The following is a 144,179-nucleotide window of genomic DNA, read 5'->3' on the forward strand; positions in this document are numbered from 1 at the left end:
CATGAACTGACTCAGTTTTCAATTAATCTCTAATGTGTGTGAAATGACCGCCTTTAAACGAAACAGAGCAAACACTCTGCCAACACTCTACCTCATTTTTATGTAATATCAACGATTTGAGTGCATTTCGAATTTGAAATATATACACGGTTTAATACGTAAATGGTTGATAATAAACTTGTGAGACCAGAGACAGGCTGCTATGAACAGAATGACTGTTTTAGATCCATCCGTGGCCTTATATATTTTTAAGGTACTCCTAACACAGCAATCTCTGACATTAAACGTTGTTTTCTCTGTTGAACTTAAAATAGAAATAAAGTTCAACACGATTGGAACTCATTTGGGATTGGATGGTGAAGAAGTGCCGATTTAATCTACAAAATTAATGTAATCTCATCTGCTTTTCTTTTTACATTACACACTTGTTTTTTATGAGTTATTTGCAATATTGCAACATTCAGCTATACAGCACCTAACACTTTTGAGAAATTTGAAAAATATAGAAATCCAATTATCCCAAATTAGTTCCAATCGTGTTAAACGTATGTACATTCCACGCTGTAGAGAGGATGAGGAAAGTTTCAATAGATAGGATGCCCATGTCTGTCTCCTTGTCATAGCAGTTGGAAGAGAATTCCTTCTCCCTGAGCAGACTAGCAATATCAAAAGCTGTTTTTTCTTTCATAATTATGTTTCGTTTCAGATTTACATTCCTATATTCATCACGCGATAAAGTATTATCTTCATGGAAAAGTTGAAAGGGAAATAGTTCAACGATGGGCAGATTACGCTTAGACAGTGCAAGCGCAAATGGTTCTAGTTTTGTTCAAACTGTCTCTCAAACTGTCTCTGGTCTCATTTACTTGTTTCGAGCCTGATAAAATTTTCGAGTGGTGTTTATTTTTTTCCACATCTGCATGACACAGAATAGATTGAGATCCTCTTTCCCAGTGACCGATGAATAAAGATGACTGCATCCACAGATTTTGTCAAACTTTCCTCATAGTTGAATGAATGTATGCTTTTGTTACACCAGCTTCCTATTAATTGGGGTTTGGAATCTTTACAATTCAGGAATAAGACAAGATAAATTGATTACTATAGTGTGTAAACCACAGCAATATTGAACCGGGCCTTGTACCTTTCAATAGTCCGGCTTTTCACACCAAATGCAATTGTTTTCGGATGAATTTTAGATTTCGTTCTTGATAGCATTTTGAGCAGGTATATCTGAGATATACCCCTAAAACATAGTGCTTGAAAACTGTCACCAAATGCCACTAACTGCATTCCGGTCTGCGTGCTAAACCCGGCATATGCAGTGGTCCAACATCAAGCTTTATAAAGCGAAGATCCTGTACAGTTGTCCAATCGATCACACAGTATAGCGATAGCGTGTGCTCGCTCAGTCCGAAACCGCGGACGGATTTCCATACATTTTCAAGACGCCGTAACCTGGCCATGTTATGATCATGTAATACTTTTACGGAATATTGCCACAGTTGTCACGAAATGAAAATAAAACCACTGTCTCGCCGCTTTGGATATTTTTGACTGAATGACGAAGAGAGCCATTTATAGTTTTCACTCATAAATATAATCACGTAGGATAATTTTATAGCGACGTTTAAACAATCACAAATTGGATTTTTTCACTCACCTAAACTAATGACAGGAGCACTGACTCTTCGCTCTTCAGATTTGGATAACAAACAGTTTGGAGTCGTGATTACACACGAATGCGATGTATTCCTCAGTTCAAATAGACAAGATATGAGTGCGGCTGTATGTATTTTGTGTGTGCGTTATAGTTCCTGGTTCTGTATCCCCGCTTACATCTCATTACATTAGACTCGCCCGTGCAATCCTCTTTTTTTCATTTTGCTGTTGGGCAAAAAAAAATACTCATCAAAAGCACACCATATATGGAAACTGTGAAATAATTCAGAACCCTATTCACATTTGTCTCGATTCTATGTATATGTTGTAAACTATGCGCCCATCGGCGAAATCGTCGGCATGTTTTTTATATACATCAAGTGTAAAATGATGCACACGAAACAGAAATGCACGACTTACACTCACTTTCGGATACAGGGAATTGCCATCAAGTCCCGATGATAGGACTGCCCAGGCCAAACGAGTGTAAGTCTAAGCCCACTGTGGTGTGGGGTTATTTTTCTCATGCCCCTTCAATATACCAGCAAAAAATTCGCAATTATTGTATTTAAATGTAGAAAACACTATTGCCATTGCTATAAGCTTAGTCCGTGTAATCCACAAAAATGTAGTGTGAAGAAATTTTTCTCCTCACTACTGCGCCTCTAGGAGCATACTATGTAACAATATTTTGCTATAACAACATCAGGATTTGCTTTAGTCTCTTTTGATATATTTCTCACATTCCTGGCCGCTGGGAGTGCGGGATCGACAGTGTGGGAAAAATCGATCCCACACTCTCAGAAACCGTCCCACACTCTGCAGTAAATATTACACGAGCTCTGATTGGATGATAAACAGTCTGTTTTGTTCCACGCGCAAAATGTTATCCAATGGCACGACGAGTAACACACAGACCGGAACTACAAAGTAAGCAGGTCAAAGTGCAGTGGCAGACGACAGACTTGTCACGATTTTGGATAATGTTGTACATGTCCAATGTGAATTTAACGCATTTTGTGGTCATGTGAGAAAAAGAATCTCACACACCAAGGACCTGGGATCAGATTTCTCACACGAGTGTGAAGAAATTTTTCTCCTCACTACTGCGCCTCTAGGAGCATACTATGTAACAATATGTTGCTATAACAACATCAGGATTTGCTTTAGTCTCTTTTGATATATTTCTCACATTCCTGGCCACTGGGAGTATGGGATCGACGGTGTTGGAAAAATCGAGCCCACACTCTCAGAAATCGCCTGCGGCTCGTGTGAGACAAAATATCCCCAACTCGTGTGAGAAATCTGATCCCAGGTCCTTGGGGTGTGAGATTCTATTATTCCCACACAGTCGATCCCGCACTCCCAGCGGCCAGGAATGTGAGAACAATCGATCCTACACTGGTGTTCTCACACTTGCAGCGTACCAGGGACGTGAGTCCTGTTTCTCTGATATTTGTATGAACACATTGAACTGACCATTATTATTTTTTTCTGCAGCATTTCCACTTCTCAAAAGTAGTATATTATTGTGATTGACAATGATATGACAGGGACGCAGCGATCAAAACCATTGATCAGTAGGCATTGCTCGATTTGTGAATGTATGATTAATGCTTGACATTCACAATCGCACACTTCGGGGAACTACCAACGTTCCTTGAGTCGCTTTTCCTTGAAATCTCGTGAATACACACTACACGTACACACGATACTTCTGAGAAGAGCATGGCTCGTGTAGGTGCCTACAGCTATTGATCACATGCTTTTCTGTTTGATTGTATCAATGACTAAGTAATTGATATAATTTTTTCATTCAATTTGTTTTATGTTACCTAGGGCACTCCTGTTAAGTGTTTGTCGGCGACGTGTGAGAACGTTTACTCCGATTATACAGCATTGAAAGGCTCAAAAACAACTTCACGGATTCCCTTTCAGTCAACACTGCCGAGGGGGGTCGATATGCGTCACAGACCGGTTTATCTTGAGTTTTTTTGCCCTTTCCTTTTTGCTTATTATGAATGCTTTCTGCATCAACTGGTTATTAATGTTTAACTTTGCCGAAATGATATGTAAAATAGTACAACTAAGTGTAACTTGGAATACTTCAGAAGGACGGCGAAAACCTGAAATGCCCTAGAGTTTGAATCTGAGTAACATCGCCGCTCGTTTGAAAATACAGTGTATATTTATCTATTATTTACTTACTACATTTCAACCTTAAAGCAAAATAAAGCCTCGCGCTAGTTTTGAGCACATTTGTATCTATGAGTGGAAAAGAGAAACTGGGAAATATTGACCTTCGGAAATCCATGAATTCATGAAGAAAATGTGTGTGTGTGTGTGTGTGTGTGAGAGAGAGAGAGAGAGAGAGAGAGCCCTCTATGGGGTCTTTTGATATCGTATCACGCAACGCCTTCACTTTATCACTGCACCGTCTTCCTTTCTGACAGACCACCGTCGGTCACTCCACTCCACGTTTGCCCACTACATACCCACACCTTCGCCACCTGGGTGCCAACGAAAATTTTATGTATGCTGGGAGCAAGTATTCCTCAGTTGTCTGATGACCGCATAGAGCGCGAAACTCAGAGTCACAACTCAGTTACTATGTCACTCCAGTCAATCCTGAAGTGTGTGTGTGTGTGTGTGTGTGTGTGTGTGTGTGTGTGTATATATATATATATATATATATATATATATATATATATATATATATATATATATATATATATATAACACACTTTCACACTCAGATACGCAAAGACAAAGCCCTTGTCCGTCAATGCTCAGTGTCTTTATAGCCCTTATGCGTAGATTACTTCATATTTTGTACTCGCATATCACAACCGCTTATTGGTTCATGTAATTTTTTTCAGAGATTTCACAACAATAAAAAGTGTGCATACACATAAAGTTACAACATTTCTCTTCGGTAACAGGTATTATATCCACGAATCGAAATTACTAAATTATGAGTTCTTATTGATATGACGATGTCCTAACACATCATGTACGTTTAATTTAGTTTATTCATTTATTTTGATTTCATATGTTATGTTTGTGATTTAATTAAATTAGTAATAAGTTGTATAGCCTGTTTACTCAGCTTTTTATTGATACCAAATACTCACGTTATCATTGGTTTATGAGCGTCGATAGTTGTAGACTCGCCTACAAAGTCACTGTACACTCAGATACAAAGAAGTTAGGTTTGTCTACACTGTTACTCGGGTATTAAGAGCATAACAGCGACTATGGGTATTGTCACAAATTACATCATATACCAGTATATTGATGGCGCAAGTACTGCGATCTGATTGGTCGAGACGTGTAATTAACCAGGCTATGGTTGGAACAGGCACGGGCTCTCAGCTAGAGAAAAAAATCGATCCCTTTTTTGACGTTTCACGCCAGAATTTAGATTTAATATTATGATATAATCTCGTTATCGCTCGTGCACATATGTCATGAACTGCTCAAAGTCTCGTGATTTACCGTCGCTGGGAGTGATTTATTTAGAGGTTATAAACGGCAAGCGAGGGTATTTGGTTGCGGATATAAGACCTCTGGGGTGAAAATTAGCATATTTGGCGGGAAATAATCACCGAGCGAAGCGAGGTGATTATTTCACCCAAATATGCTAATTTTCACCCCAGAGGTCTTATATCCGCAACCAAATACCCGAGCGCACCGTTTATAACCTCATTATAATATGCTAAAGTTAAAACAAGTGGACAATTTCGTTATTTAGGGCCGAAGTTGGAACGAGAGTTCAGGATGCGGAGCGCCCAGCTTCATACAAACTCGAAAAAAGAACGTTTCAGAACGCGCGCGCGTGCACAGTTGAATTCATAAAATACGGTTACGCAACGCATCGATATCGCGATTAGACATCGAACTTGAAGAATTTTACTCCAAAAAAACGCTCATAAAACTTTAAAAAATTATGTTGTTGTTACATAGCCTCCGCTGCTTACAGAAACTCTTCATATGTTGGTTCGTCAAGCTGCACTAGACTAAAATTTAACAATCAAAATCAATCTGAAGCCATAGATTTGTTCGATATTATGGCGCGTTGAGCTCTCAAGTTGGCGTTCGAAATTTGCGCGAGCTCAAAAATGTTACGCGGCGCGCAGGTCTTCTTGTTTAGAATATAAACCCCGGCTTCAGCCAATCAGATTGCCGGATTCCAGTCAAGCATATTATAATGCTTAAATATACAACACTTTGATAGTCGAGACTCTGAACTTATCGCGGAGACACCGAGGATATGGTTGCGTGAGAATCTAACAAACGAATCACGGCAAGAAGTCATTGTCATCTCTTGACTACTATCAGTAGGTATGGCTACCTCACAACCCTTTCTGCGAAGTGAATTCATCAAGAAAATGAAACCTGTATCGCAGATACTTCCACCATCAACAAGAAAAGTCATGCCAGAAAGTAACTGAACAAATATCACATCATCTGACTGGTTGACACCACGTGAAAATAACCGTGCCATATCCGCGATATAGCACGGTTGAACACGCGCGAGCTATCAGCTACAGAAAAATTCCTTGCTTGACGTTCAATGCCGGAATTTCAACATGCTGTTATGTTGTAATAGCAATAATCCACCCCAGCGACGAATACAACACGAGATTTTTTGACAGCTCACTCCATATATACACTCCACCCAATATCCCTTACTACCACTCGTGCATAGTATGTAGTCGAAGTTGAGGTGGTTTATTAATTGCTATAAATATACGATAGAAATGAAGTATTCATTAGTAAAGACAAAAAACATGATTGCATAACATAGAATGTGAGGATAACCTTAATACCTTCAAGAACAACCGAATTTCTTACGTTCCAAATTATGTATTACACTTGGAAATCACGTGACGGAGGGACTGTAGATATGGTCAGTAATATTTGTTACAATGTTGTCATCGTAAAGTTATTGCTATTTTTTATCTGTGTTATCGTTGAGATTTTATAACAAAACAAGGGATACATTTTCCATTATGTTTCCTTCACACATACACACTTAGAAAAGAGTGTCCATTTTGGCCCTTATAGCCCGCCTTTCAAATTAAGGTAGAACGCGCCTCGGGGACAGATATTCGGACTCTCAAACTTCTTTCAATTCTTTTCTGATCTACCTTTTGTGAGGGTTAATTTTAAAGCCCTTGGCGTAAGAGAACTTTTCACCAGCTTAGTTTTTCGAAAATCGAAAATCTTAATTTTTCTCCATAGAGTTAACACAGGGATGGCGGCCATTTTGAATTTCAAATGTTGGTTAATCTTGAGTAATTTGTTTCTCTAGTTCCAAAATTTGCACGGTGACCCCAGATTTTTATTCTTGATTTTGAAAGAGAATGACCGAAATATTCTTTGAGGAAAATTTGAGCAAAATTTTAAGTCTTTCACTTTCGAGGCGCATACCACCTTAAAATGTTGTTTTGTTTGCTTCTGTGATTGTCGTCGAGGTTAAGCCATAGAGCTCGCTTTGTACTATTCTTGATGATTTTTAACGAATGAATAAAGAAGTTTTGTAGTTACCACCAGTGAGGGTAAGATTTAAAGTCACCGTTTTGCTAGTTTGACCTTGACTTAAATCAATTTCTTGTCAGACACAGTGATTTCGGTTTTGCCACAAGTCTTTCTTATAATGATCTTTATTCGCCAGAAACAACTAAACATTCATACTGTATGCTATTCGAACTCAAAAAAGATCATAATTCTGGCTGAGCCACTAAAGTAGTTTCTTAGAGACTGGTTGAGCTTGTGGCCCCAAAACGAAGCTCTATGTGAAATGCAATGCATTTATTTTGCATCAGACTGATAGTTAAAGAACAGAACAGATCTATAGAAAAGAACAGAATAAATAAACAGATCAACTAGAAAAAGATATTGCTTCAATTGCAGCTTAAAGGTGGTTCTGTTATCAGATAGCGAATTCCAATGCTTGGTTGCAACGTATTTTGTGTTGACTTATAGAGTGATTTACTTTGGAGATATAGAAATTTTTGCAAGCCGTGTCGGGTAATTGTGGGGCAATTCTTAGTTTTGAGTTTCAAATATAAAAAATTTCTCTTCAGTTTCTTACACCGTCTGGTCTGATGATGCTCTTCAATGAATCTGGGAAAGAATTTAGAAGTGTTGCATATTGTTACCTAAGGTAATTTCTGCCTAGAAAGTGAAAGACTTAAACTTTTACTCAAACCACAGTCCCTCTGTGCTCAAACTTTCCTTAATGAAACTTTCAACCATACTCTTGCCAAATCAAGAACAAAAATCAGGGATCAAATTCTGGTACTAGAGAAACTGGTTACCTCACATTTACCGATATTTGAAATTAAAAATGGCCGTTATCCCTGTGTTAACTCAATGGGGAAAAAATATTCGATTTTCCAAAAAAAATCTACGACGGTGAAATTCAAAATGAGCCGCACAAGTAGTATACCAGAAAAGTATGGGAACAATTTGAAAAGCATTCTACCTTTAAGTTAATATTCTCCTGTATCTGTCGAAGTCTTTTGTATCTCCTCTCATAGTTTTCGCAATTATTTCCGACGGTTTAAGCCAATTATGATCATTTCATCATACAAAATGCTTTCCCTTTCTTGCATTGCGCCATCAATACTCAATCTCGTGATTTCTTTCTTTTTTATATTTCGCGGATCAAAGGTCTACCCACTTCTGTTTCTCACTCGCAGCTGACGGCGGCGCAGTGTGAACTGTGTTTACGCCTGCCCCATTGTCCTTGAGTCACTTTCAGCACTGCACTATTTATCATCCAGCTTCGTCTTAAGGTGAGTCCGTTTGGTTCGTTTGCTTTTTCTAAAGCTCATGTTTGCTCGTTTACACCCTGTGTTGTTCCGTTTCGTTCGCCGCTTTGCCAGCGTTTTATACGCTTACCCTTTGGCCATGACCCCTTTCCAGCTTTCTCTTTCGAAGGCATTAAAAACGTCATGACAAGAAGCAAACAATGTGGATCGATGGACTACGGAATAAAAACAGTGCTTTCTTAAGAAGGCAGTGCACCAGTCTACTTTCACGTACACGGTGCAACGAAAGCATTAAGGGGAGAGAGAGTAAAAAATTACCGAAACTTTCGCTGTGTATCTTTAGCTTTGGTATCGTGGTTTATTCGAAACATCCAGATACGAAGACGACGCCAGTGTTCGAAATATACGGTGTCCGATACGTCCTCAACCGCTGTTCTGCATACTCTACAAGCGTGACTACGCCCTTGGCAAATACCATCGTAATTGCTCTATGGGATATATATCCTTTGCTTGGAAGAAGTACGCGTATGTATGTCAGATGACCTGGACAGGGTACACCCGTAAATAGGAGCCAGCAGCTGACAATATACATATATACCCGCTCACAGTTACGAGTGTTTAGATACATAGCGGCGCCGGGTAATATGCATAGAATAATAATGCTATTATTCTATGCATATTATGCGGCGGCCGGCCACTATCTAAACACTCGTAACTATGTACCCGCTCACTGGCGCTAGGCGCATCATATTGTTGATGCGCGTCAGGCAGCTATTTTTGAAATACTTTGGGGAGGAATATCTGAGCATGACGTGTTTCTAATTTTGTTGAATTTTTGCTGTTTTCTGTACTGTGAACTACAGGCTTTGGAATACTCCCTTCGTGATCGTCGAGGTATCACTAGTAATACATTGGTGCAATTTACATCTTGTATTTCCGGTCGTTGACGGGCTGTAATCATTAGCGCTCTGCGGTTAACACATAGACACAGGCTCAGAGACACACATACGCCTATATATATATATATATATATATATATATATATATATATATATATATATATATATATATATATATATATATATATATATATATATATATATATATATATATACGAAAATGGTTTGCTTGTCAATGCAGGCAAAGTATAGTGCTCAATGCATTTCTGCAGGGCGGTAATACTGAGAATCTAGGAACTTGTAGTTGTCACTCTACAGGCTGTTTCATGCGCTAAGCAATCATCCTGATGATTGCTTAGCGCATGAAACAGCCTGTAGAGTGACAACTACAAGTTCCTAGATTCTCAGTATATATATATATATATATATATATATATATATATATATATATATATATATATATATATATATATATATTATATGCTCCTCTCACCAATCTTCTATGTATCAAATTATTATTATTATTATTATTATTATTATTATTATACTTTATTTCAAGAGGGTGTTATGTAGGTCATTTCCCCCCACACTCATCATGACCTGAGTTCAATTAGTCTAGAACATTCTCAAGGTCACTGCCCTTAATGACCTCACAACCTTGAATTCAATTAGTCATGTTTGGAATGTTCTGGAAAGTTGATTAGTTGTGTAAGAGAGATAATTTTAGAACAGTAATTAGCATGTCAATAAAAGTTCTAGATTGTTCTTATATGCCTTTATAAAAGGGACGTGCTCAGCTTCCAGTCAGACTTTTGGGATTGTGTCTCTTGTGTGTTACTAACTCCAGCAGTAGTCATTCTCAAGACTTTTCAAGACCTTCACTGCCAACGCTGGATTTATACTGTGGACTTTGTGCAGCTTCAAGCCTGCAAGGACTGTTCATTCATCCAACTGACTGTTACAACTCTGAGACTGGAGCTTTGCCGTCCCAGCTGAGATAAGTAGTCTGTACACTTTAAAGCTTGTACTCTATCCCTGACTTAGCAATTAGTTTTATTTTCGTAATAAATTTTGTTTAAACGTTAACTGCTGAGTTCACCCTTTTGTTCGTTTTCTCTGCACGTAACAAATTGGGGGCTCGTCCGGGAGACGAACATTTTGAGCCGTTTGACAACATTTTGCCTACCTTTTCAAAACTACTTTACACTGTGAACTCAGCGAAATTCATCATGGCGGAATTCAAGCCAGACGAATTTATGGATGACCTCGATCAGGACACATTTAATTCCCTCAGAAAAGACAACCTCATAGCACTGGCAAATTTCCTTAAAGTAGATGTCAAAAGATCTATGCGCAAGCGGGAAATACAGTTCAAGATTGCAAAAATTTAGTTAATTCTGGTCATTTTGAGGAGTCTGCCTTAAAAGATTATGAGCCTGAGTCTTCCTTCGAACTCAAAAAATTAGAATTAGAAATACAGGCAGATTTGGAGCTTAAGAAATTGGAATTAGAAAAGGAAATGAAAGAAAAGAATTGCAAATGGAAGAAAGACAGAAAGAAAAAGAAAGGCAGGAAAGATTAGAAATGGAAGAAAGACAGAGAGAAAAAGAATTGCGATTAGAAGAACAGCGATTACAGGTAGAAATAAAACGTTTAGAGCTTGGACAGTCAGGAAAATTCTTCCCTTCAGACAAGTTTGACATCACTAAGCATTTCAGGTTAGTTCCCCCTTTCCAAGAAAAGGATGTTGACAAATATTTTCTCCATTTTGAGAAAATTGCTCAGAGTCTGAATTGGCCTAAGGAGTCCTGGTCTATGCTTTTGCAGAGTGCTTTGGTGGGTAAAGCCAGAGAAATTTACATTCAGTTGTCAGTAGAGCAGGCTTCAAATTATGATTCTGTGAAGGAATTAATTCTCAAGGGTTATGAGTTGGTGCCTGAAGCGTACCGTCAGAAATTTAGGGATTGTGAGAAGGCGAAAGATCAAACTTATGTTGAATTTGCTCGAACAAAAGAACAACTGTTTGATCGCTGGTGTTCTTCTGAAAAGGTCAGTCAGAATTATGACAAATTACGACAACTTTTTTGATTGAGGAATTTAAAAGGTGCATCCGGAGTGACATCAAGACGTTTATCAATGAACAAAAGGCAGATACATTGGAGGTTGCTGCACGTTTGGCCGATGATTATTCGTTGACCCACAAATCTTCATTTCTCAGCAAACCATCCCAGTCCTTTTCATACAGAACAATGCAGGTAAATTTAACTCGTCCTTTTCATCCAAGAATTTTTCAAAGCAGAGTAGAAAATCAAATGACAACAGTTCACAGAGTTCAAGTAACACTCCCACATCATCAGATCCCAAGTCTCAAACTCCTTCTGACAAACAGTTCGGTACACTTTCTTGTAATTATTGTAAGAAAGACGGCCATTTAATGTCAGAGTGTTTCAAATTGAAAAGAAAACGTGAAGGTCAAAGTGGTCAAAGTGGATCTAAGCCAACCGGCTTTATTTCTTCATCAACTCAATTAGAGTCTAATAATGTGTGCAACACATTTTCTGAGGTTAAACCCCTCTTATCCCCAATTAATGAGGTCAAGGTCAATTCTTCTCAAGATAGCATTATGGGTATTTTCGAACCATTTATTCATGATGGTTTTATATCACTTTCTAGTGATTTTTCTTCCGCTACCCCTGTCAAAATTTTAAGAGATACCGGGGCTTCCCAGTCTCTTTTGTTGGCAGATACCCTGCCGTTTTCTGAAAAGTCATTTTCAGGTTCTAAAGTTCTTATTAAGGGGGTAGATTGTAATGACTACATTCCTGTTCCTCTCCATAATGTCTATTTGTCTTCGGACTTTGTTTCTGGACCTGTGACTTTAGGTATTAGGCCTTTTTTGCCTTTTGAAGGGATTCACCTTCTTCTTGGAAACGACCTTGCTGGGGACAAGGTCATTACTAATCCACTTGTGACTGATAATCCTAGTTTAGATCAGGATCCAGAGCCAATTGAACAAGAGATACCCGATTTATTCCTTCATGTGCCATTACTCGAGCCATGTCAAAGAAAACTTCCGAGAATCAAAATACTCTCAAAAATAATGTCACAGATGTTGACTTAAATGACACCTTTCTCAGTCAGGTGTTTGACACGGATCATTCCGTTATCCCTCGTGGATTTGAAACTTCCAGTAAAACTTCTGCTGACCAAAGTCAGACATTTTCTAGATCAAATCTCATTGCAGAACAACACAAAGACCCAGATATTTTGTCTTTGTTTGACAGGTTAGATGATGAAGGTAAAACTTCAGATAGCTCTGTTTCCTATTATACAAAGTCTGGTATTCTCATGCGTAAATGGAGACCTCCAGATGTTTTGGTTGATGACGATTGGGCTATAAACATCAAATTGTGGTTCCAAAGCCCTACCGTGCTGAAATATTGCGCCTGGCCCATGAAACTCCCTGGGCTGGTCACTTAGGAGTCAGGAAAACTTATCATAAAATTCTCAGTCACTTTTATTGGCCTAATCTCAGGCAGGATGTAGCACATTTCTGTAAAACTTGTCACACATGTCAAATGGTAGGAAAGCCGAATCAAACCATTCCAAAGGCCCCTTTACAGCCAATTCCTGCATTTCAAGAACCATTAGTAGGATACTAATAGACTGTGTTGGGCCCCTACCAAAACAAGATCAGGAAATGAGTACATGCTGACAATAATGTGTACATCAACTCGGTTCCCAGAAGCCATACCACTGAGAAATATAAAGACAAAGACTATAGTGAAAGCTTTAGTCAAATTTTTCACTTTATTTGGCCTCCCTAAATGTGTCCAGTCCGATCAAGGCTCCAACTTTATGTCTGGTATTTTTCAACAAGTAATGGATCAGCTAGGCATTAAACAGTACAGGTCATCCGCCTATCATCCAGAAAGTCAGGGTGCTCTTGAGCGATTTCATCAAACTTTGAAAAACATGATTAGGACCTACTGTTTTGACACAGAGAAACAGTGGGATGAAGGAATTCATTTTTTGCTCTTTGCTGTTAGAGAGTCAATTCAGGAGTCTCTTGGTTTTAGCCCATTTGAGCTTGTATTTGGACATACAGTCCGTGGCCCACTTAAGCTCGTTAAAGAGAAATTCCTATCAGACGATGATGATTGTCTGAATATTTTGCAATATGTGTCAGATTTTCGTACAAAACTCTCTAAAGCATGTGAATTAGCCAGAGAAAATCTTGAGTCATCTCAGCAGTCAATGAAAACCAAATATGATAAAAACACCTCAAAACGGAAGTTTGAACCAGGTCAAAAAGTTCTTGTTCTACTTCCGGTTCCTGGCAAACCACTCCATGCTCGTTACTTTGGGCCATACCTAATTGATAAGAAATTGAGTGATTTAAATTACATCATAATAACACCTGACAGGCGAAAACAAAACAGCTATGTCACATAAATATGCTTAAGCCATATTTGGATAGGGATAATCCTACTATAACTCAGCCTGTCAGTGCAGTCAGTTCAAACCATTATGAAGATAGTGATACTGAAACTGACTTGAGTGAAAATACTCTAAACTCAAAGCTGGGCTCGGTCAAGCTTCAGAACTCAGAAATCCTGGAGAAGCTGGAGTCTACAAAGTTGGCACACCTCCAGCCAGAACAACAACAACAGGTGAAAGAACTGCTCCATGAATATAAACACCTGTTTCAAGATGTTCCAACGAGGACAAACGTCATCTATCACGACGTTGATGTTGGGGACAGTAAGCCTGTAAAACAACATCCATACAGACTGAATCCAACAAAAGCAAAATATCTCCAGGAAGAAGTCAAATACCTGCTGGACAATGACTTTATTGAACCCAGTAAAAGTAACTGGAGTTCGCCGTGCATACTTGTTCCCAAATCAGATCACAGTTATCGTATGTGCACGGACTTTAGGAAGGTCAACACTTTAACAAAGACAGACACTTTCCCAATCCCGAGGATTGATGACTGCGTCGACCGAGTGGGAAAAGCCAAGTACGTGACGAAATTTGACCTACTGAAGGGATTTTGGCAAGTCCCTCTGACGGATCGTGCTCGTGAAATATCCGCCTTTGTTACACCAGACGGATTGTTCCAGTACAAGGTGATGCCATTCGGAATGAAGAACTCTCCGGCAACGTTCCAACGGATGATCAACGACGTCATATCCGGGCTAGACGAATGTGCAGCTTACGTTGACGACGTCGTCCTGTATACTGACACCTGGGAGGAACACATCAAGCTCATGCGGAAGTTCTTTGAGAGACTGAGTAAAGCAATGTTGACTGTCAACCTTGCCAAATCTGAGTTTGGTTGGGCGAGGGTGACTTACCTCGGACATACTGTAGGACAGGGTGAGGTAAAACCTGTTGATGCCAAAATCAGTGCCATTTTTAAGTTTTCCCATACCAAACTGCAAACGACAACTGATGCGCTTCCTCGGTATGGCTGGTTACTACAGAAAATTCTGTCCAAATTTCTCCACAATTACTGAGCCTTTGACTAACTTACTTAAAAAGAAAGTAAAGTTTGTTTGGTCAGAGCAATGCCAACAGGCATTTGATACACTTAAAGCCATACTGCAAAGTGCCCCAGTGTTGTCTGCACCAGATTTCACTTTGCCATTTAAATTAGCTGTAGATGCTAGTGATACGGCTGCTGGTGCTGTTTTATTGCAAGAGGATAGTCATGGTGTAGATCATCCTGTTTGCTATTTTTCACGCAAATTTAACAAATCCCAGAGAAACTACTCTACAATTGAAAAAGAGTGTTTATCTTTGATATTAGCTTTACAGCATTTTGAAGTTTATGTTACTTCTTCAAATCAGCCAATAGTGGTTTATATTGATCACAACCCTCTTGTTTTTCTGCAGAAATTTAAAGGCAAAAATCAGAGATTGCTAAGATGGAGTTTAATGTTACAGGAGTTTAATCTTGACATTAGACATATCAAAGGCAGAGACAATTTAATTGCAGACTGTCTCTCTCGTATTTAGAGTTTATTGTTGTTCACTTTCAAGAAGTTTTACTTTAGAGTAAGAAAAAAAAAATTGAGTACTTAAATCTTTTTCAAGATTACATTTGCAAAAGAAAGATTTTTCTTTGAAAATTTTCTTTTTTTTTTGAAGAGGGGGTGTGTTATGTAGGTCATTTCCCCCCACACTCATCATGACCTGAGTTCAATTAGTCTAGAACATTCTCAAGGTCACTGCCCTTAATGACCTCACAACCTTGAATTCAATTAGTCATGTTTGGAATGTTCTGGAAAGTTGATTAGTTGTGTAAGAGAGATAATTTAGAACAGTAATTAGCATGTCAATAAAAGTTCTAGATTGTTCTTATATGCCTTTATAAAGGGACGTGCTCAGCTTCCAGTCAGACTTTTGGGATTGTGTCTCTTGTGTGTTACTAAACTCCAGCAGTAGTCATTCTCAAGACTTTTCAAGACCTTCACTGCCAACGCTGGATTTATACTGTGGACTTTGTGCAGCTTCAAGCCTGCAAGGACTGTTCATTCATCCAACTGACTGTTACAACTCTGAGACTGGAGCTTTGCCGTCCCAGCTGAGATAAGTAGTCTGTACACTTTTAAAGCTTGTACTCTATCCCTGACTTAGCAATTAGTTTTATTTTCGTAATAAATTTTGTTTAAACGTTAACTGCTGAGTTCACCCTTTTGTTCGTTTTCTCTGCACGTAACAAGGGTAATCTGATTACAATAGATAAATATTGTAATTTACACCAGAGCCCTCAAGAGCTGTACAAAAGCTCAAGAAGATGCGAGAAAAATACAGTTCGTATAAATAATAAATACAAATTTAAATGATCTAATCCAGATCAGAACCTTCGTTACAAAATTTCATGAAGAGATAACTGTGCAAAGCAGATTTAAATGACAACAAACTTTCACAATTACGAATAGACACAGGAATAGAATTCCAAATTTTCGTAGCTCGAAAAGCAAACGACCTTTGACCCATGGTAGTCCTGAACCTTGGTGGGTGAAGGTCACCAGCGCTAACACTTCTAGTATTTAAACGATTCATTTCAGAAAGAGGTCGGAAAAGATCTCTGATATAGCCGGGTGCAAGGTCATTAAGAGCTTTGAAAGACATAATAGCCGTGAAGTACACAATGCGAAGATCAACTGGTAACCAATGCAAACTGATAAGCAGAGTTCGAGAGGAAAATGTCATGTCCACACCAAGAATGACTCTGCCAGCTCTTTTCTGAAGTTTATACAAACGTTGCAGATTTGTCTTAGACGTATTACCCCATACAATACAGCAGTAATCAATCAAAGAAAGAAACAGAGCATTATAAACCAATAAAAGTACATTTCTTTGGCAAGTAGCGCGAAGTCGTCTAAGAACACCTATTCTGGTCGAAAGCTTTTTACAAAGATCATTTATGTGGTCGTCCCAACTTAAAGTGTTGTCTATTTGTACACCAAGTAGTTTGTGGCTAGTAACATCGTCTATTCTAGTGTCATTAATATGGATATAAAACACAATGTCAGAGTCAAAAAAAACTTTGATTTTGGGGGAAGATGCAACAACCATACACTTTGTTTTTGTAGTATTGATAGCCATGTTATTGTTATGGACCCAATTTGAAACTGGAAGAAGATCTCCGTTCATACGATTTTCAATGTGATTAATATCAATACCTGAAACACACATGGTCTGGTCATCAGCAAACATATTCAAACTTCCCGAATTGAGACAAAGCGGAAGATCATTAATAAACATTAGGAATAAGAGGGGGCCTAAAATAGAACCTTGAGGAACTCCACTTGCCATCGGCATAACATCAGAGTGTGCTCCCATGTACGTGACAAATTGTCTACGCCCTGAAAGGTAGGAACGGAACCACTTTAGTGACATTTCGGAAAGCCTGTACAATGTTTCACCCCTTCCCAATTAGATCCACATATTAAAAGAATATTGGCATTGTTTCGTCATCAGAGCTTGGGGACATCATGACTTAAAGGAAAACAATTCAAGGGACCAGTTGCGCCATGGCTGACACATATGAGGACGCACCACCGGACGGCGGATGGGGTTATGTGGTCGTTGTAGCTGGACACTTCTCCTTGTTCCTATCACTGGGCAGCCTCACCTCATTCGGTCCCTTCATTGTACGGCTGAAGGAATACTTCGGCAGTGGTGCTGGTCCCATCGGAGGTATCAGCGGCGCAGCCTTGTTCGTTACACTGGCTACAGGTAAACAAAAAACGTGTGCATTAACTATGCTTATACTGAGTATTAAAAGTAACTTAGAATGGAGTACTTTGACATGGCAAGGAGAGCTTCAATATATTGTGAGAACGGTGTGATTTCTCCCTTTCAACAAGTTCACCCGTTGATATGAGCAAATAATATTTTGATCGCTTGAATAATATATACATCTTTGTAATATATAATACATGCCTTAAGGTCGTGCGAGCTTCGAGACTGGAAGCATTTGCCCGTACCTTGCTTTAGGAAACGCCACACTATTTCATGATCACAAATAAAAACACAGTCTTCACGTGGCACTATTTGGCACATATTTTAAGTTCAAAATGCCCGCAGCATTGGGTGTTAAGTCTCTGGGAAGCGTTTGATGTTTGATTTTCACGAAAACAAGACGGTAAAAAATTTATTGACTTTATAGGTTTTAACTCATTGAGCGCGAAAGTCAATTTTTGTCACCTTTAGAAAACATACTCCAGTCAATTTTTTTCAGATTTTTGTCAAAATTTTGATAACAAACTTTGGCAAATGAAATGTGATGTCCATTTGGTCCAAAATTATTAACAAATTACGGAAAACTTCATAAAAATTCATTAAAATGTTGCACTAAAATTTTGGTGGGAACAATTACAGCACTCAAAGGGTTAAAATGAGGCCACACAAGAAAGAGTTTTAGAAATCCACGATGGGCCATACAAATTTTCCCCGAGGCACATTCTAGCTTTAACTGTTATGTACTGTTCAATTGGTGCAATGCCCAGGCCAATGAAGTACAATCTCAACACAAAAGAGACTGCTTTTTATCTCCCTTTCACAGGTCCCGCCTCAAGTGCCTTGACCGCGCGCTTTGGTACTCGACCCGTCGTTATGGCTGGTGGTTTCATAGTCAGCGTCGGTCTCGTTCTCAGTTCCTTCGCCACAAAGGTCTATCAACTCTATCTGACATACGGAATCGTTTCAGGTCAGTTTGCTGAAGAACTTTTGTCTGTTAGTTTGTCCTTTATGGGATCTGGGTCGTCGTCGCCTCAAAAAATTCTTGTTTATTTTTGGTTGTTTTTGTTTTGTTTCGATAAATTTTTCTTTTTGACTCAAAAGAAAAAAGTCTCAATATGTGTGATTTGTTGTCTTATTTGTATAACAGGTATCGGATACGGCATCGTCCTAACGCCCAGCATGGCTTTCTTCGCTCGCTACTTCAAGACGCATTATGCAACCGCCAATGGAATTGGGTTTGCTGGCATAGCTGTAGCATGGATCGTCCTACCAATGTTGTTTCTGGAATTAATCGATGCTTACGGCTGGAAAGGGGCCACGTTGATCGTCGCCGGGATCTCCGCCAACATTTGTGTATGTGCGGCTTTGTTCCGACCTCCGCCACAGAGACGTGTCGTGCATACGACCGTTGTCGAGAACAGCAGCGGTAACGAGAGAGGTTTCGCTGAAAACGAGACCCACACCTCAACCAGCAAGCTCGAAGAAAAGCCTAAAGACCAGGGCAAATGCTTGAAACTTTTTCTGAAAGTGATTGATGTGAAACTATTCAACAACTACTTATTTCTTATCATGTTGCTTGACTACTTCGTGATAGGACTCGGTTTATTTTCGTCCCTATTATTTCTGATAGCACGCGCAGGATCTTACGGCATTCCCTATCAGCTTGCAACAACTCTGCTCTTGATTCTTGGCGTTGCCAGCGTGGTAGGACGGGCGACGCACGGCTTCATCATCGACCGTGGAATTATATCCCCAGCCCAGGGCCTAGGTGGAGGGCTTCTTGTGTGTGGTCTGGTTAACATTTTTAGCTTTCCCGTGCAGAACTTTGTCGGACTTGCGATTTTTTATGGGATTTTTGGCTTAGCGAATGGTATCTTCCATCCACTCACTGCCGTTACGTTGAAGGATTTTCTTGGAGCTGGCAAGCTGCCCTCGGCTCTTGGTACATGTAATATTTGTTTTGGACTCGGTGGACTGATTGGGCCTCCAATCACAGGTAAGCTCTACCTCTATGCCATGTGTATGCTAAGTGATGTCACTGCATCGGTTTTGTCAATGACTTTGAAGTTGGAAAGTCATAATGTTGGTAGTGTATATAGGCGTATTTTTTCGCTGCACTATTTCCCGCCAATAATTACAGTAAACGACACGAATATTTCACCATTGTCTCACAAAGCTCTTTGCCAATGACCACAAACTGTGCAATTACGAATAGCTTACTGTTGCCCCATCTGTCATTCGTCGCCATATGTTCACCCATAGCTTTTTGAAACTAGTGTTTCATTCGTTTGTTTCCATGCGTGATTTTATTCCTCTAATTCATTGTGAAACTCTTAGAATAATTAGCCAGACTGACATTTTTATATGTTTTCATGTATTGCAATCCCGGTCAAGGAAACGCACTGGATTATAATATATTAAAGTGAAGGCCAATAATATGCCGTGAAACAAACGTCCGTGGATTCTTCTTTTAAAGAAATCCAATTTTCACTTTCTCTACAATGTTTTGTGAAATATTTTTTTTCAGGTTGGATTTTCGACGTCACCGGAGACTACAACAATTGTTACTTCTACGCGGGAGCTATGCTGTGCACCGCTGGCCTATTGCTGACACTGGTGCCGTGCATCAGGAAAAAACAGGCAGCACGTCAAGCGAAGACCGCCGATGGAAGTCATGATGATCAACCTTCCAGGTGCTATCGTGTTGAGGAAAAGGAATTCACGACGCATTCGCAGGTTGTGAGCGACTGAAAGATATTGGCGAAACATTTGGACATTCCTGAAAACGTGGTTATAAATAAGGGAAAGATTTAAACTAAAATTTATATTCGTATAGAAAATCGGGGCTTTATAAAGTTCGCAAAACAGACAGGAAACCCCCAACATGTCCAAGAGAACAATATCGCACTACTGGTTCGGTGAATCGTTGATTTGGGCCTAATCTGTCCCTCAGTTGTAGCCAGAATACATAATTACCAGAAAGTGTGCTTTAACAATTTCAAAACTTTTACAGGCATCAACCAGGAGAAAACGGACACGACATAGTCCGACCACGGTCCCGGGAATGTGGTCTGGCATACAAAATATGATGTGAATCGTAAAGGAGTAATTTGATTAGCTACAAAAATAACAACTCGGCAAATAACAGCCATGTCGTGGGGATTACTCAAGTTGCCAGAACAATAAAGGTGCTTTTCGCAAGCCACTCTCACCTACATGTAACTCGTGACCGTTTCGCAACAAATACTTTCATGACGTGGACTGGTGTTTCTATATTGCTTTGTCTCGCGTGGTGTACTTTGGAAGCTGCTGACAAGTTGGATCTGCTCATTTAGCAAGTACATGTATGTATAACCCCAATGTGCAATTACAAAGCCATTGTATGTCTCGGTGGGCTTGAAAATTTAGCAGTAAATAGTCAGCTTTGTGTTTCGTCTTACAGATACAGTAGAAAATATTCATCAGTGAAGACACAAATAAGAATTCAGCTGCATTACATGAAAGGTGGCCATACAACCATATCAGTTTCTTTCACATATGAACTGGTACAGTAAATAACATCTGATGTCGCCCTCAGTGTCGCCATCGTCAGTTCCTGCTGTCGCTACCGTTTTGATGTCCGTTCGTGTGATTATGCTTACTACCAAAATAGGCAATAGATGTGACATCTGCCATACACACAAATTAAAGAGACTGCCCAATATTTCCAAATTGAAATCACTGATCATGTGTGTGACGAATGTAAAACGACTGAATGGCGAAGGTTAGAGTATTGTAAAATAATCCTCTGTATAACAATAACAGTTAGTACAATATTCGCAGGACTTGTCAGGGTAATAACTTTTTATTCATCTTTTATCAAAACAATTGTCAAACAAATATATTTATCGAATACAACTTTTAAGAGAAAATTATAAACTTTCTTATATACAAATAAAATAACCTTTTTCGTGTTACCTCATATTGCACTGAAAACATTTTTGTGTCATGAAATATTGCAAATTGAAGAGACTGCCCAATATTTCCAAATTGAAATCACTGATCATGTGTGTGACGAATGTAAAACGACTGAATGGCGAAGGTTAGAGTATTGTAAAATAATCCTCTGTATAACAATAACAGTTAGTACAATATTCGCAGGACTTGTCAGGGTAATAACATTTTATTCATCTTTTATCAAAACAATTGTCAAACAAATATATTTATCGAATACAACTTTTAAGAGAAAATTATAAACTTTCTTATATACAAATAAAATAACCTTTTTCGTGTTACCTCATATTGCACTGAAAACATTTTTGTGTCATGAAATATTGCATGCATGAGTTCGATTGCCAACATATCATATGTTTAGTCAGCAACATTATAGTTGATCCTCAATCTGCTGGTGTAAATTGCTTTGTCGAGAATATGACTGACTGACAACATGTACATGAACAGACTGTCATGACAAATATGTTCGATTTTGCACCTCTTTTGGAAATGTAGAAAGACGACCAGGCTCAGTATATGGCTAATCGTATCGTCAGTGTGGCTTGGTTTCGTCGGCATAGCACAGTCTCGCTAGCCAACGTCGTTTCTTGGGACGGTCTCTGCCAGAGTAAACGCCCTTGGCTAGTGAAGCTGTATATATGGCTGTTCATGGTTGCAACGCTGTTTATTTCTAAATATAGCGGCACTCGTGTGACATTTAACACTGCTTAAATTACCTTTTTTTGAAAGTCAGACAAATTATGTCAGTGTTGCATGCGTCGCTACTATTGCAGTTTATAGTCTGAGCCGATAACGTTTTGTTAGAGATCTTCGTGACAATCGCAGTCGCCTATTGTGTTATGTGTTTGTCGTTCTTGCATGCATAATTTCCAAAATGTAATCAACATGTTCAGACAAATATTTTGTTTGACTTCATGTGCAAACCTATTGATGTGCAAATTATTCAGCATGGAGTAGTGTCACTTGTTTCTGTCACGGTGAAGGAAGGGTCAGTAATTTTTGCGCGAACTATATGGGAAAGGTCAGTATTTTTCATGGACTTTTTTGAAAAGCATCAGCCCTCTCCCCGATTAATTCTGTTCGAGCCCTTACCTATAAGGTAGCAGTCCACTCATGGACAGTTTGACCTTTGACTTCACTCCCTTTCCTATAAACTGAATTACACTGTGATGTGGTTTTGAAATTGTTCTTTGTGAATCCATATTGTTTATGCGCACGGTATCTTTCCTTCCTTTAGTTTGTGCATTTTATCTAATGATGTGCTTCCGTGTCTCTTGCGTAGAATTTAGTAGTTTTGCATATTCTAAATTTCCTCTTGTAGCTATATATTTCTGTCTCTTCTCATTTTCGCTTTTATTTCCCGATGTTTAAGCCAGTGGTTCTGTTCACGTGTGACATTCACGCTTGTCGTTTGACTTATCTAACCAAATTCGATCTTTTTGTGCACTGCGCCCTCAAACTGTCGTCTTTTCAACTTTCTATTCTTTCACGGTATAGCTGACCCTCAATTCAACCTGAGGATTCAGTTTCATCTGTGGTCTGAGTGCGTCTTTCCGTATTAGAGTCAGTCCCCCGCCTTCTTTCGAAAAGAAGTCGTCTCGGTCTGGGTTTTTTTTTATTTAGACTAACTTAGAGTTCGTTGGGAGGCGTTCAGTTATTATTGCGTTGGTTGGCAATTCTTCTTGAGTGCTTCCGTCAAAACGAGTGAAAACCCCTACCCACTCAAAAAAATGATAGTCCGTATTGAAGTTGATCAAAATTTTATGACCTTCCCCCACCGCACGTCATTGTATATTGCTAGTCTTAGAGCAAATTTAAGTAGCTTTATATTTCAGTATTTTTGTCCTTTGTATTGAAAAGCTTTCGTAACTAACTTTTGACAATTTTTCAGTACCTTTATATTCTATCTAGGCATGCAGTCAACTATAGTTTAACGGTCATCGTCTTCCACCAGCGATTTAAATTACCCAGTATTTTTCATCAACGCAGCGTGCCAGTTTGTGACATGCATCGTTGTTGCTGACAACTGTATGCAAGTCCAGACCTGATTTTCATCGCCAACGCTAACAATAGAGGGCGCACACAGCCAGTCGACGTTTCAAGCTGAGCGCCTAGTATTCCAACTCGCTTTGGAGAGTGTATTGGGAACTGTTGCTGTTGCATACTACAAAAACCTGCATCTATAATCAAAGTTACTTAAAAATTACAGTTACTGGGCCTTCAATTATGCTGCAATGAGCAGAATTTGGTTTCCCATCACAGTTTGTACGTATGATATTTATTTTAATCTCTTTACATATGGAATTCTCAAAGTACCTTAAATCATGACTCTGAAGAATACATGGTTTATGCTTAAATACGATTTTCCCACCAAAGTGAGTCACAAAAGTCTCAAGTGGTCCATCGTATTGTCAATATGGCGGATTTCTACATGTAAAACACTTATGATGACAGAAGCGAAGGTAAAATTTTTAGGTTATACAGGAATTTAATACTAGAAATGTCTAAAAGTTTAACAGAGGCATGTGTCTTTCTAGTCCCATGAACAAACAGAACTTTCTGTCACGAAAACCATTACAGTAGCGTTAAAAGTATCTATTAAATGAAATCACTAACTCTTTCCTCACACATGTGCATTTCAGTATCCTGTAGATCGCGCCCTCACGCAAGACAAAAAGCTAGCAACAACAACAATGTCTACTAACCGTACACATTAACACTTTAAAATGTCAAAATCATCACATGGGGTCTTTCCAAATTCCTGCTCTTCTTCAAAATTGAAAACAAGTATATATAATGTATTGTGTCTTATATATAACCAACGAGGTAAGAACAAGACCAGCAAACTGGTCTTTCCACTTGACCACTGCACCTTCAACCTCGCTATTTCTGTCTTTCTTTGATCAAATGTCTGATCGCCGCCAACTGTCACTAACACAATTGGCAGTCCCTGCTGTGTTATAATTTTATCTTCCTAATTTTAGAGTCCAACCATTTGAGAGCCCATGGCCCGTGTTTTCAATGCAGGATAAATTTAGCTATAATGAAATACGCAGGCAGGAAGTATAAGGCTGGTATGTGCCATGTTATATAAACAGGCAATCAAAGCATTTTAAGTACGTCATCTGCAATTCGCTGTTGGAATATATTTTCATCGATAAAAGATATGCTGATAGAAACAATATGAGAGCCATTTACGGTTTCTAATTAGGTACATGTATCATCTGATTAAAGCATATGCAACGTTAAAATTACAGCGAGTGAAAATCCCATTTTGTTCTTTGTTCTCAAGAATACTCCTCACATACTTCGATACATTCGAAAAAATGGCAAAAATTTTGAGAACTTTCATTTTAGTTAAAAGGCCAGTAATGCCAACTTTTGATAATTTTTGGCCACTTTTGTTTTACACAGTGTTCAGCTTGCCAACTCAGCCCGTACGTGTGTAAACTGCATTGTTATTGTTGACAAGTGACTTCTGACCAGAATTCAAATGTAAACAATAACAATGCATTTTACACATGTTGACGAACTAAATAGTGGGTGATTCAACATTCTTTTGGGATTACAATAAGAAGTTGCAAATTATATACAAACTAAAATAGTGAAAAAAATCATCAAAGGTTAGCATTACTGGCACTTAAAAATGATATACTCTTCTAAGTGTGTAGGAAGTGCAAAAAGCAATCCGTTGGTGATAATCTAGAAAGTACAGAACAATCATCGGAGTATTAAAAAATTTGGATTTTTGTTGTCGTGCCATGGACTGTGGAAACCAAATACCAGAGCAATGAAATCACGTACAACTACTAGGACAAATCCCCGTAGTAAGAAGACCGTAATAAAACTATGTGAAGTTGCCAACAATATTTTGCGTTTGCCTTTCATTCTGACAATGACTTCGATAAAATCAAATTTCTCGGCCAATTACTGCAGTAGTAAAGGAAGAGAAATTACAAAAACATTTGGCCATCGACCCTAAAAAAAGAGCCAGTACTGGCTCAAATTATTAGAAATGCCTCCTGATAGACTACCACGACTAGCCTACAACATGTTATGTAATTTAGACAATATGGCACGACACACTTGGGCAACTTCCATCAAAAACATTTTATTTTCTTACGGATTTGGCTACGCCTGGGTCGCCCAGGAAGTCGGCGATAAGAAAATGTTTCTCGCTTCCTTTACCGGTCCCACAAGGTTTACAGATATCTGAAACAAGACTGGTTGGTCCATGTTATGAATAAGCCAAAAACTGCGTACCTATGTAACTTTTAAGAGTTTACTAGTTCCTGAAAAATATTTATCGCTGAATTGTAACTACAAATATATTCAAGTTTTTGCTCCCTTTCGATGTTCGTCACTTCCTCTAGCAATAGAGGAACGGCGACATTATGGTATCGATCCTAGACATAGATTCTGTACTTTATGCAATTCACAGGATGTTGAAGATGAATACCATTTTCTGTTAATCTGTCCATTGTACTCCGATTTAAGAATTGAATATCTGCCACAGGAGAGTTTTACTGCGCCAAACTTTGATAAATTTCAGAGACTTGTAAGTTCTCTAGACTCAGAAATATTAATTAATCTTTGTAAATTTGTATATGAAACAATAGACCTACGAACCCCAAAAATATGTAATGTATAGACGTACGTATATATTTACCTATATTGTATGTATTATTTACACATTAGCTTGCCATCATGTATGTGTTCAATGTTTCTTTTCTTTTCACTCATTTACACAGTCTTCACTATTATAGTTGTGTGATTCTGAGCGTTTAAGTGAATTTAGATTGGTTCACTCTTTTCTCCCCTTGTATATGGGCCGGTGGCTTTAAAAAGCAATAAAGTTATTATTATAATATAAAAAAGAGGGTCTATAATAAAAGGGGGATCCTTTTCCGCCAACCCAAACACCCCGCCCTTGAAATATTTAAATTCATGAACGCTGCCATTCCTATCTTTGAAGGCAAAGTGCATTACGTAATGCTTTTGGTCTTCAAAGGTAACAATGACCGCCGAATCACAGGGTTACGCGAGCAATATTCGTCTAGAAGTTATGAATATGATCAATAAATATCTTGTATTAAACTTTCTTTCATTTTACAAGCCTTACCTGTGTCTAGTGTGTGCCTATTACTTTACCTTAGCTATCTGTGTATAGTATTTCAAAGAAAACAGTCTATATCTGTTAATTGCCCTCCCTAATCCCCTTCATTAATTTGTTCTGCCGATCACCGATGCTGGGGCTTATCGCCCTGACCAAATACCTCGTTAGCAGCTCATAAGGTAGTAGACGGATGAGCTGCTAACGAGGAATGTGGTCAGAGCGATAAGCCCCCCTCCCCACCCCACCCCCCGCATCGATGATCGGCAGAACAAATTAATGAAGGGGATTAGGGAGGGCAATTAACAGATAGAGACTGTTTTCTTTGAAATATTATACACAGATAGCTAGGGTAAAGTAATAGGCACACACTAGACACAGGTAAGGCTTGTATAATGAAAGAAAGTTTAATACAAGATATTTATTGATCATATTCATAACTTCTAAACCAATATTGCTCGCGAGACCCTGTGGCCGAATCGGGCATTGTCAACTGTAGTCTCGGTGACCCTGACTCTCTGTTGGGGCGACAGTGCCCCCAGCAGAGAGTCTGGGTCACCGAACTATCAGCAATAGCGCAGCCGGACTCTTTTTCATGGTTATAGCGAGCATTCGATCGATTTTGTAAGTAACCTCTTTTATCATTGCGATGTTTGGATGTCAGGAGCACAGTCACTTGTGGTCTATTCCGCTCTACGTCTTCATACGCCTGAGAAGAAGATCTTCTTCTCAGGCATATGTCTGATATGTACACACGTCTACGGGGCGCATAGACGCAGAGCGGAATCGACCACAGGTGACAGTGGTCCAAATCGTCGATAACTTTATTTTGAGCTGAGCTGAGCTGCGCTGAAGCTGCAAACTGCCCGATGGTCTCGTTCAAAGTCCCCTATCCACGTGGATAGAGGGACTGTGTCTCGCTCATAGGGATAGATGTCACCACTGCAGTATGCCCATGCAGTACAGTAGCTCGAGGTTTTGCCTGGGTATTTGGGTCGGACGGCAAAACCAGAGCTACAGATCCAACCATCCAGAGAGAGTGCAGGTGCCGAACGTCTGGACGTTCGGCGCGCCTTGCAAAGTTATTCGGCGAATCCGCCGTTCTTCTCCTTACCGGTTTACCTTCTAATACTATTTTGCACCTACCCGCTCAAGGATGTCTCGCTATTTATCCAAAGTACTGCCGTTCGGCAGGTTTTTGTGTGCCGATCGCGGGTTACTCACTGAATGGGACGCCATGTTTGAAAGGGATGACGTCACAGTCTCGCACATCCACGTTCCTATCCTATTAGCATAACGATGCACACATTTACGTTGTACGTGTACGCTGCGCTGCAGCGCTGCGCTGGTTCTTTCAGTTTTCATAACTACTGACCGGCCGAACTCCGAAATGAAGATCCACGTTCCTATCCTATTAGCATTATTGTAGCGATATCAACAAAACGCCATCGGATATTTGCTGCGCTATGTAAAAAAGTTACGCCAGATTGACTTCATGTTCGGGAATTAAAAATCTTTGTACGTGTATAATTAAAACGAAGCTAAACAAATAAATAAAAATTAAACAAAACTCAAGTAGGCCTAAAAATTAAACGAAATAAATACGGACGGCTCGGTAGTGCATCTCTTACATAGTTGCTTTTATGTACATAATAGAAAGGAAATAAATGTAACTTCATTGTTACTAAATATAGCTGCACACGCGATATCGCACACTGCTGCCTGAAATTATAACAATTTTTATTGATGCATGCTCGCCTGGTCGCTGTTGCAGTTTTTGCGGAAAATGCGGACAAGCATTTAATTTTGTGCAATGGAAAGTTACGCGAGGACTTAATTTTCGGGAAATAAAACTCCGCGTATCAATAAAACGAAGTTAAACAAATGAAATACACTGAAGCAAAATTCATTAAAAAATACACCGAAAATTAATGTCGGGCCTTCTTTCTCGGTCATATCTCCGACCACTGAGTCAAGGTACGAGATTTTGTCGATAGAATGTTCAAATGTGAATTTGAAGTAAGATACATGGCCCTTTCAAGCGTAAACCATAGAAATGTCGTGTCTGAAACGTTTCCATCGGAATATTTGACCGGAGTGGAGATTTAACATAATTTTCTCCGTTTCACGGAATCTTATGCCAGCTATTTCTGTTGAGGCTGCTGGTGAGCCCACGTTCCATTCACAGATTTGTTTATACTGTATTGTCCGTTGAATTAAAAAAAAAATATAGAAAAAAATACCAGGATTTGATATGCTTGACTGGAACAACAAGTAACTTGGGAACGTTTTGATAATAGAGTGTCCGATCATTCCGTTATTTGTATACAAGAGTATGAACGTATTATTTTCGTTACGGGATCGGGGAAACTGTAAGTTACCTCCTCATAATTTTGTCCCCATATCCATCGTGTACTTAAGTCGCGCTGCGTTGGTTTACACACCGTCCCTCAATGGAGGGACGGTGGTTTACATTAATACATGTGTAGTTTGAATTTTCAGCGGTCTATTATTTTCTTAGAATGTAATCTTTCGTATTCATAATTGCTATGCCTCTTCCTATATTGAAGGTTTTTTTTGTTTTTCTTGTTTTTGTTTAATCTTCCATTAGCTTTTACGTGTTCCGTGTCGTTTAATACGTTGTTTAGGTTTTCTTTCATTCTTCGTTTGAGAAACTTCAGTTTTTTTCCTCTGTTGAAATTTTCTGTTTGTGTTGGTCTTTACGTCGTCTTGTGTGCGGTGATGGACAATGGGTTTATTCAACGGTAGTTCGCTTTTAATATGACGTGGTGGCCTTGGAAAAAGGCCGTCGGGTTTTGGTTTTATTCAGTTCAATTCAACTCAGTACAGCTTTATTCATCCTAAACATGGGCAATTAGTAAAAAGTGCGAATAAAACACAATACATCAAAATATTAAATATACAAAAAGTACATAGATACAGAGCGGTGACCAAAAACATACACATGAAACAGTTTACAAATCATTTAAAAGCCGCAAAGTAATGGAGGAAATGAATAAAACTTGCGCCGGTTTAACCTGCAAGCAGGTTCCCGAGTGAAAACGCCGACCGGAGGGTCGCTCCGAACAGAATATGATGAATATGACAGAATATTATTACTACAGTTAACAATTGATCGGGCTTTTCCTAAGTACTAGCTGATCACAAAGTGACAGACTTCTCTTGATATTCTAATTTTAAGGTAAGTGATAAAATTCTGTGAAGTTAATATGTCTTTGATTGTCAGATGAAGCCACCAGATGAGCGAGAATGAAACAACGCTTTCACTGTAATGGATAAGATTTATCTATCAAACATGAAGGAAAGCAGTTTCCTTAAAAATAAATCGCTGTCGCCCTTCCTTCAAGATAGCATCAGTGTTTAAATCCCATTTAATTTTTTAGAAAGTATTCAACCAAAGGTGGGTACACTTAGAGACAATTTCGATTTCTTTATCGCACACAAAGGTTGTCGGAGGGTTTCGTTCTTGCCTCCTCGGACATCGATAAGAAATATCACACACAACACCACTTAGGAAACAACAGATGACTTTATTTTTTTGCCTTTGAAAAGTAGCTTACCTTGTTCTTGGCAGCTTCCCTCACTTTTGTGAAAACCTTGTTTGCTTTTCGTTTTCCGTCTGCTTTTGCTGTTTCGTCGATGCTGTCGTTTGTATTGTGGCTTTAATAGCGTGATCAAATAATCATTTACAATCACTTTCATGAATAACATGCACGTACGTATTTACACATTATAACATTTCTCTGTAATTTTGTTCATAAAAAATTATCATATAATATCAATCGTCTTCATTTCGGAGTTCGGCCGGTCAGTAGTTATGAAAACTGAAAGAACCAGCGCAGCGCTGCAGCGTACACGTACAACGTAAATGTGTGCATTGTTATGCTAATAGATAGGAACGTGGATGTGCGAGACTGTGACGTCATCCCTTTCAAACATGGCGTCCCATTCAGTGAGTAACCCGCGATCGGCACACAAAAACCTGCCGAACGGCAGTACTTTGGATAAATAGCGAGACATCCTTGAGCGGGTAGGTGCAAAATAGTATTAGAAGGTAAACCGGTAAGGAGAAGAACGGCGGATTCGCCGAATAACTTTGCAAGGCGCGCCGAACGTCCAGACGTTCGGCACCTGCACTCTCTCTGGATGGTTGGATCTGTAGCTCTGGTTTTGCCGTCCGACCCAAATACCCAGGCAAAACCTCGAGCTACTGTACTGCAGCAACAATGCAGTATGCCCATGCTCTAACTTTCTGATGACAAATTTAGAAATGTTTCGAACGTCTTCGCTTCCATCGGATCGGTGGGGCATAGCTCTATATAGCTGCAGTACAGTAGCTCGAGGTTTTACCTGGGTATTTGGGTCGGTTGGTTTGCCGTCCGACCCAAATACCAAGGCAAAACCTCGAGCTACTGTACTCCAGCTAAGCTCTATAATGTGCATCTTGGCTTGTCAGGCTTTTGTGTGTCTGTGTGTCCTCCCTCGGCCATTGACAACTAACTCATACTGTGTCATTTGAGCTCTGCACGTTACGTCACCGTCTAGGAGCGAGAAGGGTCCGCTGAACTCCCTCCGAGCTCAGACATTATCTCCGTCCTGTGGCGGAGCAGGTCGAAAAATTTGCATAGTTCATTGCGCATGCAAGGTAGACATATGTACGATCAATGTAAGGCGCAGCCTTGGCAATCTGACCACAGTCCCTCGTGGGCTATTCAGCTCTGGGACTATTCGCCCCATAGACGAGTGTACATAAGCGAGAAACAACCCAAGTCAGGAAATGAAATGGCTATTTCGTATAGGGACTGTGCCACCATGTCATCTTCGACGTTCGATTTTACCGTAAAAAGTAGCCAGTTCATCTATCATGTCACCGTCGACCGTTCCCTATCATTCTCAAAATTCATACTTGATACTTAATTTGCTTCACAAACGCTCGTTTCGTGTGATTTTCGGCCGAATTCGACGGACACGTCGCTAAAACATATGCGTGAGCAACATTCCGGTCATCCCTCATGGGTAGGCGGCGCCAACGTCAGTAAAGTGGAGGTACCCAAGAGGTGCCCGGAATGTTGCTCACGCTTATGTTTTGACGATGTGTCCGTCGAATTCGGCCGAAAATCACACGAAACGAGCGTTTTTGAAGCAAATTAAGTACCAGGTATGAATTTTGAGAATGATAGGGAACGATCGACGGTTACATGATAGATGAACTTGCTAATTTTCACAGTGAAATCGGACACGGAATGTGACATGGCGTGGTTTTTATAGCCATTTTGTTTCCTGACTTGGGTTGTTTCTCGCTTATGTACACTCGTCTATGGGGCGAATAGTCCCAGAGCTGAATAGCCCACGAGGGACTGTGATCTGACAAGCCAATTAAAACTGTGTGGGGACTCTGGTACCCTGGTACTGGCCTTTCAACTTGTTCAAACTCAAAACACCTGACCAGCAATCTGCCCGGCCTACGATTTCCGGCCAAACAGGCTACAAAAAGTCAGAAGCCATCTCGTCGCCAGTCATTGGCAAAACCCGATAGAGGACGCTACGGACTGAGATAGATTTGAAATTCTTATCATGGACATAGTTTTAACGTTAGTGCACTTTGCTCTCAGCTGAGACATTTTAAAAGTTTCGTCATATGCACAGCATATTGGATATTGCAGTTTCTTGGAAACTCGGCGTTTTTTCTGAAATGTTGACTATAGATGGAGACTCGAGCATATTGGAGGATGCTACGGACTGAGCTTGATTGGTAATTTCTTGACGTGGACGGAATTTTAACCTTAGTGCAGTTTGCTCCGAGCTGAGACATTTTGATAATTTTGACAGATAGCGTGTCGGATATTCCGGCAAAGTGATGACATTTTTCGTAAGCATGGACTTTAGATATTATTATTATTATTATTATTATTATTATTATTATTATTATTATTATTAATCTTTATTTAAACTCGATAACTCTATAGATGAAACACCTCTTTTCATGGAGGTCGAATAGACAAAAGAAAATCATATTACAGCACCAACTTGAAAGCACGAAAAACACAGAAGTACAAATATCAAAAAAAACTACGAAGAGGCATCAGACAAGTAAATAGAATACAGAAAGTTGTTACAAGATTTCCTAAAACTATGACTGATTTGGGGAGATTGTTATATTCATCCACACCCGCAACAGACAAGGTGTTTTGATAAAGAAGTGGGGGAGATTGTTATATTCATCCACACCCGCAACAGACAAGGTGTTTTGATAAAGAAGTGTACGTGCTTTGGGAAAATTAAGGAGGTTCTGATTGGAAGAACGAAGTGATCTGGAAGGGATATAATTATTGAGCATACTGGTTACATAGACAGGGGTTAGATTGTGAGTTGCTCTGTAAATTTGGGCCAAGATAAAGTCCTGAGATTATTGTGGATGCAACCGAACGTGAGTGATTGGTCATTTTTTGGCCTGGACAAAGTTTTAACGTTATTTAGTGCAGTATGCTCCGAGCTGAGACATTATAACCGTTTCGTCATATACACAGCGTATTGGATCTTGCACATTGCTGCCAATAATTGACTTTTCGTATCCATGGCCTTAAGATAGAGTAATGAGCTTATAGAAGGATACAACGAACTGAGATATATTTTAAATTTCGAAGTCTGGATGTAGTTTTCATCTGCAGTTTGCTCCGAGTTAAGACATTTTAAAAGTCTCGTCGTATTGGATATTGCAGTTTGTTGGAAACTTAGCGTTTTTTCTTTAAAATATTGACTGTAGATAGAGTGCCGAGCATAATGCAGGATGCTACAAACTGAGATAGATTTGAAATTTCTTATCATGGAAATAGTTTTAACATTAGTGCAGTTTGCTCCGAGCTGAGACATTTTAAAAGTTTCGTCATATACACAGCGTATTGGATATTGGGGTTTGTTGGAAACTCGGCGTTTTCTTAAATGTTGACTATAGACGGAGACTCGAGCATATTGGAGGATGCTACGGACTGAGATTGATTGGTAATTTCTTGACATGGACGGAGTTTTACATTTTTGCTCCGAGCTGAGACATTTTGATAATTTATGTACTACACATAGCGTGTCGGATATTGTGGCAAAGTAATTAAATTTTTCGTAAGCATGGACTTTAGATATAGTCCTGAGATTATTGTGGATGCAACCGAACGTGAGTGATTGGTCAATTTTTGGCCTGGACGGAGTTTTTTAACAGTTTTAACGTTAGTGCAGTATGCTCCGAGCTGAGACATTGCATTATAACCGTTACGTCATATGCACTGCGTATTGGATCTTGCACATTGCTGCAATAATGGTTGACTTCGTATCACTGGCCTTTAGATAGAGTTGTGAGCTTATTGGAGGATATAACGGACTGAGATAGATTTTAAATTTCGAAGCCTGGACGTAGTTTTTATCTGCAGTTTGCTCCGACTCGGAGCTGAGACATTTAAAAGTCTCGTCATATAGGCCTCTACAGCGTATTGGATATTGCAGTTTGTTGGAAACTTAACATTTTTCTTAAATGTTGACTATAGATAGGTTGCCGAGCATATTTGATGATGCTACTTACTGACTCGGAGAGACAGATTAGTAATTTCGTAACATGGGCGGAGTTTAACGTTAGTGCAGTTTGCTCAGAGATGAGACATTTTGACCGTTTCGTCATATGCATAGCGTATTGCATGTTGCAGATTACTGCAAACAATCGACTTTTCGTATCTGTGGACTTTAGATAGAGTCCTGAATTTATTGTTTTTGTACTATTCATAGCGTCGGATATTGCAGATTGCCGCAAAGTTAATGACTTTTCGTATCCGTGGAATTTCACAGAGTCCGGAGTTTATTAAATGATGCTGCAGACCGAGATAGAATGGTAATTTCGTAGCCTGTACGGAGTTTTAACGTTACTGCAATTTGCTCCGAGCTGTGACATTTTGTTTTGCTGCAAACTATTGACTTTTCGTATCCCTGGACTTTCGATAGAGTCCTGAATTTATTGTAGATGCAACGGACTGAGATAGACTGGTCATTTCTTAGCCTGGACAGAGTTTTAACGTAAGTGCATTTTGCTCCGAGCTGAGACTTTAATAATTTTTGTACCTATACATAGTGTGTCGGATATTGCAGATTGTTACAAAGTGAAAGATTTTTCGCAACGGTGCAAATAAAATAGAGTCCTGAGTTTATTAGAGAATGCTACGGACTGGGATAAATTTGTAATTTCCTAACCCGGACAGAGTTTTAACGTTAGTGCAGTTTGCTCCGAGCTGAGACTTTAATAATTTTGTACCTACACATAGTGTGTCGGATATTGCAGATGGCTGCAAAGTTAATGACTTTTCGTATCCGTGGATTTTGATAGAGTCCTGAGTGTATTGGAGGATGCTGCAGACTGAGATAGATAATAATGTCTCAGCCTTGACGGAATTTTAGCGTCAGTGCAATTTGCTCCGAGCTGAGACATTTTGACCGTTTCTCCATACACACTGCGTATTGCATATTGCAGATTGCTGCAAACTATTGACTTTTCGTATCCATGGACTGTAGAAAGAGTTCTAAGTTTATTGTGGATGCAACGGACTGAGATAGATTTGAAATTTGTTAACATTGTCGGAGTTTTTACCTTGGTGCAGTTTGCTCCGAGCTGAGACATTTGATAAATTTTGTACTATACATAGCGTGTCAGATATTACAGATGGCTGCAAAGTGAATGACTTTTTGTACCCGTGGACTTTGATCGAGTCCTGAGTTTATTGATATGCTACGGACTGAGATAGATTGGTAATTTCTCAGCCTTGACGAAATTTTAACGTCAGTGCAGTTTGCTCAGATCGAGTTTTGGCTTTAATAATTTTGTACCTATACATAGTGTGTCGGATATTGCAGACGGCTGCAAAGTGATTGACTTTTCATATCTGTTGACTATGATAGAGTCCTAAGTGTATTGGAGGATGCTACAGACTGAGATAGCATTGTAATTTCGTAGCCTTGACGGAGTTTTAAGGTTACTGCAATTTGCTCCGAGCTGAGACATTCTGACCGTTTCTCCATACACTCTGCGTTTTGGATATTGCAGATTGCTGCAAACTATTGACTTTTCGTATCCATGGACTGTAGATAGAGTTCTGAGTTTATTGTGGATGCAACGGATTGAGATAGATTTGAAATTTGTTAACATTGTCGGAGTTTTTTAGCTCAGTACAGATTGCTCCGAGCTGAGACATTTGATAATTTTTGTACTACACAGATATTTCAGATTGCTGCAAAGTGATTGACTTTTCATATCTGTGGACTTTGATAGAGTCCTGAGTGTATTGGAGAATGCTACGGACTGAGATAGATCAGTAATTTCTCAGCCTTGACGGAGTTTAACGTCAGTGCAGTTTGCTCCGAGCTGAGACTTTAATAATTTTTGTACCTACACTTAACATGTTGGATATTGCAGATTGCTGCAAAGTGATTGACTTTTCGTATCTGTGGACTTTTATAGAGTCCTGAGTGTATTGGAGGATGCTGCAGACTGAGATAGATTGGTAATTTTTAGCCTAGACGGAGTTTTAACGTTAGTGAAGGTTACTCGGAGCCGAGTCACAGATTGTCGGATATTGCAGATTGCAGCAAAGTGAAACTGAAGACAATAGATAGCCCTGAGCATATTGAAGAATGTTTGGAATTGAGATGAATTCGTCGTTTCTTAACAAAAGAAGAGTTTAACGCTATAGAGTGCAGGTTACTCAGTTCTGAGAAAATTAAATAATTTTGTTACACCCATAGCTGGTACGGTCAGATAGTACAGATTGCTGCAAACTATTTTCGTGTCACAACTACACGCTACTGTAATCTTCTCAATTCATGGAGGGTATTCTCGTGTCAACTTTTCTTATCTCATAATTCGACGATCAGCATCGGAAAGTTGGTATCTATTTGCGTCACAATGTGTGTTGTACAATGGAGAGAATGAAATGAAAGCCATGGAGGAGTTTTCTTTAATCCTCGAACACTTCCTTGACAAGTGTTCACAAAATAACTTCGCAAATTGCGAAAATGACCTCTATTCGCAAAGACTGTAAACTCTTAGAAATCTCGTGATGTTTTCGTTGTAAATATTTGCTAAATTGCCATGGAGATAATTTTGACCCTCTCATCAAAATTGAAAATTAACCTTGTGAACTTCATAATGTGTCTGTAGGCCGAGCTTTAATAAAATATTAAAACTTTTTGCAGCAGAAAATATGTGTTTAGCAACACTTAATCCTCTAATATGGCTTTCAGCTGGCGTTTCCTGTCCTGTCAAAATGTTAGTCTTTTTCGTTTTATGTAAGCTTTGGAAACCATCAAATAATAATAATAATAATAATAATAATAATAATAATAATAATACAGGAATCAGTACGGAAGAATTTTCTCTCTGCCTTTTGACCGTGACGTACAACTTTTAAAATATCACTTGTGAGCAAGCGCAAATGCATTTTCAAATTGTTACAATGAGTTCACTGATTAGGCATTTGGTTGTAGGAAAATAAATAAATTCCTTTCAGGGGAAAATTTTCTATTTGGCGACAGGGTTTTTCCTCAGCTTCCTAAAAGGTTGGTAAAGTAAAACAAGGTTCTTTTTCAAGGTAAAGCGAAAAAAATCTTGTAGATTAGATTGGCAATGTCTAAATCGCATGCGCAATGAACTATGCAAATTTTTCGACCTACTCCGCCAAAGGACGGAGATAATGTCTGAGCTCGGAGGGAGGTCAGCGGATACTGATGCTAGGGGCCGTCGCTTGGTAAACACCTAATCAATTGTCTAATGTATGCTGATGATCTTTTATTGATTTCAGAATCTGAAACAGGCTTACAAAACTGCTTAGATAAACTTCATGTGGTGATTTTGTAGAGAGACATGGCCATCTCTCTTACAAACTGTTAAATCAAGGTTACACCAGAGCAAGACTTGTCTCTACATTCAAACGCTTTTTTGGCAGGTATCGCAAGCTGGTAGATGAATACAATATCTCTCTTCGACAAATGATCGCTGATGGCATCGGTGACATTGGGCCTTAGTTAGTGACCACTACCTATCTGACTTACAGATTGATATATGGCGGGTGCCACATGTGGGGCTGGATGCGCTTACTATTTTCGAAACACCTGACATCACTTCTTGGTCTTTTGGCCAGAGGTCCATATATCTTTCTTTCATGAATTTGACTTTGTTTGTGTACCGTCTATTTACTGTCTGTTCTGTGCTGTTTTGTGTCTATGTTTACAACTATTGTATTACGAATTCTGACCTAGTGTTATCGGATTATGGATTGGTATGATTGCGATTATTTTCATAGTTTTTTTCGTGAATTGAAATTATCTATTAACATTAAGAAATCAAAAATTATTGTGTTCAACAAAAGTAATCATCTTGTAAAAGGAGTTACATTCACTTACAATGGAGTGACTCGTGACTTAGTGGAATAAGACCAGGTCTGAGTAAGCAGTCGGGAGACGAAGTCGTCTAATACTATAAATGACTACTTTATTCTATACTAATAATAGACAGTGGCTAATACAGTGAAGCATAACACTTGGGTGAGAGACCGTACATAGAGTCCAGTGACGTGAAGTGTCTCTGTTGAGGGTGGAAAAGTCTCTGATTAGGGAAGGCGAGGTTCCCGTAGATAAAGCACTTTTGGCGGGAAAAGTGTCTATGAGTCACGAGAAAGGCACATGATGGATTAGACATATTGTCTTAGCAGATGGAATCTCTGGTTGGTAAAATAAACAGTGATAGGAAGCGGTGCCTCAAAGCTTAGTCTTAGAAGGAATGCTATCAGAGTATCTACAGTAAGGCACTGTACTAATAGTGACGTTGTACAAGAATATATTTCCTAACATTCTCCCCGGCGGGAAATTTAGTAGTGTTCCAAATGATTGCAAAATCTCGATGACACGTAAAATACTAAGTAGTAAATTTGGCAGTGAAATGTGTAGTAAATGAAAAAGAATTTCTATTCTATGGAATAATATTGAGTAAATAAGTCCAATATAAGAGTATATAGTCCGATATATACGAGTTCAGCAACAAGAGTTCACACATCGTTTAAATCTTGAATTCTGCAACGGGCGATAGCGGCTGCAGTTCTGGTCGGTGGCCTCTCGCTGCTGGTTGCCTGGTTACCTGTTGTGTTTACGTGATCGTTGTTCTCTGTAGCTTGTTGTGTTGTGTTGGCGTTGATTTCCAGTGGGTACAGCTTGATGATGGGACGATTTGTATGTCCATTAGCAGTTCTGATTCCTGCAGAACGAATGATGCCGTCGTTTCCGTAGTTTAGCTTTTCTACGGTGGCTAATTCCCAGTTGATTCGGCGTGAGGTGTCGCTGTGTACAAGCACAACATCACCGATTCGAATGTCATTGTCCGTTTTACCGTGAATTTTGTGGTGTTCACGTAAGGCAGTCAAGTATTCCGTTGTCCATCTGCGCCAGAAATGTTCCTGTAGTTGAGTAATGCGCAGATAGCGTTTCCTCATGTCATCTTCATTTCCGAATGAGGGTCCGAAATTTCAGTGTCGTCAACAAATGGGCGTGGCACGTTTGTGAGGACGCGACCATGGAGCATATGCGAAGGGGTGAGCGATATTGCGTCATCCGAATTTGAAGACAGATAGGTGATAGGGCGGTCGTTCAGCGTAGTTTCTATCTCTGTGATTATAGTGTTCATCTCGTCGAACGTTATGAATGCACGACCTAATACTTTCTTGATAATATTCTTTGTCAGTCCGATCATGCGTTCCCAAAATCCACCAAACCATGGAGCGCGTTTGGGAATAAAGGACCATTCTACGCGTTTGTTAGCCATGTATTGTTTCACATGGGATGAGTCGAAGAGTTCGCGGAGTTCTTTAGCCGCAGAGAGATACGTAGTAGCGTTGTCGGAGATCATCTTCGAAGGGAGCGAGCGTCGAGCAGCGAAACGGCGGAAGGCACGTAAGAATGAAGCAGTTGATAAGTCCGATACAAGTTCGAGGTGAATTGCTCGCGTTACAGCACAAGTGAAAAGACAAATATAAGCCTTTGTTTCCTTACCGTTATGAGTCGATTTGACGTAGAGCGTGCCAGTAAAGTCCACACCGGTAATGGTGAACGTCGGAGCTTCGTTCACGCGGTATTTCTGAAGAGGGGCTTGCACTGGATGTTGATACGGCTTACCAGTTACCTTCAAACACCTTACACATTTGCGTATTAATTTCTTCACAGCTTGTCGTATCTTGGGGATCCAGTGCCGTTGACGGAGTTGAGTAACCGTTGTCTGTAGTCCGGTGTGTAGTACACATTTGTGCGCGGCTAAGATGACGAGTTCCGTAAACCGATGATGGGTTGGAAGCAGACTAGGGAATTTCGCGGCGTATTCGAGCGGCGCGTTATGTAGCCTGCCACCACAACGAAGAATGTTGTCTTCATCTAAGAAGAGCGCGAGTTGTCTAGCGAGCGTAGTTTTCGTAGTCTTTCCGAGGAGTGAGTATACGTCGGCGCGATATACTTCGAGTTGAACGTCTTTTATCCATTTGTTTTCGGCGCGTTGAAGTTCTCTTGCTGTAAGATATCCGGTTTTGCGATCTTTGGGCTTCTTCAAGTTCGATACGAAGCGTAGTACGATAGCGGATACGCGGAGTAGTTTAGTGAGCGAGCTGTATCTATTTGCGTCAACCACGTGTTGGATTCCGATTTGAGTAGAGTGGGCGTTGTCTTCAGGAGGAGCCGCTGTGTTTGCATGTCCGTTATTTGCGTTATCACTATTGTCCGAGTCTGCGAGAAACACAGCGGTGTCATCGTTGTCAGATAATTGGCAAACTGGCCAATCACCACGTTTGAGCCAATCTGGCCCTTCCCACCAGAGAGTAGACTTCTCCAAGTCGCGTGTAGAAATTCCACGTGTTACCAGGTCGGCTGGATTATCTTGCCCAGGGCAGTATTTAACTGTGCATGGAAATTCGTTGATTCTCTTTACTCTATTTGCGATAAACAGCGGTAGTTTCTTATCGCTTCTTATCCAGCGAATAACGCTTTGATTGTCCGACCATAGGAAGCGACGTGTGATATTTACTTTATCTTTCAGCGCATCGTAGGTGAAACGGAGAAGTTTTGAACCAATAAGTGCGGCCATCAATTCTAATTGCGGTAGCGTAAGTTCCTTCGTAGGAGCGACGCGAGTCTTTGCCATAATTAATGCAGTCTGGCCCTTGTAGCGTAGGTACACCGAGGCACCGAAAGCCTTGGTGCTTGCGTCAGCGAACACGTGTAGTTCATGTTCATCGCGTAGATTTGTGCCTTCAGTGAAGTATCGACGACTGAAGGTAACGTGAGAACGGCGCGTAAGTCGGTTGCTATGGGTGACCATTGTTTGATTAGGTCGTCTCCCAGAGGTTCATCCCAGTCAAGTTTTCTTTTCCAAAGTTCCTGTATGAACAGTTTCGCCTTTACGAGAACCGGCGATAGATATCCGTAGGGGTCGAATAAGCCTGCGGTTATTTGAGCAACTTCGCGTTCAGTCACGAGGTCGTTCGAAGGAGGTTGCGTTTTCTTCATATAAGTCAATGTATCCGAGTCAGAGTCCCAGCGCATTCCGAGAACACCCACGTTGGTGTTCATTTCGAGTGTTTTGTCGCGTTTGGCGAGCGAGCATACTTCATTGCAGTTGGATGACCAAGAACGTAGTTTAAATCCACCAGCAGTCATGATTTCATTCGCGTCGTTGTAGTATTTCACGGCGTCGGTCGCGTTTTGTACTCCAGTAACAACGTTATCAACGTAAATATTATCTTTCAAATCAGCGGAAGTCGGAGTTGCGTTGTGTTTTTCCAAGTGAGTTTTCACGACGGCGTTCAGAATAAACGGAGAGCAGACCGCGCCAAAGAGGACCGTTTTGAATTGATAGACCTTGAAATTGCTTTCAAGGGTCTGATAGCCACAGGAATTTGGTGAATTTCCGATCACTTTCGTCGAGGCGGACATTGAGAAATGCTTTTTCAATATCGCTGATAACGGCAGTCTCATTTAATCGAAATCTGAGTAGTATAGCTGCCATATCGTTTAACAGAGCGGGCCCAGTCTGTAAACAATCGTTCAAACTAGGGGCGTCAATTGATTGGCGACAGCTGCAATCGTAGACTACACGGATAGGAGTTGTAGTCGAATCTTTCTTAACAGAGCGGTGAGGAAGATAATGTTCACGAGTTATATCATCATCAGAAACTTCTTCAATAAAGTCACGAGAGATTTGCTCTTGAATTATCCTGGTCTCGGCACCAGAAATTATGTGTGGAATAAGACCAGGTCTGAGTAAGCAGTCGGCAGACGAAGTCGTCTAATACTATAAATGACTACTTTATTCTATACTAATATAATAGACAGTGGCTAATACAGTGAAGCATAACACTTGGGTGAGAGACCGTACATAGAGTCCAGTGACGTGAAGTGTCTCTGTTGAGGGTGGAAGAGTCTCTGATTAGGGAAGGCGAGGTTCCCGTAGATAAAGCACTTTTGGCGGGAAAAGTGTCTATGAGTCACGAGAAAGGCACATGATGGATTAGACATATTGTCTTAGCAGATGGAATCTCTGGTTGGTAAAATAAACAGTGATAGGAAGCGGTGCCTCAAAGCTTAGTCTTAGAAGGAATGCTATCAGAGTATCTACAGTAAGGCACTGTACTAATAGTGACGTTGTACAAGAATATATTTCCTAACATGACTCGTGACTTAGTGAAAGAGTACTGTTACCTTAGTTACCTTAAATTCAAAGGTAATTTTCGCAAATAATCTTAAATTGAAGGCAATGAAAGCTCTTTTCAGCCTTCGTAAGGACCTTCAAAAATGGTTCACTTTCTGTAAAAGTTGCACTATCACTCTTTGATGGATTAATTGTACCTATTATGACATATGGCTGCGAAATATGGGGACATAAAATTAATGACAAGTGTAACTTTCTCAACGATGTTAGTATATCTTATTATAGATTTATCCTGGGAGTCTCTAAACATGCACCGTCTGATGGTGTTGTTGGAGAGCTAGGTAGATATCCAATTCACTTTATGGTGATAAAGCACATGCTCAAATACTGGCATAGATTGGTTTCATCAGATGACATCTTACTGAGGTCTGCTTATACATCCAAGTTGAATTCAGATTGGTACAATTATATACAAAGCATATTGAACTCTTACAGTGAGAGTGGTATATGGTCTTCTATTTGCAATATCAATTTCACAGTTAATAATGTATGTGATAGTTTATGTGAAAGTTATGAACAAATATGGCTGAGAAATATTCATAATGATACAAGGAAGTGTGGAATGCAGAGGAATAAGCTCCGAACTTACAGACTATTTAAGACAAAATTTGAATTTGAATTTGAAAATTACTTGTTAGATATAAGATCTTTTAGGAAGAGGCTGACAACACTAAGAATTTCGGATCACAACCTTCAAATAGATCTGGGTAGAAGGTCAATTTTAAAAGTTCCTGCAAATGAAAGATTCTGCAAATTTTGTAAGTCTTCATCCACAAGTTTGTATAATCGTGGCTGTCTTGATTTGAATGACAGAGAAAAGTTCATGTATATCTTTACTCACAAAGATAAAATACTTCTTGCCAAATTTATTTCTTGTACTTTAGTTCCTCCCCCAGCAGCAGCTTCATCCAGTGTTTGCTGAGTTTTGTAATTTTTGCCTTACCACACTCCTTGAGTGTGTTGTTGAGCAATAAAGTAAAGTAAGTAAAGATAATCACTACAACATGCCCATAACCACATTCGGTATGTGGTAGGACTGTGCCGTAGCAAACGTCACCATAGCACCGTAACCCTACAACTCTCTTCAGGTTCAGTGGTAGAGTTACTACTCGAAGTACGGAAATCAAGCGACGAAGTTGTGACTTATAACTTCCCCTGAACATGATAAAATGCCGGAAATATTAAGCTGTTGCCAGCAAATGCAAGCACTGCCTCTGAATTTCAATTGGATATTTACCATTGACGCAACAGAATCACACGTCCTACGGTCCTACCGCCATACTACAGTTTAAGGTACTGTGGATAGTAAGAACAAGCGTATGGCCAATGAACGACAGCATTTGGAATGAGTAGCTCTGCGTGGCAGGGCCGTGTGTTACCGGCGTTATACGGCCTCCCACCTCTTAACGCCGGTAACACACAGTCCTGCCACGCAGAGCTATTGGAAGGAGGGTCCGTACGGGTCTATAGCCTTTAGTGCAATGCTCGTTTGCAAATTCACATTGACCATTTGTCAAGGTCAAATTTCTGCTTTGTTAGTTGAGAATAGAGGTTACTAGAAAGCGAGTGCCACTGACAGTTTTCCCCCATGAGCGATTATTGGCTGCTTGGTCGCTTTTAGGTTTTTTTTTTCAGTTTTGCGATTTCGTAAGCTATGAAACATTATATCTTTGGAAAATTGACCACTAAAATGTTCGGAGCAAAATTTCTGAAAAATGTTTGTAGCCATTCCGTTTAAAAGATGCGATTGTATTGCAAAATCCTCAAAGTGTCAACTTTTGAAATGCCAAAACAAAATTTGCATATCGGCATCCCAGCCATCCCTCCCCAATATAAGACCAAGATATCAAGATAAAACCATCTGAAGCATTATCTTGGGGGCGCGTTAGAAAGGCCTGCAGGGGTCGATTGATCGTAACAGTATTTTTATTTCGGAATAAGTGTACCCTGTATAAAGGTTAGTAGAAAAGAAACTTACTGGTACAGAGAACAGAGGGTATCGTGACTACCGGGCTGGTAAAATGCTATATTAAGAGTCAGGTTACGGGCGAAAATGAGTTCATTTTAGATAGTTGATTAGAGGATTTAGGTGTAGGTTTCGGAGCTCGCTATGTATTTTCAAGGAAATTTGCCAAAAAGTCAACACACCTGCCGCACGCTATCGATCTCCGGTGCTGATCGTTGTACTTTTTAGGTGCACACGGTATGGTATAAAGCTGGAGCTGAGAATTTGACCTTTGCCCGATAATTATTCTGGTTGTTGACGCCACTTTCCCAACTCTGATTGGCTACTGAGAAGCTATAATGCTTTATCGTGTCCAATTTTAGATGACCTGGACTGGTTTTCCTGCAATCCTACCACACCCCCTAAGCAGGGTCTAAAAACGCATAGAAATGTTTCATCAGAGTGGGAAATAGATCAAATAATAGTTTTTGTAAACTATACAGATGTGTACACGTTATTATTATCTTTTCTGGCTATATTCAAAACTGATCGTATCCGATTGATTAATAAAATTAAATGGCTATTCACAATCAAAACTACAGACGTTCCAAAATATCAAATTTCTTGTACACATTATACTTGTAACCACCCTATTCTAATCAAGTACATTTATATCAATTATCAAACATCTGTAAATGCACAGATATTTCTAGTTTTACATTGGGAATATTGTTCATACTTTTCTCATAGACTACCATGTATATAGATTCAACAGTTTTGATGGAATCCAAAAATCAAATTTATTTATACACATGCACTTTTTACCTCCCACTTTGTATTCCCTTCTTTTGATATAATGATAGTCATCTTCCCTCGAAGAGAAACAGAATCGTTCGTAAGTCACCTGTAGTATGCGTTGTCACAACTTACACATCCATGATCGGAGTTCTGGACACTTGGCTTTTCCGTGATGGGACATATTTCAAGCCTATGCTAGTGCCAGTTTCAATGTCACGTTTATTGTAGAAGGCTTTGTGTGTTTCTTTTTAACATTTCGCTGGTTTCATGATTTTAGCACTAAGATCAGCTGCCCTAACTTTTGGTTTTATGATGATAGCCATCTTCATTGCCTTTACTTCATTAAAAGACCAAAAAAGACAGTTTGATGTTATGATGTTGAAGTGGTGTCTTTTTTTCATTCAATGTTCTGGGCCCCTGTACTGAGCGTGTGTAAAAATCGATCTGCATTATATTTGGCACATCACAGGATTTAATTTCTTCATATGGGGTTTTGGCCGAGTGGTTCTGCCTGTCGCTTCTCCGCTAGGCTGGATACCGTAGGTAGTGAGTTTAAGAAACAAACATAATTGCATTAGAGTATGAAAAAATATTTACATAGTTACAAAAGAATACAAATTGAGAGAGATTCAGTGGAAACTATTACATAGATTCACACCATGTAACAAATATTTATTTTAATGGAAAAGAATTGATTTTATGTACTGTAAGTTTTGTTTAAGTATTGATACTTTAGAACATCGCTATTGGAAATGCGATGTAGCACAAAATTTATGGAAACATATTCGTATATTGCAAGTAATTATACAGGAAACAATATTATATTATCAAAGACAGACATTATTTTTAATTGTGACTTAGGTGAGACTAGACCTGGTGATAAAGGTGACATGGTTGACCTCTTAATTATACTTGCTAAATGGTCAATCCATAAATACTGGGTAATTGGAAGCACGGTAACGCCTGTAAAGATTATTTTGAAAAATGAATTTATTCAATGGTACAAAATAGAAAAATTGAAGAATCCACATGCTAGTCAGCTAGAGAAATACGTTAGCATAATCAATTTAATGTAATTTTTTTTTCTCTGTTTAAGGATCACTTTTCTCTGTAAAATATGAATATAATGGCAATAAAATGAGAAAAGTTAAAAAAACAACTTAGCTCGGTTATTGAACCATTCTTTTTGAGAGTGGGGATTTGGCCGAGTGGTTCTGTCTGTCACATCTCCGCTAGGTGACTGGATACCGGGATACCGTAGGTTGTGAGTTCGAACTTGATTATTAGTCCCCACGGAACCGTCCGGGGGGACTTATAGGTTTGGTCATGTCCGTGCGTGCGTCCGTGCGTGCGTGCGTGCGTCCGTCCGTCCGTCCGTCCGTCCGTTCACGCAGATATCTCAGAGATGCAAGAAGCGATTTCATTCAAACTTGGTACAAGGATTACTACATATGTCATACAGATGCACGTCGATTTGTTTTGTGATACAATCCAATATGGCCGCCAGGCGGCCATTTTATTACGATTTTTTCATGTACAGAGCCATAACTCAGACATGTTTCAACCGATTTTATTCAACGTTGGTACAAGGACATTGACCAATGTCATAGATATGCACGTCAATTTGTTTTGTGATACGATCCAATATGGCTGCCAGGCGGCCATTTTATTACGATTTTTTCATGTATAGAGCCATAACTCAGACATGTTTCAACCGATTTCATTCAAAGTTGGTACAAGGACATTGACTAATGTCATAGATATGCACGTCAATTTGTTTTGTGATACAATCCAATATGGCCGCCAGGCGCCATTTTATTATGATTTTTTCATGTACAGAGCTATAACTCAGACATGTTTCAACCGATTTATTCAAACTTGCTACAAGGACATTGACCAATGTCATAGATATGCACGTCAATTTGTTTTGTGATACGATCCAATATGGCCTCCAGGCGGCCATTTTATTACGATTTTTTCATGTACAGGGCCATAACTCAGACATGTTTCAGCCGATTTTATTCAAAGTTGGTACAAGGACAATGACCAATGTCATAGATATGCACGTCAATTTGTTTTGTGATACGATCCAATATGGCCGCCAGACGGCCATTTTATTACAATTTTTTCATATACAGAGCCATAATTCAGACATGTTTTAACCGATTTTATTCAAAGTTGGTACAAGGACATTGACTAATGTCATAGATATGCACGACAATTTGTTTTGTGATACGATCCAATATGGCTGCTGTGTGGCCATTTTATTACAATTTGTTCATATACAGAGCCATAGCTCAAACATGTTTCAACCGATTTTATTCAAAGTTGGTACAAGGACATTGACCTATGTCATAGATATATACGTCAATTTGTATGTGATACGATCCAATATGGCCGCTAGGCAGCCATTTTATTACGATGTTTTCATGTACAGAGCCATAACTCAGATATGTTTCAACCGATTTTATTCAAAGTTGGTACAAGGAGATTGACTAATGTCATACATATGCATGTCAATTTGTTATGTGATACGATCCAATATGGCTGCCTTGCGGCCATTTTGTTACGATTTTTCATGAACAGAGCCATAATACTCTCAGGCATATCTCAACCGATTTTATTCAAAGTTGGTACAAGGACATTAACCTATGTCATACATATGTATGTCAATTTGTTTCATGATATGATCCAATATGGCTGCATGGCAGCCATTTTGTTACAATTTTTTCCTGTCCTTAGCCAAAACTTGGGCATGTCTCAAATATGGTACTAGTGATAATCTGTCAAGTGTTAGAATTGTATGCAAAAATGTTTTGCAACATCCTGTTGATTAATTCCTAGTTGACTCATTTTCTGAACTTTAGGATGGTGGCCTACATTGGTTTCATGTTTTCATCACCATGGAACTCATTCTTGGCCATTGAGCGCCATCTGTATCAAAGTATTTTTATTACAGACCTAATTAATGAAGAGGACTCTATCCTCTCTGAGGACATGTAATCAAAGTACCATTAACAAGTGGGGACTGTGTCATCAACGATGACTTGTATATATATATATATATATATTATATATATATATATATATATATAAATATTATACATACACATCTATATCTATATCTATATATACATATATGTATATATAGATATGTGTGTGTGTATATATATAGCGAGAGACAGAGAGACAGAGACAGAGGGAGAGAGAGGGGGCACTAGTTGATTTTCTTCTGGACCAGTGATTCTTTAATTTATAGACCCTTTGATGATACTTGCTTTGTCGTGTAGTGACTTTTAACGCCGTTGGGCCGGATAGCTTTTCACATTTGTGTATGTCTTATGACTAGTTTACTTTGTATTTTCTGGTGATGTCATATGCCATTATAATAAAAATAAAACTACTACTATTGGCCCGCTTGGTTGGTCGAGATTTTGCATAAGTTTCGCACACTGTGTACCTGCCGCCATATTTACGTCTATGCATATGTCTATCTGCCCGTCTGAACGCAATTACAGGAACTAAATATAACACTACACTACGTCACAATGCCTGGATCAATATAATCGGCAATGTCTCATCAACAGATCTGGACGGTGGGAGAAATCTAAGAGGCCAGTAATACTATGGCATACTCTTACGAAGACGCGCCACCGGATGGCGGATGGGGTTGGGTCGTCGTTGTGGCGGGACACTTCTCACTGCTCCTGTCGTTAGGAAGTTTGACGGCATTTGGTCCCTTTGTAGTAAGACTGAAGGAATATTTCGGCAGTGGTGCTGGTCCCATCGGAGGTATCAGCGGCGCAGCCTTGTTCGTTACACTGGCTACAGGTAAACCAAAATGCACTTACCGATCACATATTAACATCAAGTAAAGTAACTCTGCATTTAGGGAGCAATTTGTTGTAGCAAAAACAGCTTCAATATTATGTGAGAAAAAGTGAAAATTCCCCTTTTCATCAATTAGTTCCTCTATAGATGGTTTGTAGGATATTTTGAGAAGAGTTGACGTAAATGAACACGTGATTAATTCGCTGACAGACAAATGAAGTCCAATCGCAACTCATCCTCTGTTTATTTGTTTCACTTCCAGGTCCGGCTTCCAGTGCGCTGACCGCTCGGTTTGGTTGTCGGCCAGTCGTCATGGTGGGCGGTGTCATAGTCACCATAGGTCTCGTTCTCAGTTCCTTCGCAACAGAGGTCTACCAACTCTACCTGACATACGGAATCGTTTCAGGTAAATTTGCACAGGGTTTGTTTTTCTTTGGTTGGTCGAATAGACTATGTGGTGTGTACAGTCGTCGCCAAGGCGATTCGTTTGTTATTTTGGTTTTTTTTCTAATAGCGAAAAATCGTGATGCCAATGATTTGTTGCTATATTATGAATTAAACAAAATGTAAATGATGTGAAAACAATTTTTTCTGTCCTATAACAGGTATCGGATACGGCATCGTCCTGACGCCCAGCATGGCTTTCTTCGCTCGCTACTTCAAGAAGCATTATGCAACCGCCAATGGAATTGGGTTTGCTGGCATAGCTGTAGCATGGATCATTCTACCAATGCTGTTTCTGGAACTAATCAATGCCTACGGCTGGAAGGGAGCCATGTTGATCGTCGCCGGCATCTCCGCCAATATTTGTGTATGTGCGGCTTTGTTCCGACCTCCGCCACAGAGACGTGTCGTCGACTCTGAGAACAGCAGCGATGAGGAGGTTTTGCTGAATATGTTACCCAGCAGACACGTTGATAATCCGAAAGACCAGGGAAAGTGCCTGAAACTTTTCCATGAATTAATTGACGTGAAACTGTTCCACAACTACTTATTTCTTATCATGTTGGTTGACTACTTTCTGCTAGGACTCGGCTTTTATCCCTCTATATTATTCCTTGCAGCACGCGCAGTGGATCGTGGCATTCGATATCAGCTTGCAACAGCTCTGCTTTTGATCTGGGGTGTGACCAGCGTCATAGGACGTGCGACGCACGGCGTCTTCATTGACCGAGGGATCATATCCTCGGCCCAGGGACTAGGGGGAGGGCTCATGATATGTGGTCTGATCAACATTTTTAGCTTTCCCGTGCAGAACTTCACCGGCTTTGCGATTTTGTATGGCATTTTTGGCTTGTCCAACGGCGTCTTTCACCCACTTACTGCGGTTGTGCTGAAGGACTTTCTGGGAGCTAGGAAATTGGCCTCGGCCCTTGGTATGTGCAATATTGGTTTAGCATTTGGTGGATTGCTTGGGCCTCCAATCGCAGGTTAGTTCTACGTCTTTTTCATGTTTATTTCAAGTGATGTTTTTATCGTTTATACACAAATTTCCCACCAACTTTCAAGTAAGGCTGCGTTCAAAAAAACGGTTAGGGGGGTTGGAGGAATTCAGGGGGGATTCGAAAATTTTGGGGGTAGTAGAGGGGGGACTTGAAAATTTTGCTCTACCTGTTGGGGGGTACTTGAAAATTTTTTGGTTCCCTTTCATGTTTTACATTTTCCAATTCAAATTTTTGTAGGTAATTCAATGAAAAATGAATACCATTTTTATGTCATCCAGTTGTTGGAATGTTTGTAAAAGTTTAACAAAATCTAGAACCATTTTGTTACATTTCATGACTTTTATCTCGAAAAAATCTAAATATGTGTGATTTGTCGTATAAAACCAAACAAGCCTTTAAATAACGGGGCAGAAGCTGCAAATGTTGATGATTTTTGCAATATTTCTATGCAGTATATCAACTACAGTTTCTTGCTGTCTCCCTACAGCATGCTCAAACACACAATATTCAGTTTACCGACAAAGCCTGTATATATAAATATGTATTGGGTAATGATTTAATTAGAGTCCAGACTGACAGTCAGTTGTCAGTGATACAAATGCATGGTACACATACACAGGCTGTGATAGCAAGCTGAATACTGGACAATTCAACATGCTGTAGGGAGTAGAAGAAGAATGCAGTTGCATAAACTGAACTGAAGTTAATACAGCTACTGCCAACGGGCAGTGTCACTACTAGATACTTGCCTGCCACTGCAGTGTCACTGTTACTGCATACCTGAGCAGTGACAGAGATAGCTCTGACTCTGATGTACATGGTAGTTGAATAAGAGTTTGTGTCAAATGACGCTCATGACAGTGAAACATACAGGCCAGAGAGCAACATATGGAAGACCAGGAAGACTTGAAAAGTTATCGCGAATTTTTGAATTCTGGCATATGAAAATAATCAAATATTAAAAAAAAGATGGGGTTACCATGCTTAATTTTCTAAATTTTCACATTCTTGTCATAAAATAATACAAAAGTAAAACTTTGAACAGTAAAGACTAAGCGAAAAAATATGTGAATAAATAAAATTATTTATTTTTTAACCAAATTTGCCATTATTACACCCAAAAATTCAGAGGTTAAAACATTTATTTGATGGAATATTCTAGCCTTCCAGTATTGTCAATTTTTAGTAGCATCTAATTCATATATGTCTTGTACTTTTGAAACAAATTTTTGGTAGGTCACTGTACTCAGGTTTTTACAATATGGCAATTAGCCAGAATTCACAATTTGCCTACTCTCTCATGATCGTAATTTTGTGTGCTTTTCGGCAGGAGCAATTGAACTGGCCAGAGTTTGATTAACTCAAGTTGGCTTAGACTGATAAATCCAAAAAATTCACTGATGCCTTTAAAATGAATCAATTTAAGAACTTGTCTTAGGAATATGACTTTACAAAGTGCTAATAACAGGAGTGTTGAACACCTGCGAGCGGAACGCCGCAATACGTGATTTTTTTCTGCATGCACATCCTTTACAAATATGCGGGCTTGTGATAGTTGGGGGGGACTTGAAAAATTTTGATCATATAGAGGGGGCATTTGAAAATTTTTAGGGTATTGAGGGGGGGGGGATCTGAAAAAAAAAAGATTTCAATTGCGATTCCTCCAGCCTCCCCCTATCGTTATTTGTGAACGCAGCCTAACCCCGTTCATCTTGCGAGTTGAATGTGAACGGGTCTTTTTTGGGTTACCGCGTCTCGTGTCTGTATTGCTTAATTGGCTTTTCCTCTTCCTAGATCTCAGGTTCAGATCTCGGATTCAGATCTCAGAAACTTAAGATACCTTACATTAAAAAATGAAATATCGGAACTGTCATGAGCAAGAACAAGCTACATGAAATAAGTTACATGAAATAAAAAAATGAAACATAGATCAACTTTGATACAGAAAGGCGTTGTGTACTTCGAAATTAAACAAATGATCTTTTCCGTCCGTGAATCCGCAACTTACAAACTTCGACCACGGTTCACTTGGAAGTCGTGCCGAAAGAAAAGTAGTAGCTTCTTACTGGCTGCACCACCTCACTAGGCTCAGTAAGCTACACGAACTGCAGTATGAGCCTGGTCGTTTTTTTTTGAAAAAGATAAATTTATTTATTTCAACAAGGTTGCAAATAAAGCAAATCTAAATGCGTTAAAATTACAATGCAACTTGTTTGAAAAACAAAAAAATCAGTCATTTAACTACAAAGATCATCATATAAATGCATTCAGGATGCATTCTTCTCCTTCAAGTCTTACAAGGCTTGAAAACTTTGTGATAAACTCCTCAGCTTTGTTCATCATCCTATAAATGAAATATAATGTATTCATCCATGAGGAAAGATAACATTTTAATTGCATAACATAGGATTGAAGGGAAACTTTAATCCCATCAAAAGTAACCGAATTTCGAATATTCCAAACTGTGTATTTTACAAAGGAAGTAATACAGTAAATAATGTCAGATGTTGCATTATTATCATTTTCGATTCCTGCAATTGCTAATCGTTTGATATTGATATTGTTATCAAAGTTAAGTTTTCTGACAAAGAAAGAAATACATTTCTGCCAGTCTGAGATGTCTTATACATATTTACACTCAAATAAGATGTCTTCCGGTGTATCTTCTTGGCCACAAATATGGCATTTCCCATCACTTAAATTGAAAGTTTTGGCCAAGCTTCCTGTGACTAGGCCTCTACGGAAAATCTTCCTATTTAAATCATTTACTTAATTGCTAACAATTCGTGTTGAATTAAGACGAATGAATAAAGTAGCTTTATAATTGTCAGTGTAGAGTAAAATTCTCAGCCTATTTTTTTGACCAATTTGACCTTTGACTGCATGCAATTTATTATCAAATAATTTCCAATAAAGTGACTTGGTTTTGACATCACTTTTTGTCAGACCATAATTCTCTAAGTCTAAAATATCATAGTTTTCTTCATTTTGGATGTAAGAAGTGATGATTTGTTTCCCGGAATCTGGAACAGCATTGAGGAGTGTTTCATACTCTGTCTTAATTTCGTCTTGCACATAATAATAATAATCTTTATTACCCTTAATCATAATAATATTACAATTCAATAATGAATGTACATCTGAGTTGTGCTGTGATAAAGGGTAAATGGAAACGGAAAATAGCAAATGCTAGTCTAGTCCGTTCCCAAAGCCATTTGATGTTAAAGCAAGAAAACGAAGAAGAAAAAAGAAAACTGAAGTATATCGAGGGTAGTGTACATGAAAGTAGTGGGATTGCAAAGTAACCTAATTGTAACAAAGTAGCTAAGTGAATAAAAGAACAACTACATAAATAAATATATAACTAAATAGATACATTATGAGTAAGTAGAAATGCGTAAAAAAGAAAACGATAAGACAAAAAAAAAAAAAAACGTATATAAAATATATATATATTTAAATATGATATACATATATGTAAAGTTGAATATAACTCTTCATCACTTAAAAAAAAAAAAAAAAATGTCTATTTGTACCTCCTCTAATTTTTGCAATTATTTCCCATGGTTGAAGCCAGTCATTTCTGTCACCATTTGGGTTCGGTTGTTGTTGACTTTGAAATTGAGATGGAGATAGTGATAATCCGGCACTATTCAGTTTATTGAGCCTGGTTTTTGCCAGAGGACTGTAGCAGTACACGCCCTCTATAGACCGTGCATGATCAGGCTATTCCGACCTCCGGTGATCGATCGATCGCATCGAGACCGCGACCATTCTAGCCCATTCTAACCACGGTCGTTTGGAGAGCTATTCAGCGCTGGGACTATTCGCCCCATAGACGAGTGTGCAGAGCGAGAAATACCCCTTCTGCACACTCGTCTATGGGGCGAATAGTCCCAGCGCTGAATAGCTCTCCAAACGACTGTGTTCTAACCACGGTCACCATGTTTTAATGAGTAAATCTGTCGAATTTTAAACGGTCTTCATATTTCATATTTCACATTTCAAGGCAGTTCACAACTGGTACGTTGTTAAAGTTCAGATGAGGCCCAGCTGCCGAAATGGCAGTCTTGCCTGGAGGACCGTCTCAGGGCAAAAGAGGATAGGACAAGCCTGCACGATGACCTCTTGACCCCCACCACAGGTGGCGCTGTATGAACGTTTGCAGGAGATAAAATTCCTTACTTTTGTAACTTCTTATAATTAATCGATTTTAGATCTGAGGTCTAAATTTGGGTCTGATATCTGAGTTTGAGAACCCTTATAAAAGTCAACTCTATCATTGCGTTCTCCCGCCAATCAAGCACCTGAATTGCCCGAATACAGTAAGGCCAAAATAAATAAATAAATAAATTGTGCTGATCCGAAACATGGTTTTCAAAAATAGGGTAGGTAGGTCGGCAGGATTTTTTTCCCAAAATATTTTTGTTTTTAAATATGCATTTTTCAGGGGTTCAGGGCGATCAAACACTGGCCACCTCATTTCCAGAAAATGTATCATACATATAAAAGGGGAAAAAACATAAAAGCATCCTCGTTCAAGCAAAAATCAAATGCCAAGTAACGAATGCGTGATTTTACGGGTTTTTATCTTTCCTTTTCTTTACTTCCGTAGCTCTATAAAGTTTATGGTCGTCAGGTAAAAAGTAGGGTAGGTCGAGTTACCGGAACAGCACATTTTTTTGTTTGGCCTAATATGTCATTATGCATTGACCTCTTTTGCCGATCGCGAATGGCTACGGTTGCCAGAGTCCATCCGTTAACATTGCAGAATTAGTTTCGTTCGCTTGTTTCCTGGCTTGGTCTGACATGTATTATTCTGTTCGAATATTCTCAGTAGGAAAGTTGTTTTGATAATTAACTGATTTAAAAGGGGAATTTTTTGAGCAATGTCCTAATGGCAAGGCCAGTTATAATGCAGAAACTACTATCTGGTCAATACATTCTTCTATGAAAGCAGCTGTTCACTTAACACGTTATTCTGTATTGTACCTAGGTTGGATCTTCGACTTCACAGGAGACTACAACAATTGTTACTTCTATTCGGGAGCTATGCTGTGCGCCGCTGGCCTATTGCTGACACTGGTGCCGTGCATCAGGAAAAAACAGGCAGCACGTCAGGCGAAGACCGCTTATGGAGGCGATGGTCAACAAGAATTGCGTTCCCATCGTGTATATAGGTTGTGAACTACTGAAAGATATACCAGGGGCAATATTTTGAAGCTCGACACTCCTGAAAACGTGCTAGTCACTTTAAACGTAACTGATATCGTGATGTTTGAGCCACTAAGACTAGTCTTTCATAAAATGGATCGACGTGTAACTGACGCGTGGTCTGTACTACCTTGTAAGCTGTTGACCAGACTCGAGCCACAGTAATGAGGATTTTGTATTAGCCCAATAAGTAGTAATTAACCATGGTCCTATCAGGCTTTGACTTTGAAGGTGACCTTGATCCCATCAATCCAAATGAATTTCATATTTTCCAAATTAAACAAATTGCGCATCTCACGTGAGAAGTTATGCAGTACATGAACATTTGATACTTCACAATTTTACAACTCTCCACGCTTGCGTGAGGTGAACGTGAGTTGGTCACCGTTATCACGATCTGAGGGTTTTTAGCTCATATTTGGTATATGTATAAATACCAAAAAGAGCTTATATATGGTGAGTCGGTGGCGTCTGTATGTATGATTTCACGGATTGCTTCCTCTCAGGGCGAAAGTGAGTTCGTTTCTGGTCGCTAACTTTGGGGATTCGGCTCGGCTAAGTTAGACTGAGCTAGACCGTACTTGGATTTGGAGGTCAATCATGGCACCTGTCGAGTTCAATCTTTTTTTCATTAACTCGTATTAGTCGTAATGACCTTTGGTTTACCGTGCTTTTGTAAATGAAATGGAATCAATGACAGGATTTTAAGATCTCCCGTCAATGCTGAAAGCACCAATGGGACAACTACTTGATCTATGCAAGTCATTGCCTGAATATGTAAACTGAAAGGTAAATTGACCCCGCAACTCAGGATTCTGGATACTATCAACTTGTATATGAAAACGTATTAAAGCAAAAAAGTAAAGATTACATGAAATTAAATAAACTGAATGAATGAATGAATGAATGAATGAAAAGTGAGACACATAGCGACGATAGCTGTAACATTCAGAACATTTTTATCAAAATCTCATCAATTCAGTGATGCGCAGATCGCGCCTCGAAATTGTAAGACAAAGTTTTGCTCAAATTTTCCTCAAAGGAAATTGCAACCATACTTTTACGCAATCAAGAATAAAAATAAGGGTCACCGTGCAAAGTTTGGTACTAGTGAAATTACCTGATACTTTACTCCGTGCATAAAAAAAATTCTGTTTTCAAAAAACTAAAGACGATGAAAATCTACTGACTCTAAGAGCTTTAAAATGATCCCTCACGATTGTTAGACCAGAAAATAATTTTAAACAATTGAGTCTGAATATCTGTCCCCCACGTGTATTAATATGTAAAAGAGCTAAGAATACCAAAGTACATATGAAACGATCCTGTAATGCAGTTTTTTCTTCTCAAAATAAGCGTTGACATCTTTGTATGTGTCTTGAGAAAGAGGGGCCCTCCGCAGCTGTCTCACTGTAGGGTTGTCCGTGATTTGCGAATTCAAATTTCCTCGTATCCACCAGTAGATTGACCCTCACATACCCATCTCCCAATCAATGGTCACAACTATACCATGGACAGCAATGGGTTTTTGTACAATATCATGCCAAAGAGGGAGGGGGGCAGAAATGCTGGTATGTACATAAAATCACCAATACCGACTTTATTTCATATCCTACCATAGATTTTTCTTACTGTGCCTTGAACCTTGGTATACATACACAGAGGTTACTCTTCATACAGAAATAGCAAAAGTTCTGTGGAGCAAATTACTCACACATTATTTACATTGTTGTGAAATGACGGCTTATGGACGGACCGTACAAATTAATGATGCAAAGTTGCTTAAATACACCTCAAGCTTGTTAATTCTCTTTGTTTATTACTGTGACATACAAGAACTGAACTTGTGTCATACAAATATATAAAAGAAGAACTTAAGATGACGTCAAACTTCTCTGGAATGTCTATTTTTTCTTTACTTTACCAATTACCCTTTCAAATCCATTTCCATAAATATGGATCAAACTGCAAGCACAGGAGGGATGTAGTGTGTATACAATTCCGAAGTGAAAGGGTGAAAGGTCATTGATCCATGCAAAATCTTTTTTTTGGGTGTTGCGGTTTTATGTTTGATCGACATCCAAGGTCAAGTCCATCTTTGTCATGATGGTTGGTCTCGTCGGGAAGCCACCTCCACGGAGTCCGGCCAAGAACGTCTGTGGTTTTGGTACGTTTCTGCCACTTTCTCGTTTGGTCTGACTGTATTGATCCCTGTGGACAGAAGAAGAGACATTCAGGTGAGAATAAAATACTTTTCATGAAACTTACAAAAATTTTTATTCTTTCAAAGCTGAATAATTTTTGTGTTATTCTTTCTTATGAGTGGCCCTAATCCCTACATTTAGAATTTTACATTTTCTCCATGGCAATTTATTTATCTTTATCACAGAAAGAAGAAATAAGACAGCTTCAAACCTCAATATATGAAATTAGACGTCTTTTTATTCATCAATTTCTGTAGTTACGTATTTGCTGTTTGTCTGATATACAAACCTATTCTATTCAACTCTAAATCCATGAAGTTGAAATTCCTTTCTTTAATTTATTTGTTTATTTATTTATTTATTTATTTATTTATTATCTATCTATCTATCTGAACAATTACGTGTTTGTTCTTTGATTATCGGATCATGCACAGCTCAACCCTGAAGGGGCTGTCATACCACATGATACATTGCCATCAATATATTTTATCAAGGAGTGGGAATTTGCTATATGCGACACAGTATTTCACTTACTTTGGCAGATAAACTTGGGATACATTATCTCTTCTCATGTTGCTGAGGTTGGTCTGCATGGAATGTGTCACTTTGGTCCTCAAGTTTGTCTTTGTAACAAAAAAAAATAATGTCACAGTAAGTTTCATTTCAGTCTCAGAGTTCTCCTATTCATAACACACAAGCCCTTACAGATTCATATTTTTTCCATGACAAACTTTTATAGCAAAGCATAGGTACACGATTGATTTGGACAACAGACTTCTTTTCCAACTTACCAGTTTAATAGCTTTACATCTGAGTTCCCATTCATTCCATTCGTATGACTTGACAATGTTGGGTTCCAGTATGTGTGTGTCAGTCTGGACACCCATGTCACATTTGGTGATAGGTTTCTCAATTGGTCACGCCCCTGATGATCATATGAAAAGAAAAACATTCAGTTATACACTTGTTATCTATCAGAAATATCTGAAATATTAGGAAATAGGGAGGCTTATTCATACAAACAAACAGAAGATGCTAGCAGAGACTTTTTCACGGGTGGTAATACACATAACTTGCATCACCCAATCAGCTCAGATAACTTCTCATTTACATTAAGCTTGTGAGGGGCTAAAAGGCCATATTATGGGGTTTCCACAAGATTTTTACTCTATATACACAGCCCAGCATGAGCAAAAACAAATTAATGCAAGAGTTCTCACTGTCACAAGACAATCTTTCTTACTACTTGTATTGCTAGTGTCTGCACGTGGTAACTGGAAAAGATTGATTAGGTTCGGAGAGTTGTACTGAAACACCACGCTACAGCCTGAATGATGTATTTTACCTGTGAATATGGTGTGATAGTTGCAAACTGTGTGTGTAGTTCCAAAAGTTGAATAAGTTCCGGTGATTTCTTAGCTCCATCTGCCACCATCATGATAAAACTGTAATACCAGAAAGGAGACGAGGAATCATTAAATATGTTGCTGTCATACTTTTCCTTCCTTCACTCATAAGTACGGTAAGTGAACTCTTTTGATCTTAAAGAGCGCCCTCTATCATAGCTTCTGTCATGGTAACACTCGTGGTTCAGCTGTTGAATTTTCTCTGATAAATGATATTTAAGATGTCTCTTACCTGTCAGGCTCACTAGCAAACTCATACGCTGCTTTTTTGCTGGAAAATGTGTAATAGCGGTCTTTGTAGCGCAACACACCGATGTCTGGATTGCCGGGTAATAGCAACCGATCATACTTCACCAGTGTCCAACCACAGTAGCCCTTCAATAACCAGATATGAACTGTAAATGCTCACGTGTTTCATTGTATATTGCAGTTATGTGTAAATTTGAACCTTTGACACATGTTTGCAACTTCATTGAAAGTATTATGATCAACATAATGAACAATATTCACCACAGATTAAACTCTATAGGTCATTAAGTATTCAAATACGCAATTAGCTGAAATAGAAATAATTAATTTCTTTGACTGCTGTCATTGTATCACCACTTTATATAGCAAGTGTAATTGCCTTTGGTCAAGTCCTTCAAGCTATACATGCCAAGCTGTAAAAGCTCATTAGATATGCAAATTATAAATAAGCTAACATGAAAATGTGAAATGACTTTCAATATTGTTTTAACCAGGTATAATCATCAATGTACATAGCATGTTTTGCCAACTTTGATCAAGTATAAATCCCAGTATATATCCCTAATAAGCAAAGTTCATTAAATATGTAAATTGGGAATTGACTTAAGTAAAAACGATTAATGATTGTCAATAATGTTGTATCATGGTATCTGCAATATATGTAGCAAGTTTTCTTAACTTTGGTCAAGTCAATTCAGATATATATCTCTAATTAGGAAAGTTCATTAAATATGCAAATTAGGAATTGGCTGAGGAGAAAATGCTTAATGACTTTCAATAATATTGTATTATAGTGTCTTTAATGTACATAGCAAGTTTCATCAATTTTGATCAAGTCAATTCAGATAAATATCCCTAATTATGAAAATTCATTTAATATGCAAATTAGGAATTGGCTGAAGTAAAAATGTCTTTTGACTTTCAATAATGTTATATCACAGTATCTTTGATGTATATAGCAAGTTTCAACAACTACAATCAAGTTAATTTAGATATATATCCCTAATTGGGAAAGTTCATTAAATATGCAAATTCGGAATTGGCTGAAGTAAAAATGCTTAAAGACTTTCAAAAATGTTGTATCATAGTAGCTCCAAATACATGTAGCAAGTTTCATCAACGTCGGTCCAGTCAATTCAAATATATATCCCTAATTAGCAAAGTTCATTAAATGTGCAAATTAGGAATTGGCTAAAGTTAAAACGCTTAATGACTTTCAATAATGTTAAATAATAGTATCTTTAATATACATACCAAGTTTGGTTAATTTTGATCGTGTAAAATCAGATATATATCCCTAATTAGGAAAGTTCATTAACTATGCAAATTAGCAACTATCTTTCATGTAACCCCTTAATGGTTCCCACTGCTGATATATCTTGGTGTGATCAACATTTATAGCAAATCTCATCAAATTGTGTGTAGTCGTTTTTAATGTATATCCGTTTTTTCTAAAATCATTAATTATGCAAATGAGCAAAAAGTAAGCAGGCCACACCCACCAAAAACTAATCAGTTCTTGCCATTTGCTAACTGAATATATGTACCAGATTTGATTCTGATCTGACTAGCCGTTTTTGAGATATCGGACCAACAGACAGACAGACAGACAGACAGACACACACACACACAGACAGACAGACAGACAGACATCGCTGCGACATATGCTCACGTGTGTCAACACGTGAGCAAAAAATGGACAAAATCGAAATCAGAATTGAGGCCAGTGAGGCTAAAGAATATTTAAAATGTCAGGGTTGATTTCGCTACATTTCGGTTACTTTTATTTAAGAGACAGCATAGTTACTCAAATATTTTGGGGAAATACATGAATGAGTAATTGTGTTATGCAAAGAAATGTACCATTATACATGACCTGCAAAAAATTTGCATGCTATGTGACAATTTTAAGCAGGAAAAATGTTTCAAAATTTATGTCTATGTTCGAAGTTACTTGGTCAGCGATAACAACGCATGAACATCTACAGGCAATTATTTTGTTGAGAAAATGATTACCAGTACTTGGTGTTTCAAAATACTGAAGCACAGGGATTCGTAAGTGTCCAGAAGAACATCAATAATCTGTTATTTTGGTGTCAAATGATTAATAAATCATGATTTCAAAGAGCAGTAGTGTGCACGTTTTCATTGCTTCCTTCTATGTTGTGACCGGGCCCAGTACAAGGCAACCCAGTGGAACATGCCAAAACCATTACGTCATAGTATACAGTCAAAATGAGTCTGTCGCAAGGTCCAGATCGGTGGGTTGAGGGACGGTGGTCTACAGTAATGACAGAAGCGAGCTTACCCTGTACTGCAGTGGAAGCCTCTCAAAGTTCTTAGTATTTTCTGGGAAGAGCCAGTCAAGGTGTTTTAAGGCTGATGGATCACTTTTGTGCTCTGGTCCTGTGGTCTGTTGATGTGGAAAACATTGTATTATAATAAGCTACTAGATCCGGAAAAAAACATGATAGAGTTAAACTCAAGTGTTCCCTACTGAACAACTATTTTCAAAATAATAAACTTTGTTTGATTGAATGGAATTCACAGTGTGTGTATCTACATATCTGTATTTTGCGTCCAATCAAACTTTTGAAAGGTAAACTTCGAATTCACAAACACAGAAAATTTCAAACAACCAAGTTTCAATTGTTTCCACGTGACGAAATATGAGTGCCCATTTGAGAATCAAAGCAGAAACTCATTTTCTATCCCACGATGCACTAAAATGTGACATTCTACAGGTCAAGCATGTAGATGTTTTAAATACATTTTACAAAATTGTAAGGAGGTATTAGAGATGCGCGGTAAAGTTCTACTGAAATATGCTGTCTTTTTGAAAAACTTCAAAAATCTGTGCGCGGGACAGAAACAAAGACTTTAATTACGCACTTCGGATAAACCTTTCGTTCATATCTTCTGTATATTTCACCACAGCACCATATACGTCCACGAGACGAGAATGACCACGATCATAGCTCATGGAATCGGGTTTGCCGGTATAGCTGTAGCATCGATCGTCCTACCAATGTTGTTTCTGGAACTAATCAATGCCTACGGATGGAAAGGAGCCATGCTGATCGTCGCCGGCATCTCCGCCAACATTTGTGTGTATGCGGCTTTGCTCCGACCTCCACCACAGAGACGTGTCGTGCATACGAAGGTTGTCGAGAACAACAGCGGTAACGAGAGAGGTTTTGCTGAAAACTAGACCTACACCTGACACCTCAACCAGCAAGCTCGAATAAAAACCTAAAGACAAGGGGAAATGTTTGAAACTTTTTTCTGAAAGTGATTGATGTGAAACTATTCCACAAGTTCTTATTTCTCATAATGTTGCTTGATTATATGGAAAGCCTCAGCTGTTTTAAGTTTACAGATAGTAGTATATTAGGAGGGTACATAATTATTTTATAAGGAAAGACAATTATTTTATGTATCGATACTATATTTTTATGTGCATCAGGCATAACTTTTTACTTCATGAGCAAACATTAAAATATTATGTGCATAAAGTAATATTTTAGGTAAATTTACTATTATTTTATGTTCAAACACTAATATTATGTGTGTACAGTATTAATTTATTTGCAAACATTACGATATTATGTGCTTTAAGTATTATTTTTGGTTAATTTACTATTTATTTCATGTTCAAACTCTATAATATGTGTCTACGGTAGTATTCCATTTGCAAACATTAAGATATTTTGTGCTTCAAGTATTATTTTATGCTCAAACACTATGATATTATGTGTCTAAAGTATTATTTTATTTGCAAACATTAAGATATTATGTGCTTCAAGTATTATTTTAGGTCAATTTACTATTATTTTATGCTCAAACATTATAATATTATGTATCTATAATATTATTTTATTTGCAAACATTAAGATATTATGTGCTTCAAGTATTATTTTATATCAATGTACTATTATGTTATGTTCAAACTTCGGGCTGGAGGAATCGCGACTGAAATTTTTTTCAGAACCCCCCCCCCCCTCAATACCCTAAAAACAGTTCAAATGCCCACCTCTACATGATCAGATAAGTCATGAAATGTGACAAAATGGTTCTAGATTTACAACATTACAACCATTGGATGACACATAATGGTATTCTTTTTTCATTGATTACGTACAAAAACTGGAATATGTAAAACGTAAAAGGGAACCAAAAATTTTCAGGTCCCCCCTACAGGCAGAGCAAAATTTTCTAGTCCCCCCTCTACTACCCCAAAAGTTTGAATTCCCCCTGAATTCCTCCAGCCCCCCCCCCCCAACCATTTTTTGTGCACGCAGCCTTCGATAACCCCGAGCAAGGATAACTGGAGTGACACCTGGACAACATCGATCAGGGGCTGAATGAAATAAATGCACTTGGACCAGTCGTTTTGTATGTCTCACCGATCACTGTGCCACTAAAGTGGAAACACTGATTTAATGCACATTTAGCCTTATTCAGTGAGGTCAAAATGCTTGCCGAAAAATAGCTACCATCCCCCACCCCCAAATAGCTACCATCCCCCAATAGCTACGCCGCCTCCCAACTGGGCGGCAGCGTAGCCAAAGCCGGACACTCTCGCCATACTCGTAGGGCTAGATCTGCACCTGCAGTGGCTTCAAGCGGGCTCGCGCCCAGCGCTTCTGCGCTCACAGCAGTGGCACTCCTACTCGACGTGGCCTGGCCGGCGGGGGGACCCTCACTGCAACCTTATACAGAATATGTTTCTGTACACTGGATCGTACCTAAATAGTGGCACTGAGTTAGACTACATGCATGTGCATTTTAAAAATCAGTGTTTCCACTTAGTGGCACAGCGATCGGCAAGACATACGAAATGACCTGTTCAAGTGCATTTATTTCTTTCGCGTTTCAGTCCCTGATGTCGTCCAGGTGTCACTCTAGTTGGACTTGATCGGGGTTAACTAACAGGTCGCATTCAACTTGAACATCCCATGCAAAGTTGTGAAGTGACAATATTGACCCCCATATAGTGTGCCCTCTAGTGGTTGAAAAGTGCGAGCTCATAAAATAATAAAGAAAGGTCATAACATACTAACGTAACGCCATAACACCATGACCAAACCAAATAAAATAATGATTACACACATAATACATAGCATTTCCTGTTAAAATAATATTGTAAATACATAATATTATTATTTTTCATGCAAGATAATGCTATATGCACATAAAGTCATAGTAATTGCACAATAAATATTTCTTTGTGCACATAAACTATCATCGTAAAGTTTGAACATAACATAATAGTACATTGATATAAAATAATACTTGAAGCACACAACACCTTAATGTTTGCAAATAACATAATACCATAGACACATAATATCATCGTGTTTGAACATAAAATAATGCTTGAAGCACAAAATATCTTAATGTTTGCAAATAAATTAATACTGTAAACACATAATATTATAGTGTTTGAACATAAAAAAATAGTAATTTGACCTAAAATAATAACTATATGTACATAATATGTTAATGTTTGCTCATGAAGTAATGCCTAATGCACATAAAAATATAGTAACGGTACATAAAATAATTGTGTTTCCTTATAAATAATTATGTACCCTCCTAATATACTACTATCTGTAAACATAAGACAGCTGAGGCTTTCCATATGATTACTTCGTGATAGGACTCTGTTTATTTTCGTCCTTATTATTTCTGCAGGCACGCGCAGTGGATCGAGGCATTCCTATCAGCATGTTTAAGAGTGGGCATTTGGCCGAGTGCTTATGTCGTCGCTTCTCCGCTAGGTGACTGGATAGGTTGTGAGTTTGAACTCGACTGAAAATACCATTATATATATATATATATATATATATATATATATATATATATATATATATATATATATATATATATATTATATATATTATATATATATGTATATGTATGTATGTATGTATGTATGTGACTTGTTGACTTTCTTCCGGGCCAGTGATTTTTAGACCCTTTGAAGATGCTTGTATTGCCTTGTAGTGATTTGTAAGGAAGTGGGGCCGGATGGCCTTTCACATTTGTGTATGTCCTTTGACTAGTTTCTTTGTATTTTCTGCTAATGTCCTCTGCTACTATAATAAGAATAAAAATAAAACTACTACAATTGGTCGGTCGAGATTTTGCATAAGTTTTGCACAGTGTGTACCTGCCGCCATATTTATGTCTATGCATATGTCTATCTGCCGGTCTAAACGCGATTACAGAGACTAAATATTAACACTACACTACGTCACAGTGCCTGGATCAGAAGTTAAATATAATCGGCAATGTCTCATCAACAGATGCAAGAGGCTAGTAGTACTTTGGCATTCACTTACGAAGACGCGCCACAAGATGGCGGATGGGGTTGGGTCGTCGTTGTGGCGGGACACTTCTCACTGCTCCTGTCGTTAGGAAGTTTGACGGCATTTGGTCCCTTTGTAGTAAGACTGAAGGAATATTTCGGCAGTGGTGCTGGTCCCATCGGAGGTATCAGCGGGGCAGCCTTGTTCGTTACACTGGCTACAGGTAAATCAAAACTGCACACACCGATCATGTTAACATCGAGTAACGTAACTTTGCACATAGACAGTAGTGTCTATACTTTGCATAAGGGAGTAATTTGTGGTAGTAAAAACAGCTTCAATATTGCGTGAGAAAAGTGAAAATTCCCCTTTTCAATCAATTTCTTCCTCTATGGTTTTGAGAAGAGTTAACGTAAATGAGCAAGTGATTACTTCGCTGGCAGACAAATGAAGTTCAATCGCAATTCAACTGAGCCTCTGTTTATTTGTTTCACTTCCAGGTCCGGCTTCCAGTGCGCTGACCGCTCGGTTTGGTTGTCGGCCAGTCGTCATGGTGGGCGGTGTCATAGTCACCATAGGTCTCGTTCTCAGTTCCTTCGCAACAGAGGTCTACCAACTCTACCTGACATACGGAATCATTTCAGGTAAATTTGCACTGGTTTTTTCCGTTTGTTGGTCGAATCGACTGTGGGATATGTATAGTCGTCGCACAGGAGATTCGTTCGTTTGTTATTTTTTGTTTTTTTCCCAATAGCGAAAACTCATGATGTCTATGATTTGTTATATTATGAATTAAACAAAATGTAAATGATGTGAAAACAATTTTTTCTGTCCTATAACAGGTATCGGATACGGCATCGTCCTAACGCCCAGCATGGCTTTCTTCGCTCGCTACTTCAAGAAGCATTATGCAACTGCCAATGGAATTGGGTTTGCTGGCATAGCTGTAGCATGGATCATTCTACCAATGTTGTTTCTGGAACTAATCAATGCCTACGGCTGGAAGGGAGCCATGTTGATCGTCGCCGGCATCTCCACCAACATTTGTGTGTGTGCAGCTTTGTTCCGACCTCCGCCACAGAGACGTGTCGTGCATACGACCGCTGTCGAGAACAGCAGCGGTGATGAGGAAGATTTTGATGAAAACAGTGTCTCACCAAGCAGACACGTTGATAATCCGAAAGACCAGGGAAAGTGCCTGAAACTTTTCCATGAATTAATTGACGTGAAACTTTTCCACAACTACTTATTTCTTATCATGTTGGTTGACTACTTTGTGATAGGACTCGGCTTTTATCCGTCTATATTATTCCTTACCGCGCTCGCAGTGGATCGTGGCATTCAACATCAGCTTGCAACAGCTCTGCTTTTGATCTGTGGTGTGACCAGCGTCATAGGACGTGCGACGCACGGCGTCTTCATTGACCGAGGAATCATATCCTCGGCCCAGGGACTAGGGGGAGGGCTCGTGGTGTGTGGTCTGATCAACATTTTTAGCTTTCCCGTGCAGAACTTCACCGGCTTTGCGATTTTGTATGGCATTTTTGGCTTGTCCAACGGCGTCCTTCATCCACTTACTGCGGTTGTGCTGAAGGACTTTCTGGGAGCTAGGAAATTGGCCTCGGCCCTCGGTATTTGCAATATTGGTTTGGCATTTGGCGGACTGCTTGGGCCTCCAGTCGCAGGTTAGTTCTACGTCTTTTTCATGTTTGTTTTAATTATACACTAATTTGCCAACAACTTTCAAGTAACCCCGTTCATCTTGCGAGTTGAATGTGAACGGGTCTATTTTGGGTCACCGTGTCTCGTGTCTGTATTGCATTACGGTAGAGTTGACTTTTCAGATTCCCAGATCTCAGGTTCAGGTCTCAGATTCAGGTCTCAGAAACTTAACGAACCTTACATTAAAAAATGAAATATCGGAACTGTCATGAACAAGAACAAGTTACATGAAATAAGTTACATTAAAGTAAAAAAATGAAACATAGACCTACTTTGATGCAGAAAGGCGTTCTGTACTTCGAAATCAAACAAATGGTCATTTCCATTTATCCGCAACTTACAAACTTCGACCACGGACCGTGCTTCGTACCCTAGGACTTCACAGTTCACATGAAAGTCGTGCCGAAAGAAAAACTTAACAATTCACTAGAAAATCGTGCCGAAAGAAAAGTACATGTAGTACTTTCTTACTGGCTGCACCTGCTCACTAGGCTCAGTATGCTACACGAACGTATGTGAGCCTGGTCTTTACTAGAGGACTATTATTGCAGTACACGCCCTCTGTAGACCATGCATGATCAGGCTATTCCGACCTCCGGTGATCGATCGATCGCGTCGAGACCGCGACCATTCTAGCCAATTTTAGCCACGGTCACCATGTTCTAACGAGTAAATCTGTCGAATTTTAAACGGTCTATCTATCACATATTTCACATTTCATGGCAGTTTACAACTGGTATAGATTTAATACAATTAATCGATTTTAGATCTGAGGTCTAAATTTGGGTCTGATATCTGAGTTTGAGCATCTTTATAAAAGTCAACTTTATCATTGCGTTCACCCGCCAACCAATCACCTGAACTGCTCGCGAATACAGTATCATTGTGCACTGAGCTCTTTGCCGATCGCTAATGGCTACGGTTGCCCACCCGTTAACATTGCAGAATTAGAGTTTCGTTCTCTTGTTTTCTGGCTTGGTCTGACATGTGTAATTCTGTTAAGTTTTCGGGATAATTAACTGATTTAAAAACTTTTTTTTTGAGAAATGTCCTAATGGAAAGGCCAGCCAGAAACTACTATCAGGTCAACACATTCTTCTATGAAAACAGCTGTTCACTTAACACGTTATTCTGTATTGTACATTTTCAGGTTGGATCTTCGACATCACAGGCGACTACAACAATTGTTACTTCTATTCGGGAGCTATGCTGTGCGCCGCTGGCCTATTGCTGACACTGGTGCCGTGCATCAGGAAAAAACAGGCAGCACGTCAGGCGAAGACCGCTTTTGGAGACGATGGTCAACAAGAATTGCGTTCCCATCGTATATACAGGTTGTGAACGACTGAAGGATATACTAGGGGCCGTAGTTAGAAGCTCGACACTCCTGAAAACGTGTTTGTCACTTTAAACGTGACTGATATCGTGATGTTTGAGTCACTAAGACTTTCCTAAAATGGATCGACGTGTAACTGTCGCGTGGTTTAAACTACCTTGTAAGCCAAAGTAATGAGAATTTTGTATTGGCCCAATAAGTAGTAATTAACCATGGTCCCATCGGGCTTTGACTTTGAAGGTGACCTTGATCACATCAATCAAAATTAATTTCATATCTTCCAAATTAAACAAATTGTGCATTTCATGTGAGAAGTTATGCAGTACATAGAATAACATCTGATACTTCACATTTTTACAACTTTCGACGCTTGCGTTAGGTGAACGTGAGTTGGTCACCGTTATCACAATCTGAGGGTTTTTAGCTCATATTTGGTATTATGTATAATTACCAAAAAGAGCTTATATGGTGATTCGGTGGCGTCTGTATGTCTGTAAGTATGATTTCACGGATTGCTTCGTCTCAGGGCTAAAATGAGTTCGTCTGGTCGCTAACTTTGGGGATTCGGCTAGGCTAAGTTAGACTACGCTAGACTGTACTAGGCCTTGGATTTGGAGGTTGCCCAATCATGGCACTTGTCGAGTTCAAACTTTTTTCATTAACTCGTAATGACCTTTGGTTTACCTTGCTTTTGTAAATGAAATGGAATCAAAGTACGGGGTTTTGAGATATCCCGTCAATGCTGAAACCACCAATGGGACAACTACTTGACCTATGCAAGTCATTGCCTGAATATATAAAGGAAAATATTGTTCCAGCAGCTTAGGATTACTGGATACTATCAACTGGTATATGAAAACATATTAAAGCCAAAAAGTAAAAAATTACATGAAATTAAATAAACTGAATGAATGAATGAATGAAAATTGAGACATATAGCGACGATAACTGTAACATTCAGAACATTTTTATCAAACTTTCATCAATTCAGTAATGCGCAGATCGCGCCTCGAAATTGTAAGACAAAGTTTTGCTTAAATTTTCCTCAAAGGAAATTGCAACCATACTTTTACGCAATCAAGAATAAAAATAAGGGTCAACATGTAAAGTTTGGTACTAGTGAAACTACCTGATATTTTAGTCTGTGGGTAAAAATAAAATTTTCTGTTTTCAAAAAACTAAAGACGATGAAAATCTACTGACTCTAACAGCTTTAAAATGAGCCCTCACAAATGGTAGATCAGAAAATAATTTTAAACAATTGAGAGTCTGACTATCTGTCCCCCACGCGCAAAAGAGCTTAGAATACCATAGTACAAAAAAGATCCTTTAATGCAGTTTCTTCTTGTCTCAAAATAAGCGTTGAAATCTTTGTATGTGTCTTAAGAAAGAGAGGCCTCCACAGTTGTCTCATTGTAAGGTTGACTGTGATTTGCAAATTTCATTACAAATTTCATCGTTAGACAAATCAGCTACTTGAGTGCCAAAGTCGATTTTTGTTGCCTTTATACATTATAACACCAACAATTTCTTTCAGATATAGACAATTATTTTTTGATTTTTCTCAAAATTTTGGTTTTAAAAAGTGTAGCCAATGAACATTTTTGTCTAGTTGGTCCAAGATCATGGAAAAATTGCGGAAAAATTCATAGAAAATTGGTAAAATGTTGCCATGACCGGGGGGGGGGGGATTACAGTGCTCAAAGGGTTAACAGGTGCGTAAATCTTACAACAAACGATACTAAATCTTCCGACGAGCGGCAGGTTGATGCTAGTAAGAAGGGAATCAGAGAAATCATACCGCGACATTCTGGTCATACTTTTCTCGATATAGCTATGTTATAGATTCATGAAGATATATTATGGCTCTGCATATCCGTGCTCGATTTTGTTACTTCTTTTTTTCCTCGATTTTCCGAGGAAAATGTATAAACCTCGACGCAGAAACAGGCTAGGTGCGGAGGGGAATTTTAATTTTGGCCACTCTTTTGAGAGTTCAGATAGATATCCCGGTGATGCGTCTCAATCTCCGCTTTTTACCAGCATGTATTATTCGAGCGAAGCGAATCCACACATGCGCCCTTATTGTTAGTTGCCCATATCTGTTTTTAACTTCTAGATTTTCACCCCGATTCCCCTTTTTTGTGGTCCAACGCTGCCATAGAATGCAATTTGGGTTGTACCAGGTTTTGGTGGTAAATTAAGGTTGAAGTATATCACAAATTAAACAAAAGTTGTATAATATCAACGAGAAATACATGGCTTTATGGGTACCTTGCAACTCTCTTGATAATTGGAACCCAGAACGTCGAAACATCTGGCACCTTGAAGAAAAGATTGGCCCTATAGTAAATACGACATTTGCATTTATTAATGATGTATTTGGCTTATTCCTCAGTCGCAAAATCGTGTTTACTATAACATTGCTCCTTAAAAGAGGGAAGGCAGGACAGCAAACTCTAATTATGGTTTCTCCGGCTATAGGAAAATTACAAAATATAAATTTCTCATTTCACAAGACTTTTGTTCACGTAAGAAAATTTTTTAATAGGGTCAGCGTGGCGTAGGTTTATACAACATGACGTATGTCCGTTGGATGTGATGTCATCCACTGGGGCTGCGTTCAAAAACCAGATATGTACTGAAAATGCTCACGTTTCATTATATATTGCATTCTATGTAAATTTGAACATTTGCAACATGTTTGCAACTTCATTGAAAGTAATATAATCAGTATAATGAACATTATTCACCGCCGATTAATTCTAAAAGTTCATGAAGTATACAAATATGTAATTAGCTGAAGATTTCTGTCATTGTATCACCACTTTATATAGCAAGTGTAATTACCTTTGGCCACGTCCTTCAAGCCATATATGCTGAACTGTGAAAGCTCATTAGATATGCAAATTATAAATTAGCTGACATGAAAATGTGAAATGACTTTCGATATTGTTTTAACCTGGTATAATCATCAATGTACATAGCATGTTTTGCCAACTCTGATCAAGTAAATCCCAGTATATATCCGTAATTAGAAAAGATAATTGAATATGCAAATTAGGAATTGGCTGAAGAAAAATGATTAATGACTTTCAATAATGTTGTCTCATAGTATCTTTAATGTATATAGCAAGTTTCATCAACTATGGTCCGGTCAATTCAGATATATATCCCTAATTAGGAAAGTTCATTAAATATGTCAATTAGGAATTGGCTGAAGTAAAAATGCTTATGACAACTCTGGCTAGGTCAATGTCACTAACTGAAAAGCACACAAAATGACAATCATGAAAGAGTATGAAAGTTGTGTATTCCTAGCTACATTTAACCAAATTGTGAAAACATGAGCACAGCGACCTACCGACATTTTTTTTTCTCAAAAGTACAAGACATATACAACTGAGATGCCACTTATAAATGTTTTACAAAATTGACAATACTGGATGGTTAAAATATTCCATGAAATTAATGTTTTAATCTCAGAAATTTTGGGTGTAATAATGGCTAATTTGATAAAAAAAATAAATGATTCCATTAGTCACAGATTTTTCCATTTAAATTAGAGTCTTTATTGTTCAAAGTTTTACTTTTGTTTTATTGTACAATTAGATGTGAAAATTTCATTCACTACATGAACTTGAAATGAATGGTTTTATATATTGATTTTTTTAAATAAGTGATTTTAGAAAAACTGACTTTTCATCCTACATTTGTATAATATCAAGTATATGGTGACCCCATCTTTTTTCTCTAATATTTGATAGTTCTCATATGCCAGAATTCTAAAATCCATGGTAACTGTTAGTCCCCTGGTCTTCTATCTGTTGCTGTCTGGCTGGATCTTGTGTACAAGTAGATGTATGTTTCACTGTCAATTGAGTGTCCTATGACCGAAACACTTCTTAAACTACATTAGAGTCAGAGCTACATGTATCACTATCACTGCCAGTATACGTATGTAGTAGCAGGGCAGTAGTTGTATTAACTTTTTATTTTGACAATATTTTTGTTCAGTTTATACAATTGCGTTCTTGTTCTACTCCCTACGTTGAGCTGTCCAGTATTCAGTTTGCCAACACAGCCTACGTGTACCATGCATTTGTATCATTCAATTATCACCAATATTTAGGCAAAAGGGCTTTGTTGACAAACGTGAATATTGTGTTTTTCAGCAGCATGCTGTAGAAAGACACCAAGAAACTGTGTTTGATACATTGCATAGAAATATTGAAAAATTATCAACAGTTGCAGCTCCTGGCCCATTACAGGGCCAACTTGTTTTATGAAAATTTAATGGCATTCATACATTTTTAGATTTTTTTGAGATTAAAGACATAAAATGCAACAAAACGGTTTAAGATTTTGTTTAATTATTACTAACATTAGAACCACTGGATGACATCAAAATGTTGGGAATCAAAATATTTTCAGGCCCCCCCCCCCTTATAGGCAGAGCAAAACTTTCAAGTCCCCGCCCCCCTCGACTACCCCAAAAATTTCGAATCCCCCTGAATTCCTCCAGCCCCCCCCCCCCCCCCCACCGCGGCCTAGTATGAGTAAGATGCTTCAAACATTCATATACATAACTTTGTAGTCTTATTCTTTTTACAACTTCATAATCTTTCGAAGTCAGGAACACTGTACGTTCAGCAAATTGCAATAGCTCCAAATAGGGTAAAACACACGGTCAGACAGAAGACAAATTTGTTCTATTGAGGTCCAATCTGGCCCGCTTCGACGGTTTTTACTGTTGCAAATTTGGGAAAAGATCGTGGACCACATAGATTGTGTGCTCCAAAATTAATAATAGATGATAATACTATTCTAACCATTCCACTCCCGTAAAAAGTTCCACTAGGCATGCATTCGAAATGCCGACAAATCTTATACACCAATTACGTTTAACGTCTACTTTAATCGGGAACAGTACAGTGTTCATGGAGGATCCTCTTTTCACGTGTACATACTGCCATTTCAAAGCTGTATGAATGACGTCATATTTTACTTCAAGTCACTAAAATCTTTTGATATATCATCTGTAATTATTTACAAATAGAATTCTCCTTTGACAACTTCAATTACTATGTTTTCTTCTTTTTAGCTCACATTTGGTATATACCAAAGAGAGCTTATATAGCCAGTCTGTGACGTATGTATGTATGTATGGTTATATAGGCACATATTATGTACATTCATCAAACGTAACCACATTCACTGCAAAAAACTTGAGAACATTTAATCTTTGTATTTGGTGTGAAATGTGTTTTGGGCAGTAAGATTTATTGCTTTGAAATTTTTATTGGAGATAGACAGACTTGTTCTCATGGCTATAAACAATTGTGAACATTTCAATATAGTATTGTTGTGGGTACTTTTTGTCCTATGTTTTTTTTTTATTGCAGTGATTATTCCATAATATGTTTTATATAGAAACAAGGCAACAAATTAGATTAGAATCAGTCAAGAAGCACCCAAATCTACAACAATTAACGGCAATTACCGCACCAATCGCTGTTGTTTTGTGTAATGGACTGCACTTCATGTTAGTGTTCTTACTTTGAATAACTTTGTCATTTTCTCAATTAATTTTTTCTCTCAATGGAGCACTTACTTTTTAGCATGTAATGTGGCCAGTCCATTATGTGAGAAACACACGTTATGATATTAATCTGACATTAGCAAGGTTTTGTTACTTCAGATCAAAATCTAAAATTTACAAAATCTCAAATTTCCTACAATAAAAAATATATTGGCATGTATTCGTGTCTTGACATAGAGGCACTAAAATATTTACCTTTATGTCTTCCAACAGAGCAGTCTAATGTGCTGCTGACAGTCCCAAGACACCTGTACTTTGCTTTGAAAGCATAGCGCTCATCAGTATATAGACCCCTAGATGCCCCATCTCCCCATCAATGGACACAACCATACCAGTGACAGCCATGGGGTTCTGTACAAAAGCATGCCAGACAGAGAGAGAGAGAGGGCTGAGGGAGTCCAGAAATGCTAGTATGCGCATAAAATCACCAATACCAGACTTTATTAAATATCCTACCATAGATTTTTATTACAGTGCCTCCAAACCTTGGTATACATACAAGGAAGTTACTCTTCGTACAGAAACAGCAAAAGTTCTGTGGAGCAAGTAACTCACACATTATTTACATTGTTGTGAAATGACGGCTTATGGACGGACCGTACAAATTAATGATGCAAAGTTGCTGAAATACACCTCAAGCTTGTTAATTCTCTTTGTTTATTACTGTGACATACAAGAACTGAACTTGTGTCATACAAATATATAAAAGAAGAACTTAAGATGACGTCAAACTTCTCTGGAATGTCTATTTTCTCTTCACATAACCAATAACCCTTTTACACCCATTTCCATATATATGGATCAAACTGCAAGCACAGGAGGGATGTAGTGTGTATACAGTTCTGAAGTGAAAGGGTCAAAGGTCATTGATCTAAACAAAAATCTTCTTTTTGAGTGCTGCGGTTTTATGTTTGATCGACATCCAAGGTCAAGTCCATCTTTGTCATGATGGTTGGTCTCGTCGGGAAGCCACCTCCACGGAGTCCGGCCAAGAACGTCTGTGGTTTTGGTACATTACTGCCACCCTCTCGTTTGGTCTGACTGTATTGATCCCTGTGGACAGAAGAAGAGTCATTCAGGTGAGAAAAAATACCTTTCATGAAACTTACACAAACTTTTTATTTCAAAGCTGAATATTTTTGTGTTATTCTTTAAAGCTGAATAATTTTTGTTATTCTTTCTTATGAGTGGCCCTAATCCCTACATTTAGACTTTTACATTTTCTCCATGGCAATATATCTATCTTTATCCCAGAAAGAAGAAATAAGACAGCTTCAAACCTCAATACGTGAAATTAGACGTCTTTTTATTCATCCATTTCTGTAGTTACGTATTTGCTGTTTGTCTGATTTATAAACCTATTCTATTCAACTGTAAATCTATGAAGTTTAAATGTCTTTTCTTAATTTATTTGTTTATTTATTTATCTATCTGAACAACTACGTGTTTGTTCTTTGATTATCGGACATATGAGCTCAATCATGCACAGCTCAACCCTGATGGGACTGTCATACCACATGATACATTGCCATCAATATATAATTTATAAAGGAGTTGGAATTTGCGATATGCTATACAGTATTTCACTTACTTTGGCAGATAAACTTGGGATACATTATCTCTTCTCATGTTGCTGAGGTTGGTCTGCATGGAATGTGTAACTTTGGTCCTCAAGTTTGTCTGTGTAACAAAAAAAAAAAATTAATGTCACAGTAAGTTTCATTTCAGTCTTAGAGTTCTCCTATTCATAGCACACAAGCCCTTGTCATATTACAGATTCATATTTTTTTCCATCACAAACTTTTATAGCAAAGCACTGGTACATGATTGATTTGGACAACAGACTTCTTTTCCAACTTACCAGTTTAATAGCTTTACGTCTGAGTTCCCATTCATTCCATTCGTATGACTTGACAATGTTGGGTTCCAGTATGTGTGTGTCAGTCTGGACACCCATGTCACATTTGGTGATAGGTTTTTCAATCATTTTGCCTTGGTCACGCCCCTGATGATCATTTGAAAAGAAAAACATTCAGTTATACACTTGTGATCTATCAAAAATATGAGGAAATAGGGAGGCTTATTCATGCAAACAAACAGAAGATGCTAGCAGAGCCTTTTTCCGGGTGGTAATACACATAACTTGCATCACCCAATCAGCACAGGTACCGTAAAATTCCTAATTGAAGCCGCGGCTTGTATTAGAAACATTTTTGAGGGACCCCTGGGATCGCGCACTGAAGTCCCGGTGCGCACGGTACGTGAAAATACCCATGATGCAATGCGATTTGTACACACGGAGATCGGCCTGCCCGTTACACATGCGTTATCCCCATTACGCGTATGCACCCATAGAAACACGATGCATAAGTTGAGTACATGCAGCTACAGTCATCAGCGCGTTGCGATCGCCTCGAAAATATTTAGACTGACAGTGGAAAGTTTTTCTTGTATGCACGTATATGTATTTATCGTCGGCCAGAGACATGTACCGGCACAGTACGACACGGTTTTTGTGGGTTTCAGTAGATATATTAAAGGATGCAACTTTTTGCACAAATGCGGCGATGTCTGATACACTGATAGCATGCATTACCGAGTTACTTGTCAATGTCAGCTCTGCGGCTACGCGGGTGACAGAAACACATTTTCGGCGAACGCAAGCTGCACTGAATCGACCCCCTTCCAAACCAGCAAAGCTTGTGACTCCGGTTGTGAACGTTTAATAGACCGCATTTTCAACAAGCGATCGTGAAAGTTCTGTAAACACTTCAGTATCCTGTGAGCGTGCAGTAACATGTGTATAGCGTACTGCGTAGCGCCTTTATAGTTTTACGTACGGCCAGAGTTGTTTACATCAGCCGGTCCCCGGCAGAAGACCGGCAACCCTGTAAACGCGTCGTAACAAAAAGGTTTTGTCAACAGTTGGCAATGCAAAGCCACGTTCCTATCTGTTCTAGTCTCTACAGTTCAAGGACCGTTCAAAAATGAACATTGATTCATATTCGCGCGATCGAGAAATTACATACCGGTACACAATACACAGATACAGCCATGTCATTTGTATTTGTTCAGCGCCGTGTCTCGTACGCTTTTAATCCCGGCACAAGCGAGCGTAAGCCTGAGTACAGTGCATGTGCATACAAAAGCAAATTATAACATGGCAAAGTACATTTTTCATTCCGATGTGACTGTCCGTTTTCAAACTCTATCTCCTCCCTCGATTTTGGGGTCAACATAGGCAAGCAGTATATCGTTGGAATCGTATTTAGTTGCACGACAATCCAATGTTGATCATTTTTCAAAATTCACGTTTGTAATCGAGAAATAGCAAAATTCAGTAAAAAATCTCATTTTTCACAAAATGACTGCGCTGAAATTTCCAAATATCGGTCAAAAAAAATCTGAGAACATACTTTTACTCGGAGCAAGCATGGCAATGGCGTATGCACTCTTCCAGGCATCATTGATAAAAAACCAGAGAAGAGATAGCTTAAAATAACCCCAAAAAGGCAAAAAAATGAAAACTTAACGACAATTTTCTATGATATGGATCTTTGGATAGAAAAATGCTATAAAGATCCGGAAAAAAACTGAAAAATGTACGTCTTTCGGGCTATCACATTGACGTAACTGCGAACGAGGATAAAAGTCATGCGTACGCATTCGACCTCAATTTCCAGCTGGGGGCTATTTTGGGACAGCTTTAGTCATATTTATAATGGCGCCCTCGGTGGTAGAATGGTGATCTCTGTGTGTACGAATCGAGTTGCATCATGGGATAAACCACGTACTGTGGTGCGGCTTCAATTACGTACATTCCTGTGTTTCGATATTTTTTCTCAATGCTCACCAAGCAGTGCAGGGGCAATCGCTATTGTTATGCAAATTAGTGCGTGAATAAATTACCCGCATAAAAAGCCCCTACCCTAGTGTAACTCCAATATAGAAACATTAGGAGAGTGTATTTGGTCGTTAAACTTGGTAAAATTCCTTTTAGATAATAAGGAAACTATTAAAAGATGTTAAAACAATGGGAAACTGGAGTTCCCTTGACAGCATCGTAAGGAAAATGACACGTACTGACCCTGCTGACCCCCGTCCCCTAAATAGAATAGTCTCACTAAGGTCGGCCATGTTGACATGCATGGCATGCATGCATGATGTCTTTGTTACTACCTCCATGGTTTCAAGTTTAGGGGTTTTTGGACGCTGAAATTTCACAAAAATGTCGCTTCTGTATTCAGAGATTGTACAATCAATTTCTTTGGACGTGCAAGTCGATTTTGAAAGCGATAGAAGATCAAATGGTGTTGAAAAAAATCGTGCATAAAATTAGCATAAATTAAGCGTCCATAGCGTGGGTCCCCTTGATTTACAGCTGTCTTGTTTTGCCGAACCGGTGGCTCATACTCGGATAGTGCAATAAAGGCAAGTGAATGACCTTTGGTAACTTTACTGGCATGTTTTTGTGAACTGTTTTGTGGTCAAATTTTATTTTCTCATGATCAAAAACGGAACGTGTACAAGTTTATATGCACCCACCATAGTCATTCAGCAGTACAGTATAGGCAGTTCATTATGTCAATATGATGCAGGTGGTGGTGTTGTACGTCAGGCATCGGTAAGGGTACGTGGGTATTGAATGAAAACTATGTATTTGAAACATGGTATCTCAATCTCTCAACTATTTTAACTTGTACACAAACACCGTTGCTTCAAAATTGTTGCATCAGGTAATTGACTATGGCGGTGTTTACCACACTGACAAAAACTTAGGCCGTGTTCAAACATACACACAAACGTGCCGATACATGGGGCATTGTTTGTACTTTTGTTACTATCAATTACAAAATGCATAATGGTAGTAGTGTTAAAAAGGAACTTTTTATTGGGTATTTTTTCTGTAAGAAAGACACCTGTCAATCATTAGCACTAGTCAATGACACGGACACAAGCCAGCTGGTGTGATTTTCAGCATGCATTGTTTCATGATGGGCTCAGAGAAGGGGTGCGGCTTCTATAATGGTACAATTCAAAAACCCAAAATGGGCAAACAATGAACCAAGACAATGTTTCAAAGTCAGGGTGCGGCTTCAATTAGAGGTGCGGCCTCAATTGGGAATTTTACGGTAATACACATAACTTGCATCACCCAATCAGCTCAGATAACTTCTCATGTGTGTTACATTAAGTTTGTGAGGGGCTAGAAGGCCATATTATGGGGTTTCCACAAGATTTTTACTCTATATACCGGTACACAGCCCAGCATGAGCAAAAAAATAAATGCAAGAGTTCTCACTGTCACAAGGCAATCTTTCTTACTACTAGTATTGCTGATATCTGCACATGGTGACTGCAAAAGATTTATGAGGTTTGGAGAGTTGTACTGAAACACCACGCTTCAGCCTAAATGATGTATTTTACCTGTGAATATGGTGTGATAGTTGCAAACTGTGTGTGTAGTTCCAACAATTGAATAAGTTCTGGTGATTTCTTAGCTCCATCTGCCACCATCATGATAAAACTGTAATACCAGAAAGGAGAACAAGGAATCATTAACTATGTCGCTGCCATACTTTTCCTTCATTCACACATAAGTACGGTAAGTGAACTCTTTGGATCTTAAAGTGCGCCCTCTATTGTAGCTTCTGTCATGGTAACGCTCATGGTTCTGCTGTTGAATTTTCTCCGATAAATGATTTTTAAGATGTCTCTTACCTGTCAGGCTCACTAGCAAACTCATATGCTGCTTTTTTGCTGGAAAACGTGTAATAGCGGTCTTTGTAGCGCAACACACCAATGTCTGGATTGCCGGGTAAGAGCAACCGATCATACTTCACCAGTGTCCAACCACAGTAGCCCTTTAGTGAAAATGGACAAAATCGAAATAAAAAATGAAAATTAGGTTCAAATGCTTAATGAATGGAGGCCAGTGAGGCTAATGAATATTTAAAATTTCAGGATTGATAATGCAACATTTTTGGTACTTTCATTTATGGGAATATACTAAAATATTTTGGGGAAATTTGTGTATGAGTAATTGTGCTATGCAAAGAGATGTACCATTATACATGACTTGCTAAAATTGCAAAAAATGCTATGTGATAATTTTAAGCAGGAAAAATGTTTCAAAATTTCAGTCTATATTCAAAGGTACTTGGTCAGCTATAACAACGCATGAACATGTTACAGGCAATTATTTTGTTGAGAAAATGATTACCAGTACTTGGTGTTTCAAAATACTGGAGCACAGGGAGGGACAGTAAGTGTCCAGAAGAACATCAATAATCTGTTATTTTGGTGTCACATGATTAATAAATCATGATTTCAAAGAGCAGTAGTGTGCATGTTTTCATTGCTTGCTTCCATATTGTGACCGGGCCTAGTACAAGGCAACCCAGTGGAACATGCCGAAACCATTATGTCATAGTATACAGTCAAAATGAGTCTGTCGCAAGGTCCAGACTGGTGGGTTGAGGGACGGTGCCAGTCTACAGTAATGACAGAAGCGAGCTTACCCTGTACTGCAGTGGAAGCCTCTCAAAGTTCTTAGTAGTTTCTGGGAAGAGCCAGTCAAGGTGTTTGAAGTCTGACGGATTCACCTGGTGGTCTGGTCCTGTGGTCTGTTGATGTGGAAAACATTGTATCATAATAAGCTACATGATCCGGAAAAGCTTGATGGAGTTAAATTTAAGTGTTCCCCACTGAACAACTAGTTTCAAAATAGTAAACTTTGTTTGATTAATTGAATGGAATTTACAATGTGTGTATCTACATCTCATTCTGGAGACAATGTTTCAACAAAGAAGCTTTTCGAAAAGTTAAGTACAGATATTGGTTGTTGAAAAATAGTGCTCAAGGCAATGTGACAGGCCTGGGCAGCCCTCGCTCTTTGACAAAATCTTTACTGTATGTGTGTGTGACTGCACACATACAATCCAAACTGAATTGTACACTCACATCCTTGATTCTCTGTTCATCAGTTTGTATGTACACATCCTCCATAAACGGCTGCAGCATTTCATCGGTAAAAACTTCCCGGTGACCCTACAATCGCACAAGATGACAGTCAGGTGAGCAGTGTAAGTCTGCGTTCAAATTCTCCCTGCAACACTGTGCCACGATGAAGCAGAGCTTCTAGAATGTTCATTTCACTTCCACTTTGACGACAATTTCCAAATCTTGACTGTCCATCATAATAATTTTCTTTACTGTAGGTTTGTTTTGATAAATATCTTGAAATTGGTGATTACACTGGGAAACGAACTGAAAACTCCTTAACAAAGGCTGAGTATATACATAATGAATACACATGAAATAGATTATTACATAATTTCTATTTTTGTAAAATGTAAGAAGAAATCACGCATGACTGATCAAAATTCCTGAATCTCTCTTCGTACTCACATAATGTGTACGTCAACCTGATTCTCAACAGTCAGGAAACAAAAGTTTCAATATTGTTTGACTTTGACCATCAAAATAGTGCCATAATATGATCTGATTGCTGACTATTGTCTTGTTAAGTCATTGGACCAATAAACAAAACAGATTGGAAACTGGCTTCTTGTCTTTTTTCGCCATTTCAAACAATGAAGAATACACTCAATATTTACTGATTTTAGTGTGTGATACATTATACATTTTACCAGCACATGACCATGAGAATGTTTTCTTTCCAGTTGTTTACATACCTTTGTGAATGGTTCAAGACTTGCCAGGATGTTGCTGAGTACACTGAGGAGTACCATTTCATCCTGAAAGCCGCTCCAGATCAGTGCCAAGTTGATGAATTGTGGCTACAGGTACAAAATAATGATAAAACTCAATCCTTCAGCATGTACACAGTAGCATAACGTTTTGGCTTGACTGAACACATGGGCACATATTAAGCTGTCATACAATTTACTATTATCCAAGGAATATTTTGTATTTAATTACAATAGGAGGCACCGTCACACAAGCGCTGATTATTACTATAAGGAGGATGTGGCCCAGTGTGTTTAATGTGTGCCAAGGTTTTGTGAAGTGGCAAGAACAGTTGCCAGCTGAGAATATCAAAGAGAGCTCAATAGAATTATATAATTAGACCTGCACATATAAATTTACTAGCACTATTATATGATGTGAAAAATACCAAAATAACTGCCAAGGAAAAGTTGGTGGAAAAAACTAATGCTTGGAAAAAATGCTACCACTGGAGACACTATAGAGGGCACTATGCAAGCGAGGCCATCAACCTGCAATTGTAGATAAACTAAATTTACAAGAAGAAGGCTAAACTTTACAACATCATTATGATAGAGGTTATTATAAAGGAGATTGTACACAAACAGCATAATGTATAACCTCGTTAAAATACTTGATCATTTCCCAAGACTGCTCATTTCCTTACACTGGTATTATTTGTATGTGACTATAGACAACCATCTATAAATACCGTACATCTGTGTAAAATACTCTGAATATTACATTTGGCAAATCAATGTTTCCGTTGTCTTTCCTTGAACTAAGAAACTGACCAAGTCTGTACATCATTTCATCTCACAAAGCTTTTAGACCCAGCTTTTTGATATCATGATATAAAGTACATGTTGGATAACTTACATAAACTTGTGCGGTTGGTACAGCAGTCTTGGATTGAACCGTGGCTTGTAATTGTTCCATCCTGGATGCTAGCTGTGCCTCCAGCATCTCCACTTGCTGTGCACAGTTGATGACATCATTCTGTAAGTGAAATCAGCAAGTGGTGTCAGTTCTCATGATTAATAATAATAATATTTATTTATTTCTTTAAAATGCTACATTTTACACTTTTAAAATGGTACAATTACTATGCTGCTTTACATGGAGAATAGAGTACATTTAGCCTAATAGAAATACTGGACTGATTTTTTGGACATGTTATGTTAAATGTTCCTACGTCATCATTTATAAATACAGATCACAGTATCCATGCAGTGACAACATTGCCCTGTGCTACAATGTACATGATGCGTTACAGTGCTCTGAAACACACAAGGGATTGAAAAACTTTCGGCTCATCTTCCTCCCTTCACCAAAAAGTTGTGGCAGGATCTAGAGTAAAAACTGGACCTCTATACTTCTAAAAGGGGAAAGAGAAGGGTGAAATAGTTTCCGAAAATCTAGCACTGTTGGAAATGCTCACATATGGGAATGTCAGACTTTCTTACCAGAATGATTCTGAGGAACGCTTCATGCTGTCTTGCATTGACCAGAGAGTCTTTCAGAAGCTGCAGTGATGGGCCGTCTTTCACTTGGTCAGCCATCATCTTCTCAACCAAAGCTGGATGTGCAAAAACAAAAAAATCAAACTCTCTAATCAAACCCATTTTGCTGTGAAATACAGATTGTTTATAATACAGTAAAGAAATAAAACCTTTATTAAATTGTGAATAATTTGAATGTATTATATGGAGTAACAATTATCATCGCATCTTGTGTGAACACTTTTTTAACTTGTAGATGCATTCTATGGCATTTGGAAAATAAACTTTGTAGAATCTCTGTTCTCCACAGCTTGGAAAAACAAAAAAATAATTTACATGACAATAAATAATTTGCATGTTATTTTGTTGTGAAAATACATTCTTTGGTTATGAACATATGAATAGAAAGATGAGGGATCGGTGATTCCTCAAAATCCCCCTGGGGAGAGCCCTGAGAATGTTTCCATACAATTTGGAAATTTATGACAGAACAATGAAACATTATGAATTAGTTTTTACCCTTTTTTCTTGAGATTAATATAGTCCTGCAACCCATATATGAATATCACAGCAAGTTTATAAATACCTGTATATCTGAATGCTGTATCTGTTGTTCTCTGAATTTCACCATCAACATTCTGTGTTGTGGCTGGGACGGCTTCATTCAGAATTGCAGGCACTGAAGAGAAACACCACAAGACAGAAGAGTTAGAACAGAAACTCTGGAATTGTTCATGATTGGACACAGAGTCTGACCTTGGGCAAGCACATTGTAAGTATTGACCAAAATAAAAAATATAATTTTGTTTCCTGTCATTTGCTGCCTGTCAATACTAAGGTAGGACCCTTAGGAATTCAATTTCTCATTTTTACACAGAAAGAGTAATTGGTAATCAAGTCATTCTATGTATTATTGCAGAGAACAAGAAAGCAATATCATTGTTAGCAGCTTCAACTCAAGCCCGGTAAGTTTGGTTTGCCAGAAAGATACATAACTTTTCCTTGATAATTATTGTAGGTTATTGTAGTTGGCATTGACATGGTATGATACAAATTACCATTGCCTTGTATTAAAGTATGACATATAAGTCAGCTGTACAAACAAGAAAATCAAAGAAGTTCACTTACAATCATCAATGCCTTCACCTCCTTTGCCACATTCTTTGTTGAACAATCTGATGCCGGTGACGATCTGCGTCAATTCCATCAGCTGTCTCTCTTTGTCACGTTTCACCAACGCCATGAAAGTTCCCAGCTCAGTCTGGGGGAACACACTCTGCAAAGCAGCTGTTGACAAGCAAGAAGCAATTGCAATGGAAATGAATCCTGTACATGTGCATATTTTAAATGAGAGAGGTCTGTTTCCTCTGAACAGATCAAGATACCATTGATATTCCTCTGTATTACAATAAACAATAACCAAACTTGTTTTGAATTTGAGTTGTGTAATAACTTTACAGTACGTGTCCACCGTTGAAAGAGAGAAGTAACCGTGCATTCTAATTTCTATCTTGACTTTGGTCAAACCCGTAGTTATAGACTTGTTTCTATGACTACAACTTTAGCATTTTAAGAATATTTCACTAACCAGTTGCCTCTCTGACCACAGCAATATCCGTGGGAGATCCCAGTCCCGATCTGAGAAGCACTGCCGACACAATCTTTCTGTACAGACTCTCAAGTTCTTCTCTTGTCCTGGCTCTGCTGTCAGTTATCTCCCTGACAACAGGCTGCAAACGAGATTCTAACACTCTTCTGTGTTCTTCCAGGAAGTCAGCTAAAAAGAATAAATTACACAACAAAATTAAAATCATCTGTTTGACATCAATACCATTAGAAAATAAAGGAAGAAAAGAACAACGTCTGACCAAAGCCATCAGTAATAACAGTAATATTGAAACCTTTCCAAAATTTGCAACAGTAAGTCTGGATGCAATTGTCAGTTTCAAAAGGAGTTGATTTTTCTTAGACACCAAACTCAAATTTTGGTGTGACACTTACAGTACCTTTACAGCAACAAACATACATCAATCACATATGTACACATACAGAAATCATCACAAAACAACCTACCTCTGGTTGTGTAGTTCATGTCAAAGTATACCTGCATTTTAACAGTGTCTAGGGCTGGGGATCTTGTATCAAGCAACCTGTCAACACAGATCTGACAGAGATAGAAAACATCTATACGGTAAGGATGAACATTTGACGTAGTCAAGACAAGCTTTTAAAATTATAGAATTTCTTATCACTGTCTTAGTTGTTCATGTAACTTGTAACAATGTCGGAAACACATAGGCTCTCGTTTCATAGTACCTCATTCAGTAGTTTTTAACTTATGCAAACAGGTTCAACAACATCACTGTAATGGTGGGAGTATGGATGAAAGAGCATATTGGCAAAAAATTTAAATTATAACTCTAGCTTTGATTCAGTATAATTCTCTTACTTTGACTCATAATCATTACATTACAATTTCAAAATGATACCATTATAAAAACAGCTTTCTGAGGCTCATTATATAAAAGCGTCAATTATCAGAAATCTACATTGCAACATTTTGTTAATGCAGTGGCAGTCTTAATCAGGTAATACTTGAGTAAATTAATAAAATCCACAATCAAAATGTGAATACAGTTTGCTCTCTTCACCTTTTTTATACCCAGGAGCTCTGTATTCATTTTTACATGTGGCATATTTTAACTTTCCACTGTTCGTTACACACTTAAGGTATTTCATGATGGTTATAATGTGACACTAGCACATGGGAAAGACTTTACCTTTATAAGTTTTTGTACATCATCCTTGGTCAACGTCCTGTCCACATTGAATTCGTTGGCTGGATCTAAGACGACAGCTTTCACCATGAAGGCTACCAACGTCTCAGATACTGCTTGTCCTTTGCTAGCACATTCCTGGGCTATCTCTCGGATAATGTTCTTTATAACACTCTCTGCCTGTGCCCGCGACATCTTGGAAAGTCTTTATTGTCAGTGGCTCAAACTGAACAAATAATGATAAAATATGTATGTTTTCAACTTTCACTGAATGATGATGAAGTGTTTTTCGCATGACACATGTTTGAAAATGTACCTTCTCAGGAAATATTATAATCGAAACCTCCCTGAGCAAGTCATGCTTTTTGATATTCCGTGCTCTGTAATGTTAGTTACATAAATTTCAGTTTAAAGGGTAAAGTTACTGTAGTAATACTAGCATTGCCAAGTTATGCAGTTGTCTGCGTCTGTTGTTTTCCCCTCTACACACTAGATCACCTTACTAAGGAAACGACAGCTATTTTCTCGTCAGTTCCAGCTATTTTGGCAAACTTATACTATGCAATAAAACATCTTACCAAAATTTTCCAGTAGAAACTTCGATTTCTTGCTTCTTTAGCGCATTTTGACCACCTTGTTCTGTGTGACCTGATCACTTGTTTTTATCCCGTTGCCAATGACGAGGACGTTACACTTCCGGGTCATTACTGTCTCATGAGATCTCGCGTTAGATAAGACTTCTCTTTTTCTTTTTTCAAAACAATAACTCTAGAGGGCGACGTGCTCGACCAATCGAGAAGTCAAATTAGATACGAGCTCGTATTCGGATTCCCGACTGAAAGTTCTGTCTTTTCTGAGTGACGATGATGACCAAAGCGGTACTTTGCAGACAATGGGGAATTTTAACATTTAGACTTTCAATTAAAAGAGATTTCAAACCTCAAATTATAAAACGCTCACTTTGTTTGTTTTTATGGAGACAGTGGTACAACAGAACGACAGAAACACAGGCGCTCCTTAGCTGGTTAGTCTGCTAAGTAGATCGATTTTCGGATCGATCTATTGATCCCGTAGTCGATATGCCCGCCACTGCAACCTAAGGAGCGCCTGTGGACAGAAACTGTATATTTCTATATTTTGTTTAACGTTTGACTCTTAATCTGCCATGCCAGTCGTGTTTCAAATTGATTGCGTTTTAAAGTGTAAAGAAAAAGATCATCATAGATTTTACAACACGAAAATTTGTATCTGCACTCTTAGTGCTTACAACACAAACAAAATAGGTTTGCTGTGCCCACTATCAATTTTATCAGTCAGCCATTCTCCACCAAAAAGTAATCATAAAAGCACAAAAAATAGAGTGAACCAGAAGTGATATACATGTAAACAAAATTACCCTATCCTTTCAATGATCCTTTGACATCAACCATCGAAACTCTCCAAAATTTGTGAAGTTCGCCCATGCTTTGAAGTTATATAAATAATGAAGATCTTAAGAATTCACTTTATTAAACGGAGATCGATGGAATGACTGACCTTGCAAAGCTCTATGGTAGAAAAACTGTCTCTGATTTCAGGGACTTGAGCGGTGCAAAAATCAAGCCTTTCCAAAATCCGAAACTGAAACTGAAGCTAAACATCGCCAGAGGGCGATGTTCGCAGTCTGCTTCCCTGCTAACATCACCTACTCTCGACGTTGGACCTCAGAGTCGAATAATTGGTAAGGCGACGGCAAACAAAATGCCCAGACACACGAACTTACTAGTTTCATTGAATAGACTGTTTTGGTTTGTTTTGTTTTGTTTTTCTTGTCATGTGACCGGGCAATATTTGGTACAGACAATATTGCAACACTAGTGACACGCGGCCTGGCGATCCCCAACAATGTCAACAACCTCCTTCGGCCGTGATCGATCTTGCTTTGCATACGGGTCGACTGTCAGCTGCAGTACAGTAGCTCGAGGTTTTGCCTGGGTATTTGGGTCGGACGGCTTTTTTGTCTAGTTTTGCCGTCCGACCTAAATACCCTGGCAAACCTCGAGCTACTGTTCCGGGGCTACTGTACTGCAGCTAGTCGATTGTGTGATTTTGTTTAACGCCTAAACCACACATTTTTGCACTTAGAGCTGGGCCCAGACATTTCGCACCAAAACCAGGCAGTCCCAGACACAGTCGAAGAAGAGGCGAAGAACCATGCTTGCATTGAGTCAAATGCCTTCGCTGTGACCGTGTATCGAACCACAAGGGACTGTTGCCTAAACAACTTTGTCCCACAGCAGTTCCGTACAAAACCTCGTCCCAAGTACTACACTGTCCAGTCTGCCACTCCGCCCCACATACCATCTCATACTACAACCACTGCGCCCCAAGTGCCAGCTCATCTCAAAACCAGAATGGGTCATAGTATGTTGTTTCTACTAGTACATGTGTCAACATGGACGCTTTACTGTGTCATGATATTTTGACTACCATAAAAGTTTTTATTCAAAAAAACTCCTACAGTAGAAATAAAGAATAACACAAATGTGCAAGCCAAACCACATTCACATGTACAATCGTAGCCCCAACAAGTCATGTTCAATAGTGTGGCAAAAATGTGTGGCTGTGACAATGCTGTCTCCCTACACGTTCCTATGCTTGCAGACTCTACGACTGCTGTCTTGCTCAGATTGCATGATGTCAGTTTTTCGGAATGTGTTTACTTTCACAACTTTGTGTTGCAGGATAGATAGGTGATGAAGTCTTTTTTGGCATGGGCGGCTTATTTTTAGCTGCCTTTCCTTGCCCACCGTGGTTGGCTGGCCCAGCGTGGTTGACAACAGGTAAAGGGCAAAGTGGAGTGGTTTTATGGTGAAGAGATTTTTGTATGAGGTGGTTTTTGTGCGATATGGTTTTACTAACTTTAGTACAAAATGGTATTGAATGAGGTGGTGTGATGTGATTACTATGTGCAGTATTCCTCTTCTCTAGACAAGAATTAAGGATGAAAAACACCGAAGACCATGACACGTTGCTGGTACGTCACCTGCCCAGCATTCTTAGCCAATCTGAGAAAGAAGAGTTACTTCGCCACTTTGGGGCTGACGATGTGAAGTGTATGTGCGATAAAGGACCTATGGTAAGAAGTCAAATCACAAAAATATATTGTATAAGCTTTGATGATCTGTTGCTAATAGAACAACGTTCAACTTAATTTTCTGAGTCACAGTCCTCTTTAGTTGCTAGAACTTTAACCCCTGATAAGTTGTGCTTGGAGGTAAACATTTTTATTGGGCTTCTCAAAGTAATTATGGGGCTGTCACTCTGGCTGCATATTGCAAAACAATCATTCATTTGGTGTTTCTGTTCAATTCTCAAGTTTCAGTATACAAATCCAAGCTCCAAACCTACGCAATTTACAAACACCATGTCTGCGATCATCAAATGAAACTTGACTGACCTTTGACCTCTGTGTTGTAATGCTCTTCCAGAAACACGCTGCCATTGCCAAGTTTAGTGACAGTGAAGCAGCTTCAAAGGTGAGTGAAAGAATTTGCCAGATTGGAGAACACAAGGATGAAATACAGTCATATTACAATTCAATCTTTTTACAGTGGGTATGGCTCTATTTCTCTATTGTTGAAGGCACCCTGAAAAAAAATCATATTACCAAAATGATGAGGAATCGGCCAAATGGTCGTCAGGTTTATAGACAAATACAGTTGTAGTCTGTATCCTGTTTGGGTGGGTGTGTTTACAGACTTACAGAGTTTAGTCACCTTCGAAAATGCCTGTTCTTAGATTAATGATGCCGAATGAAAACACTAGTACAACTTTAGGTAATTCAACAAGTGATTCAAATTAGCTTCAATTATCAAGAAAATAAACTAATCATACTCAGTTATATGATTTATAAGGGTTTAAATAGACAAGTATCTCACTGGTATTTCAATCTCTGTTGTGTTTCCTAAAAACTACCATTATAACTTCGGTGATAAATCTAGTTTTCTGCAAAGACTACATAGGTCTGTATGCATATGCATCAATGGACAAACTTAAACATCAATTTTAATTTTACAGGCATTATCAAGGCTACACCAATTGAAGATATTGGATCAGAGGCTAGTCGTTGAATATGCAAATAAACTGCCAACACATTTGCTGCCCAGTGTGTCAATAGACTCAAAATACAAGTATGTAAATTATGGATCTGAAGGTTACCTGTGTGGCGGTCTAAACTATGCAGTAGAAAACAATGTTTTACCAAAGTATACCAAAGCATTGTAATGTTTTGAATTGCCCAAGGGACTTTGAGATGAATGTCTCGGTTGGTGCAAAGTCCGATTTGATTTATAATAGCAGTATACTAATCAACTATAGTTGCCTTTCCTCTAAGCCTTTCTCTGTGCAACATACATAACCTCCAACCAGTCATGTTGTCATTTTTGAAGTATCACACCGACACAACATCTAGCATCTGTAATGACTTGCAGCTCACTTTTGTTTTCATGGAAACACATAAGAACTGAATATTGTACTGTGGAATCACATTTCATGTGGCGATACGTTTCACTTGTGATAGAGGAACAATTTGGCACCACATAGCACTGTTTTATAGATTTTAATGTTGATCTCTGACACTGTGATACCTGTGTCCATTTCAGAGACATAGAAACAGACAAAAAGAAAGCTGAACGTGAAGAGGAGAAACAGGAATTAAATTTACAAGATCACATCAAAGAACACAGCAAACGTTTTGCTGGAATATCACCTCTATTTGGGTAAGTGCAAATCTATTATCACAATAAATCAACTTTGAAATCTGGACGTAGAAAGCATTTGAGTACTTCACACTTACTCCCAATGGTGGTAACAAGCTTGCATCAGGATGCTTTTTTACTTTGAATAAAAAGAAAGATGCTACCGAGAATAATCTACCTAGAATAATAGTAAATTTTAACCCTTTTATACCTGCCAGACAGTATCGCTTCCCCATATGCAAAGTCAGTAAAAAGCAGTATTGAGCCAAAACCATACTTAATTTCACTTGGCTTGGTATGTTATAGCAGCTTTAGTCTGTAAAAATCATGTGTACAGTATGCACCATATGGGACATGTTTTGCTTTACTAGTTTTAACCAACTTGACCTGATGGTGAAATATGAACTTGGCATCCTGGCATCAGCCCTCTACCAGTACAATAACATGTAAATATTTCCTAAGTCTCAGAGAACTATTTTTAGCCAGTATTTATGTCAATGGGTAAAACCCAGATTTCGAATGGACCACGGTACAAACAAACCCATGTGCACAAACGTACACAGATATAAATGTATTTCCGTACACATTTGTATACGTGGGTTTGTTCATACCGCTGTAATGTGAGCCCTTGGGTGTAGGAGAACACATACATGTAGTGCCCTTTTTATTCTGGAATAAAACCATTTAGCATAGAGCGCATGCTGATCAAATACAACTTCTCTCTAGATCTGCTTTAATGTTATTCAGTCTCGTCTAATTAGATGTGAGTGTTTTTCCTCAGGTTGGGTAAAATTGATAAATGATTTGTAACCCTGTTAACATTTCACTTGTGCCCTGATCTAATTGCACAGATTACCAAAGTGAACCCATGGTAAAATGACTGGGGAACCCTTGACAAAGACACTGGTTTTGCTTTACTAGTAGTACTTGTGTTCATATTATAATTTGAACTGAATATAATGGAAATGTTATTTCAAGCATTGTTTCAAATTGAAAAAAATATTTGACAGGGTTAGCTGAAAGAAAATTGAACTCAAAGGAACGTATTGCTAGCAGTGAGACACTAACTCGATTGGCACCATACTATTTTTTCTGTAGGATCAATTATTCATCAAATCCACTATTGAGATATCACTATCCACCACCAACCAGGGAAATTCTAACCAACATCATGCACACACTGGCCAGCGTACCCAAATTTTACATCCAGGTTTTACATCTCATGAACAAGATGAACCTGCCACCGCCATTTGGACCTCTTACTTCAGAACCACCTCTCCACGTAAGTGATAGTTTCAGGCTGTGTGTATATGAGAGTGGCGTGTAACAATTGTGTACATTTTTAGTGTATAAGCTCAGTGATTGGAGGACTGTTCCGTCGGACAAAAAAGGAAATCAACAAAATGTCACATAGTAAGTGTAATCACCTGTTAACTTTTACACATATTGGTTTGCAGTGTTTGTATTGTGCATTTTAACCTGTTCACCCCCTGATTCCCTGTAAACGGGACAAGAATTACCATTGATTACAATAGATTGGAGCTAAACCATGCTGGTGAAAGGGTTTAGCGCCCCCTGGATAATACCTAGAATTAGGACATACATATTAAGTTCTTTTTAAATGTCTGTTTTGGATGTTTGTCTACGTGTCTGAAGCCTCTTTAATACTCAGACATGACTAAACCAAACCCTGTACAACTTAACACACACAGAGAAGTACGACACATTATGACTGTATAGAATATCCGCATTTGTTCTCCTCGATGTGATAGTATCATGATGGTCAGTGATTTGATAATGTTTTGTCAATTTTTATCCGCAGTCAGGCACAGGAATCGTGGGAGAAGACGAGGTCATGCAGATGGAGATGCAGATTGCAAGTAGTGAGGAGGAATCGGAACTTGAAAGTGATGAAGATGAAAGAAGGGAGAGGTATGGTTGTATACAGAAGGGTATGCGCTGAAAAATATGATGAACAAAAATTTCTAATCCGCATAATCCTATACAGAAAGAATTGACAACTGTATTTTAGCCTTTGATAGTCAAAAACGAAATAATGCAGAAATGTGGAATGATACTTATCAGAGAAAATTAGACCTGCTACAATTGAAAAATATTCACTAGACTCATAGTTGTAGAATACTGTAAAGTAAAGAAAGTTGAAGTGTTCAAAAAATACTCTACCTTCAGTAATGTTTGTAAAAATATTAAAAAGAGTGAAAAGCTTGAACGGAATTTTTTCTTACAAGTTTTAGTGATGAATCTCTAAACAGATCAATTTAGTTTTTGCCAAGTTGAGAAAAGCACTCATAAACACTCTTCGCACTCATAAACACTTTTCAGTCATTTCAAAGTTACTTTCATGATGTGCTCTCCTTGTGAAATTCTTCTTTCCAAACAAGACTGGAGAAGCAAAAATCAGTGAAGAGACCACACCCACAGAAGAAAACAAAACCCAGGAAGAAACCAAAGTTGCAACAGTTGCTGCAACTGCAGAAACCTGCTCCGCCATCAACTGTGTCACAAACCACATACAAGCCAGCCGATGTGTTTGAATCAACACAGCAACAACAAATCAAGAAAATGGAATTCAATCTTTCAGAGACAGTTTTACAGAAACAAGCGGAGGATCATGGTTAGTATGATAAGGTAGTGTTGCAGGACAGTGTGCAGAACAGTGTGCTAAATAACTGTAGTATCTGCTGGCATGAGGGCGCCTCTCATAAAAAAAAATAGAAATGTGCCCCCTAGGAGTACACTAAATTGTACTGTGGCCAACTGTGGGCTCAGTATTGTTTAAGCATGCCATGTGAATATTTCATGTGCTCAGTATCTGTCTAGTGGTCATGGCAGGAAATCAGTACATGTTTTTCTTCATATTCAAAAAATAATATGGCAGTGTTGTTTTAAGCCCCTTTGTCCACCCCTTTGCCCTGATGAAATCCTGTTCTTTTTAGCGGTTTGGTCAGACCACTGGAATACTTTAGGGGTCAAAGAATGCTAAGGTATCTTCCAGAATGTTTCAAAATAATAAGGCTGTTGATAGAAGCACTTTGCCACTTTTATTATACAAATTACTTGTTTCTCTATCGTTTGTAGCATATCCATCTGAGCCAGCTCAGCGCGAAATCGCTCAGGAGACAGAGACGTCAGGATTTGGAAAAATTGAACCTGTCAACATTCAGGAAGATGAAGACAATGAAGAGGAAGCTGGAGAAGTTGAAATCATGACAGAGTTCATCTCCAGCTCAGAACTCAAAAAGAACAGACTTTCAAAGGAAGGTATGGGGTCATATCTTGGAGAACTGATGATTTTTAGTACTCTGTATTTTAGTGTGTGTTTGTCCTTGTAATGTCTCTGCCAGATTTTTTTTTGGTCTTTTTCTAAGACTATACTATGCACAAGAAATAAGCAAAGAAATGTTATACATGTACAGCCAGAAATAATCCAGTTTATGGTGTATATTTCAGAGTTACGCAAATATTCTGCTTTCAAGAAGTATGAACCTGGAGAACCAACCTCAAGACTTTTTGTGAAAAACCTTTCCAAGCAAACAGATGAAAAGGTAGACATTATGTCACATTTGTCGTCAAATTATGTGTGCATACTAGTTTACCCTCAAAACCCAAGTGGAAAAAGTCAGACTTTGATTCTGAAAACTATCAGATTACACTAGAAGTCAGTTGTTAGAGGGACAGTCAAAAATCACAACAAAATCAATTTGTTTGGTCTAACACATCTTCATACGCTTCTTTTTCACACTCTTCAGTTTCTGTTTGAACACTGACATCTGACCCTGTCCTCTGTTTTGTCAAAGTGATTCAATCCAATAAGGCCAACATGCAAGCAACCTAGCTGGGTTGTATTTACTGATTTTCCTGGGAGAGTATTTGTCAAATAATTCTATCAAGCACCCATCATGTCTTAGAAATCTCAAAGTGACTGTGTCATCTCTATATCTGACATTCATTATAATTTTTGTCAAATATACACGTATACAAGTCTCCAAAACTCACCAAAATATATTCATTCTGTACTCTTCAAAATCAGGATCTCCGATACATATTCGGCCGCTACATAGACTTCTCATCTGAGCTGGAAAGTGATATGTAAGTATGCATGCAAGTAGTTCTCTGAACGCTAGCTGGGCATTATTATCATAATGAACTAAATATTGATTTTCTGCTTGATATCCAAAAACTTACATTTCCACAGTAACTTTTTTCCATCTCTATGGTTAGGAGTTGTTTCTGCAAATATCATGTTGCACAATTTTAGGCCAATGAATATTCTCAACTGATAATGACTCATTGGTTGATTTGCATACTTTTACAATATTCATAAATACACTTTGCATAAGTGAATACAATTTCCTCGGGAATTGAGGAATGGATGTGCCAAATAACTAAAAGTGTCAATTTTATTTGATTCACGTGTCATTATTAATTCAGGGGAAACGTTTGGCAGACTTGCTAACTGATATATGATAATGAGCCGCTGAAAGATAAAAGTCTTCATGCATTTCTTGAGTGGAGTGCATGCACTTTAACCCTTTCAGGCCTGACTTTCTGGGAACGTACCAAAATTTCCCCTATATATAGGGTATCTGGCCTGAAAGGGTTAAAAAGGCCATCATATACAAGAAGTGCATCCACATGCAGAAGCTTTAACAAAAGTATGAGGGTAAACATGCCCAGAGAAAAGTCACAGAGTGTTGGATTCCTCTTTCTTACTTCAGATTATTGATTTCTCATTGTGTAGGTTTGATGTGCGACTAATGGATGGCAGGATGAAGGGACAAGCTTTCATAGGTCTTCCAAATGAAAGCAAAGCCAAGAAGGCACTGGAAGAGACAAATGCATATTTACTACATGGGAAACCCATTGTGGTTGTATCCTTACAGACAAATGTTACCACTCCTTCTGGTCACTTTGGCACAAATATTGTGTGTGTGTGTTCATGTGTTACGCTGTATGTATTATTTGCGTAAGTGTTGACCTTTTCAAATATGGTCATGCAGTACAATAGGTGATGAAACATTTAATATGTTGACGTAGAGTAATGTGTACTCTAATACTGCAAAATTTTCGTTGCAAAACTTTCTCATTATCCTTCCAACCATGTGCGCATTTGTGTGTATGCACATAACAGACACAGATGACTGAAATCAAAACAGGATGAAAAGGGACTATTTCAGGAATCCAAAGTTTGTGTCAGTGTCTGGGATACTGCTGAAGGGCACTAAGAATTTTGAAAGCATATTGCGTATGCACATGGTTTCGTTACAGTCCCCTTAACTCACTATCACAGCAATTTGCCAGATCTGCCAAGCCAAAGGAGAAAGATACAAAGAAGTGAGAATCCAGGTATGTTACCAAACTGTAATAGTCAGTGTTTCTTCTCTGTTAGCTTTATTTCTTACCTTATACATTTTCAACACCGAAAACTGTGGTATACTCAAAATTATAACAATTGAATTTCCGATAAGGAGCTCTTTTATTGGATAATAGAGGTCACATGACTATGCATGTAATTCTTTTTTGTCACATTTTTTCCTCAGACAGACATGGATTTTTCATTGTATTTTGAAAAATTTATGTAGCTTCCTCCAGGATCTTGATTCTTATATTTTTCTAACTACCGCAGATGGAATTCTTGTTAGAGGGGAAACTAACATGGAAGAACATAAATGTGGTTATACATTCTTTATACCTCATGCTATGTCATCTATTTCAACAGACACCATGCTGGTTATCCTGAGAGATGCTTGGTCCCTCACACAATGTAAAGACCAGACTCCTGCCCATGATCAAAGATCACATGAAAACAGGACTAAATGTTGCAGAATACACCATTTTTTGCGCTTGTAAGAGCAGATTCAATGCAGTGACCGTGTACAGCATCATTTAATTTTGATATATACTTTGTCACACTCGAGTGATGTAAATTCCTTTTAAAGATGAATTAAATATTTATATTTTGTATCAGTAGTTGTGTATGTTAAATGTGTATCTTGCAGATATACTGCAAAGTGAGTGTTTGAGAGTATTATATGCGGTGGAAAGAGAACGGAGACCATTACTAGAGATGTTGGATGTTTTAGTACTTTTATTTACTGCATTGCACTTCTCAACAATTATTTTACATCAGATACAGGGCAGAGCATGTCATAGGGGACAGTATTCACAAGTGCAAAATTCAGACAGAGGTAGAAATACTACACTACATTTTAATTCATTCATCTGGAGTGTCATTGGGTGAGAGATGTCACATGACTATTAAACTTCCACTCAGGAGCTCTTTCATTGGATAAGAGAGGTCACGACTGAGCGTGTGATTCTGTAAGGTTTAATTAAATAGTCTTGGTTCGACTAAAGTTGCAGTATTTTGTAGCAACTCTTTTCATAAATTTCCATCAGAAAATAGTAAATGACAGATTAGTTCAATACTGAGAAGGAAAACTGTGACATGAAATTATACAAAAGTGAAGAATAAGTAAATTTGTCAGTGAAACTGTGTGAGTGTGCTAAAACTACATAAAGACCTCAAATAACCAGTAATATGTAGTACAACCGGATCAGGCTTGTTTCTTTTTTCCTACCTATTATATATAACTGGCATTTGACTACAATTTCAAAATCAACATTCAAACCCTTACGTTTTCAATGCATTGAGATCCAGAAGTCTCCAAAAATAAGTTTAAGATGAAAACGGCTACATCACTCACAACCGAGTGAGATACCGTATTTAGATCTGACTTCATTCTGGTCCTAAATAAGAAAACTATCTACTTGCATTTCTGTTGTTAGCGATATTGACCTATGCAATACTTGAAAACAGTGTCATTATAGGAAACACAGATATTCTTGCTGGAGTAAATGAACATGAATACAAAAATTTCAGCAAATCATAATTTTACACAGAACAGCTGTGTCACAAATTTAACTGAATACTGAAGAGCATTTGAAATAAACTTTGTTGTAATGACAGAAGGGATAGTGAGACATTGTTGGTACAGTTCATTAACTGATCAAAGACAACTGGGAGACTCTCTTCCCAACTGCCATGTACACTGGTATAGGAATGGGGCTGAGCATAAATCTTGTAACATGAAAACTGGTAGTGATAACCCAAGTTCACTATGAATTAAAGAAACTTTTCAGGTACTAAAAGCACACATCTGGCGATTAACTTACCAAAACATGGCAAAAATACTGATTATCAAAGTGTTCCACGTCTCAGCTTACTCCCTCTTAATCATTGAAATCCTTTTTTGTACTTCAAGATAATGTGTTATTTCTCCAATTTCGGAGTGGTATATATGATATGTGTAAGCAATAAAGCACATCCAGGGATGGTATACCACGAGATTTTGACCAGTTCACGACATATATGCACGAGCGATAGCGAGTGCATATATGAAGTGAACTGGTCAAAATCGAGTGGTATTCCATCGCTGGGTGTGATTTATTTCTATTATATCATAACAGTATATTGAAATTCTGGCGTGGAACGTAAAAACGTATTTTCGCTAAAGCTGCGGTATATCACCAATATACCACGGTTCTTTTCGCGTCTCGACCAATCAGATCGCTGTATTTGCGCCATCAATATACTGGTATGATATAATACACAATAAACAACAGTGTGTTAAATTTAAATGCATTTGCATGACTAGCAGTGATGAGAGTACATGTACATTGTTGGTTTGTTACCTGAATGATCAAATGTTCCAAATCGCTAATTATCATTTGTGTCCGGTGAAATTGCTACACAATTCTGATAGAACTCATTGAAGTTTGAAATTTTACTAGCTGAAACTGATATTCCATAAATCAATAGCTTTGTGTCATCTACTTTCTTAAATGCTGTCAAAAAAGTTATCCATGCAACACTTGTGAAAAACAACACAATATGGCATCTATCAATACATAAAGATGGGTACAACAGGAAAACTATGGCATCTATCAATTGAACTTGGTGTTCAGGACTAATTTACAGCCTTGTACTCTTGCAGCCAAGGTCATTCACACTGCTATGTGCAGAGATAGGGGTTCATACAAATTAGTGTCTCAGCATCACTCCACAGGGCAAGTGAATACGAATTGTGGAATTGTGTCTTTCACACGATTAGACCAGATTACAGATTTCAGGGGTGCTGCAAGCCAATGCTACAGTGATATATTGTTCTCACAGTGCAACAGCTTTTGTATAAACCAAATCATACAAAATCAGTTTAAATTTGGATTTTTGAAAGTTATTTCTAACTCCACTTTGCCAGAAAGTGTATGATTGTTTGCACTGCATTGAGCACAGTATTGCTTGTTTTCATAAGATGTGTATTTTCTTAACCCTTGGAAGTGCTGTAATTTTTCCCACCAAAATTTTAGTGCAAAATTTTATCAATTTTTATGATTTTTTTCTGTAATTTTTCTGATAATTTTTGAGCAAATGGCCATCAATTTTCATCGGCTACAGTTTTTAATCAAAATTTTGGGAAAAATCTGAAAAAAATTGACAGGCTTATAGTTTATAAAAGGCGGGAAAAATTGACTTTGGCACTCGAAGGGTTAAAAACTCTGAATTTCCATTCCCCTCTCATGAAGACCTTTATTACAACAGCTGTTAAATGGTCACATAGATCAAACCTTATCAAAGGATATACACCCAGAATGATTGGATTAATTCTTAAATTTCTTAAGATAGTTAATGACAGCAATTTTGCAGAGGGTGGTAAGTTCTGAATAAATGTTACAGGGGGTTTCATAGTTGTTTTGCTAGAGTCCCCCTCGGAACGCAAATGCGACTGTATTAAATGGTACTCAAATTCCACAAAACCATTTATGTCGTAAGCTCACAGCAGCAACACTGAATCTGAAAGACTTTAACTACATTGATTGATAACACAATTTCACTGAAGACAAACAACACCTTCAAAATGCCCAATGTCGCATCAACACCTTGTACATCCGGCAGCCTCTGTTTATTGAAATGTTTTGTTTTGAACCAATCGGGGCCCTCCTTTCATAACAAAAATTACTGGTAGCCAATCACGAGGTCAGATATACAAAACATCTACATCCAAAATTCCAGGAGATGCATTCTCAGCATGATTCTAGCTCCAATAAACCATCAGTGATATCCTTTGGCATCAATTTTAAATCTTTCTGTGGCTGACTGAGCTTCAAAAAAAATTGTACATTTTCTGCGAAACAGTTTTTATCAGATTTCCAGTTCAAATCACAACTGATGCAGACATTCCAAGGTATCAAAGATTCAGTTTGAAAGAATACAACTAACGTTAAATAAAGAAAATTCAAAAAACTCTTCTTTTGACATGGAAATCTGCACCGATTAGACCTTTCTGTCAGAAATTTGCAAAATGAGAGATACTGTAGAGACAAAAGGCAATAACTGCATATTTTATGGGTTGTCATCAAGTTTTTTACTTTCTTCTGAGATCAATCAGAATTTCTTTCCAAAAGATTCACCGTACTTGCGTACATTCACCAAACATAGTCGTAAGAGTCGTTAATCTACGCGTCAATAAACTCTGGAAAGAAGTCGTTATGTACTAGTAATATTACTTCGTGTTCTGTAGTGTAGAGCATTCATAGTAGCAGTATGACTGTAGCACAAAATAGAAAACATGCCTATACATCCCGTATGTTCAAAAACCCTATAACAAATACATATGGCATCTCAGCAAAGTCCCAGCATCATGCACAGATGCTTGAACTATGTACACAAAAAAGTTTCATTTCTAAAGAGATGCAACAGCGTAAGATGTTAACTGCAACTACTGAGGGTAGAAATGAGTAAACTGGATATGCTACGTTGAAAAAGGTAATGCTGTGATCAAAACGTATTGTACACACAACAGTCATATTCTGCCATGTTCAACCCCAGTGAGATAATATCAGTGGAGTTCAGCTGTAACTAAACAAGATAATGTAAAAGTTTTCCTTGCATTATTGCCAAACGGTACATCCCTACCGATCTAAAGTCTCTTATTCTCCATCATGTATTTATGTTTGAAATCTGTCTGAATGTAGTGAAAAACTTCACTGTCCATCACATAGGCAGAGCTTTCAAGCTCACATTGTGATATCAATGTCAAATATATGTGTCTCAGCATAAGGTAACCATGACAGGGTCACAAATTTCGTATTATACAGTACACACACAGGAACTTTGACATGGCCTGTTCTTGGATATTATCACTGCAAATCGTGGGCTGTATTCTGAAGAAAAGACACCCTGATTGAAAGTACTACAAATTTAAGTATTGTCCAAAAATAAAAGTACCAAATGTCTACAAAGCAACTTAACTATAAATTGTTGGTTCACACTTATATAAACCACTCTCTCTGTGCTATTCCTGACACGAGTGAAGTTGATGAATGGCCAATTTCATGATTTGAATGCCAAACAGCAATCTGAAAATAATGGTGATGAGCCTTTTACGTCATCATGTGTGCTGACTTTGGTGGGTTTTTATTTTCATGAATAAATTTGGTTCCTGAATGTTGCTTTAGCACAAGTTCGTGTTCTGTTAAATCCATCATTTCTGTGAAAATTTCAATTTGCCTACAAAAAATCTGATGAAAGTGAGCATTTTGTCGATAACTGTCCTTTCACAGCGCCTTCCATGTTTCATATTCATATCTTACACTGTCGGTCTGTTTTCAAAGTCATCAAAGTACCATGATAGATGAAACTAATACCATGTTCAACATCTCCATGTTGAAAGACCAACGCAACTGCCGTCACCCCCAACCATCTCTTGTGATTATTGGTGAACAACGCTCACCGAGTTGCAGAGCACGGCCAGCCACTGCTTGTCATTACCTAACTACACTAAACTAGGGATAACTCTAAACTACTAGTAATTAACACCATGAGAAAAATGGTGATTTGTTCTGAAAGCTCTGTGTAAATGAATCGCTCAGTGTACGAATTCGCCCGTGGGCCCCCTCTTTGCTACTCCTCTCAACGATCACCAGTGGCATCTGTACCAGTTGCACTGGAGACTTGCCGTCACGCAGGGCTTGACTCAGGTTGAGAATCTAAAATAAATATGATGGAGAAAAATTTGCAAGAGGTTCGTTAAAATTGATATTTTTTTTTTAATAACAAATTCACAAGCAGCCGGTATAATTAAACTATTCGTCATTAATCAGAACGCTGCCCAAAATGATGAGTCATCCATTGCAGCTCTGGATTAGAAAATGAGATCCAATCTTGTCATTCTGAGAGATAATCCAAGTGGTCAGCAGTAAAATGTTGGCATGGTATGCTTAAACTTACCAGGTCACCCAAATAGTGTAAAAAGAGGCATGTCACAGCCAAATTTACACACGGAACAAAAAATAGAGCTACACATGTTTTAAGCTACACTTTTATTGCATGGCACAAACCCCGCCCCTACATAATCAATGATCAGCTACTCCACAAAGAGGTGACTGAATTCTATTAGATGTCAAAGTGATTTATGATGTACCATCTCCCACAAGGATGTGACTCATTATAGAAAGCATTCATACCATGATGCTCAACACCCTCAACAGCAACAGTGTATCTCTGGGGTTAAGTCGAGAGTTTAAGTTTTTCTCCTTATTCCTTCAAATTCCCAGTAATAATAGGACTAACAGTCTGTCAGCAGGAAATTCCCAGGTCTTCTAGGTAATTGAATGCAAAGATCTCATTTTCATTTTCCCAGTAGACATGCTGGTCTACAGTAGATTTTGACCAGTGAGCAATTATGATAGATTTATAAACGTAGTGATGACGGATTTCACGGATTCAAAATTTCCATAACATTTGCATCACTCTTACCTGTCCTCGCATGACTGACATCTGTTTTTCAAAGACATTCTTGTCAAAGCCTCTGTCTTGCTGTAATGGTAAGAGAAGACAAAATGTTGGTAATGAAGTGTACTGAACTAATAGTTTGTACAAGCATGGGAATACCATTGCAATATAAAACTCATAAGGTATTAGTAATAAGACAGCTGTTGACAGTTGTGATGAAGTGGATATGTTCTTTGAGACTTGAACGTAATGCAAATACGTGATGTGGGAATATATCTAGGTATAATATTGGAGTGCAGAATGGATGCTATTCACCAATTTTCAAGTGAAAACAGAAAACAAACCCTACCTTGAACAACTCCCGGAGGTCATCACATAATTCCTGTACAAAATTCATATCATTTATGAAAGGCAGTACGAGATCTCTCGTCTCGCTGGAAAATGGCGTCTTGGCTTGCGGTAACCAGGCCCAGTGGTAAGGATCTAGGCAAAGAAAGGCAAAAGCAACTGATTTTTTTTAACATGTTCAAAACAAGTCACATTACAGACTTCCCATTTGTAATTGTACAAGAATGGCTTTTTATCCTGGCACTGAGCTACTGGATGACCTGAACACCACTGGATTAAAGACCATTGTTTGAATGGCTCTTTGTTAAATATTTCAAAAAAGAAATGTTTCTGAATGTGATGAAGAGACAGTAAGAGAGGGTGACACACAGTCCTTTGATTAATAATACAAATCATGTCACGAAAAATTACAAGAAGCAGTTACCACCGTACCTATATACAGTCAAAAAAGGAAATTGTCAACAGTGTTATGAACAAAACTCCATTTCACATCACTAAGGTAAAAGGTCAAGTGTAGAAAACAGTAAGTACATCAGTATGTAGACTGTCCTAACTATGGTATTTACTTGATGTATGAGTGTATTCTGTTGTGATCGAAATGCCCAGACTGGTCCAATGGGCACAAATTCTGTTGATATTAAACATTTATTAGGTGTGATGACGTCACAACCAGGCCTTGAAAAGCACCGTCACATGGGTGTTTTGTACTGCAAGTCTGTTGGTGTTAACGTTTGCACCTTTCTCAGAGTGCAGACTGAAGGATTTATTCAATATGGGTTATGGACTCCATTACCTCAGTCATATCACCAATGTGTTCTACTCATTTGCATAAATTCAAATTAGACCAGGCTGTGGTGTTGTGATTGCATCCATAGAATGTCGGCCACACGCTTGGTTGCATATCTGAAAACCACAGCTTGGAGCCGGGCTAATCACGGTGAAGCATCTCAGTGATTCATTCTGGGTCTCATAATATTGGGAGAATGTTAGGTCACAAGAAAGTAGAAAGACAGACTCACTGACGGTCATTTTACTTATAAAAGATAATGGCATCAGTGGTAGTTTAAGGCATCTTGATTTGTCAATTGTGGTCAAACACCAACACAAGCGACACCAGTGTTTTTGTGAAAATTTGGGAACTGCTGTGCAATTTCTGTTCTTCCTGATATGATTGCATTGGTTTAAAAGAAGGAACCCTGGTACAGTGACTGAGAAACCCTTGTAAAAGTTACCAGGTCATGTCTCTGCCAAAATACTGGTAAACACTGTAGTAAATCTAGCTTCTCTCTGGTAGCACTAGAGGTACAGGTCAAAGAATAAGATCGACAAAGACAGACATCTGGAAATTAATGTGATTGGCTGGACAGAACAATGATTATCCGATAAAAACATTGCCACTTACAAGCCCTCCAGGAATCTGGATGTTTGAACGGAAAAGCTAAACCGTTATCGATTGCCGCAATTTTGATCTCTGGAGGTTTGACCATGGTCCAATCACAGCCATCTCCGTCGTTTTCATCAATGTCGCTCTTGTCATACTTGATCAACCAGTTATCATTTCCCCTGTCTGAGAGAACAGATGAGATGAAAGTGATTGCGCTGGCAACAAGAAATGAACACTTGTCATCCTTGTCTCACTGAATGCAGTGCCACTATGGGCAAAAGAGAAACAGCTTTGCCATGATAATAGTGATACAGTAATGATAAAATACACAGAGCATGATCAAAGTTACTAGAATATACTCTATTGATAATGAGTCATTATCATCAGCTTTGCATGCCTGGACAATGCTAATAAATAAAATTTGCATGAATGAAAAACATTATGTTGAGCTTCCAACTTCAAAGTTAAAAAGGAGAGTCACATTTATAATGAAACAAAAAAGAATGCAAGTTGTCTCCTTGGATAAATTTCACTTGTAATCACAGACCGACACTATGAACAGGTGCCCTCTAGCTTCCAACATTTCTGAAAGAGTAAAAATTACAATCTTCTGGAAACATTCTCTGAGTAAGCATAATACTGGTCTGTGTGTGCAAAATGTACATTTCCTGAGACAAAGACTAGCTTTCTTAAACGTGAAGATACAGGACCGTGGGCGCTGACAGGGGATTATTGATGATGCAGCCATTTGCGTATATTCAGACTGGGCGGGAGTTTTTGAATTCTTGTAGCATTGCTTTGACTTAATGATAAATTTGGATAATCATGATGGGCACTTTTGTGACATAAGCAAAAAGGGATCAAATGGTTGTAGAGGGAACACATTTGAAACATATGTGTTCTCCGACAAAAAAAACAGAGAACATTTTTTCAGTTTATTTTCGACTCAAGTTTAGTTGCTATATATTCTCAGACTTCATATATGAAAGACAATGACAATGAACGCCTGAAACATGGCAAAATTATGGGATTCTGGGACCAAACACGGCATGTCCAACCAGAAGTATGGCTTTTTTACATTTGCATAAATTTAAGATAATCCAGCTTTTATAGGGGAAGTTCCTGTTTAAGTCAATGCTGTGTTGAATTAGGTAAGGGTCCACACAGGTTATGGTCTTTGCAAAATATTCACAAAGGAAACAAACATGAGCACATATAACAGGTGTAATCTTTGAGAATTAAAGATTGAATTATTGATGGTGAATTATGGTAAATTACTTGTCTTGATGATTGAACTTATCTTTTTATTGATTCCTCATGACAGTAATTTATTAATCAATCAATTAATTTATTTATTATTTATTTATCTATTCATTCTTTCATTCATTCACTCATTTATTTATTTATTTATTTATTATTTACTTGTTTATTTATTTCAAGTACTTGCTGGGTCTCTGATGCAAGTTCAAAGATATGAAATCATGTAAACATGGAGTATCAGTAATTATTTATTTATTTATTTATTTATTATTTACTTCTTTATTTATTTCAAGTACTTGCTGGGTCCCTGATGCAAGTTCAAAGATGTGAAATCATGTAAACATCAAGTATCAGTATCAATCCATTAACATTCAGTTGTACATATTTTTGAAACTGAATAAACCTTCATGGTGCACTGCAGCAGTAATTTTGCCTCAAGAATCACACAATTCGCTTTGAGGAAATATTGATGATATTCATATGCGCTTGTTACAAGATGTCATTTCAAAGTATTGAGTTCAATGGTTCTCTGGAATTAACGGGACGTGTTCTACAGACTCAGTACACCCAAGAGAACATGTGATGACAGTACAAACAAGCCAACGTGTTCAAACACATATGGAAATACACGTATTACACTCTGCATTGGTGCACGTGGGTTTGTTTGTACCATGGTCCATTCAAATTTATGGTATGACCTATTGTCACAAGCTCTCTTTTAAAGAAACTTGCTGAGACATAACATTCATAATGAATAACTTAAATAGGGCTAACTGGATGCCTCTTGATAATATATATATTAATTTCATATCACATGAAATTCTGGATTTTGCTGATGGGAAAAACGTGACTACACATTGCGCAAGCTTTGTTCAAAGCCTGCTGCAGGGGATAACAAATAAATAATTCAATGAGCCACATGTATGATATCTTTAATATGATGTTAATATACACATTTGATAAACACAACTGCTGTTAGTGAGGCAACGATAGAGTAGCAGAATCAGGTTACCATCATGTAAAAAAAAGCACCATGTTTCAAACAAATATTGAAGGTATACCTTCTCCACACAGACAAATGAAAAATATAAAAGCAATGAAAGTGGACCTTTGTAAAAGTCTGAAATATGAATATTTCCTATGCCACCCCACTGAAACTCTTCAAATTCTGATGTGTTTTCACTACCACCTGGGTACTTACCAGTATTCCGAATGATGTAATCGAGAACTACAAGCCTTTCAAACTGCCACTGGAACTGTTTGGCTGTAGACTCTGGCAGACTCTCCGTATCAAATCTACGCAGCCAGTAATCTGCATCTTTGAAGCCACTGACGAATAGTTGAAATGAACCAGTCTGATGAGAGGAAATGACAGGGAGAGATGTAAAATGACTGTTATTGGTAGAAATGCAACTGACACAAAATTCATGAAAACAACATGTGCTTTTCATATTTCTGAATCAAACTTTTAAATAAAAAAAAAAAGAATTTGAAACCCAAATTATGCTACAGCTTGCTTCAAGTCACTTCCTGAATAATATGAGGGATACTGATTTGCCTTCTAATTTTCCAAGGAATGAACAATTATTCTACAGCTTGCTTCAAGTCACTTCCTGAATAATATGAGGGATACTGATTTGCCTTCTAATTTTCCAAGGAATGAACAACTTTGTCTGTTTTTCATTTTAAGATCACCTCAGAAAATAGTGAAGTTTAAATGCAAAGTCTTTATAATGCATCACATGCATTTACATGACAGCACTTCTCTCTGGTGATTGTGAAATTTTCACCATTTTACAACATCCTCCTACTCAAAAAGAAATCTGTTCTCAAATTCTGACACACTCAAATCAAACTTTCATTTCTCAAAATCTGCTTTGAAGGCACTGTATGTGACATTTTTAAAAGTCACTGAAGTGTTTTGTAGATGTAGAGAAGAGACAATATCTTCCATGTTGCTGAACAAAGCACCTACGGTACTGTAATCCTAATCCTACGAAATCCTGAGTTCAATCAGTCTTTTTAGATGCAATTCCGTATCAATGGACCATACAAATACTCATACTTCTTCAACCATTAATTCTTTTTGACATTTTGGTTCACTTTCATTAAGGTTTTATGCTCCTCAAAAGTGAAGGAATTGAACTTCTGCTCAAACTTTCCTCAAGGAAAGTTTGAACAATCTCTTACCAAATCAAGAACAAAAATCAGGGGTCACTATGCACATTTTGGTTTCATCAAAACAACATTTACCAATATTTGAAATCCAAAATGGCCACCATCCCTGTGTTAAGTCTATGGGGAAAAATAAACTTTCAATTTCCTGTGAAAATAAGCAGTGAAATTTTTTCTTATGCCAAGAGCTTTAAAATGAGCCTCAACATGAGGTAGATAAGAAAAGAACTGTAAAAATTTGAGAATCCGAATATCTGTCCCAACACGCATTCTACCTTAAATCCGTTTAACACAAATTTTACAGACACATGCATTATAGCTAAGCGGTTAAGCTGTCATCATAGGACATTTTTACTAGTAAGAAGAGAGATAAGTCCCTAACCACTGAAGTAACACTAAATTAAACATGTCACACCATTGAGCATGATCCTGATCGTAATAAAAACAATTTCACCTGCTCAGTCAGATTAATTTTTACAGACTACACCAGACAGCGAGATACTGAATTTCTCCATTGTCGTCATGTAATATTACTGACTCACGAAGAAAAAGCAGTGTTTCACATTGCTGCATTCAATGTTTGGAATGGAGTTTTTCCAAAATCAAAGCATACTCAGTGTTTAGCTGGCTGGCATACACATACCGGGTATACCTACAGCTAGTCTGACTAAAAATAAACTATTGTAGTGATAATACATGTATGGCCCAACAAAAAACCCTCATACAAACATTTCTATGAGATCACAAGTTCCACCTGACAAGAAGATCAGTCACACAAGGCATGATAGTGACTGTACCCTCCCCAAAGGGAATCATACAGTCCTGTACCCTCCCAAAGGAAAGGGTATATATACAGTCCTGTACCCTCCCACAAGGGAAGGGTACAGTCCTGCCTCCAGCAATGGATCTTCCAGACTTCAGTGACTGGAGGCTTCCATGTATTAAATATGGATATATCACTTCAATGTGAAATAAGAACTTAAAACACAAATTTACACAGAACAGAAAATTCATACAGTCTGCAGATCATAGAAACCCTTCCAACTCTTTTATAGATGTGCAGTTAAAGGTATGGCAATCGATCCCAGGGCCTAGCAGTGGCACATGTAAAGCGGTGTGTATCTTTGCGTCAGAGGTGGAATAAACTATGAGTGTAACTATTTATCCAGGAAATCTTAATCCCAACTGCTATGTTTGTACGCACATAGAGCCAGTCGACGTTAGGGACACAAAAAACAACACGAGGAACAAACAGGCAGTGGTTTTGAACAAAATCAATGTACCCGGTACTTCATCAGTGTCTGTAACTCAGCCCTCTGAACATAGCTCGTAACAAGGAACAGTGGAAAGCACTTGGGACATGTAGACCTATAACAGCCACTCATGTAGTTTGTGCACAGTGAAGATTTTGCAGATCAACAACTTTGACGGAAAATGGACCGACTTTCTACCGTAATTTTTACCTCCTTCGATTCAGCACAAAATTTTCTTATGGACTATTGATGCAGGATTACACTCGTTACGAGATGGCAAATCCTAGTCGTATTGACGACTATACTGCGTAAACAGTCACTGAATAAACTTTGCAAGCATTTACGAGCACTGAATATTTTTACCGTTTAAAAAAAATTGAGTTAAAACACCCAAATGCCGTACGATGATCATACAGAACTTTGAAGGTTTCTGGACTAAACGACCCCAAACCGACCGGATCTCAGTCAACTGTACCGGGCCCGATGTCTACTCTATCAGCGTCAACTCAACCTTTCACTCCAGAAAACTTTACCATACAAACTCGGAATATACTAAATTTACCTTGAAAAAAATTCAGCTATGTATCGTATGGAAAAGATTTTACCGGGGCAACGGGGCAAATAAAAAACCAACAAACCCCAACAGAAACAATGGAATGATCATTAGTGTGCAAGGTTGCTGTATTATATGTCAGGGTAAAAATTTCTAGCTTTGAAATTACAAAAGACGAGGCAGAATGTGTTACTGCCGATACCACAGCTGACTCTATAACTTTCAGGTGCGTACATTAGTAGTACATAACGTAATGTTGATAACAAAGTATATACGGTACATTATAGTTCTGCGTCCAGTGATAAACAAGATTGTTCCCAATATACCACGGCTGTTGATTTGAGCTGCTGCCTTCGATCGAAAATTTTCAACACAAAGACATAATATCAATAATTTTGCGAGATTATAAGAGGCCGCTGTCTTCTTATACACAACGTGTAAAAATAGGTTATTCCTGTTGAGAAATTCGACAGCAAGTGAATTTCTTACTATCTTCCTCGCAATGGTTTTTGCACCCGAGTCTATTTTATCACGGCCACTGAACCATTTCTGACGATTTTTACTAACATAGAATCAGTTCACACTCATCGTGGGAACACATTGCAAAGACGTTCACAAAATTTTCATCACAGGAAAGATTACCGTAATCCCCGTTTCAAAGATGTAGGAAATGTATAATGGGTCGTTTATCTTGAAAAATCCCGAGCTGCAGCCTCTAAATACCGGTACAAAATGCTTTTTCTTCTGATCAACTTCCCGACAAGCACACTGCGGTCGTCACATGACGGTTGTAACCGTACATGTGCTGCCGCCAATGGAGAATCAAAAAGACTTCAAATCAAAAGTGAAAAAAATATAGAAAAAATATCGCTATTCAAGTAATGTAAAGAAGAGTAATTTTGATAGGTTCAATTTATTGTATATTATAAAAAATGCGCAGGCCACTCGGAACAGCGTAAGATTATGATCTAAGTTGTTCGAATTAATACTACACTCACACTGTAGGGTAAAATGGGACTCAGATCGTGATATACTGCTTCCGCCAAGCGAACCCGCTTAGGCTAAAGACGGTAAAATGACCATACATGTAATTATTGTTGCTAGTCTCTGTAAATTTTGCCGACTATTCGTAAATAGTTGTCAAATTTCTTGAGTTTGTCCGAAAACTGTTTCAGTGAATGACGTAAGTTTCAAGACACGTGAGTGCGAACGCAATATCGATATCGGGATAGTAAAGTCAGTTACGGGCAATCGAGGAAGAACAGAAGAGTCTATTAATTAGCAAATTAATAATAAATGAACACCAGGTTACCGTGCATCTTGAAAGTAAAAAAAAGGTAATGTTGTGCCCTGGTTGGGAAAGAAACATTGATAAAGATTTCAAACAAACGTCAGATAATATGAGAGCAATTTAGTAAAAAAAAAAACAAGCTCAGGAAAACGTATAGAGGACGACATCACGGCGATCTTCAGACCTTTCATCATGTTTCAGTCTGAACGGTCAACATTTGATGCTATAGTCTGTAGCAAGTGTCTCTTTTTGGATAACTCCAACAGAGATGAATGGATCGCGATTTAGTTTCATTGCCCCGACCCGACCGGAAATAATGCAGCTCATGGGCACCTGTATAATCGTTGCATGAACGTATACAAAGGCCGGCCACTGCATAAGCCTTTGTCCGTGCATCGCAAGCAAACAACGGTTTTGGACATCACGAGAGCAATTTTTCGCCGTCTGTGAGCGGTTGAGTGATTTGGGCAGCCAATGGAGCTACTAGTACTTTGGTAGCTCCATTTGTAGGCATAGATCGGAGTCGAGTTGATTTCAGCTGAAAGTAGTTAGAAAAGTAGCTTTTCGTGCTCAATCCAAAATGGGTCCGGTTATGTCCATGTAACCTTTGGTCAAGTATTTTGCTCAGTATATATACACGGTCCCTCCACGAGGGACCGTGGTATATAGTAAGAATCGTTCATTCATTGTTGACATCGCAATCGATCCGATGTACACAACAAATGTTTGATCGTTTGCACCTTTGCGCGTACCCTCGTGATTGGCAGCTGTTTGAATGCTTTCATCTATTGTTCTTTGGACGCTTCGAACACAGCATCGAAGCAGTTTTGGCATCAAAAAGCAACTTAAAATGGAAAAATAGCGCCAATGGCACTTGATCACAACTGGCACATTGTGAAACTACTCATAATTAATGAGGTACAATATGTGGCATCATGCGGTGTCCCATCATACCATATTTGAAGGGTGTAGCACTTGTGGTTACTGAGTTATGGACAAATATGTATATTTCAGGTCCAATGTCACTGAGGTCATGTGACATTTTGTCAAAAAAATTGAATTGCTAAGTCATCCCTTTATACCAAAAATCAGACCTCTAGCTCTATTGGCTCGCTCAAAATTAGATATGCACATAATTAATGAGGTACAATATGTGGCGTCATAAGGTGTCCCATCATACCATATATGAAGGGTGTAGCACTTGTGGTTACTGAGTTACGGACAAATATATATATTTGAGGTCAAAGGTCACCTAGGTCACTTGACATTTTGTCAAAATATTTGATATATCTGTGTGAACGGAGGGACATGACCCAATCTATAAGGCCCCTGGACTTCATCCGTGGGGACTAAAACTGTGTCACTGAATCCTTTTTGCAATATGAATATGATGAGAAACTAAATTTTTATTTTACTTGGCCTTATACATGGGATTCTATGGACAGCTGACTTATACATGGTAGTCTATGGTGGTGTAAACTAAAAAGTCCTCTAACATGGCCAAATTTGATCGCATTGTGAAACAAATCGACATGCATCTGTATGGGGTAGGGTACTATCCTTGTGCAAAGTTTGAAAGAAATTGACCAGGGCATGTCTGAGATATCTGCGTGAACGGACGGACGGACGCATCCAGGGGGGTTCATCATAATTTTGGAATCCGCGAAGGGGGGGGGGGGTCATCACTTTTTTACTGTTCAGTAAAGTTTATTTCGTGCAATGGCCATGATCAACCCTCTTTTTACCAGCAGGCCACCTTTGGTTGCCCACTAGAATAAAGTTGACTTTATGTAATGGCCCATGACCCTCTTAACTGGCAGGCTAATAAAGTTTACTTTTTTTTTAGTCTATGGAAATGAAGTTAAAAAATTGCCTTACAGTTGTCCTAAGTAACAGACGTTTGCATGGATGTGGCTGAGAAGTTTGTGCACTGGCATCTCTGCTACATGAATAAAGTGCGCCGCGTACCGGAGTTCAAATCCACCGTGCGGGTAAATTTGACATATGGTTTTGGTTATTTTCAGCGGGGGTGGGGGGGGGGGGTCATCAATTTTTATCGTCTGACAAAGGGGGGTTCATCATTTTTTCGCACAAAATGCAGGGGGGTCTATATTTTTTGAACACCGGCGACAAGATTTTGCCGCCCCCCCCCCCCCCCCCCCGCCGTAAAAACTGAACGGTCCCTAAGTTAGTAAACCTAAGTTGACAGTAATTAAGATTACAAAATTATACACTAAGCTGAGGAAATCTGAATGAAATAAATATTGAAAAGTAGCAAGTCATGGTCATCTTTTGTCTAATACCTTATGTAAGTTCATGAACTTTACATAAATCTTGCTATAAATTTGTTGCTAATGGGCAATAACTGTGTTTCAGATCATTTGAGAGCAATCCATCCATGACAGGTTTAAATTGTAATATACTTCTATTTAAAGGAGAGAAACTTCTCAAATAATTTTTTTCCCTGTAATTTCCTGTGAGAACACATGGACAGATGCTCAGGACTCTATGCTGGTGCTACCTTGATAACTAACCTACAACTTGTAACGGCATTGTCTAACCTGTTCACCCCAATTTCCTGTAGACAGGTCCACACTCACCATTGATAACAATGGGTTTGGGCCATACCATGGTAGTGAAAGACTGTAACATGTGAGGTCGTGGATACTTAATCTCAGGAATGTCAAAGTCTGTATATTGACTCAAGGATGTTTACTTAACAAATGCCTAGGGTCATCTCAAAAGTGAGAATCTAAACTATGAAATATGTTTTTTTTATTGCTTTTGATACCCAAAAGAGCATAGAAATCTCTTATACTTCAAATCAGCCATCCTGCATATTTCTAACATTCATCAAAACCTCATTTCTGTTCCACAACTCATAAAACAGTCCACAATGCAGGATTGGTGTACATTCCAAAACTACATATATGAAAGACCCCTAAAATCAATTAGTTAAAAAGGGGGGTTAGAAATTTCCCAAAACTATATAACCGCCGCTCCGTTTGGCTCCATTTTTCGGAATTGGAATCTTGGAACCACTCTGAATATCGGTACCAAATATAAACGCAGTCTGTTCAGCAGTTTTTGATTTTTGTCGTTTACGGAAATGGACGACATCTTTCACCGGTTGAAACTACCCCTATATCACAACTTCCAGTTGTGATAAAAAACTGAAAGAATTCAGCAAACAAGGTGATTCCACAAGTATTCACAAAACGTAATATGTTGGAACAGTGCTCCAATTTATACCATGGTTCTTGAAAGCTCCAGATTTTCGGGAGCATTCGTTGACGCTGCTACCATGTGCCACTCATGTTGGATTATGAATGCCCAGGGAGATAGGGGGTATTTATAGCCTCCCCCTGCCTTTAGGGGAGAACCATTTGATTTCTGGGGGGGTATGGAGGATTTTGAGAAAAAAAAATTTGTCGCCAGGTGAGATAGAAGAAAAAAAAAATTGATCCTGCCATGGCCTGAGAAAAAAAAATTGTCATAACAGACAGAAGTAAAAACAAATTGTCACAATGCACCAGAAATTAGCAAAATTTGGAAACCCTATTCTCATGTATTCTTTGCCGGCGCGCCGCCATAGGCGGCGCAAATGTTTTTACCACAAGCAATTCTTATGTTTTTTTCCCAGCACTTATGATATAAGCATGCACTACATAGGTCTACTTACACCTCAGTGCACTCAATGTTTTCCGTCCCTTTCCTGACCAAAGAAATCATATTTCAGGATTTCTGTTGCAATATCTCAATGGCATAGGCACTATCTAAAGGGGACTTTTTGACTTCTGTAAATTATGAAAATTTAAAACACAAGACAGGAGTCAATAAACTAGTGTTAAAATCAATATAGTATTCTCTCAATATAAATATATTAGGAAGATGTACAAGTTGACAATGAAAATTGAGGAACAACAAATGTAATGAAATACAAGGGAGAGGGTCACTAAAACATGGGGCCCGGGGGCACCGACGTCCTTTTGTATCTCCTTGCTGTTTATTATTTGCCATAAATGTGAAATTTGGCAAAAAGTCAAATTGTTTGGACATAAATGAAAGTTATTTGAACTGGTTGGTTACTGCTCCAGCATAAGTTCAAGTGTGGATTCGAAGTATCAACAACCCTGATATGAAAGTGAATTAAGAATTAGAGATGGGACTCAATAGGATCAACAATATCTAAAACAGGAAACGGTGAACTTATATAATACAGAAGAGGAGAAAATTTAGCCAATGGCTAATCTAAACCAAATTACTTAAACTGGACTGTTGGCATTGATTACACATGTATTTATTGTCCATCATATAGAAAATAAATTTGGGCCATTGACTAAAAAACATTTGCTTGTTACACTCACCACACTTGTACTTAGTATTTGGAGTGTACACCTATCTACAATACAATGATAAAAAGTTTGGACTCTGTAGGTCAACAGTGCATCTTTAATGTGTGAGACTAAACAAGCTTACCCCTCAAGTATGTATAGGCCAAAGACAATATTAATTTTGAATCATGTAGTGCAGGGAAGGACATACAATATGGTGAAAAGCAAATTAAATATAAAAACTGAATATACAATTATATGTGTGAGACTAAATAAGCTTACCCCTCAAGTATGTATAGGCCAAAGACAATATTTAATTTTGAATTATGTAGTGCAGGGAAGGACATACAATATGGTGAAAAGCAAATTAAATATAAAAACTGAATATACAATTATATGGAAATGTTGTTTTACAGTCATGAGTATCTGGTGTGTGCCGAGAGACAAATATTAAAATTGGACAGTATCATCCTGACCACAGTTTGTCTGACTGGTTGTTTCCTTCTGATTTTCTGACACGGTGATAGGTACAAAATATTATGCTATTCACAATAGTTATACAACATAGCTTGCATTTTGTTCACAGTAGAACTGAGTTTTACATGTAAGATAACTTTCTCGTAAACTGTAAATTCTGGCTTCTGGCAGCTCAAACGTCGCAATACTACATTTTTTGATATGATATGGAGTGACTTCCACACATATGCAATATGCAGTGACAGTCGATATTAAGAGTCTACTACATTCAAGCATAGTGATGTTGACAACTACATGCATGCCAGTGCATGATTTCAAAGTAGCAAGGATGAAATTCTAATGGTCTTTTAGTGGAAATGAAACAAACAACATTAGTTATCGTGACCTTGCTGAAGTGCAATCTCGGATCATGTATGATCTGATGATCATGCCAAATTTATACCATGTCGGATTATGCTGTGATTCTGAAGTGCGCGTACTTCCTTAGTAAATCGGTCAACATCCCTGCGTACGATGCTGTGTGTTCCGCTACAGCTAATCGCCCCGCTCACCCTACGTACGGGTCTTTGCAGGGCTGTGGTGAGCGGGACGATTTAGCTGTAGCGGAACACACAGCATCGTACGCAGGGCTAGGTCAACATAAGCATGCACACACTGTAATAGCGATCGGAGTCAACAATGATGTCAAAATCAATGCACAACTGTCGAAATTACCCAAAATAAGCAACAGAAAACTAAAAGTTATCGCTATGTCGAAAGGACAGTACATCAACATAAAACGACGCTAGTTTGTTATGACATGGAGGTAGAAGGACAGAGCGTTCCCTCGCTCTCACCCAGCTATTAGTACGGGCCGCCGTTGGGATTGCCTCGCTGAAGCAATGGTACTGGGGTCCAGTGGGGAGTACCGAGTACGGAGGCCACCATTCTTCAGTCTATCGAAGGAGCGTTTCGTGCCAAAAAATACATGACAGCAACAAAAGTACCATCACTGTGAACTTCATATTTACAAAACAGAATCAAATACACGCTAAAAACCCCAAAAAACGTCAAGATTCGCACCAGACGCGAGAAACAAGATGGCGTCGGTTTGATTTTTCAAAAACAATGCTAACTTGTTATATGCGCATGCGCATATTAAGGGGAGACCCATTTGATTTGGGGGGGGGTATGCAGGAACTTTTTTTGGTCAGAGCATAGACTCTCGAGAATCTATGGTCAGAGAGACAGCATTTTTTTATTTCTACTGTCAGACCTGCATCAATTGTTTTTTCAAATGGAGTAGCAGTGAATTTTCAAATTTCAGCCACTGTTTCATATATCACAGGATGGTTTTATGTATTCATTTTACATTCCAACAAATGAAAAGAAAATGGAAAGTCTAGAATATATACAACTTTCAATTGTAGAACACTTTTTTGGCAAATCAACTGTGATCAGTACTATACCTGCTTTTCTTTAAAATAGTCAATTCCTTTTAAGTTCTCAGGGGGGGGGGATGTTATCTTTTGTGGTCAGAGAAACAAGGCTCACACATTGTATTTCTTTATATTTGTTGTTCCTCAATTTTTCATTGTCAACTTGTAATCTTTCTAACATATTTATATTGAGAGAATAATGTATTGGTTTTAACACTAGTTTATTGACTCCTGTCTTGTGTTTTAAATTTTCACAATTTACAGAAGTCAAATAGTCCCATCTAGATATTGCCTATACCATTGAGATATTGCAACGGAAATCCTGAAATATGATTTCTTGGGTCAGAAAAGGGAAGGGAAACATCGAGTGCACTGAGGTGTAAAGTAGTGAATGCTTATATCGTAAGCGCTGAAAAAAACAACAACATAAGAATTGCTTGTGGTAAAAACATTGCTTGTGGCAGCATGCCAGCAAAGAATACATGAGGATGAAGTTTCCAAAATTTTGCTCATTTCAACTGCATTGTGACAATTCCTTTTTTATTTCTGTCTGTTATGAGAATTTTTTTTTCTCAAGCCATTAACAGGCTTAATTTTTTTCTTTTATTTGACCTGGTGACATTTTTTTTTCTCAAAATCCTCCATACCCCCCCGGAAATCATGTGGTTTTCCCCTAAGTGAGCCCCTGACCTATACGGGCCAGTGGATTGCTTCCTCAGTAGAGCTGATATGCCTGCCGGTACCGGTGTTTATCGCCTACGGAGGCCATCATTCTTCAGTTGATCAAAGGCGCCTTTCGTACCAAAAAATACACGACAGCCGCAAAAGTGCATCACTGTCAACCTCATAACTATAGAACATATTGAAACACACAGTGAAACGTTCACGACGTAAAAAATGTATCCACACCAAGAAACAAGTGGCGTCCTATTCGATTCTTCAACTCAGAATTGTCCTAGAATTGTGCGCATGCGCAGACGGTAGCTTTAACGAAAGCGAGGCAAAATCAAGTAAATATAAAATAAAAATGGATAAAAATATTGTTTAAAAATAATACAAGGCATGTATCACCAAATTTTGAACATTTCTGACGGCATTGCAACTATACGAACACCCATGCCAAATATCACAATAATCAAATCAGTGCTTTTAGGAAAAATTGAAAATAGTGGTTTTCAGAAAAAAGCTAAAAAAGTGACTTTAAAATGATTCAATCAAAAAAAGAAAAAAGACCGTTTGAGATACATGCCCAAGTGACCACCAGACCAAATTTCAGAAAAAGTTACTGAAGCGTTTCTGAGATACCTGCGTCCACAGCATACGGCCCACTGTATGCAACAACAGAGGCCGCGTCATCACATTAGTACTTTGTGCCCACAGGGCACAAAGGACTAAAAATTGAAAACTTCAGGGGGCGTTACTCAAAATGTGGAGAGGAAGAAAGGGGACGGGTTACTCAATTTATTTTGGCGAAATAAATTGAAACACATCTCAGATTGCCCATTGCACACATCCATTTCTCAAAATTTTCAATGCGAGAGGGGGGCACCCCCTCTCGTGCTCTCCCCCCCCCCCCCCCCTTGGCTTTTCTAACAGTGTTACTGGTAAAAGACAAATTTAAAATACCTATCGAATTGCACTAAACTGCACCGTGGCGCACATCAATTCTCAAAATTTTCCCAGGATCTAGGACAAAACTGAACTGTTGTGAATTCATCCTTTATTATCACAGAGACATGTTTCCATTTACCTCACTTCAATGACCATTTTGACAGTTAAACATACCATATTCAAGCTTTTCATTAGAAGCTGGCAGCTGGAGAAATGACACAAGAAGGTCACAAATTTTCCGTTCCTGTATATTATTTATCTTCAGTCTCTGGCAAACAGAACTGTTTTTCACAAATTGTATTGTCATCGTTTGGTTGTTGAATATTGTGACACAAACACTGATCATGCATAAAATGTAAAAATATTGCAGTGTTCAATGTCATTTTCAAACAGTTTTACCAAATGCAAAATAACCTGAAACTCCTCTCAGATTGCACCATTAAACACATCAATTTCCCAAAATTTCCAATACGAGAGGGGGAAACCCCCTCTCGTGCTCTCCCCTTGAGGTGTTCTAACAGTTTCACTTAGTAAAAAAAATTAAAAAACACCTCTCAGATAGCACCAGACTGCACCATTGCACACATCAATATCTTAAACTTTCCATGCAAGATACGGGAAAGCCCCTGTGACACTTTCCCCCTAAGCCTCTCGCGTGTTCTCCCCCTGTACTTTAAAATTCTGCCCGGTCAGATATCCTAGTGAAAACCTTGTCATAATACCCATCCAAATTAAACAATATACTATATGGTTAGATACTGCGTGAGCTTTTATATCTTTATTTTATTGTGACTTGCAATTTCATTTTGATGGGTTCACCTTTTTTGAACCATCATGAGATAACTGATGATAGTCTAGCAGAGTACATCAGGATTTCAAAGGTCTTTACTGTTAAATTGCTGTATTTTGTAAATTTTACAAATACATGTATTTGTATTTAACTTTTCTAAGGGGGGGGGGGGGGGATCAGTCAAAATTTCAGAGTTAGAGAGGGGAGTTACTCAAATTCATCATGGTTGACGGGGGGGTGTGTCACTTGAAATTTCTGAGTTTCAGGCCGTAAATAATTACGGCTCCCTTATATACAAACGCATCACAAACTTGATGACAAAGAAAAAAAAATTTGCATTGCTACTCCATTGAAAAAAAAATTGATGCAGCTCTGACAGTAGAAAAAAAAATTGCTGTCACTGTGACAGGAAAAAAAAATTGCTCCCATACCCATTTCCTCCATACCCCCCCACCAAAATCAAATGGTTCTCCCCTTAAGTACATACTGTAAAACAAATTCAGCAAAACACTGAAACACTTGTGGCAAGCTAATGAATTTTCAATTCATTAGGTATTTGCCTGGTGAAAACACTGAGATCACAGTCAGACAGAATAGATAATCATTACAGACAACTCCCGCAGGACGACCAGCTGCTGCACCCTGTCTAGACTGCAGACATCACTTTCATTTAGGAAACAAAAGTGAGCATTGGCTGAAATACACCAGCTGCCTATGCGTTAATGATTAACAAACTGTTTACTCACAATGCATTATTTTGCAGCCAATGCCATAAACTTTGTCAGTTTGTCAGCAGTAAAGTGCTGAAAGATATTTTCACCATCATGACATGTCTTATGTACAAGAACGTAATACACCTTTGCTACGATTGCATTGATGCATCTGTGTGATTTATTGGTTTATTTTTTATTTTTTTTTCCATTCTTATAAAAAGAGTGATCCAAAAGATAAAACTACCAAGCAAAATTGAATAGTGTTCGAGTAAAACTCCTCTGATTATACATCAGACAAGTCATCGTTGATGACACAGTCCCCGCTTGTCCATTTTGTTATAATCTTTGGTGTCTAGGTAGCTGTGGAATGACATTGATGCAACGGGTGCATCAGGCCTGTGACTTGCATAATAAAGTAATCTGAGGAACGTTCAATAAAAGACTCATCTCTGCCGGTGTTGACCACTAAAGGAACTTTTGATTACATCACACATAACGATGCCCTCACTGCCTCTAGTGTCATGACAGCATACTATACACATGGTTTGGTGGAATTTTCGAAATGGTATGGGATCGGGTATGTTGTTGCAATCAGCCATTTTGGATCATATAATGAAACAAATTAATGTGCACAAGAATGCAGCCATATCACGTTTAAACAAAATCAGTCCATTGAAGGACAGTGACCTATGTTTATACAATTGAAATCAAATGGCTGTCTATTGACCATATGGATCGTAGCACAAAATTAGTAGACATGCATAAGTATGCCATAGTACTTTATCTTTGTACCAAGTCTCAACAACATTGGATAAGGAATATTTGCATATGATTAAGCCTCAAAGACATGAAAAAATCCAAAAATGACAATCTGGCAGCCATATTGGAACATGTCACGAAGTAAATTGACATGTATACATGTATGTGTGCCATAGTGCTTGATCTTTGTGCCAAGTTTGGACAAAATGGGTTAATGACCTTTGAATTATGCTTCAAAGACATGCAAAATTCCAACAAAATGGCAGTTCTGCAGCCATATTGGATCCTATCGCAAGGTTAATTGATACATGCATATGTATGCCATAGTGCTTTGCCTTTGTGCCATGTTTGAACAAAATCAGTTCAAGGATGTTTGAGTTATGGTTCAGAGACATGAGAAAATCGCAAAAAAATGGACGCCTGTCGGCCATATTGGATCATATCATGAAATAAAGTGGCGTTCATATGAAAGGCATAATGTTTTGCTTTTGTGCCAAATTTGAACAGAATCGGTTCAAGGATGTCTGAGTTATGGTCCAAAGACATGAAAAATCGCAACAAAATGGCTGCCTCACTCCCATATTGGATCGTATCGCAAAATATTTTACATGCACATGAAGGCCATAGTGTTATGCCTTTGTGCCAAGTTTTAACAGAATCTGTTCAAGGATGTCTGAGTTATGATCCAAAAACATGAAAGATCCCAATAAAATGGCCGCCTCACGCCCATATTGGATCGTATCGCAATATAATTTGACAAGCATATGTAGGCCATAGTGTTATGCCTTTGTGCAAAGTTTGAACAGAATCGGTTCAAGGATATTTGAGTTATGGTTCAAAGACATGAAAAAATCGCAAACAAAATGGCCGCCTCGCGGCCATGTTGGATCGTATCGCAAAATAATTTGACATGCACATGTAGGCCATAGTGTTATGCCTTTGTGCCAAGGTTGAACAGAATATGTTCAAGGATGTCTGAGTTATGGTCCAAAGACATGAAAAATCGCAACAAAATGGCCGCCTCGCGCCCATATTGGATCGTATCGTGATATAATTTAAGATGGATATAAAAGCCATAGTGTTATGCCTTTGTGCCAAGTTTGAACAGAATCTGTTCAAGGATGTCTGAGTTATGGTCCAAAGACATGAAAAATCGCAACAAAATGGCCGCCTCGCGGCCATATCACAAAATAAATCGACGTGCATCTGTAGGTCATAGTGCTATGCCTTTGTGCCGAGTTTGAACGAAATTGGTTCAGCAGTGTCTGAGAAACTGTTGATGACGGACGGACGGACGGACGGACGGACGGACGCACAGACGGGACCCAATCTATAAGTCCCCGCCGGACTTCGTCCGCGGGGACTAAAAAATGTTACATCAAACATGAGGGCTTGGCTATCTATCATTTGAGGTGTTTGAAGAAAAAAATGACCGTGAACTTACAGGTCAAGATTTTCAAGGAGGAAAATCAAGTACATGATATCATCATGAAGGGCAAATTCCACTAACACCTGCAAGTTGACACAGAGTACATTAACTAGGCAGCTTTCAGTTGCCTATTAAAATTGCTTGAAATGCTATTCCTCTATTAACCCAAATCCTGCTAAGTTGCTTGAAATTTCACTGATTTTCAAGGTACCCAGTAATTGGCACACAGGGACCACTGTGCTGACAAAAATCGGTGAAATTCAGTGATGGTTCTATGATAGCTGGCAATGTCCAGTGGCACATTAAACCATGTTCAGGTAAATCTTTTAGGGTCTAACACTGAAAAGCTGAGAACAAGGTATATTGGTACATAATTACATTCTCATACATATGACCTGCCACATTGGTGAAAGTATATGTCAGCACTTTGCTGCTGTTTGCTGACTTGGCAGGATGGCAAGTGACAGCCCTAGCACGAAAAGCTTTCAAGTAATTTTCCTTCTCTGATGAATCTTGGCGATTTTGCTGAAGTCAGTAGGATCTGCAGTGCATCAGCAAGTTTTTCGGAAACGACTTGGGACGGCACAGGAGAGCTTATGGGTTTGGGTCAATGCAATATCTGTTGTGTCCTCCAAAGGAACACATCACCATTACAATTAGCAACTCCAACAACATCATATAAATATCTTCAACATGCATCCTCCTCTCCACACACACACTTCAATCTGTTCAATCTATACTACAAAAGTATTTGGACCATAAAAAGTCTACTTCATGAGGTAACAGGAGGTCAAACAACAACACATATATATCAAATCCCTGACACATAACTGATGACTCACCTTTGGAGGTAGGCCAATCCTTTTTAACTTCCTCCCAATCTTTTCCCATTTCTCTGATGCAAATTTCTTGGTCTTTGCCTTGGCCCTGTCTATTGCTGAGTAGTTGAACGTCTCACTCACTAATTTGACAACCTGTGTAAGAATAAAAAAAATATTCATGTAGGAATGTAAAACGACTGACAATCATAGTGGATCAGTGCGGTGGCTGAAAGTTACAATGTAATGCCGTAATTTCCGTTTCACTATACAGTTTCCCTTGACTACAAAAGAGAAAATTCAATCACCGTAAACAGCAGAGGCTGATAAGAGATGGTGTAATAAAACACTGTGAGGCAGAGGAAGCAATTAAAACAGTTTATATGGACATAAATGAAATGACTGCTGGTAACTTACACATGTAATTTAACAAAACCTGTTATAGTTTCAGTGGAATCTTGTTATTGCACAGAAAAGAACATGATGTAGTTCTTTACAAATTAGTCCTCCAACTTTACTTTGAGCTAAATAAAATCAAATTGAGCCAAAATTTATCACATACAAGTATATGTAGAGGACACACAACTGTTGCATATCGTTGACTACTGTAACAACTGGCATCCTTCATATAGAATCCAAAGTATTCAAATCAACATGTGATTTATATGCAAATTGTATGCTAATTAGCCATCCACCTTTCATTTTAAACAGCTGAGAACATGGTTGATATGATCTAATTTTGGATGGAATATACCAAAAGGAGCAAAAATAAGTCAAGCTTCGACTCAGTTGTTTACTTGTTTGTCTCGAGACAAACAAAATATCATCATTGATCTCCCTCATTGATCATTGATTATTAAGAGATTTTGGACATGCTAGTGGGGTAAACATTCAGTAAACAACAGCCAAAAGACAGCACTCCAGTTTGTCTTCCCTTGTACAATGTTGGACTTCATCCATGGATAGGAAACCTGGATCTTTGAAGCACTCAAATGGCACCAAAAATAACAAGAAATCACTATGACACAAACAAACTCTGTCGATTTCAATGAATGAAGATTATATTGGGGGGGGGGGGGGGGGGCAATTTTCTCACTTATTTTCTTATGTAAAATTAATATTAGCAAAATTCTTATTTCAAAGATTTTTGAGAACAATTAAATATTTAATTAAAAAAAAGACTTCATACTTAATTTATTTGGCAAATATTCTTCAGAATTATTGTTAACAATGAATACAGCTGCTCATTTCAAATATTTTTGAGAACAATTAAATATTTAATTAAAAAAAAGACTTCATACTTAATTTATTTGGCAAATATTCTACAGAGTTATTGCTGACAAGGGATACAGCTGTGTCCTGACACACAAACACCCTGTTCAGATTGACGACTGGGCCGGGGCCGACGTAAAAAACCAATGTAGACACGCTGCATCGGCCTTGGGCCGACTCAGTTTGGTCCCGGCGAGAAGGGGGGTTCAGGGCCGACGCAGGGCCGACGCAAAATTTGGTCCGACGCAAATCGCCTGTGTGGACACGTTGCGTCGGCCCTGGTCCCAGTTGACCAGGCCTCCGTCATGGATCGAAGTTGAACTAGTCACCCTATTCGCACAAAACAAACGACGTTTGACGCTAAAGTTTACACCTATCGAAAGTTTTCAATCCAGTCTTTACATTTTAATATCATCCCATGTATGCAGAACTTCCCATCAACCTTTGTTCCGCAATGGAGACCATGTCATTCGATTCCACAGTGCACGTAATAGACTAGAGAGGCATGTCAAAAATGCCGCACACTGGTTATTTCTCCACCGCGGTCTTATATATACCATATGCTCATCCAATAAATAGTGAAGATCTCTCCGATGATTAAAAGGGTGAGTTGTAGTCATATTTGCCCTTCTTGTGCGTAAGTAGAAACAGCGTGCCATATTCAAATGCGCCATTTTGAACTTTGACAGGTCAGAGGTCACAAAGGAAGGTAAAGTTACGTCGGCCCTAATTCTGGTACCGGTAAGTGCGGACGCGGACCAAATTTAATCCCAAAAGGACAATTATTTTGCGTCGGCCCAAATTTCAGTTGGGTTGCCAATGTGAACTAAGTAAAAGACATTAATGAAATCAATACCAGTGTTCTCCCCAGGGCTATTATAGAGTGGTGGCCGCCACTCTATAATATTTGGTAAACAATAGAAACTCATTACCATAACAATTACAGTCATTGTTATGCAAATTAGCCACCACTCTATCAGAAAATCCTGGGGAGATCACTGAATACAGCAATAAACATCAGTAACACGGCATCAATAAATTTGGCTGTAAAAGGCCAGAGTTGTAAACACGGTGGCATGTCCTCATACCCTCATCATAATATCATCTTTTTTTTTGCTATTTTTGTCCTTGAAGCACTTGATATGCATGTACTCACTAATGAAACGTGAGGATTAGATGCGGGGGTGTCATAACAGAAGCTGTTACATTCTCTGCTAAATTTCACTGAAAATAATACAGAACGTGGTGATTTTAAATCATTTAGGTATCCTCTTGTATTCTTGAATCATAGAGATATTTACATTGACATTACAGCTGCAATTATGTTCATATTTTTTCCTAAAAGGGACAGCATTGCTACTTTTGGACATATTGTTGGTAAATTTTGTTTAATGTTGTGTGAAGATAAGAATGGACAGTGAAATTGATCTAAATGTTATCACACTTGTGTAATTGGTTTGTGAAGTTGTTTCAAAAACTTGCCTTGAAGTTGCATTGACTTGTTATAATTGCGGTGTGAAAATCAAAGAGCTTTTATGGACCCCTAATAAAACACACACCGTGGGAGTACACTTTGCGGTGCACTTCACATATGCAGAATCATATTACATTCCTTACCGCCACCCTGAGTGTCACAGCCAAGTCAGTGTCTAGTTGTCATTAGACTCTTGTTGTCTTCGCACTGTATGAAGTCTTTGTGCAAAAGAAATCATGATCCACGGGAAAAGAGGTGTACATACGCCAGAAGCAGTACGTGAGAAAGTTCTCGAAATGTACGTGGATGGAAAGTCATTCGACAGATATCAGCGGTGACCGGCATTGGCAAGTCATCAGCGTAAGACATGCTGTGTAAGTCATCCTCAGAAATGAAGACGGGAACTATCCGTGTTTGGGAATAGTACAAGAACTCAACTTTGAACATATACTCGGCCATGGCCACTACTGAAATACAAGTGTGTGTACACTTGTAGGAAACATTTATCCCACACATAGACACTAATCAGTTCCTACCGGCCGACAGGTTTTATTGCTTTACTTCAGCAATTACAGCTGAAGCCTGCTGTGAAACAACACTATCATCCGTCTGTTCTTTGCCTCAAGTTAATTACAAGTATTGATACTGCAGCAGCAAGTTTTGGAACAACTTTACAAACCAATTACACAAGTGTGATAACATTTGGATCAATTTCACTGTCCATTCTTATCTTCACACGACCATAACGTGAATAATAGGTTATATTGATTATTGTCTTGAAATATGCTGACAGGGTGGTTAACAAGACAAGCCTGTAGTCTTGATTTCACAAAAGTAATGACATAATTTCTGGAATTGATCATAAATGTATATATACACTAATGCACTGATATTTTTCAACTTGTGAAGGAATATCTCAAATAGTGATACTCACTGTCTTCCAGTTGAAAAAAAAAACTTCCTAAAAAACATCAATTTGTTACTGATGTTAAACAACAACTATCTAAAACGTGTTTCGATATAATTTTTAACATCACTGGAAAATAAATGTAAGAATGATTAAAATGCTACGAGTACGAACAATAAGCAAGTGTTCTCACCCTTTACTGCTGTTACCAAGAAATACTTCTTAAAGTCGTAGGTGTCTAAAATTCGAAGTGAAAGACTTAAACTTTTGCTCAAACTTTCCGGACAAAAGTTTCGACCACTCTCACCAAATCAGGAATGAAAATCAGGGGTCACTGTGCAAAGTTTGGAACAAGAAAAACAATTACCATACCTAACATTTACCGATATTTGAAATTCAAAATGGCTGCCATCCCTGTGTTAACTCTATGGGGAAGATAAAATTTTTGATTTTCAAAATACTAAGTTGGTGAAATTTTTTCCACTCAAGACTCTTTAGAAATAGGCGCCCACAAGTGGTAGACCAGAAAGTACAGGAAAAATTTGAAAGTCTGAATATCTGTAACGGAGTCTTAATCTAATTACAAAAAAAATTAACTATTTGCTATATTCCTGAAGATGAAATTAATAATTGTAAACCAGTTGCACTGGGACAAAGGAGACTGTAATATTATCTAAAGCTGACATGGTGATTATGGACACAAACCACCTTTAAAATGACAAGACTTCCCTACGGCCAATTCAGTACAGAGGGGATTAAGCTTTTCATGTTCTTGGCAAATTGAATCCACAGTCATGTCATTGACAAAATCAGGGTATAAAGTCCTATCTGAGCAGCTAAATACTGATGAGATGGGAATTAAACTGCTCTCACTTTACAGTGAGACGCAAATACATCATGATTAAAACCGTGCATGAGCTGACTGGATTTAATACTATTCCTTTTGTGGTTGATTAATTTTCTTGCTTGACTGAAAAGAAAGTGAAAATTATTTGGGACTACAATCAGGAAGTAAAAGCTCCCAAGTACAGTGTTATTTCATAATTGTTTCAACTTCAAATTCCTCATGGCAATAGTTCAAGAAACAGCAAAAATAATGCTTATATCGTATGCAATCTCTTTTATAAGTATTATGCTATTTCAAGTTAAACCAAGTTTACAATTACATCTGAAGAATCATGCAATGATTACATGTGCAAATGATTACATGTGCAAAAACTCATACTGTACATTGCAATCCACTGTTGTAGTTTGACAAAACAACAATTTTAAAACAGCTTGGCTATTTTTTAATCACAAAAATGAAAAAAGTAAAAGCAATTTCATGATTGAAACAACATTTCTGATGCCTAATCTATCTTTTTAATCACAAAAATGAAAAAAGTAAAAGCAATTTCATGATTGAAACAATATTTCTGATGCCTAATCTATCTTATACACCCTTTGATAATAGTAAATGAGTTACAGTATTAATTTTGTGGTCATTTACCTGAAGTCTTATTAAGTTTTGCCCTTGAGGCACAATCACTTTGATTCAAAGAATTTGTAGTTTCCATGAAAACTTTTTACAACAATCTCATAAAATATGAACTCAGTTTATTTTCCCATAAATCTAACGGGCATAACGTTGTACCACGACCACAGCCAATAAATACACATTGCACTATTAATTTCACACGGTGGGCCTCAACACCATCCTGACAGGATGTTCTGACCACACACCACAGTAGCTGTCAAAATGTGGTTTGGCCTTATTCATCATGTCCAATGGTACATGAATGGTTTAAGCAATATGTAGAGTGATGTGGCGAGGAGGTGATGTGATCTCTGCATGACTGTTTTCCGAAACAGCCTACATCATGGCGATCTGAGATTTACCATTCCATGTGAATGCTTGCCTTACTATATCTCTTGGGAGTTTCAGATTGTTGTGAACATTTCAGCAAATTGCTTACATGTAAGTTTTTGAAAATATTTCCCACATTACTCTTACAATTTCAGATGAATTTCACAGAAAGGTTATCCAAAACCACTCATGATATAGCTTTCAGGGGCCATACATAAAATTTAAATGTCCTGAAAATGTGCTTGCATTTGGGATACAGGTCAGAACTATTTTCTAAACACTGTATTTAGCAAAGTTTCTATTTCTGAATTTACCATCCATTTAAAGTTCAATTTTGTTAAGTTTTTGGAGTCTTTCAGTTTATTTGTTTTAATTGTGTTTGTTTGTTTGTTTTTTTGTTTTGGGTAGAAAATGTTCGGTAGGGAGTAAGAACATCCCCACAATTTATATACAGTACCTATCAATATGGCATCAACATTACGTATCGACACCAGAAAATCTTACAGGGTACAACTTTATACACTATCAAACACTGTGTTGACATGGCAGACTTCACTGGTATCCAGAATAGCTAAATATAGCAAACCATACATGATAGCCTCATTAATCATTCAAATCACACTTTAACTGAGCTGTAACTCAATTGGTACAAGAATTCAAACACCATTTTCCATTCCTTTCACTGACACCGCTCATTTACATTGACACTTTACTGTCCATCTAAATTTACACATTACAAAATCCAGGAATTCCTGTGACTACCGGAAATTTTATCTAACGGATAATGTTTCTCTGGAAAACTGTCCTTTACAATTATGAGAATGAAGAATGAAAGTATTGAGAAATGTAAGGTTGTACATACATTATGAAACAGAAATCTAAAAACTTAGGTGTACATTCTGTACTAGTAGACAACAATGAGCCGTGAAACTGGCATGGTACGTATTTCCCCCTCATATTGAGAGTAGCGACTGCATTTTGCTGGTAAAATGTGTATCTACCATCCCTTGAACATCAACTCTCCGTGTGTTCATGGCACTCTGTACAAGTTTACATCCATAGTTGCCAGTCAACATTTAATTCAACACCACAGGAGCATTTTAAATTTGCAAAATTCCTCATTGGAAGACAAATTTTTCAAAAAAACTATTTTCTCCACATTGCACTGGACAGGCTAAGATTATGTGTTGTTCTTCTCCTTCTAAAAGGAGATTTTGCAGACATTTGTAGGAATTGAGAAATTTGATGACTGCTCATAGTACTCCATGAACAAAGGCATAGAAAGCGAAAGCAAAACATTGTCAAATTATATCACCACCGACAATATTTGTTTTCCCTATTTACATTCATTCTTAAATTTCACTGCATTTAATAATCTTCTTCTCTGCGTTAAACTTGGTTTTCATTTGCTCAACTAACCCACAAAACTAACCTACAGAACTATATTCTGCCAGTCCATGATACAATTCACACGAATGCAATCCTTCGAATTGCAAAGCCTACCAGGTCAGTACGTATTGAATAATTAAACAGTAATCAATAATCTTTTCAAATTACCCATCACTGACGCAGTTTGATATGTGCGCCCCAAAAACACTCACCTTTCTCAAGCAATATAATGATAATTAATCCTATAGTTCACCAGAACCAGGTCAACTTACATTTAAACTGAGAGTATACATAATGGTATGCTATGAACTCACAGTTCAACACTTCCTCCAACAATTTCCATTTGATCAAATACGTCATCCATTCATACATGCATGTATATCCACATGTACTCTGAATAGAGATGGCTCATTCATGATATTTTTAACATTTGCACCTAATCATTTATATTCTTTTAATCTTGAATTTGTGATACTTTGTGGGATGTCTTGAGCGGAAAACTGGTTTTTAAAAAGATTCTATTTGGCAGACTGAAAGAGAGGAGCCCATAATTTGTAAACCGCCTAATTAATGCACTGCATTTGTCATTTGTGAAATAATAGTTAGATTGAAGTTTGCACCACTGAAGGAATTACCTACATATATTAATTTTCCTATAAAAATACTCCACTTCATGACACTCCCTTTTTAAAAATTCAAGTTCATGTTCTATTATTATTTGATGCTTGTCCATCCACATGCAATTAAGCATTCGACTTGTGAAGTGTGTTTACGGCATGGCTTCAGAGCGCATGATATTTCAGTGTTCTGAATTCATTCCCTTGCCTCTGCTACACACTCTAAATATGGCTATATCGATTCACTTTGTATGTACATGCACTTTCAAATACTGGAAAACCAATAGGAAGTGGGAGATGATCAAATTGAAGCACAAAAACCCAAGATGTGATTTGTACACGTATTTGAGCTGACAAAGCATTGATATCTCACTATAAAAATATTATTGGCAACCTATTCCATGAAATTTTATTGAATTTATCCTAGACATATTTTCATTTTAGTATAAAGAAAAATCAATTTCTTCCTGTATACTGTTATTCACCAGTTTATTCTGTACAGTATGATAAAGCTGACCAGTTGGTTTTATTTTGATATATATTCGAACTGACTCTGTGTAATACTAGCTGCAATATGAGAGACAGTTGATATTTTGTGAACTGCCAATGCAGTCATTGATACTGTAATGGATCAGTGAGATATCTACGCATACATTAAAATTGTTGCTAGGAGACCAACATGTTGCAGGATGGTACACAGATAAAACATAATGTCATAGAGGGTATACCTGAAGTACACTGAACCCACTACATATATGTGTTTGGAAACAATAAAGTTTGCTTAGGGGGGTCCTCCAATAGCTTTGTGAAGCAACTAGACCCCTTATGATTATGCTGATCTGTAAAATTGATCAGTGTGGGCCTAAAATTCTTCAGCCTTGTCTAATATTAGGACCAAATGAAGTGACCCATCAACACAGATACACAAGTCGTAAAACAGTACATTTTCATATTACTATTATGTAAGAGATACTATGACCTTCTTGGAAAGTTTATTTCATTACATTCCTAATGTCAGTTTTAATAACAAAAAGGGTTAAAAGTACGTTATACAATTTTACAAGTGCAAGGTTTTAGGCTGCGTTCACAAAAAACGGTGGGGGGACTAGAGGAATTCAGGGGGGCGATTGAAAATTTTGGGGGTAGTGGAGGGGGACTTGAAATTTTGCTCTACCTGTGGGGGGGACTTGAAAATTTTTGGGTCCCTTTTGAGTTTTACATTTTCCATTTCCAAGTTTTTGTAGGTAATTCAATGAAAAATGAATACCATTTTTTATGTCATCAAAATGTTGTAATGTTAGTAATAATTTAACAAAATCTAGAACCATTTTTTTCACATTTCATGACTTTTATCTCAAAAATATCTAAACGTGTGATTTGTCGTAAAAAACAAACTTGAGCCTCGTAACAGGGCAGAAGCTGCAACTGTTAATGATTTCTGCAATATTTCTATGCAATATAACAACTACAGTTTCTTGCTATCTCCCTACAGCATGCTCAAACACACAATATTTAGTTTGTTGACAAAGCCTGTATAAATATAAATATGTATTTGGTGATAATTTAATTGGAGTCCAGACTGACAGTCAGTTGTCAGTGATACAAATGCATGGTACACATACATAGGCTGTGATAGCAAGCTGAATACTGGACAATTCAACATGCTGTAGGGAGTAGAACAAGAACGCAGTTGTAAAACTGAACAAAAATATTTCCAAAATTATCAAAGTTAATAAAGCTACTGCCTAGGGGTAGTGTCACTATCAGATACTACCCTGCTACTGCAGTGCCACTGTCACTGCATACCTGAACAGTGACAGAGACAGCTCTGACTCTGATGTACATGGTAGTTGAAAAAGAGTTTAGGTCAAATGACACTCATGACAGTGAAACATACTTGTACACAAGATCAGGCCAGAGAGCAACACATGGAAGAAAACATAAAAATGTTTGAATTCTGGCATATGAGAATAATCAAATATTAAAGAAAAAAGATGGGTCACCATGCTTGATTTTCTAAATTTTCACACTCTTATTATAAAATGATACAGAAGTAAAACTTTGAATAGTAAAGACTCAAAGAAAAAATATGTGACCAAATGGAATTATATATTTTTTAACCAAATTTGCAATTGTCACACCCAAAATTTCAGAGATTAAAACATTTAATTGATGGAATATTTTAAATTTCCGGTATTGTCAATTTTGAGTAACATCTAATTCATATAGGTCTTGTAGTTTTGAAACAATTTTTGGTAGGTCACTGTGCAATACCGCAATTAGCCAGAATTCACAATTTTCTTACTCTCTCATGATTGCATTTTGTGTGCTCTTCAACAGGAGCAATTGACAAGGCCAGAGTTGGATTAACTCAAGTTGGCTTTTAGACCAATAAATCTAAAAAATTCACTGATGCATTTAAAGAACTTGCCTTGGGAATATGACTATACACAGTGCAATACAGGTAGCGTTGAACACCTGTGAGCAGAACGGCGCAATACATGTTTTATTTTTCTGCGCTCACATCCTTTACAAATATATTGCGGTTTCGGGCTGTGATAGTTGGGGGGGGGACTTGACTTGAAAATTTGACCATATAGAGGGGGGGGGGGGCATTTGAAAATTTTTTAGGGTACTTAGGGGGGGATCTGAAAAAAAATAAGATTTCAATCGAGATTCCTCCAGTCCCCCCCCCCAATGGTTATTTGTGAACGCAGCCTTAGTGGACCAAATGTCTATTCTAATAAGTAAATAATACCTGAAATAATAACAGAAGATTTCCTCATTTTTCAAGTTCAATCCTTGGCAACATGATACTTCTGCTTTTGGAATTTATTTTGCTTAAAAATGACCCATGATGATAGTACTTACCCTGGTTTTTGGCACAATGTTCAACTTTAATTTCTGGTCCACCAGCGAGGCGCCTGCTTCCGATAGGTATCCCTGGTTTGGAACTAGGCAAGCCCTGCCAAAACAGCATGGGCAGCATATCTTGTGCAACCATTTGGTCCATTTGGGGTTCAAATGCCCGTATGGTTCTTCACTTTTCGGTTTGAATACTGCGATGCTTTTCTGTCAACAGAATTAGGTAAGTTGTGCATTCATTAATTCCAAATCATTTATATTCATCATTCTACAGGGGTGAAGCCAAACTACAGAATGGAGTACCCATTTCTCTAAGGTAGTTAAAAAGCAGCTAGAAGTGCTGATAATCATGCTCTTGTCTCCATATCACTTTTCTTTGGTTACGACACATGCCAGGGAGGCATGCACCAAGGTCACACCTCTGTCTAACACTTCTACACTTTGACCAACAGTCTGGTACCCTGGCTATTCAACATAATTATGCAGGTAGAAATATTTAATTCCAGATGAAACAATCTCCCCTAATGGCAGTTCTCAATTTAAGTTCTTAATTATCGCCATTGTAACAGCATAGGATTTAATAAACAGGTTTCTGGGAGACTTTTTTCATCATCATCAACCAAGGTAACTCTCTACAATTATCTACATGTACAAACAGAAACTAATCATCGGACTGTTTGTCATAGTTGTAATGAAGGCTCGTTTGGAACTTTAAAACATAAAGAGATCAGATCTACAGGGTCAAATGTAATCAACATGATATAATCAGGACTTGAATTAAAAAATTCATTCAAGGGTCGTACAATGTATATGAATGTAAATCCGAGCTTATTGATGCCACCATCACAGGCATAGAGTTTTCTCCTTTCTGAGCTAGTATTCAGAGGTGCACACAAAGAATATTATACAGGAGTTACTTTGTCACATACAATGTACTTTATTAGATGTTTATACCAGCATGGATTTTATAATGAAGCTTGGGTTATTAAAATCTGGCACTTTGTAGAGAACAATGACAAAATTGAAATGAGTAGCCTTCAAGTTCAACCACCGATAAATTTTGACGGCCTTCAATACTAGAACACCTGTATTCACAACATGGTAACCCTGACCATATCAACATCGGTAGACACAACATATTGAATTTAGTGTTAGGAAATATATATTCCAGTGATAACATTTCATGTATGAATGGGCCACTGTACTAAATCTTAAACCATGGACAGCCTTGTCTATGTAGGAAAAGGTTTCATTTGCATGTAAAAAAGACTGACACATGCCACTGGAATTATACAAAAGGTGTTTTGAGGACATATGGAATAGGAACGACCTTCTTTTGATTTTATGGTTGACAATGACACCACTGTACTGTGATACCCAGAGGGTCAGTGCCAAATGGTAAAGTCACACAAACAATAAAGTAGTATTGTATAGTATGGACGATTCCTTCACAACTGTCACCAGATATTCAACATGTGTCTAGTCAGACTTAGGTCTAGGACAACTGTGATATTATCTATTTACAGACCCTATCAACAAATGCACCCATACTCAGATTGTTAAATGGCAAAATTTACAAAGCAATGAATAAGGTATAGCAACTGGTCTCTTCCTACAGGTCTCCATACCAGTGTGGAAATAATATGAGATGATCCTAGGCTACGTCTCAGCAATAAAGAAGCAATATTTAAAATTCTAATGGGACTCCGTCATGCTCTGAAGAAACTGGTAAATCATGTGAAGTCTGTGTTGAGATGATGAATCACGCTGGTTTTACAGAACACATACAGTCAGGTGGTCACACGTATCTTGTGCTAGTCACTGACTCACAGTTGATGACCATTCATAGACTAGAGTGAAAATTTATCACTTTTGATTTCTTTTGAGTCACTGACGAATCCTTGAATCAGCAGTGCCTAACATAAGAATGAGGCTTGGTACATCTGATGCCATACATGCTGCATGTATGACTATTTTTTAGACCACTTTCCCTAAATGAAAAGTTAACCCACATGCCCACAGCAAAGCGTTATTAGGATGAAAATTTAATCAGTTGACTATCTTCTTTACAATACATGTACCTTCTTTCAAAGAAGATTTTTTTCCCTGTATGTATATGAATGTACATAATACATTTGGTGTCATCAACATATGACCTTATGTAGGACTTGATAGGTATTTCAAACCTAGTTTCTTTCATCACTGAAATCTTTGTAATTTACTGATCATTTAAAACTCATACCAGGATCGGTGAAAATTACCTGCATTGTCAAAGAAGATGCATTTACATGATTTCCTTTTCTGATCAAAACTTTTCTCTTGTATATTTTTCTTTCAACACTTTTAACTTCACTTTCAAACTGAACTTTAGATTTTAGACTTTTAGATTTAATTTTTATACAAGAATTTTAACTCTAGTGACAGTATTCACAGCAATTACAAATGGTAGGGCAACTCTCCACCGCAACTGTTTGTACCAGGTAGCCAGATCACCATTTCACTAAAATGCAACAAAAGTGTTTGTGTCAGCAAAATTGATGTGGCGATTAAACCAACACATGTCTGCACAGAATATTTTATGAACATTTATTCATATGTAGGGTATATCTCATACACAGCTGACACACACTGCTAGCCAAGGATGTATTACCATGACATCAAAGTACTTCAAAGAAAAGGTCATGCACTGGGTGCATACTGGAGATCTTTAATACCATGGTTGAGGTGCTCTCTCACAACCACTTGTATAACTGCAAACGTCTGTCATCCTGTAGTACAACATATGGCAGAATGCACGTACTACCGTCTGTATCTGTATTCTCAGAGAGAGAAATTCATTAATTTTAATTTTTATTATTACATGTCTAGGAGTCCTGATGCCTATAAAGTCCGAAAGTACCTTTTAATAATGAACTGTACATACATGTATACATAGAGGTTTCCAGATCATTTTCAACAGACTTTGTAACCAGTGTAAGCCAAATGAAAGGGTATAATAACATTGAATCTTGTGGTCATCTGATAAAATACATCTACCATGATACAGATAGCATGTATATTATCATATATTTATCAGTAGTTATAAAGAGGTATTAAAATATTCCAAATAGTTGAAATATGGAAAACTTGATAGATAGGGAAACGTAATCTTTATTTGGATTGATTTTAAGGAGGTCAAGATGACGTGATTGTCTCTTTATATTTGTAGCGCCTAAAGAGCACTGACAGAACACAATGTTCTGTCAATTTAATGCCCGATATGTACATTGGAAAATGCAAATATTGAAAATTTGTTGTTTGTAACTAAACACCAAACATTTTTCGCAAACATTTTCACACTAAACCATTGTACTTAATTCAGTGCACTGACAGCTTTGCTCTTCCCCACCTGTCTTTGTCTCTCTCTGTTTGTCTGTATGTCTCTATCTCTCTGTCGCTCTCTCCCCTATAATCATTCTTGCTAGCAAGATTACACTGACATCATACACTGGTGTGTGGTCCTTGATTGACGTCATTCACACAACTGTAGATAGGATCAGCTGGCAACCATGGATGTACTCAGCGCGTCATCAACAGGTTGCTGTCTGTCTCTCTGAATATCTGCATACCTGCAGATTAGCCTCGAAGGACTTACAGCGTTAACCAGCAGAAAAATATATATATGCGGAGCATGTCCTCCAAATTTATTTTACATTATGTAATATGTGTAGGAAAATCATTTGAAAGATCATTTTGAACAGCCATGTTGTTTGCTATTTCATTTTTATTGTTCAGATTCATATTCTGCTGGTAACTGTTGCTTGATTACCGGTATTCAGAAAAGATGACTAATGCAGATGTGACCCTGGGGAGAGTCTATCCTCAAGATGGTTACAAGTAGCAAGGATTATTTAAAGGTTTGAAACCGTGACTGTTATATTTCAAAATCAGTATAATCCAAGTGTGTGGAAAGACTGTGATGAAATGAAAGCAAAGTAAGGAATACAGTAAATCTACTTTTCTTTTCCATTGAGCTTACTGTATATTGGAGCCTCAATTTTATTATTCAACTACAAAAATACTGCATCTAGACTGCAGTCTTTCTGTTGATAATTATAGCAAATTGGCATATTTCTATTGTAATAAGCTGTGATGTTCGAGTTGTTCTTGGCTAGTACTACAATGAACAGAATGTCATAAATTGTTATCTGTCAAACACTGTCATAAAATCCTCCATCTTTGGACCTTGTTTACAACTGAACACAATGCTCTGCCTGATCGAACACCAGGTGTTTGTACCCATCTTCTCTGGATCAAAGTTCAAATAGGATATGCTTGCAATATGGCACTTTGTAAATCTAGTATGTGAAATTTAGTAAGAAGACACTAATGGAATTACACCACTTTCATCACTATGAATGAAATGCTGTCTCACATTCAGGGGTAAAAATGTAGTTTTCAGAGAAGAAATTTTCAGTCTCTATGACTACACAGGTGAAGGGGTATACACAGGTCAAAATATACAATCAACAGAAACAATGACATAGACTGGCTGACTCATCAGTGTTTGATTAAATTTCTATTTGCTGTGGCTTTTGATCCCATTCTAAGTACATGGATCTTCATTCTGTCTGTATGGTACAGTTTCTTGATCAACTTCAAAAAAATCATTTTGAAATTTCTACTGTCCAACTTGTTTACACAGCCTGAATGGATGTCCAAGGTTATTGATGCTGATTGAATTTTAGTGAAGATAAAAGAATCCATAATGTCAAAAACAATGCTGCAAATTGCAATAGGTGATGCAACTGTTCTGACCCGGCTTAATTGTGTATTTGAATACTTTGAGGGGGAGAGAATCAGAAAATTTACTTGTTCTATCAGACAAAAATACAGAAAATACTATCAACAGTTACAGTTGCTGTATGGAACACAGAAAACAAGCACAATGGGAAGTTGGAAACACCAGAAATTTTAAGTTCCTTGTCATTTCATATGATCAAGGAAAGTCACAATGAGGAAACACAAGCCATATGATGAGATTATCATTGACACAAAATAAACTTCATAGTTTCAAATATTTTTCCAAGAGCATGTTAATCCCCTTTGCAGTTGTACTTCACCATGGCAAAGTAATTTTAGTTGAAACTGTACCAAATTTATGATGAACTTGAATTCTAACTTTTCTCACTGTGTTCATTCTTGTCGCCACAAAGTCTTGCCAATAATCTGTACAAGTCATTTAAAAATATGCCAGTACTGAGTTGTTTAGAAATTGAAACATTTTTGGAGATATGTCATAGGCAGAAAACAACCATTCAACCATTCAAAAAGATCCAAATGTGACAAATGGTAAAAACATAGCCTTAAACATAACACAAAGATGCAGGAGGTCTGCGCCCTGCGGGATTTTATGATTTGACGACCAGACAGTCTGTAGCATACTTTCAATTTCCCATTCAATGGCATTGCAATTTCTTTGTCAAAAAAGAAATCAAATAAAAACTGTCTTATAAATACGAATTAATCTTTAAGTAATTTTATGAAAATTTTTACCAAACATTTCGACTGTTTTATTTTATGAATTTATTTTTAGTATGCAAGTATTAAAGATTAGAAATAACACTATAGGTACCTGATACCAATTTCTCCATATTGCTATTAAAGAGAAATACTTGGTGACAAATTTCAAATTTGTATTAGATCATACCGGTATGTAAGCCTACTGTTCCTTTGAACATAAAGCACCGTTGTTTTGTGTGTGTGTGTGTACCATTCGATAGTCATAACAGTACATGATGTCGTTTACTTACCCCATCCATATTTTTCACAAAGTAACTCCCGCTAGTTCCCTGTCGTATCCTCTCGGGGTAGACTCCATTTAAAATGGTATCCTCTGCCTCTCGAACGATTTGTGTATATTCTGGGTCGTCATTGAACACATTGTACTCGTCCTTGTCGCTCTCCATCCCCTTTCTGTTGCGCTGCAGCAGCGGCTGGTTCTCATGGGTGCCCCGGGCAGGCGATGGCAGTCTGGTCGTCTCGAACCTCGGAGCGAAAGTTACGTCAGGTGGCGGCTGTGCATGTTCCAGCACTGACGGTAATGGTTGGGGTCGCTCTTCAGAGGTCTCACTATAGTCGTTCATGCTAATTTCTGTTTCACTCATGGAACTTTGTTGGTATTATAATGAAAACAGAATATTTCTATATTTGGATGGGTATTATGCAGATTTCAGATACAGATGGCAGCCATGGCCACTTCCGCATTCATGTCGAGATGGTGTCCCCAAGGTAGGTAAAACTAGGAAATGTCTTGTAAGTGGTCCTGCTCCGTCTGGACAATAATAAAATAACACATTCGCATTCGATGATTGTGAAGAAATGACCAGGAAAATAAAACAGAATAGTAGCCACTCTGAAATGAAGTCACAAGGCCGGCGCCTGATGGTGATGACCCTATCACTGCACGGCAAGAATACGAAACGAAAGAGCAGAATCGGCTGATTCAAACGTCGGTTCGGTTGTATGTTTTTACCCACTCACCTATAACTACGACGAAAATGTCCAAATTACAGGAACAAACCGAACCGAAGACAATTATATTTGCTGCGGTACTGGACAGAAAGACGGATGTGGCGTACGTCGGCGTGTACTCTTGACATCCACGATTACGAGACGTAATCACTACAGACTACATATAATTCTATGCCGTACTGTGACTGCGACCAAAGCTAACATTTATAGCTTTTATGTGTAGCCAATCATTCGACAGATAAAAATAAATCATGACATTTATCAGAAAATATTGAAGCAGGAAGTATCAATAAATATTTTATATAAATATTTTAGATATAAGATTATCCTGAAGACATTATATACTTAAAAATATGTGACGATATTATCCTCATGCAGAACGAATACACATTCTGAATACATTACATTTCGCTCTACCTCAGTGCTATGTACTAGAAATGGCGGAAGACGAGAAGAAAGATAACGCGGTCGTAGGCGAAACTTCGGCGAACAGCACCGGTGATCATGATAGTACAAACGCACAAAATGCCTCCTCTGGACGAATATCTCCAAGGGATCGTCTTAAGTCAGGGTAAACGCTTGATTATTTCAAATATGTCGTGTATTTAGTGATTGTCTGCTTGGCCCCATTTGTACCGTGTGCACACGTCCTGTGCGAACAACATGGCGGATCGCGATGCCCACACTCAACTTGTTATCGAATGCCGTTTCTTCATTAGGTGTCACATTATTTACTGCAACATGTCGTCAAAAGTATTGATACCTTCCCAACGATAGGGTAATATAACACCTGTTCTGAAAGAATTACTGATTAGGAGCTCCGTTTCAAAATGTGGTAGACTTTTTTTTGAGGGGGAATAATATTTGTATTTGTTAATTTTGTCATAATGCATAGTTGACCCGTGAGTGACCGTGATGACCAATAACATTTCACAAATAATGCAAACGATTCAGGTGCATGGGCTACTTATCTATCTATGCAAATTATTTAACAAAATAACATGGGAGATTTTAAAAAGCAAAGAAAAATGACGATGGATGAAGAAAAAGTTCTTATTTGTTAAATGTATGAAAAGAACGTACCAGAATTACACCTACTTGAAGAAAACATTAGTACTTGTATCAGATATTTTAAATTTATGCATCTGTCAAATGTCAATGCAACTTGCCGAGGGTTAGGGGCCACCTTGGGCAATACCTGACAAATTTTTGGGGAATTTACCATTAGGTGGGACAGTTACCTCGTGTAGGCGAGAACCATTTGATATCTTAGGGTTGTGAAGTATTTTGAAAAAAAAAGACTTTATCAGCAGATGAAGGGGAAAAATAATTTGATTCTGTAATGGTGTAGAAAAAACTCAAAAATATTGTTCCAGCATATTTGCATTGCCTTTGCATACAGAAAATCTAAAACTTGATGTCACAGTGGCAGGAAAAAACTAACTGCCATACCCCTCCCCCCCCCAAAAAAAAGTCAAATGGTTGTCCCCATAGTGTCCCAAGTCTGTTTTAGCTATCTAGGTGTAAACATAACAAAATATATTCATGTGTTTGTACATAAATGTATTGTCCAATACAGCAGACCAAAGCCAGATGCAGTTTAGAAATGCAATGATAATGATATCAGCCATGAATATCAAATAATGTTCAATTAATCAATGCTAATTAATGTTTTCCAACAGACCGCCACCAGTTCAGTTCTTTGGTAGAGGAATGACAGCACCAAGAATGAGAGGACCTCCTCCAGGACCACCAGGCATGAGACCACCAATGACATTCCGTGGCCCCCCAATGGGTCATATGATGCGGGGTCCACCACCGCCAGGGAGACCGCCATTTGGTAGGCCGCCGTTTGACCCAAATATGCCGCCAATGCCGCCACCATCAACCATGCCACCGTTTCCACCAATGCAGGTAAAAATTTTGCCAATGAATGAGATGCAAATGTATTTATACATGTAACAATGAATATTTCCCATAGATTCATATCACAGCTACAAAGATTACTTCTGTTGTATCAATTGCAAATAATTTTTACCGGTCTCATATTGATCAACTTGACTTACAGAGACCACTTGTTCCACCACCTCCTATGCCGATACCAGGCCAACTACCCCCGAATACGGCTATGGGAGTACAGCAAGCTACTGCTGCAGCCACTGTGGTGGCAGCGGCACATGCACCAGATATATGGGTTGAGAACAAAACGCCAGAGGGCAAGGTAAGTGTTGACGAATTGCATCACATTTTTCCTTCATTTCAACTGTCATTTTGTCTCCCATCTTCCTGTATATAGGTAGTACCGGCATACTTTTGAGAAGAATGAGACTGCGGAAATGATATCAAAAGAGTTTACATTGCAGCATGGTGTTAAGTGATAACAACTTTTCAAACCAATGTTCAAAGTAATGATGACATATCTCTGCGCTATGGTGCGTAACAAGTAGAAGGATCAAAATCTTTCAACATGATTGACTTATTGCAGCACCTTGATATTCACCAAATTCAATTACATGTACAATAGTTGCCTTTGTAACACACACATTGTACATGTACATTCCCAAAGAACTCTAACATACTCTAGTGCAACAGCTTCATGTTATGCGCGGTGTTTTCCCTAACTTTGCACACTGTCCCCAACACCCTACTCAGGCTCACACTGTCCCCAACACCCTACTCACGCTATTTGACGAGGGGGTTGAATTATTTTTCTGCATGTATTGGCACCTTGTCATATCATTGTCATAAGGTTATGTAACAACATACATTTAGGTTAATTAACCAACCTACATGTATCCTTCAACAAGGAAGTCAAAATGTTAGATTTAATGTAGCATTCTGCCATACCCCATTCACACATTCATCAATATCCATTGCTCCATTACAGACATACTTCTACAATGCTCGCACCAGAGAATCAACATGGAGCAAACCTGAGAATGTCAAGATCATACAACAATCTGAACTGCAGGCCCTTGCTGCATCTGGCAATACTGCAGCGTTGACAGCGCACACCACGACGGCCACTACTTCTGTGGCAGCAGCAACAGCAGCAACTACTGCTGCCACCACCATTGCAGTCAGCTCGCCCACAATAACAACTGCAGCAGCCACTACTACACACAGCGTTCCAGTTGTGTCACCTACAGGTATGTTACATTTGTTGTTAATTCACATTTCATGGTCTGTTTGCAATATTATCAGATTACAAACTGTATTACTGCAATCCTAGCCAGTGAAGTACTAAACAATTTATTTCAATTTGAAAGGGAGTATCAGGGCTCGAAAATTTTTTTAAAAATTCACTTGCCATAGGGCAAGTGAATTTCAATTTCACTTGTCCGGAAGAAAAATTCACTTGCCCTGAATTTCAGTTGATTTAAGGAGTAGATGTGTACAGTTTTATTCATGTCATTGTAAAGAAATAGTAGCTGTAACTTACTGATAAATTTGTGTCCTTAGTCTGTGTATCAAAAATAATATCTTATGTAACGTATACATGCACAGTGTTTCAGCCAGCTTTTGCTAGCATGGGGACACAGTGACCCATAGTAGTCT

At 38.2% G+C, this 144,179-nt stretch overlaps 9 protein-coding genes across 12 annotated transcripts in view; 5 read left to right on the top strand and 4 right to left on the bottom strand.

Moving 5' to 3' along the window:
- Nucleotides 1-8,325: 8,325 nt before the first annotated feature.
- Nucleotides 8,326-21,563, top strand: LOC139120258 (monocarboxylate transporter 13-like). The gene is made up of 5 exons (XM_070684506.1): nt 8,326-8,468; nt 17,339-17,596; nt 18,426-18,569; nt 18,750-19,598; nt 20,130-21,563. The coding sequence occupies exons 2-5, from the start codon at nt 17,392-17,394 to the stop codon at nt 20,351-20,353; spliced, it is 1,422 nt and encodes a 473-aa protein (XP_070540607.1). The 5' UTR covers nt 8,326-8,468; nt 17,339-17,391; the 3' UTR covers nt 20,354-21,563.
- Nucleotides 21,564-27,206: 5,643 nt separating this feature from the next.
- On the top strand, nt 27,207-56,614 carry LOC139120262 (monocarboxylate transporter 13-like). Of its 2 annotated transcripts, none has more exons than XM_070684510.1 (5): nt 27,207-27,332; nt 48,826-49,069; nt 49,332-49,475; nt 49,675-50,499; nt 55,511-56,614. In XM_070684510.1, exons 2-5 carry the CDS (start codon nt 48,865-48,867, stop codon nt 55,699-55,701), a joined length of 1,365 nt encoding a protein of 454 aa, XP_070540611.1. In that variant the 5' UTR covers nt 27,207-27,332; nt 48,826-48,864; the 3' UTR covers nt 55,702-56,614. The 2 variants fall into 2 exon arrangements, with proteins under 2 accessions (XP_070540611.1, XP_070540612.1); XM_070684511.1 differs by lacking the exon at nt 27,207-27,332 and adding an exon at nt 30,654-30,759.
- Nucleotides 38,798-39,238, bottom strand: LOC139120768 (uncharacterized). Its single transcript, XM_070685321.1, has one exon. It carries the CDS (start codon nt 39,236-39,238, stop codon nt 38,798-38,800), a length of 441 nt encoding a protein of 146 aa, XP_070541422.1.
- Nucleotides 39,235-40,929, bottom strand: LOC139120769 (uncharacterized). The gene has a single exon (XM_070685322.1). It carries the CDS (start codon nt 40,927-40,929, stop codon nt 39,235-39,237), a length of 1,695 nt encoding a protein of 564 aa, XP_070541423.1.
- Nucleotides 56,615-57,773: 1,159 nt separating the features above from the next.
- LOC139120259 (cilia- and flagella-associated protein 206-like) lies at nt 57,774-87,290 on the bottom strand. Of its 2 annotated transcripts, none has more exons than XR_011549064.1 (16): nt 87,150-87,290; nt 86,575-86,797; nt 85,868-85,958; nt 85,383-85,571; nt 84,923-85,081; nt 84,381-84,473; nt 83,759-83,871; nt 83,172-83,291; nt 82,259-82,363; nt 81,525-81,611; nt 61,896-62,000; nt 59,571-59,713; nt 59,278-59,377; nt 58,724-58,857; nt 58,467-58,555; nt 57,774-57,939 (listed from the first exon to the last, which is right to left on the bottom strand). XR_011549064.1 is itself a non-coding variant. In XM_070684507.1 (16 exons), the coding sequence occupies exons 2-16, from the start codon at nt 86,764-86,766 to the stop codon at nt 75,467-75,469; spliced, it is 1,878 nt and encodes a 625-aa protein (XP_070540608.1). In that variant the 5' UTR covers nt 86,767-86,797; nt 87,150-87,290; the 3' UTR covers nt 74,975-75,466. The 2 variants fall into 2 exon arrangements, 1 of the variants encoding a protein (XP_070540608.1); XM_070684507.1 differs by lacking the exons at nt 57,774-57,939; nt 58,467-58,555; nt 58,724-58,857; ... (1 more) ...; nt 59,571-59,713; nt 61,896-62,000 and adding exons at nt 74,975-75,614; nt 76,153-76,241; nt 76,423-76,566; ... (1 more) ...; nt 80,283-80,425; nt 81,083-81,187.
- Nucleotides 65,292-72,626, top strand: LOC139120260 (monocarboxylate transporter 13-like). 2 transcript variants are annotated; one of them, XM_070684509.1, is made up of 5 exons: nt 65,292-65,385; nt 65,899-66,124; nt 66,402-66,545; nt 66,744-67,586; nt 68,774-72,476. In XM_070684509.1, the coding sequence occupies exons 2-5, from the start codon at nt 65,899-65,901 to the stop codon at nt 68,962-68,964; spliced, it is 1,404 nt and encodes a 467-aa protein (XP_070540610.1). In that variant the 5' UTR covers nt 65,292-65,385; the 3' UTR covers nt 68,965-72,476. The 2 variants fall into 2 exon arrangements, with proteins under 2 accessions (XP_070540610.1, XP_070540609.1); XM_070684508.1 differs by lacking the exon at nt 65,292-65,385 and having other exon boundaries at nt 65,724-66,124; nt 68,774-72,626.
- A 2,040-nt stretch (nt 87,291-89,330) lies between the features above and the next one.
- LOC139120243 (RNA-binding region-containing protein 3-like) lies at nt 89,331-97,301 on the top strand. The gene is made up of 14 exons (XM_070684473.1): nt 89,331-89,393; nt 89,542-89,689; nt 90,042-90,089; nt 90,631-90,743; nt 91,215-91,331; nt 92,409-92,592; nt 93,133-93,242; nt 93,713-93,945; nt 94,410-94,592; nt 94,782-94,876; nt 95,362-95,420; nt 96,073-96,202; nt 96,622-96,677; nt 97,051-97,301. The coding sequence occupies exons 2-13, from the start codon at nt 89,555-89,557 to the stop codon at nt 96,667-96,669; spliced, it is 1,455 nt and encodes a 484-aa protein (XP_070540574.1). The 5' UTR covers nt 89,331-89,393; nt 89,542-89,554; the 3' UTR covers nt 96,670-96,677; nt 97,051-97,301.
- A 100-nt stretch (nt 97,302-97,401) lies between these two features.
- On the bottom strand, nt 97,402-140,822 carry LOC139120244 (phosphatidylinositol 4-kinase type 2-beta-like). Its single transcript, XM_070684474.1, has 10 exons — nt 140,631-140,822; nt 139,901-140,421; nt 134,115-134,315; nt 123,763-123,894; nt 107,319-107,472; nt 104,876-105,040; nt 103,475-103,608; nt 103,150-103,209; nt 99,274-102,380; nt 97,402-99,232 (listed from the first exon to the last, which is right to left on the bottom strand). Exons 2-9 carry the CDS (start codon nt 140,252-140,254, stop codon nt 102,204-102,206), a joined length of 1,377 nt encoding a protein of 458 aa, XP_070540575.1. The 5' UTR covers nt 140,255-140,421; nt 140,631-140,822; the 3' UTR covers nt 97,402-99,232; nt 99,274-102,203.
- A 196-nt stretch (nt 140,823-141,018) lies between these two features.
- Nucleotides 141,019-144,179, top strand: part of LOC139120242 (transcription elongation regulator 1-like) — a 25,662-nt gene continuing 22,501 nt past the window's right edge. Inside the window, exons 1-4 of the mRNA XM_070684472.1 lie at nt 141,019-141,192; nt 142,304-142,535; nt 142,690-142,842; nt 143,509-143,770. Of these exons, the coding sequence (XP_070540573.1) occupies nt 141,059-141,192; nt 142,304-142,535; nt 142,690-142,842; nt 143,509-143,770 (781 nt within the window). The 5' untranslated portion in view covers nt 141,019-141,058. The remainder of the gene's footprint in view (nt 141,193-142,303; nt 142,536-142,689; nt 142,843-143,508; nt 143,771-144,179) is intronic.

This window comes from Ptychodera flava, chromosome 20 (assembly GCF_041260155.1).
Source record: "Ptychodera flava strain L36383 chromosome 20, AS_Pfla_20210202, whole genome shotgun sequence".
Classification (NCBI taxonomy): Eukaryota; Metazoa; Hemichordata; class Enteropneusta; family Ptychoderidae; genus Ptychodera; species Ptychodera flava.

Excerpts from the sequence above, each read along its gene's own strand:
- LOC139120258 (XM_070684506.1), top strand. The coding sequence starts at position 17,392 with ATGGCTGACACATATGAGGACGCACCACCGGACGGCGGATGGGGTTAT. Across the intron at positions 17,597-18,425 it reads GTTCGTTACACTGGCTACAG|GTCCCGCCTCAAGTGCCTTG; the intron begins GTAAACAAAAAA and ends TCCCTTTCACAG. Across the intron at positions 18,570-18,749 it reads GACATACGGAATCGTTTCAG|GTATCGGATACGGCATCGTC; the intron begins GTCAGTTTGCTG and ends TTTGTATAACAG.
- LOC139120768 (XM_070685321.1), bottom strand. The coding sequence starts at position 39,238 with ATGAGGAAACGCTATCTGCGCATTACTCAACTACAGGAACATTTCTGG.
- LOC139120769 (XM_070685322.1), bottom strand. The coding sequence starts at position 40,929 with ATGGCAAAGACTCGCGTCGCTCCTACGAAGGAACTTACGCTACCGCAA.
- LOC139120262 (XM_070684510.1), top strand. The coding sequence starts at position 48,865 with ATGGCATACTCTTACGAAGACGCGCCACCGGATGGCGGATGGGGTTGG. Across the intron at positions 49,070-49,331 it reads GTTCGTTACACTGGCTACAG|GTCCGGCTTCCAGTGCGCTG; the intron begins GTAAACCAAAAT and ends TTTCACTTCCAG. Across the intron at positions 49,476-49,674 it reads GACATACGGAATCGTTTCAG|GTATCGGATACGGCATCGTC; the intron begins GTAAATTTGCAC and ends GTCCTATAACAG.
- LOC139120260 (XM_070684508.1), top strand. The coding sequence starts at position 65,884 with ATGTCTCATCAACAGATGCAAGAGGCTAGTAGTACTTTGGCATTCACT. Across the intron at positions 66,546-66,743 it reads GACATACGGAATCATTTCAG|GTATCGGATACGGCATCGTC; the intron begins GTAAATTTGCAC and ends GTCCTATAACAG. Across the intron at positions 67,587-68,773 it reads GCTTGGGCCTCCAGTCGCAG|GTTGGATCTTCGACATCACA; the intron begins GTTAGTTCTACG and ends GTACATTTTCAG.
- LOC139120259 (XM_070684507.1), bottom strand. The coding sequence starts at position 86,766 with ATGTCGCGGGCACAGGCAGAGAGTGTTATAAAGAACATTATCCGAGAG. Across the intron at positions 81,612-82,258 it reads GTCTTGAACCATTCACAAAG|GGTCACCGGGAAGTTTTTAC; the intron begins GTATGTAAACAA and ends GTGCGATTGTAG. Across the intron at positions 80,426-81,082 it reads GGCTTCCACTGCAGTACAGG|GGCTACTGTGGTTGGACACT; the intron begins GTAAGCTCGCTT and ends TTTTCACTAAAG.
- LOC139120243 (XM_070684473.1), top strand. The coding sequence starts at position 89,555 with ATGAAAAACACCGAAGACCATGACACGTTGCTGGTACGTCACCTGCCC. Across the intron at positions 90,090-90,630 it reads ACAGTGAAGCAGCTTCAAAG|GCATTATCAAGGCTACACCA; the intron begins GTGAGTGAAAGA and ends TTAATTTTACAG. Across the intron at positions 93,946-94,409 it reads GAAACAAGCGGAGGATCATG|CATATCCATCTGAGCCAGCT; the intron begins GTTAGTATGATA and ends TATCGTTTGTAG.
- LOC139120244 (XM_070684474.1), bottom strand. The coding sequence starts at position 140,254 with ATGAGTGAAACAGAAATTAGCATGAACGACTATAGTGAGACCTCTGAA. Across the intron at positions 123,895-134,114 it reads ACATTGTGCCAAAAACCAGG|GTTGTCAAATTAGTGAGTGA; the intron begins GTAAGTACTATC and ends ATTCTTACACAG. Across the intron at positions 103,210-103,474 it reads ACCTCCGGGAGTTGTTCAAG|CAAGACAGAGGCTTTGACAA; the intron begins GTAGGGTTTGTT and ends TTACCATTACAG.